The 142,951-nt window shown below is 34.3% G+C and overlaps 12 protein-coding genes, 2 long non-coding RNA genes and 1 pseudogene across 22 annotated transcripts in view; 10 read left to right on the forward strand and 5 right to left on the reverse strand.

The window, feature by feature from the left end:
* Positions 1-268, reverse strand: part of LOC146943193 (Kinesin motor family protein) — an 11,269-nt gene extending 11,001 nt beyond the window's left edge. The window contains exon 1 of the mRNA XM_085757294.1: positions 1-268. This exon is cut by the window's left edge and continues 380 nt beyond it. The gene's annotated coding sequence lies outside the window, so the exon portion shown is untranslated.
* A 26,664-nt stretch (positions 269-26,932) lies between these two features.
* Positions 26,933-32,418, reverse strand: LOC146943194 (SH3 domain-containing protein 2-like). Its single transcript, XM_085757296.1, has 10 exons — positions 32,218-32,418; positions 31,520-31,642; positions 31,348-31,417; positions 30,975-31,126; positions 28,534-28,635; positions 28,194-28,394; positions 28,017-28,079; positions 27,772-27,924; positions 27,602-27,676; positions 26,933-27,388 (listed from the first exon to the last, which is right to left on the reverse strand). Exons 1-10 carry the CDS (start codon positions 32,275-32,277, stop codon positions 27,272-27,274), a joined length of 1,116 nt encoding a protein of 371 aa, XP_085613422.1. The 5' UTR covers positions 32,278-32,418; the 3' UTR covers positions 26,933-27,271.
* Positions 32,419-34,986: 2,568 nt separating this feature from the next.
* On the forward strand, positions 34,987-43,464 carry NAR1 (ferredoxin hydrogenase). 4 transcript variants are annotated; one of them, XM_085757299.1, is made up of 12 exons: positions 34,987-35,265; positions 35,384-35,523; positions 35,614-35,684; positions 37,069-37,222; positions 37,357-37,543; positions 38,971-39,097; positions 39,270-39,447; positions 39,537-39,586; positions 39,670-39,841; positions 41,275-41,401; positions 42,074-42,165; positions 42,956-43,464. In XM_085757299.1, the coding sequence occupies exons 2-12, from the start codon at positions 35,395-35,397 to the stop codon at positions 43,106-43,108; spliced, it is 1,440 nt and encodes a 479-aa protein (XP_085613425.1). In that variant the 5' UTR covers positions 34,987-35,265; positions 35,384-35,394; the 3' UTR covers positions 43,109-43,464. The 4 variants fall into 4 exon arrangements, with proteins under 4 accessions (XP_085613425.1, XP_085613426.1, XP_085613423.1 ...); XM_085757300.1 differs by having other exon boundaries at positions 35,393-35,523; XM_085757297.1 differs by having other exon boundaries at positions 34,987-35,257.
* A 3,853-nt stretch (positions 43,465-47,317) lies between these two features.
* Positions 47,318-56,034, reverse strand: LOC146943196 (uncharacterized). The gene is made up of 9 exons (XM_085750088.1): positions 55,712-56,034; positions 52,860-52,919; positions 50,824-52,275; positions 50,020-50,618; positions 49,732-49,873; positions 49,321-49,462; positions 49,184-49,239; positions 48,927-49,028; positions 47,318-47,812 (listed from the first exon to the last, which is right to left on the reverse strand). Exons 3-9 carry the CDS (start codon positions 52,270-52,272, stop codon positions 47,318-47,320), a joined length of 2,985 nt encoding a protein of 994 aa, XP_085606214.1. The 5' UTR covers positions 52,273-52,275; positions 52,860-52,919; positions 55,712-56,034.
* An 11,953-nt stretch (positions 56,035-67,987) lies between these two features.
* On the forward strand, positions 67,988-69,402 carry LOC146943197 (GATA transcription factor 7-like). The gene is made up of 3 exons (XM_085757301.1): positions 67,988-68,112; positions 68,216-68,522; positions 68,597-69,402. Exons 2-3 carry the CDS (start codon positions 68,220-68,222, stop codon positions 69,185-69,187), a joined length of 894 nt encoding a protein of 297 aa, XP_085613427.1. The 5' UTR covers positions 67,988-68,112; positions 68,216-68,219; the 3' UTR covers positions 69,188-69,402.
* An 11,395-nt stretch (positions 69,403-80,797) lies between these two features.
* Positions 80,798-84,431, reverse strand: LOC146943198 (coiled-coil 90B-like protein (DUF1640)). Its single transcript, XM_085757302.1, has 6 exons — positions 84,212-84,431; positions 83,916-84,107; positions 81,727-81,803; positions 81,554-81,610; positions 81,370-81,436; positions 80,798-81,290 (listed from the first exon to the last, which is right to left on the reverse strand). Exons 1-6 carry the CDS (start codon positions 84,365-84,367, stop codon positions 81,171-81,173), a joined length of 669 nt encoding a protein of 222 aa, XP_085613428.1. The 5' UTR covers positions 84,368-84,431; the 3' UTR covers positions 80,798-81,170.
* Positions 84,432-85,789: 1,358 nt separating this feature from the next.
* LOC146943199 (uncharacterized) lies at positions 85,790-90,320 on the forward strand. Of its 4 annotated transcripts, none has more exons than XM_085757305.1 (4): positions 85,790-86,847; positions 86,941-87,432; positions 87,923-88,015; positions 89,578-90,320. In XM_085757305.1, exons 2-4 carry the CDS (start codon positions 87,281-87,283, stop codon positions 90,134-90,136), a joined length of 804 nt encoding a protein of 267 aa, XP_085613431.1. In that variant the 5' UTR covers positions 85,790-86,847; positions 86,941-87,280; the 3' UTR covers positions 90,137-90,320. The 4 variants fall into 4 exon arrangements, with proteins under 4 accessions (XP_085613431.1, XP_085613432.1, XP_085613430.1 ...); XM_085757306.1 differs by having other exon boundaries at positions 86,945-87,432; XM_085757304.1 differs by having other exon boundaries at positions 85,790-85,901; positions 87,101-87,432.
* A 4,539-nt stretch (positions 90,321-94,859) lies between these two features.
* On the forward strand, positions 94,860-98,900 carry LOC146943200 (uncharacterized). The gene is made up of 4 exons (XM_085757307.1): positions 94,860-94,970; positions 96,448-96,670; positions 96,958-97,050; positions 97,990-98,900. Exons 2-4 carry the CDS (start codon positions 96,534-96,536, stop codon positions 98,555-98,557), a joined length of 798 nt encoding a protein of 265 aa, XP_085613433.1. The 5' UTR covers positions 94,860-94,970; positions 96,448-96,533; the 3' UTR covers positions 98,558-98,900.
* LOC146943201 (uncharacterized) lies at positions 96,094-100,400 on the reverse strand. Its single transcript, XR_015032980.1, has 3 exons — positions 100,218-100,400; positions 100,065-100,116; positions 96,094-96,198 (listed from the first exon to the last, which is right to left on the reverse strand). It is a non-coding gene; the product is annotated as an uncharacterized LOC146943201 (long non-coding RNA).
* Positions 100,401-102,438: 2,038 nt separating this feature from the next.
* LOC146943202 (protein LATERAL BRANCHING OXIDOREDUCTASE 1-like) lies at positions 102,439-107,214 on the forward strand. Its single transcript, XM_085757309.1, has 4 exons — positions 102,439-102,750; positions 105,209-105,456; positions 105,819-106,146; positions 106,769-107,214. Exons 1-4 carry the CDS (start codon positions 102,487-102,489, stop codon positions 107,003-107,005), a joined length of 1,077 nt encoding a protein of 358 aa, XP_085613435.1. The 5' UTR covers positions 102,439-102,486; the 3' UTR covers positions 107,006-107,214.
* Positions 107,215-107,476: 262 nt separating this feature from the next.
* LOC146943203 (protein LATERAL BRANCHING OXIDOREDUCTASE 1-like) lies at positions 107,477-112,368 on the forward strand. The gene is made up of 4 exons (XM_085757310.1): positions 107,477-107,955; positions 110,340-110,587; positions 111,128-111,455; positions 111,839-112,368. Exons 1-4 carry the CDS (start codon positions 107,710-107,712, stop codon positions 112,073-112,075), a joined length of 1,059 nt encoding a protein of 352 aa, XP_085613436.1. The 5' UTR covers positions 107,477-107,709; the 3' UTR covers positions 112,076-112,368.
* Positions 112,369-112,895: 527 nt separating this feature from the next.
* LOC146943204 (protein LATERAL BRANCHING OXIDOREDUCTASE 1-like) lies at positions 112,896-117,034 on the forward strand (annotated as a pseudogene). The gene is made up of 4 exons (XR_015032981.1): positions 112,896-113,198; positions 115,178-115,428; positions 115,718-116,045; positions 116,560-117,034. The product of XR_015032981.1 is annotated as a protein LATERAL BRANCHING OXIDOREDUCTASE 1-like (transcript).
* Positions 117,035-119,234: 2,200 nt separating this feature from the next.
* Positions 119,235-123,422, forward strand: LOC146943205 (protein LATERAL BRANCHING OXIDOREDUCTASE 1-like). Of its 2 annotated transcripts, none has more exons than XM_085757312.1 (4): positions 119,235-119,490; positions 119,599-119,849; positions 122,193-122,520; positions 122,956-123,422. In XM_085757312.1, the coding sequence occupies exons 1-4, from the start codon at positions 119,242-119,244 to the stop codon at positions 123,187-123,189; spliced, it is 1,062 nt and encodes a 353-aa protein (XP_085613438.1). In that variant the 5' UTR covers positions 119,235-119,241; the 3' UTR covers positions 123,190-123,422. The 2 variants fall into 2 exon arrangements, with proteins under 2 accessions (XP_085613438.1, XP_085613439.1); XM_085757313.1 differs by having other exon boundaries at positions 122,193-122,379.
* A 1,130-nt stretch (positions 123,423-124,552) lies between these two features.
* NERD (GW repeat- and PHD finger-containing protein NERD) lies at positions 124,553-134,559 on the forward strand. The gene is made up of 10 exons (XM_085757311.1): positions 124,553-125,432; positions 125,542-125,621; positions 127,211-127,395; positions 128,630-129,530; positions 129,622-129,749; positions 130,455-130,514; positions 130,598-130,648; positions 131,278-131,348; positions 132,169-132,320; positions 132,413-134,559. Exons 1-10 carry the CDS (start codon positions 124,735-124,737, stop codon positions 134,245-134,247), a joined length of 4,161 nt encoding a protein of 1,386 aa, XP_085613437.1. The 5' UTR covers positions 124,553-124,734; the 3' UTR covers positions 134,248-134,559.
* Positions 134,560-136,740: 2,181 nt separating this feature from the next.
* On the forward strand, positions 136,741-137,576 carry LOC146943207 (uncharacterized). Its single transcript, XR_015033581.1, has 3 exons — positions 136,741-137,119; positions 137,282-137,378; positions 137,468-137,576. It is a non-coding gene; the product is annotated as an uncharacterized LOC146943207 (long non-coding RNA).
* Positions 137,577-142,951: the final 5,375 nt, after the last annotated feature.

Consider the following 142,951-nt stretch of genomic DNA (forward strand, 5'->3'; position numbering starts at 1 on the left):
TAAGTAAGAGAGTGAAGTATAAATCTAATCTAAGAATAGAATGTGTCAGAAATTTCACATGGAGTGAAATTTGGTTGTCATGTGCTTTTTGATATAAATAATCTCACGGTGAAATTGTTGCGTCTTGTTGAAGGAAGATGAAAATGAAGTTGTTGTTGCAGTGGTGAAGAATGATGAATGTGAAAGAGAACGGAGAAGAAGAAGATGAAGAAGAAGAAGTAGAAGAAGAAGATGGTTGTTTGATTTCAAATTTTTTAATTTATTTCTTATTTTGAAAAAAGGAATTAATGGGGGATTTTATTTGTTAGATTTGTTTTTACGGAGTGATGAGGTGGCAGATGAAAGGGTAGTTTGAATTAAATTATAGTGTTGTTTGGAAGTAGCGCCTCTATAAGGAAAATTAATTAATGGAGAAGCGGCGATATTGTCTATTCGAAAATGGAGTAGTGTGAATATGAGCGGGAATAACTGCGGACACCCATTACGAAGACAAATTTTACATTTTTGTATGTTATCAAATCAAATTACCATCTTGAAAATAGAGCGATGATATTTGTACATCCAAATGATGACAACTTTGTTGACAACCCTGCTTTTCTCTCTTTTTATTAGTAAAAACAATGGAGAGAGAAAAAGGAAGAGAGAGGATAAGTATGTCATGTGAGTATGAGAGAGAAGGTTGTTATAAAATGGTTGTACAAATATCATTTCTCTTGAAAATAAGAGTTTTTTTGATCTTTTTTAATGACAATATTTGTTAGATTGATTTTTTTATCTTGTTCGAATTTGAATCAAAAACTTTTAGTTTATTGTCTTTTAATTCAAACCACTTTAGCACATAAATTCTGAAAATAAAAAAATTTATTATTTTGCGGAAGAGATTTGTCATCCAATACACTTTTATAAGTTGAAAATTAGTCTCTACAATTACATACTTCCTCCGTGTTTAAATGTAAGCAAAATTGACTTTTTAATTTCATTCAATTAATGATGTATGTAGTTCATATTTTAGACCACATAAAGTTTAATTTTAATTATGATTAAGAATTAAATAATCATTTAATGTTAATGTTTTTCTTTAAAAAAAAATTGGTCATGTTAGACTTCATTACATTTTGTGTTTAAATATTGCAATTTTGGCCCTTCATCTCCTTTGTGGCCAATTTTTATATATTATGTTTTTCATAAATGTTTATTTTTAACAACAAATTTTATTGAACAACCAGATCCTTACTCAAGATGAATAGAGACCGGAGAAAATGAGAAGAAAAACAAAATGCATCGTATATAGGCGGAACACTCATATATTATGTTGAGTAATGCTGACAACACTCTCTTTTGAACACTCTCTCTAATACTCACTCTCTTATTAGTTTAAATCATTGTTGGTTTATACTTTGAAAATTGAACCCCTATAAAGTGGTGGGACATACAATGAATTCATCCAATAAATGAGTGAGTGTTAGAGAAAATGTTGAAAAGTGAGTGTTGCTAGCATTTCTCTATTATGTTTTCCATAAATGTTTTTTTTTAACAGCAAAATTTTATTGAACAATGAGATCCCTACTCAAGATGAATAGAGACCCGTGAAACTGATAATACAAACAAAATGTGTCGCATATAGACGGAACACTCGAAAATAAACACCCTAAAAACACCCGTGAGGACAACACCCACCAAAATACACGTCACCTCCTAAAACAGACTCCTTCACGAAAACGACCACTATAAAAACGATATCCAACACCACCATTCGCCACTACTCACCCCTAAAGAAAAACACCCCTCAAAATTAAACTCACAGTCCTGAACACCAAAGTTGATCCACATCGAAAAGCTCTTATCCGAAAGATCATTCAGCTTCCACCACCTCTCAACCTCCGATCCACCAAAAGAAACCATAAAAAGCTCAAAACCAAACTTGATCCAAAGAACTGACTCCCGATCTCGAATCAAAAGTGATCGGGCCACCAGACTTTAGGACCAAATCAGAAGGGCACCCCTCACCCTCGATACACCAGAGAAACACCAAATCACACCATACTAGATTGCAGCTAGACACCGACTCCCGATCTTGAAGCAAAAGTAACCGACCCACCGGAAACCAGCACACAAAACGTATGACAGACGACATGATATGTGGTGGTTCAAACAACAGACAGATCAAAAGGAAAAGGCTCGACAAAATGAGACTCGTTTCCTCCAAACACGCTAAACACCTTGAGAACCAAAAAAAATGCAAACAAGAGTTAGTGACGACGAACAAGGGCCCGAGTAACAGAGACCACCTCCAAAAGAAATGACCCTCAACAAACACACGCCTCCTCAACTAAACAACACCACCACCACCACGCATCACCACCACACAAACAGAATACATCATTGAAATAGTAAAAATATCGAACACACAGTGACCTAGGGGGGTCTGCCACCAAACAAGCAAAACTTGAAGCACCATGGCCACCGAGCGAACAACCACAACCACCACGATCCTTACGACAACAAACGATATTTGAGTTCGTTGAAAGAGGATTAATCATGATTGAAAGAGATGTCGCCACACCTGAAGCCGCCGGAAATGGATCACACATATCGGTACCACACATCTCCCCCTCCACACCACACGTCTGTCACCGCCACCGACCACCCCTTCAAACCTTCTTCGATCACCCATTAATTCAAACTGCACCCTCAACTCCAAACTTCACCGCTGTGATGTGTCAACAGAGCACAACTGTAACAGCCGGATTTTTCGCTAGATTTATTTTATTATTTATTTAATTGCTTTTATGTGTGCTCGTATGTGATTATTTGCCTCTGTGTATATTTTTGGGTTGGGATTTGTAGAATCCGGGGTTAGAAGGGTATTTTAGTCATTTTGGACTCAGGGGTATTTTGGTCATTTTATGAGTAAAGGGTAATTTAGTAATTTTGCTAAGGATTGTTTTTAGTGTTTAGTGAGTGTTGTTATTTTACTAAGTTACCGGAGAGTGTAGTAATTTATTATAACCGGTAAGTGACCGTTAGTATTACATTTTACCGTTAAGTGAGTAGTAACATTTTTGGTTAGAATAGAAATGAGTTAGGCCCATTAAGGTGTTGTGAGTTGAGCCCAATTAGATAGGACCTATATAAACTCTTGTTTGTAGAGAAAATAGGGTTTTACCAACATTTTCACAATTGAGAAGAGATAGAGATAGAGAGAAGATAAGGGTTTGATGAGGAAGATCTAGAGAGGGCTAGAGGAGGCTAGAGATTCAAGCTTTGGGAGCTAAAGTGAAACCTTAGTGTTGATTGTGAAGAATTAAGGTAAGGGGGTTAGACTTTAATCATAATTAATAGTTGTAGATTCTACCCTAATTCTTTCATTAAGTGGTTAATTTGAATTTAGTTGTAGAAATTCGTGCTTAATTGTGATGATATGATTATGTACATGAATTGAATGATAATTGTGTTGTTGTTGTTGAATTTGTATGTTAAAATGGGTAGTTATGAACATGATGAGTTTTTGTATGAAATTGATGATGAATAATGTTGTGGTTGTTAGATTGATGATGAATTCATGTTCCAATGTTATAGTTGTTGTTGTTAGATGTGTTGTTGTTGAATTGATGCATTGGGTATCATGAATTTGATGAATTGATGATGAAATTTGTTGTTGTTGTTGAAAGCTGAGAAAGTGTTGGTGAAATGGTGAATTTTGTTAAATTGATGTTTAATCTCAAAACTTATGCATGTTTAAGTGTTTTGGAGCATATATGATCTATAAACATCTTTGGGATTGAGCTTTGGGGTTTGGGATGATCAAAATTGGGATTTTGGGATGAAAATGGGTTGAAACCCGAATGTTGAAAATTCTGGGCTGATGAAGTTCGCTTAAGCGAGCTCCAAGCGAGCTTGCCCAGTGCTTACTGAAGCTTGTTCGCTTAAGCGAGCCCGGCTTCGCTTGAGCGAGCTGCACCTGGTTCAACCACATTTGATTGGACCAATCCGAACCTTCCAAAATGTTTCTTTTGGCTTGTTTAACCTCTGTTTATACACTTAATTCTACTGGAACATCATTTGAATCAAATTGGACTTGATTTTGTGAATCAAACTTGACTTTTGGAAAATAGTCCAAAACGTTGATTTTTCCGAAAACTTGTTTTTCTCCGGAAATTGAAGTAGGGTTACAGTTGAATAATGTTTATATGATTTCTAAAAATGGTTGTGATTGGTTTCATCAAGTTTTAACTTGTTTTGCTTTGAGAATTGCATTCTTTTGTAAAAGTGATAAAGGGAGACGAACTTTGTGATTTTCGTGATTTCGTCGCTTTTAGCCGGTGAAACGTGAATGTATGCTTTATTGCACTTATATGTAGTCTAGAGACATACTTAGTTGAGGCATTGAATCTTATTTACTTGGTTTTGGTTCAATAACTCCAATTATTTTGAATTTGTGAAACGATAGACGAACTTGATCGAAAATGGTGCTTTTGTACCAATTACCTTGTAACTCTTTCATGAATGGTTTTATATGTTTAATTGAGGATATGTGAGTGGTTATGTGAAGTTGATTAATGTATATCCATGATAATTATATGTGGATTGAATTGTGAATATTGTTGGCGATTGTATATATGTTAAGTGGTGGTGAATTGTTGTCGAATGCATATATACTAGTTGTTGGTGATGTAGAGGTGAATTTGTTGTGTGAACATATGCATTTGTAGTCGAGTCATATGTTCATGCATTCATGACTGATGGTGACAGATTTTATATCCAATTGAGGTGATTATGATGTTTTTGTTGCATCATGGGTGACGACCTGGAGGTGACTTGGTACCACATGCATATACGAGTCGAGCATAGGCGCATATCATATTTGCATGAGTCTTGAATTGTTGCATTGAATGATGAGCGTGGTGATAGGTGTGTTTGTTGAATACATACTTGTGATGATCGGTTTTGCTGGATGAATGTATGTATATATATGTATATGGATTGATTTGCAACTATTTGAGAATTGGATTGTTGTCAATTATATATATATTTATTTATTTATTATGATTAATGTAAAGTTAACCTTCAGTGGTTTTTGCCGCCTACCTGTCTGTATGGATGGGTAGACGCCGTGCAGGATTAGTTGCTTCGGTGAGTTGATGCTTGGATGCCGGGAGTTGTCTCGTTGTCGGTTGTCGAGTCTAGATTTTAGGCTCTGATTAGGTGTCTGTTATTTTGGATTTTATGTACCGACTATTGTTGAGGAGTTATCCATTGTCAGATTTTTCTGAGATTCATTTATGACTTATGTTGTTTTATGACATGTAAATTGTGGCGTTGTATGATTTGTATTCCGTTGTGGCTGTTGAGAATTTTATATGCATGTCTGTTGGATTTTGTTTAGACGTAACGTCTAATTCTTGAATATTTGCTATATTCGCATGTTTTATTGCTTTAATAGAATTAGGGCGTTACAACAACCACCTTGTACTGAGATCCACCAAAGGCACCGGGAACAAAACACCCAACAAGCCTAGCCACTAACGATCACTGCGAGCCAACATCGGAAGCAAGCAAAGCTTAATGCATCCAAAAACCCATATACCAACGCCTCAAATACTCTTCTCACACCGTCAAATCCCTGTCGGATACTTTTCCATAAATGTTGTTGGAACATAAGTTTGAACACTGACATCATACAATTTTATTTTTGCGCAAAAATGAATTCAATAAGCAATGTTCGACATAAAATTAAATGGTCGTGCTAACTTGTGCCCTAAGGGTGTTGGAACAAAATGTGTTTAACAATGAACCTTAAAAAGTTTTGATGATAACAAGGTATTAAAAATTGTAAATTGGACTAGCTAATATTTGTTCAAGTGTACAGGACCATAATTATAAAGTTACATCATCATTGGTTCTGAATGAGCAAATAAAGAGCAAAGGAAACAACAAAAATTTGAAGCTTGGACGCTCCTGAAGGCAACTTGTTACTGAAGAGAAAAAGCGCTCCTGAAGTTAAGTCGCTTCTGAAGTAAGGATAGTGCTCCTGAAGTTAAGACGCTTCTGAAGTAAGAATAGTGCTCCTGAAGACAAGAAGTCCAGAAGTCATATCATCAGAAGCTGCAGAAGTCATATCCTCAGAAGCTGCATCATCAGAAGCTGTCTCATCAGAAGCTATTTCACCAGAAGCTGAATCTCAACTGGATTTGCAAAAGATTCAAGAATTGAAGAATTATCAATGCAAAAGCTGTCTATTGGATTCGAAAACACAAACAAAGGATTAGTGGAATTTTGCAACGGTCATTTCAAAGGTGTTTGAAGGCTTGTGCTTGCAATTTGGACGAAAGCGTTGACATTGTACTTTGTACGAATTGTACAACCACGTTCTCCACTACTCTGTTTTGTGTCCACGCTACAAGACAAGAAAACAGCTCCAGAATACGGTTTCGCCTGCATATATGTTCCTTTGGATAAGGAATGGATTTCAAATTGGTTCTTCATAGGACAACAACCAAATCAGGCAAAAGATCATTGGTGAAAGATCAAGCTTCAACAACGACTCTTTGGTGTGCTGGCAATTTTACAACGTCTCTTTCACACCTCTATATAAAGGAGTGAAGACTTAGAGTTTTGGGGATGCAAGAACGCTAAACGAAAGACTCATAACATTTTTACAAGTGCCAAATCTCTGCTGAAATTGTTCTGCATTCACTTAGAATTTCTGTGTCTAAAAGCCATATCTTAGAAATTCTTAAGTCCATTGAGTCTGTATCTGATTTGTATTGAGAGCACCTCTGATTGTATATCAAGTGTTCAACCTTAAACAATTTTCTGTGTAATTTTGTTTAGTTAGGAAGTCTCTTGCAGTTGTGCTTGAGCAGGAAGTCTCTTGATTGTGTTCTTGAGCAAAGGAAGTCTCTAGCTTGTGTGCTTGAGCAAAGGAAGTCTCTTGCTTGTGTGCTTGAGCATTTGTAATCAGATATTACTCATAGTGAAATCTCCTTGGAAGTGCAAGGGGGACTGGACTACTTCCGGATTGTGGAAGGAACCAGTATAATTGCTTTGTGTCGTTCTTCTTCTCTCTCTCTGTTTTATTCCGCTGCATTTAGATTCTGATTATCACTTCAGAAGCTGTCTCACTTAGCTTCTGATCAGTGTGTTCAGTTTTAAGGAGAAACGAAGAATTTTTCAAAACACAATTCAACCCCCCTTCTTGTGTTTTTCTCACCTTCAATTGGTATCAGAGCCTTGGTCTGTTGTGTAACACTTAACCGTGCAACAGTCAAAGATCTGAGAAAAACATGTCTACTCCTCCTCCTACTGGTCCTGGTGATACTAGCTATAAAAATGTCTCACATGATTATAGTGATAGTAAGAAAACCAGTGTTGGAAAAGTTCCAAAGTTCAATGGAGATGCTGAAGAGTTCTCTTGGTGGAAGACCAACTTTTACAGTTACATCATGAGCCTAGATGAAGAATTATGGGATATTCTGGAAGATGGTGTTGGTGATTTAGTCCTTGATGAAGAAGGAGCTGCTGTGGATAGAAAGAAACATACTCCAGAACTGAGGAAACTTTACAAGAAGCATCATATTATCAGAGGAGCCCTTGTCACTGCCATACCCAAAGCAGAATACATGAAGATGAGTGACAAATCCACTGCTAAAGCTATTATCAGAGGAGCCCTTCTCTCTGTTCAAATTATGAAGGGAGCAAGAAGGTCAAAGAAGCAAAGGCTCTCCTGCTCGTACATCAGTATGAGTTATTCAAGATGGAGGATGATGAAACTATTGAGGAGATGTACTCAAGGTTTCAAACCTTAGTTTCTGGGCTACAGATTCTAAAGAAGAGCTATGTTGCTTCAGATCATGTAAGCAAGATTCTCAGAAGCTTACCTGCCAGATGGAGACCGAAGGTGACTGCCATTGAGGAAGCTAAAGATTTAAACACTTTAAGTGTCGAAGATCTTGTTAGTTCTCTCAAAGTTCATGAGTTAAGTCTTAATGAACATGAGTCTACTAAGAAGAGTAAATCAATAGCTCTTCCATCCAAAGGCAAGTCATCAAAAGCTCTCAGAGTGGTTGAATCTGAAGAGGAAGAACAGTCAAGTTCAGATTCTGAACCAGATGCTGCTGAAATGGCCATGCTCTCAAACAGACTTCAATATCTGGCCAAGAAGAACAGAAAGTTTCTCTCCAGAAGGGGTAACTCCAGAAGCTCAAAGAAAGAAGATCAAAAGGGATGCTTCAACTGTAAGAAGCCTGGACACTTCATTGCTGAATGCCTTGATCTTCAAAGAGAAAAGTCAAAGGACAAGTCAAAGAGGTCTACATTCAAACCAAGCAAACTCAAGAAGCAGATTAAGCAGAGTTTAATGGCAACCTGGGATGATTTGGGTAGTGAATCTGGATCTGATAAAGAGGAAGCTGATGAAGATGCAAAGGTAGCTGTTGGGTTGGTAGCAACAGCAACTTCAGAAGCTGGGTCAGATTCAGACTCAGAAGATGAAAACGAGGTATGTCTAAGAGCAGTGCCAAAGCAAAGATCATGGTACCTAGACAGCGGTTGCTCAAGACACATGACAGGAGACAAGTCCATGTTCCTCAGCCTAACAATGAAAGAGGGAGGAAATGTGAAATTTGGAGGCAACCAGTCTGGCAAGATCATAGGTACAGGAACTATTGGTAATTCCTCTACCTCAATTAATAATGTATGGTTGGTAGATGGTCTTGAACATAACCTTTTGAGCATTAGTCAATTTTGTGATAATGGTTATGATGTGCTTTTTGAAAAACCCAACTGTACAGTAATCAACAAGGAAGACAAATCCATTGTGTTCAAGGGAAAGAGTTGACAATGTCTATAAAATCAATTTTTCTGAACTGGCTGATCAGAAGGTGATTTGCCTACTATCAGTGAATGATAAGAAATGGATGTGGCACAGAAGGTTGGGACATGCTAACTGGAGGTTAATCTCTAAGCTTAGTAAGTTACAACTTGTGAAAGGGCTACCAGACATTGACTATCATTCAGATGCACTCTGTGGTGCATGTCAGAGAGGGAAAATTGTGAAATCATCTTTTAAAACCAAAGACATTGTTTCAACCTCAAGACCTTTAGAATTACTCCATATTGATTTATTTGGACCAGTGAGTACTGCATCCTTATATGGAAGTAAATATGGATTAGTCATTGTTGATGATTACAACAGATGGACTTGGGTGAAATTCATAAAGAGTAAAGATGTTGCGTGTGATGTATTCAGTAGCTTTTGCACTCAAATTCAATCTGAAAAAAAATCAAAAATTTTGAAAGTCAGAAGTGATCATGGTGGAGAATTTGAAAATGAGCCATTTGAAGCCTTTTGTGAAAAACATGGAATTTTCCATGAATTATCTTCTCCTAGAACACCACAACAAAATGGGGTTGTAGAGAGAAAGAATAGAACTTTACAAGAAATGGCCAGAACCATGATTCATGAAAACAATTTACCAAAACATTTTTGGGCAGAAGCAGTGAATACAGCATGCTATGTTCAAAACAGGATCTATATTAGACCCATTTTGGAGAAAACAGCATATGAACTCTTTAAAGGAAGAAAACCCAATATCTCTTACTTTCATCAATTTGGATGTACATGTTACATTCTGAACAACAAGCTCTACCTAAAGAAATTTGATGCCAAGGCCCAAAGAGGAATCTTTTTAGGTTACTCTGAAAGGTCAAAGGCATACAGAGTGTATAATTCAGAAACACTCTGTGTTGAAGAATCTATGCACGTTAAATTTGATGACAAGGAGCTTGAAGATAAAACTTCAAAGCAAGGTGAAAGTTTTGCAGAGATACAGGTTCCTGAAGCTACTCCAGAACCTGGTCAGATAGCTGAGTCTGAAGATAATCCAGAAGCTGAACCCACATCAGAAGCGCAAGATGAAGCTGCTTCTGATGAAGCACAAGATGGCTCACATCAAGCAGATCCTCCCAGAAACACATTCAAACACAAGTCTTCACATCCTGAGGAGCTAATCATTGGAAACAAAGATAGTCCAAGAAGAACAAGATCACATTTCAGACAAGAGGAGTCAATGATTGGACTAATTTCAATGATTGAACCTACAACAGTTGATGAAGCACTTTCAGATGATGGATGGATCCTAGCTATGCAAGAAGAGTTGAATCAATTTCAAAGAAATGATGTGTGGGATCTGGTACCCAAACCTCAGCACAAGAACATTATTGGAACAAAATGGGTATTCAGAAACAAGCTGAATGAGCAAGGTGAAGTAACAAGAAACAAAGCCAGGCTTGTTGCACAAGGGTATAGTCAACAAGAAGGCATTGATTACACTGAAACGTTTGCTCCAGTTGCAAGATTGGAAGCAATCAGGTTACTTCTTTCCTATGCAGTTAATCATGGCATAATATTATATCAAATGGATGTCAAGAGTGCATTTCTAAATGGTGTCATAGAAGAAGAAGTGTATGTCAAGCAACCTCCTGGATTTGAGGATATTAAATATCCTGACCATGTTTTTAAACTGAAGAAATCACTATATGGCTTGAAACAAGCTCCCAGAGCTTGGTATGATAGACTAAGTAATTTCTTAATCAAGAATGATTTTAAAAGAGGACAGGTTGATACTACACTCTTCAGAAGGACCCTTGGGAAGGATATTCTTGTTGTGCAAATATATGTTGATGATATAATATTTGGTTCTACTAATGCATCTCTTTGCAAGGAATTTTCTGAGTTAATGCAGGATGAATTTGAAATGAGCATGATGGGAGAGCTGAAGTTCTTCCTTGGCATTCAAATCAATCAATGCAAAGATGGAGTCTATGTTCATCAATCAAAGTACACAAAGGAGCTTCTGAAGAAGTTCAAACTTGAAGATTGTAAAGTGATGAACACTCCAATGCACCCTACGTGCACCCTAAGCAAAGAAGATGAAGGAGCTAAAGTAGATCAGAAGCTGTATAGAGGTATGATTGGTTTTTTGTTATACCTCACTGCATCTAGGCCAGATATTTTATTCAGTGTATGCTTGTGTGCAAGATTCCAATCAGATCATAGAGAATCTCATATGACTGCTGTCAAGAGAATCTTCAGGTATTTGAAAGGAACAACTAATCTTGGACTCCTTTATAGGAAATCCTTAGATTATAAGCTAATTGGATTCTGTGATGCTGATTATGCTGGTGATAGGATTGAAAGAAAGTCAACCAGTGGCAATTGTCAATTTCTGGGTGATAATCTTATATCCTGGGCTAGCAAAAGACAAACAACTATTGCTATGTCTACAGCAGAAGCAGAATACATTTCAGCTGCAAGTTGTTGTACACAACTACTTTGGATGAAACATCAGTTGGAAGATTATCAGATAACTGCTAACAGTATTCCCATTTATTGTGATAATACTGCTGCTATTTGTTTGTCTAAAAATCCAATTTTGCATTCAAGAGCTAAGCACATTGAAATCAAACACCATTTTATCAGAGATTATGTTCAAAAAGGAATTTTAGATATACAATTCATTGATACTGAAAATCAATGGGCTGATATATTTACTAAGCCTTTAACTGTTGAAAGATTTGATTTTATAAAGAAAAATTTGAACATGCACTTTGTATCTGATTAAATGCTTGCTTGCTCCTGAATAGGATTTTAGGTTCTGAAGTTAGTTCAGAAGCGGTAGTCCATCAGAAGCTCTTTATTGAGGTTCTGAGGAAAACTCGCTTCTGATGATGACGTCAGCATCTGAAGTCCAGAAGCTGGATTTGTTGCTTCTGAATAGTTGAATTAGTGGAAACGTTGGGAGTTACTTTTTAAAAGTAACTTCTGGCCCACTAACTTGGTAGTTACTCTGTGAACTTCTTACGTGGCCTGTATGTGTTGGTGTATAACTAAAAAGGGCAATGATGATTTAATAGCTTTGAAAGTACTTTTCACGCGCCCCCAATTTTGTCATTAATGTTATGTTTGTTTGTTTCTTTTGAATTGCAATCGTTTTACTTTTAACACTTTGACAATTCACACACTACTCACTCACAACAAACACATTTGCTCTCAAACCTCTTGCGAAGTAAGCGCATTCTCTCAACCTTAGAACCCTAAAATCTTCATCTTCTTCAAATCTTCGTCTATTATCAAATGGCATCATCAAGCTCAAAAGTTTCAGAATCTACATCAAACATGCAAAGCGTACCAGGATCTGGGTCCGTCTACAAAGAGAAGACTATGGATATTCCATGGGAATCCTTAATAGTTCAAGTAGAGTCACCGGTGGATTTTGCTTCACTCAAGAAGTACGAAGTAAACATGGAAGGATTGATAGAGATTCAGAAGATGTCTGAGTATTTCATGATGCTAAATGGGCCAACATATGTGAACTTGGTCAAGGACTTTTGGTTAAAAGCTGAAGTGTTCAATGAAAAGCCTGCAAAAGTTGTAAGCAAACAAGCTGGGTCAAAGAAAGGGAAAATGGCCATGGTTATGAATCATACATCATTTGATAGCTTAGAAATAAGGTCTGAAGTGATGGGCATTCCTATAACCATCACTGAGGACGTTATAGCTAAAGCTTGTAGAATGCATGCAGAGGGAAGATTCCAAGAAATAGTCAGGAAGGAAGATGTCCTGCTACAAGGTTACTACAACACTCTTCTGGGTGGGAAGAAAGATGCCAAGCCTTCTGAAATGGAGATTCACAACAGGATGTTGGTGAAATTCAGTAATGATTGCTTCTTTCAAAGAGCAGGAGGGTCTGACCAACCCAACAACCAACAGAAGCTAGCAATTTACTTCATGGCTATTCTGGAAAAGATAAACTTCCCCAGATATGTAATGGATCATCTCTGCTGGGCCATAAACGAAAGCACTATAAGAGGAAGAAAACAAGTACCCTATGGAAGATTGCTGTCTGAAATCTTTCATCAAGGAAGGGTGCTGGAGTTCTTAAAGAGGACAAAGAATGCTTCTGATAGATGTTTCGATGTCTCTACTGCTGAAAGGACTATCAGTAGCAGGAGCTTATGCTCTATGAAGTTCATCAAGGAAGCCCCTAAAGATGAGAAGTGGTTAGAGATGACAACTGCTGAAACTGAGATAATCAGGGACTTTCCTCCCATCTTTAAGGAAAGTGACTCTGATTTCCTAGTTCAATCAGTTGCTGAGTATGTCTTGGAAGAAGTTGCAAATTCTCAGGAGGAAGCTGCTCTTACTAAAGGAAAGAGAGCCAGAACTAGTTCAGAATCTGATGCTGCTCCTACTAAAGGAAAAAGGGCCAGAATTAGTACTGTGTCAGAAGCTGCTGTTGCTATAACTGAGAAGCAAAAAGTTGCTAAGTCTGATGCTAAATCTGTTTCTGCCAAGGATAAAGGAAAGATGCAGAAGGTTGGTGCTGCTTCTATTCCTCAGAAAAGAAGAAAAGGTAAGGCAGATTTGGTAATCACCAAAGAGCAGCTGGATGAAGCTCTTGCAGATATAGAGAAAGAAGAGGCTGAGCCCAAGCTGAAGAAGAAGAAGGCTCCCCTTCAACTTGTGAGTCCTATGGTTGAGATGACTCCAAGAAGGAAAAGGATGGCAGATGAACGTGCTTCTGACCTTATATCAGACAAAAAGGAACTAAAAGCACAATACATTCATCAAAGAGATGAAAAGCTCAAGGCTTTGGGTATGGAAGACTGTGATAGGTTCTTCAAAGAGAAATTGGCTGAAGTAAGAGCCATTGCTGGTAAGACTACTGAAGACAGCGAGGAAGAAGGAATGATGATTATTATGGAGGATGCTCCAGGAGAAGGAACTTCAGAAGTAGTTCCTCAAGCTGCTGGTCCACAGAAGATCACTTCTGAAGCTGACCCTGCAGTTCAGGTAATCCAGATTCCAGTCACCCCTATCCCCATTTCACCCCTTTCACCACAAGCAACTGAGCAAGAAGAAGACACTTCTGTCTTAGACAGTCTTGCACTCCACTACTCAGGTGAGTTACCTACAGACAAATCTACCTCAGAAAAAGCCTCTGAAACAACTCCAGAAGCAGCTGCTTCTGAAAATGTTGTTTCAGAAAGCCCCCATCAACAAACACCTGAACCACATAAACCCACAACACCCCCACAATCACCAACAGCTACTATTGACCCCCAACTCAACACTCATACATCAACTTCACCACAACAACCACCAATTGAAATTGAACACTCACCAGAACCAACTCCCATGGATGTTGACAACTCTCAAGTCAATATTCAAGCCTCAACCTCTACCACACTCATTGCTTCTGACCAGCCCTCATCTTCAAACACACAAACACACTTAACCATTCCAGTTCCTAACCCTGTTCAAGATCTGGAAATCAGTGATTCTGATCTTGAAACCCTTGAACAACCACCCACAAACATCCTGGAATCTGGATATATCAATGTTGAGCTTCTCACAATCCTGAGTCAAATGCATAATCTGGTGGATCAAAGAAGGACAATTGATCTCACAAGTGCATATGAAGATTCATGGGCATCACTTCAGAACCGGGCAGCTGGGCTTATTGAAGATATCAAGGCTAAATGCATCAGAGTCAAGCAAGCTTCAGTCAGAAGGCTAATGAAAAATCTGAATCAGAGTCTCAGAGTAAGAAGTTCTACACTGCTCCTGGCAAACCAGCCTTTCTTCTCAGAAAAGGATTACTTGACCAGAGAAGCAAGGTTGTGTAAGCTTCTAAAGAAACAGATGGCACAGCAGCAGCAAGAAGCTAGAGAAAGGGAACAGGTTCTTCTCCAGAGGCAACAACAGCTTGAAGAACTGTTGCAGAAGAAAATTGAAGAAATGGAGAAGATGAAGAAACAACAACAAACCAACCCTTAGTTGCACACCTTTGTGTTATTTTTGTTTGTTGTTTGTTTTAAATTCTTAGTCCTTGCTTCTGAAACCATCTTGTTTTATTTCTCTATGCTTCTGAATGCTTACTGCTTCTGACTGCTTAGCTGCTTCTGATAATTGGATATTCATGTTCATATACTTTGGTCTGATTTATTTAATTAATTTCTTGTATACTCTCTCTTGTTTGAGTTTTTCTCAAATCTTTTTGTCTTTTATGCTTATTTTTACCTTTTTTTTTGATAATGACAAAAGGGGGAGTATATGTGACAAGTATTTAAAGGCTCTGAGCCCCATTAATGGCATTTGAAATTTTTGAAAAACTTCTATCATTTTTTTTACCTTATTGGTATAAGCTATGAACGAACGAAGAAGTATCAAAATTCAAGTAAAATTAATTGAACCATTCTTCTTATCTATAAGTTAATTCTTTCAATGATTCAATTTTTTTTAAAAAAAAAGCTCTGATAATGTTATTGTGCGAAAAATGAATTTAATTAACCTGGATAGAACTTAGGGGGAGCTTACAAACCTCACCTTAAAGACTATCAGACTCAGGGGGAGTTTGAGCTTACAAACCTCAGACTCTGAGCTTACAAACCTCAGAACCCCAAAGTCAACTTGTTAATTAGATTAACAACAATTGATCAATTTTAAATACTTTTGTTTGTCATCATCAAAAAGGGGGAGATTGTTGGAACAAAATGTGTTTAACAATGAACCTTAAAGAGTTTTGATGATAACAAGGTATTAAAAATTGTAAATTGGACTAGCTAATATTTGTTCAAGTGTACAGGACCATAATTATAAAGTTACATCATCATTGGTTCTGAATGAGCAAATAAAGAGCAAAGGAAACAACAAAAATTTGAAGCTTGGACGCTCCTGAAGGCAACTTGTTACTGAAGAGAAAAAGCGCTCCTGAAGTTAAGTCGCTTCTGAAGTAAGGATAGTGCTCCTGAAGTTAAGACGCTTCTGAAGTAAGAATAGTGCTCCTGAAGACAAGAAGTCCAGAAGTCATATCATCAGAAGCTGCAGAAATCATATCATCAGAAGCTGCATCATCAGAAGCTGTCTCATCAGAAGCTATTTCACCAGAAGCTGAATCTCAACTGGATTTGCAAAAGATTCAAGAATTGAAGAATTATCAATGCAAAAGCTATCTATTGGATTCGAAAACACAAACAAAGGATTAGTGGAATTTTGCAACGGTCATTTCAAAGGTGTTTGAAGGCTTGTGCTTGCAATTTGGACGAAAGCGTTGACATTGTACTTTGTACGAATTGTACAACCACGTTCTCCACTACTCTGTTTTGTGTCCACGCTACAAGACAAGAAAACAGCTCCAGAATACGGTTTCGCCTGCATATATGTTCCTTTGGATAAGGAATGGATTTCAAATTGGTTCTTCATAGGACAACAACCAAATCAGGCAAAAGATCATTGGTGAAAGATCAAGCTTCAACAACGACTCTTTGGTGTGCTGGCAATTTTACAACGTCTCTTTCACACCTCTATATAAAGGAGTGAAGACTTAGAGTTTTGGGGATGCAAGAACGCTAAACGAAAGACTCATAACATTTTTACAAGTGCCAAATCTCTGCTGAAATTGTTCTGCATTCACTTAGAATTTCTGTGTCTAAAAGTCATATCTTAGAAATTCTTAAGTCCATTGAGTCTGTATCTGATTTGTATTGAGAGCACCTCTGATTGTATATCAAGTGTTCAACCTTGAACAATTTTCTGTGTAATTTTGTTTAGTTAGGAAGTCTCTTGTAGTTGTGCTTGAGCAGGAAGTCTCTTGATTGTGTTCTTGAGCAAAGGAAGTCTCTAGCTTGTGTGCTTGAGCAAAGGAAGTCTCTTGCTTGTGTGCTTGAGCATTTGTAATCAGATATTACTCATAGTGAAATCTCCTTGGAAGTGCAAGGGGGACTGGACTACTTCCGGATTGTGGAAGGAACCAGTATAATTGCTTTGTGTCGTTCTTCTTCTCTCTCTCTGTTTTATTCCGCTGCATTTAGATTCTGATTATCACTTCAGAAGCTGTCTCACTTAGCTTCTGATCAGTGTGTTCAGTTTTAAGGAGAAACGAAGAATTTTTCAAAACACAATTCAACCCCCTTCTTGTGTTTTTCTCACCTTCAAAGGGCACCTTTAAGCAACCCAAAAAATGGAAATATTCCCTTCAGATTTCTACATCTGACTCATTAACTTGTGCCTTAAGGGCGCAAGTAAACACTTTCCAAAATTAGAATGCAAAAAAAATTTCTTTCAAGTCTTTAAACAATATTACTGAGGCATTTACTAGCATTTGCCTTAAAAATATACACAAAAATCAAAATACATTTACATTTTACATCAAAACTTGAAGGGTCTTGTTAACTTACTTAATACTTGTAAATTAAGTTAATTAACATGTATCCTTCGAGAATATGTAAGCAATTGCCAAACTTTAATATTTTTTTTGTGGTGACCGAGGTTCGAACCCCGGACCTTACATATTTTATGCATTGTCTATACCAACTGAGTTAAGCTCACTTGTTGAATTTGAAAGATAAATGAGCGATCCGCTAATACTTCTCAATTGTGATTTTTTTGCGCTTCAATTTTTGTTAGCTACTAGACTAAAAAAAACATGCGCAAGTAAATGAAAAGCAAAACGATGAAAACATTCTTAAAAAAAAAATACCATAGATGAAAACATGTCTAGGTATTGTTAAATGGCTTTTTAATATAGCTACTCAATCTGATGTAATCTTTGTCAAAAATAAAATGGAGAAATGTTCAAAAATGGTGAAAAAGATGGGTCTCTATCACATTGTCAAAACATAGAAAGAACTAACAAAATAAAATGATCCTGACGTGACGATTGTCACCAACAAAAGGAGCCTCCTTAGAAAAGCTTCGTTGTCTCTATGTGGGAATTTGATAGCAAGAGAACGAAAGGGAAAAATACTAATAAAACAAAATTGATGTGAGAAGCAAACTTTTACTTTTCTGTCCATACAAAATTAAAATGCATATTATATAAAATATTTTTGTTGTTCATTTTTCCCTTTTTTAAATGCTACATTTCTCCCTTTTTTCTCAAGCGCAAATAATACGCTCTTTAATTGAATTGATTAAAATGTATAAGAATTTCACTAAAATTAAGGCTTAAATATTCAAATGGCCTATGCTAATATCAATCATTTTTTGTTTTAGCCTTTGTAAATATCTATTTGTTTGCTTTTCGTCCTATGCTAATTTATATTGAAATTGGTCCTTGTAATATGTAGAATATTTCATTCTAGTCTTTCAATATATGGACAAAATGAAATTTATAGGGGCAAATTTCTATATGAATCAATTTTACAAATATTAAAACAAAACATCAATGACCAGAATAAAATATTTTATATTTGCAGGGCCTAAAATCAAACAAAAATATTTTGACATGAACTAAAACCAAAACATATGATATTCACATATTTAAACCTAAAATTAAGTTAGACTCACATGATTGATGAAACTCTTAAATTTCAGCTGATAGAAGATAATGTGTAGAGATATGTATTTAGAAAATGTTTCCATAGCATTATTCTTTTAACATAGAAACATTGATCGTAAATACAAAACCAAAATTTTGTAAAAAAACAAAAAACGCAACCAACACATACATATGAAAAGAACAGAACTTTGTATGATTCAACACTATAAAATAAGTTCAATCAAAAAATTGAAATTTTGTTGAAAAAAAGATGAAGGAAAGATCTAAGGTTACGTAGAAAGCAAGCACAATTTTTTTCCTTCTATTTTTTCACAAATTAACGATCTTTTGTGAAGAAAAGCCTAATATGTCATCAGCTTAAATCACTTGTCAAGGACAATGCCTAATATATGTAAGGTCCGGGGTTCGATCCCTGGACACCACAAAAACTAAAATCACTAAAAATAAAATTATAGTAAATTTATAATTTTCAATTTAAATATATTTTTATTCCCTATAAAACATATCAAATTTTGCTTTTAACTTTTGTAAAAAAATATAAATAAAAAATTGAGATTTGTATTTTGGTCTTTTTTTAGCTAAATTTGTATTCTATTTTTTGTTTAGCAGTCTATTTAAAATATTATAGTATGACCTAAATATGACTTTAGATTTAAATCATTGGTTCCTGTAGGTATATCTCGCCTATTTTCTCACCCTTTAATCGTGAGCGCCGCAAATAATTTTCAAGACTATCCATGATATTGTTCCGGCCAACATAGAGATCGTGAGTGAACGAACTTAATTAAAGTGAGAGCAAAAGTTCAAGATCCAATTGTGGGGATGTCTTAATGGAAAATTAATACAAACCTAAAAGATGTGTTTGTTTCAACTAACCAACAACTATGCACAGGGGCGGACCTGGCCTCACAAAACCAGTGTGGCACAATTTTTTTTTGTAGGTTGTCTTATATATATTTTTTTTGAGTTGTGCAGGTTGTGTTATATATTATTTCTCACAACAATATTCATAAAACAATTGTATAGATTAATGGTATATATGAATGGATTTTACTTTAGGTGATGCGGTTCAACACTTGCTATTTGCATTTTTTACAGTATTATTATCTTATTTATAAAAGGTCTTAACTCTTTTGGACAACTTTTAGGTGATGCGGTTCAACACTTGCTATTTGCATTTTTTACAGTATTATTATCTTATTTATAAAAGGTCTTAACTCTTTTGGACAACTTTTTGGAGCCAAAAATGTTGTTGCACTTTTCCTTCCTAATTTTTTGTTGTCTATTTATATTTTTAGAAAATGATCGAGTATCTTATCTTATTTATGAAAGGTCTTAAGTCTCTTAGACAACTTTTTGGAACTGAAAAAGTTGATCCGCATTTCTTTTCTAATTTTTTGCTGTTTATTTATAATTCACATATCTTATCTTATTTATAAAAGTTCTGAAGTCTTTTAGACATCTTTTTGGACCCAAAAATGTTCTTGAAGTCTAAATTACTTCGGGGGTTTTAGGATTTGTCTATTGGAACTATTATCAGTGATTTTTTTTTTCATAACAAGGATTGGACCAAGGGTCGACCCTAATCCTTATCAATGTATTTTTCATTACAAGGATTGGACCAAGGGTCAACCTTAATCCCTTATCTTTTTACATTAGTTTTGGATGTTCTTATAAAACACATCTAATAGCTAGCACTAAGATGTATGGGTTTTGTAGATGATGTAGTCTTAATTGGAGAGTCGAGACAGGAATTGAAAGGGATGTTGGAGACCTGGAGTCAAGTCTTAGAAGCGTAAGACTTTTGTTTGAGTAGAAGCAAGACATGGTATATGTAATGTAACTTCAACAAAAGACGAAGTAGTTCAAACTTAGAGGTGAAAGTTGGAGATCATATCATAGAAGTTACACAGTTTAGATATCTTGGGTTCATTCTTTCAACAAAAAAAATCTTGGGTTCATAGTACAAAATAATGGAGAAATAAAATCAGATGTAATTCATTGTATTCAAGTTGGATGGTTGAAATGTAGAAGAGCCTCATGTGTTTTTTGTTATACAAACGTGCTGTTTAAGTTGAAATGAAAAAATACTAGACAGTTGTCAGAACAAAGATGTTTTATGGAACAAAATATTGGCGGTTAAGAACCAACACGAGAATAAAGTAAGTGTGTGGATATGGGGATGTTGTGTTGGATGTGTGGTGATATTAGATGGGATAAGATTAGAAATGGCAACATTGTAGGGATAGTTGGGGTAGCACCTATAGTATAAATATTGTGGAAAATAGGTTTAGGTGGTTTGGACATGTGTAGAGAAAACCTGTAGATTCTATAGTAAGAAGAGTAGATCAAATAGAGGATAATCATAATACAAGAGGTATAGGAAGACCTAGAAGAACTATAAGAGAAACTATGAGGAAAAGTTTATAGATCAAGGAGTTGAATTTAAATATGGTTTATGATAGAACAATATGACTTACTTCAATCCGTGTAGTCAAGCCCACTTAATGGGATAATGTTTGGTTATTGTTGTTGTCATCATCTTTTCGAAGCATTAACTCATGCTCAACAACAACTATTATCCATTTCATGATCAACTACAACATTTATTTGTCAATGAGATAATCAACTTCCCGTGCATCGCACGGGTCCAAAATCTAGTTAAAATAAAAGTTTTATAGTATTATTAGTTAAAATAAAATTAGTTAAAATAAAGTTAAAAAACTAAAATGTGAAACTAAAATGTGCATTGCAGGAATCGAACCACGGTTCCCTTGATGAAAGGGGCGCACGTTTGCCACTAGATACCACCATACAGATGTGATTAAGTGACAAAATTTAATTTATATAAGATAATATTTAGCTAAAAAATTTTAAAAAATATATAGTTCGGCCTAGACTGGTGTGGCACTTGCCACAGTGTGCCCAGTCCAGGTCCGCCCCTGACTATGCATGCATTAGTAACCAAAATCCACCACGATAAATGAAAACAAAGATAGGATACCAAATTGAAGCATTAAGCTTGTTGCCAATTTCGTTTTGGATGAGTCTTTTGGACGCTGCCAATTTCGTATTATACGGTAATTAGTAGTTATATCGTATCATTTTTTTTTTTTGGGTACAAGTTATATCGTATCATTAGTCAGTTTCAAAGGGGATTGATTATGATTATGATTTCGAATCAAAACCGAATCAAAACAAACTTGTTAATCTTTTGGATGAGTTCCTAGGAAGGGGATATGTTTTATCTCAAAAACCGAATCAAACAACTTTTTACACCATGCTTGAAATGTATAGTGTTATACAAAAAAGTATAAAGAGTTCAACCGCTAAAAAAATCGAAATTGTTAGGTTAGACTATAAAATATAAATAACATATCATGTCATGAACATTTAGTGCGGAATCTAGTTGCATGAATTTAAAACACAGTATATATAGACAGGAAGAAATGAGACCATAAGATAGGATCTTCATCTCCTTTCTCAAACCTTAATGGATAGGCGACATCAAGTGTCTCATTAGATATATTGTCATAAAAGTTACTTAATTTAAGTCACTGTCCACGTATCTCAAAACATATATTTAATTTATAGAGAAATTGGAGAGGGGTTCTATCATTTCCTGTAGGTTACAATGATTTTATCCATTCTTTTATGAATAGTCATAAGATATCAAATCATACTCTTTTATAAAAAGTTGAATAATAGTTCCACTAATCATGAATCCATTCAACTATATGCTATATTATTCAAGCACACTTGCACCATATCATATCTAATATCCATTGATTACAAGATGAATATTGTAGATCCGTCAAGAGATATATCGTATTCGATTCAACCTATTAAAAAATACTAATTAAATTAATAATTGAGGATAACATCCAGTTTAAGACAAGTTTTTGTTTTGTTATAATCAACATGAGAGCTAGGGAGTAATTGATTTTGAGATTGACAAAGGTGTTGTGGGATTACTAGCTTTACGGCACATGCACGGGACATCGATTTTTAATTTGTAGTGGTCCTTTATTCATTCATCATATATCATATGGTGATTGATGCTTGCTATGGTAGTGTTGTGTCTGTCGAGATGGAATAGAAGCCAGCTACTACTACTTTTGGATCAACGATCACGTGCTACTGGGGACATTTGGGACATTTTTTTGTGCTCTAAGACTCCAAGTCCCATATGTGGATGTGGATATGGATACTCAATGCACTAGCCCTACCTGGCGCTGTCTACGGTGGGAGACCTTGATAGGTCTCCTACCGGTGAGAGACCTCATTTTTTTTGTTTTTTTTTTTTGCAAAATGAATGGAGCCATTGGATTAAATCCAATGGTTGAGTAAAAAAGGACAAAAATGATGCTTTTGTTATTTCATTCTTAAATTAGGGGTATTTTGGTAAAAGCGATAATAAATTTAAAATATTAAAATAATTTATCGAATAATATAATAAATTAGGGGTATTTTTTAAAATTGAAATTTTCGTAAAAAAATGAAATAATATATCCAGATTTTTCGAAAAAAAATGAAATAATTTTTTAAAATTGAAATTTTCGTTAAAAAATGTAATAATATATCCAAATTTTTCGAAAAAAATGAAATAATATATTTTCAAAAAAAATCAGATTTTTTAATGATTTTCAAAATTATATATTCCATTTTTTTTCATTTTTCAAAAAATTATATAATTTTCCATTTTTTTCATATTTTGCAAGGAAAAAAAAAAGGTCTCTCACCGGTAGGAGACCTATCAAGGTCTCCCACCGTAGCCTTTGCCGCCCTTACTTCCCTCATTTCTTTCCTCTTCTTAATTTATCATTACAAATTTAGATTATGACATACCCAACACATGCATACAAATCAATAAGAATTTCAACTTTAAAGCCAAGTCACCTTTTGTTAATACTAAGACTTTGTTTGGGAGTTTGGAGGGGAAGAGAGGGGAGGGCTTTGGGGGGTTGGAAATATATAGAAAAATGGACAAAAAATTCACATTTTTTGAAAGAACAGTATTTTAGAGAATGATAAACTAATACTTATGATTAATATACTTTTAATTTTAAGAATATAATAACAACATAGATTGGATTTGAAAAATTCATATAAACCCTCCATAACCCCCCAAAACCCTCCCTCAATACAATTTTTGAGTCCCCCCCAAATGAGGGAGATTTTTTATTATGAGTAAAAAATTAACCTCCAAAGCCCTCTCCTCCCAATGTCTTCTATTTCTTCCACTTGCTCATTCCTTTTTTCCAAAACCCTCCCCTCCAAACTCCCAAACAAAGCCTAAAAAACTACAAAAGGTCGCAAGCATGTGTCAGTTCTTCTCCTCTTGATCTCTTCACTACCTCTCGTACCATAAGCGATGGCTGGCTCTCACTTTAGACTAGTTTGGAATTCAGTCACAATTAGAGATAAAAAGTTGAATTAGCGGGAAAAAAAATAAAATATCTTTACTATTGCTAAATGTTATAGAAAAAGATTGAAGATCATTTTTTTAGGAAATATCTAATTTTTGTTCGAAATTCAACTTTTTCTTTTAAAATGTGTAACCTTCAATTGTAGAAGGTTTTAAAGAAAACAAAGGAACAATTCCTACACACAACTGTGGAGTATGTTTCAAAATAATAAATAGATTCTACATAAACTCATTTTTTTTGGTTACCTACATAAACTCATTTGTTGCAATAAAAATGTACTGAAAAAAAAGGTTTAAAGAATTTAATGTTGGTATTTTAGTGCATTAGAGTTTATTGTGCTGTGTGGCTGGAGACTTAGTTATAGAAAAATGCGGGAAAGAGGCTATATTATGGGATAGGTTGATGGGATAGGTTGCGGGAAAGAGGCTATATTATTGTGCTGTTTGACATGCTGTATGATACATCCTTTTAGGTAGGACTTGATGGGATAGGTTGATCTAAAAAAAATTCACAGTTAGGATACTGAAAGTTTGGCTCCAGATAATCCTTCCTTTCAATGGAAGTTACTCTTCTCACTTTTGAAATTGCTCAAAAACTATCCCAATTCAACTTTGACTGCGGCAGCTAAGTGTCATTGGATACCTTTTAGAGCATCTCAATCACTTTTTAAGTTGGTTTAACTGATCTTAAAAGTGTCTGTTGGGGTAGTTTTTAAACAATTTCAAAAGTAAGAAGAGTAACTACCCTTTCAATTCAATATGGGTCTGTTTCTTCAGGCAGCATGATAGTAGGATGGACTTGTGGCAAGCATTACTTGAACTTTTCAGCTTTAACGGTTTGAAATTACAGAAAACAAACATTCTTCGAAATTATCTTGAAGACATCAAAACAAAATTAAAGCATCTTGAAGACATCAATGAAAGTAAACTAGACCTTGCACCCGTGCTGCCGCACGGGTCATATTGATGGCAAATAAAATATTCAATTATACATTTAATTCATAATTTATTTGTGCAAATACAATGTTAAAAATAATAATACAACTTAAAAAAAGGGAACAAATCATGTTGGTACATTACGAAAAATTTCTTTGTAAACAACATTGTATTTAGGATGATTTGAATGATTCAAAAATTCGCCGCAATCTAAAATATGAGAACCATCTCCACCATATACTAACAGATAAAGGTGTTTCATTTGTTGAAACTGACATTAAATATATTGTCGGTTGGTTAGTGATGACAGATGGATACGGCGTGATAACTTATTGTTTGGTTACTGCACTGATGATGTGGATAATGAATGTTGATAGTGAACAGAGAAGTGAGAGAGAGGGAGATGGAACAATGAAAAAAAATGGTGTATTGAAGTTGAAAAAAAAGAGATGACATAGATAAAGTAACGTTTTTGGAAAATGAAAAAAAAAAATTAAAGTGGGGGACACAAAGGTAATTGTGAGATTTGAATTAGGTTTAGGGTTTTCATATTAGTGAGTACAAATAAATAAATTGTGATTCACTACATATCAGTTATTATGCTTGGAGTGGTGACAATTTTCAAGGATTCATCAAATGAGTGAATCATAAAGGGGGAGTCAGTTATGTAAAACCACCCACTACACATTAGTTATGCTTGGAGTGTTACCTATTTTCAATGATTTATGAGATTATGGAAAACAGAACATGAAGGACAACAACAAAGACACCTATTTATAAGAAAAGGGTGAGAATTTGAAAGTTATCATGAAAAACCACCCACAATGCTTGGAGTCGTGGCTATTTTCAAGGATTTATCTAAACCCACTACACAACAGTCATGGTTGGAGTGGCTATTTTCAAGGGTTTTCAAGCAGCAACATTGTACGTGTTCAGGGTCAAGACTATATTTTCAAGGATTTATGAAAGGCCACTACACATCAGTCATGCTTGGCGTGGCTATTTTCTAGGAACAATATTTGCACGTGTGTTCAGGCTGAAAAAAACTACCTAAGCAGTGTTTAAGGATACAATAACAAAAATACTTTGAGGTGGCAATTTTCCCTATTTTTTAGGACTAAATCACTATTAGAAATTCTAACCATTGCCAATCCTAACCTATATCAGAAAACATGAAGACTGTATATTTGAAAATTCAAGGATTGAGAAACAATCTTAATTGAATTGAAAAATCATAAAATCCCCAAATTTTGAAACCCTAATCACTATCCAGAAAATCAAAATGAATAAAATAATAAAATAGCATTGATATCAAAATTAGTTTAGTGATCATACCATTAATAAGTTATCATGGACGAAATATGCATCAGAATCATATTTTTGCGGAGAAATCGAAGGAAAAGGGGGGAGAAAGGGATGGAAATGGTTGATTTATGGGTTGAGATCGCATGAATAAGGGGAGAACATGACTTCCGAACCGTATAATGTTAAAGTCGGGAAGGAGAGGAAAAGAGATTAATTGCCTTTTAAAATGTCTGTTTGGTATATGATATGCATTAGTGGAAGCGATATTATAACACTAAAACAACTACTGGTCAAGTGGTCAAAGTGCTTGGATGGAGGCAATGGGTTGCGAGTTCAACTCCATGTAGAGACATTTTTCAGAAAGATTTTTTGCGAGTTCAACTCCCTGTAGAGACATTTTTCAGAAAGATTTTTTAAACCTTTAGAGACATTTTTCAGAAAGATTTTTTGCGAGTTCAACTCCCTGTAGAGACATTTTTCAGAAAGATTTTTTAAACCTCTCAAAAAGGTAGGATTAGGGTTAATTAAAGTGGGGGATACAAAGGTAATTGTGAGATTTGAATTAGGTTTAGGGTTTTCATATTAGGCATGCATTGTGAACCTTCGTATTATATATTAAGATATTTTAACAAACTTGAGGGTTGGCTACTCTGCTCTATATCTGTTTATTAGTTAATACACGGACTCTTTTGGATGCAAATTGCCACATACGCAAATTCCCCTTCCCTTGAGAAAATAATTGTAGCAATTGAAGTGTAGCTAGTCCTCTATACAACAATGGTCCCAATGCAACAAACTTTGAGCAGGTTGGAGGGTATACAGAAAACTTGAAGGGGATTACACGAAAACAGTGTAAAATACGGTAAGTATTGTTTGAACGGATATTTCAAATATTACTTTCAGGAGATGAAAATAACAATTTACCGAAGCTAATTTTGTCAATTATCTCAAAATAAGTCAATACACTGCAATAGCACCATATAATTACTGGAGGAATATATTCTTGGCATAGTATTAAAAAATGCTTAATAACCTAAGAACACATGGTGCGAAAGATAAAGTTATGAACACCTCCAATGCAATGGAAGAGTTATGAACAAAAATGCAATTTTCTATCGATCGATAATCGCATGGAAAAAGTTGTCTCCTAAATCACAAATCAATTTTCTGTATGCTAAGAACACATTATCTATTGCTAATCACAAACCAAAACACGAACACATTCACAATCCCTATGGCAAGAAACCAACTGGAAACTTCAAAACACTTCCGCCACCTTGCTTGCAAGGACCTGGTCCCTTCTTTCAACATAACCAAATGGAAACCAACCTGCTTTCCCTTTGCATTCACCCTCAGCCCATCCATTGTTTGACACCTGTCAAAATCACAATCATATTTGTTAGGAACAATCTTTTACCCGAAAAAATAAATTACGAACAATTTGAAATATCATAATGCTGTTATACATGCAATAGCAAGTAAAAAATAGAAAAGAGGGAGAGGGATAATTCTTCAAATAAAATGAAGCAAAATACATAATTTGCGTCAAAAAAATAGATAATGATAAAGTCCGTAAATCATCACAAACCTTTCGAATGACAATATAATCCCCAACTGATAAATTCAGTTCAACTTCAGACTCAGCATGATAGGGAAACAAAACCTGCATGAGTAAAATGCACACCAGAAAGTAAAGTAAGCTAAACGGTCAATTATTTTTCAACATATTATTTGTAACCTTAAAAGAAATGGTCTAACCTCTCCTAAGAAGTAACCCATACTGTCAGTTATGCCATTATGTTCCTGAGAAGCATAGACACCATTCACTTCTTCATATGGTGGAGGTGGTGGCATGCTGTTATCTACACTAGGTGTAGGTGGGGCCTCAATACGCTGCCGTTCTGATATCATCTATCATTACATAAAAAACATAACACAATCATATCTTGATATCAAAAGATAATTCGGAAACAGTCAGATGACATCACATATACATCACTTGCCTCTCCCTCAAGATGATCAAGTATTTGGAGCACTCTTTGATGATAGGCACGCTCTGCTTCAACCTTCATAATCAGAAATAGATTGCTATTTTTAAGTGGGAGGAATAATATATTATACTTAATACATGATTTCACAAGAACTAAATACTGCAGCACCATATGGTGAAACTGTAATACCATAGCTATAAGACGCTGGAGTGTTAACCTCTGCTGCTGTGCTTCCACAGCCGTCATTGCTGCAGCTGCTTCCTTCCCCAATATGGCCATGTTTGACTTCAGGTCTTGGAGCTTTGTTTCAGCTGCTTCCAGTTTCATAATATTTTCAGCATTGCCTGGTGTTTCCCTTACTTTTGCCTGGCGTTTAGAAACTTCAATAGCCTGTATAGGTTTCAAAGACAGAGTAATTACAAAGTTCATAGAAACAAAAAATTATTTATGAACTATTTACTTGTTCAGACAATTACCAAAAAGAAAAAATAAAAAAACTGGTGAATACTGAAAATGAAAATCAAGATACCTGGGCTTCAGCATCCTGTCGCATTCTGTCATAACGTTGAGCAAGATGCCTAGCATCCTCCAAAGGAGCACCCATCACCATTGCTCTTAAGGGCTCTGCAACCTAAATATCAGCCAATACTTCAATGTTCAAATAAAGACAACAAGCAACCATGCACAGGATATGTTGGCATATAAATAAATACTGTGAGAAAGACCAACTCATGAATGTATATGGATATGAAATAATTACTCAGTTAGATTTAATATTGGACTTGGACCTAGCGTCAATATTTACTCACAGTCAGGTTCATTAAAATTGAAACAATTCAACAAGGGGGAGAAACCAAACATAACTCACGTAAATCTGGATTGAAATATCTATAGTTATGTACATCCAACTCAGGAAGAAATCCAAGAATTACATTTACATGTACGAAGCAATATTTGAACCCTGAAATCACACAATTACAAGTGGTGACTGTCCGATGGCTCATGTATAGAACTAAGGAAAAATCTTGACCAATGCAGTATAGTCAAATCCCAGATCATTTTAAAATAGAAACCAACCTTACCTGTATCAAAAAGAAAACAATATTGGGTACCCACATTTGAAATTGGTAAAAAATATTGGCTACCCAAACCTAAAAATGGTTTTTGTAATTCTTGTCTGAACCTCTCAGGCAATCACAAAAATCCCACGGCCGCTGCATGGTGTGGTTAACTAATCTGCATTAGTTTTTTTAAAACAGATTATCAAACCAAACCAGATTGCTTTTTTGAAACCGGTTTGTTTTTCATAAATCAATTCAGAACCGGTTTTTGTTTTTAAAATCAGCCTGAGGTTTTTAAACAAATATAAAAAAAAACCCAAAAGATATACACCAATAAACAACAAAAGACCATAAGACAAGTTTAAAAATAAACATGAACCCCCATTTGGAGTTGGCCTAGTGGTTGGCTTGGGATCTTGGAGTTTGCTCCTCTCAAGGTCTCTGGTTCGATTCCCTCTGGTGCCAATTTAGGTGGGCTAGTCCATACAGAGCAAGCTCTGTCTTTAAATGGAGCCCCCGCCGCAAGTGGGCGGTGGGATTGGTCCCCTTGGATTAGTCGGTCCTTGGACTGGATACCAAGTTTTCAAAAAATAAATAAATAAACATGAGCCAGAGAACAGGCTTTGAATTTTCTTTTGATGCCTTGAAACCAATCTTCTCAGCACCACTAGAATGTTTTGGATGTGCATGCTTGACTTTTATTTTTCATAAAACTATGAATTAAATCCATAATGCGGTTATTGGCTAAACAATAGAATCAGAAGCATTTCCTCTGTGTAATTAACTATTATACTGCACCTGTATAGGCTGAAGATTATGAGGTTTCCCAAGGCTATCTGCAGATTGTTTTTGCCGGCCATGTGTAATTTTAGTGTTAACTTTAACTAGCTAAATCTCTTCTGTCACTAACCGTTCCAGGCTTTGATAACCTCAATGCTTTGAATTCCATCAAATTATGATCGCTTTGAATTGGTGTAACAATGCAAGTTGGGACTCCTTTAGGGATAGAGTGACAGGCTATGCTGAACAAGAGTTTACCCCTTCTGAGAGTTATAAAAGCATTGAACACGTTGTAATTTAAGAATATTGATACTTATATCCTTTGTAGGACAGCTAAATATAGGCATTTCAAATGTCCATAGTGCTGGCCTTTTTGTCAAAGTGTGGGGACTTTTGCTTTATTTTCCTACATTTTTGGGAAATAGTGGCTGTTTTCTTGTGATATTGATAAAATATTGGATTCTAATAATTGTATTGAAACAATTATACTAGTTTTAAACAAGTTCTAGAAAATTGGTTTTAAAATCTTTTTTGAAAATTCTACCAGTTTTTAATCAGATTTGGAAAAAACAGTTTTAAAATCTGGTTTGCAAAAAAAAAAAAAAAACAGTTTATGATAAAAATAAATCGGTTTCAAAAACCACACCATGCACAGGCCTATGCAACGCCATATTTATAGGGTGGAAATTAGGCAAGCTGACATAATCCACCTTCCACCATACACCATCAAAATTTTCTATCACTTCTCCCTTTCAGATAATAAATAGTCTATTTATTAAGTGTATAATATGTAATAGAAGCCAAATCGAATAGATACCAATACTTAAATTTCGACTTTCAAGTGAACAGACTATTGTAGAAGATTTCGGAACTGCCAAAAACAAAAATAGAAAACAAAAGAAAGCATACTTGTGATTATAATCTAGCATGGTGAAGCTTGGATTAAAAATAAGCCACAAGCTAAAGAGGAACATAAACAGCATCCATCCAAGCAATGATAATTTAACATTACAGTGGTCAGTGGAAATCTACATTATTTCGGTGCAAAATCGTAAGTATTGATGTCAAACTTGGCCAAATAACCCTATGATGTGTGTGTGTGCGCGCGCATATATTTGGGTGTAGATACCTGTGTGCCAAGAGCTTTTAGTAAGTTCCCACGTTCTTTCTCCATTTGTGCACGGGCATGTGCATAATTTAGCGCAGCTCTTGATAACGTGCTACCACTGGTACAAGTATTTTCTGAACCATATTTCCTGCTATCTTCTGACACCTTTGTTCCTTTTAAATAACATGTATAGAATTAGAAATTCAATGACAATATGATAGGAACTGGTATTGATACTGCGGAAATATCCAATGCATGAATATAAGATATTAGAAATAGAGAGGATACGTCAACTCTACACTCCCTAGCTTGCCAGAGGTTCATCGTGTACTAAGATCTATAAACTAACTGCAAAGAAAACTTCATGAGAGCTTCGCCAACCAATATTACTAACCTATTTCAACTTGCTTTGATCCAGTAACAATGTAACCTTCTACTCCACGGACAATATCCCTTTGATAATGCTGAAAGAAATCAATACATGTCATTATCAGTAATGAAGGAAGGGTATAGGTTAAAGAGAAACACAGCAAAATTAGAGGATTGGTACAGAAGAATCAAGTAACCTTTCCTGCACGTGTGGATATGTAAAGCTTCTCAAGTTTCTGATGCTGTTGAAGCTCTGCCTCGTCAGTAACCATATTATCCGAACCTCCATATCCCCCAGCCCCAAACTGTTTCAGCACAGCCTAAATCACAACAATTGTGATTAATTATTAACACCACGGTAGAGGAAGCTAGTAAAAGTAAGAAAAAATTGAGAAGTGGAGCAAGAAATGAATTGAATACGTACTGTCATCAAAATTAACATAAGTAACTTCATTTTAGAAATGAGGGAATAACTCAACCCCACATAACCGGCATGTGAGGTGAGGACTGCCCCCACATATAAACACTTGTTAAGGACGACTATCATCCAATATGGGACGGCCTAGGACAACAAAAAATTGCATCTTTGTATTAAGCCTTTGTTGGATGAATCTATGTTTTGGATACTAAAGCAGGTCATATACAAGGTATCTAGTACTTTTTGTTCTGAAATCGAGTTTGAACCAATCTACTAGTCGAGTTTGAACAAGCTCAAAATCCAACTTATTATTGGTATTATCTACGATTTAGGCAGTACAAACATTTGAAGAAAAAAAACTACTAGTTGTTATTGTTTCATAACAGCAACAAGGAAATAAAATCACGAGTACAAAAAGGCAAAATGAAATCGAATTGAAAGCGAAATAGGTTTTGTTGAGAGAGAGGGGAAGGGAACCTGTTGTTGGCGAGCGACTTGTTCTCTGAGCTTGGAGGCTTGTTTTCTGATGGCTTCCATTCAATTCAAAAGAGAGGAATGAACAGAAAACAAAACTAATCGAATCGATTTTTTGAATCTCACGCACACTTTTGATTTCAGACCAAGACTCCACCACCAACACGGTTTCTAGTTGTACCAAAACAAAGAAACAAGACAAACAGAGGGTTTTCAAATTCAATTAATTAAATATTACCCCAACAAAAATTAAATTTTGAGAAATGATATTTATATGACCATTTTATAACAACTTTACAATTCTCACATGGAGTTAGTCTATCATTTAAGTGTTATACAATTAATCTTCGCAGTTGCATGCATTACACTGCAAAATAAATAAATTTAATATTGAAAATTCTATGCTCCGTCGCTTTTTATATTGCCACACTTTGCAAAAATCATCGGTCATAAGGAAAAGTATTTTTTTGAGGGGGATAGTTGAAAAATTGTTTTAATAATAAATTTGTCGGAAACGTAAATGACTATTATTAAATTGCTCTTAATATAGATATATTAATATTAACATTTTATATCCTAAGATACATCTTGTAAAAAAAATATTTTGTAAGATACGTTGATAGTATTAATAAGAAGTATATTTTGAAGGAAAAAATAATAATAAATATGTATTGACATTTTGTAGATAGTTTTTTTAAAGGAAAGGAGTGGTAGATAATCTTGTATTTATAAGGGTTTTTTTTTTTAAATGGACTTATAGTGAGGGACATAAGAAGTAATAGTTTTAAAAAAAATGTTTAAAAATTGAATATATCATTTTTCATCACTTTCTAATGAATTTGAATCCTCGACAATTGGTTTTTTATGAAGCTGATTTACACCGCAAAGTAGAAAGAAAACAAACACACAAGAAACTTTATATTTTTTCATTTAAAACCTAGGTCGTTGAATTAATTAAAGGGATGTGATTGATGCGGTATGAACTCCAATAGACGACTTGGTGGTCGAGAATCCCAACACTGTAACAATTCAGTAAAAAAAAAATCAGATTATTTTTGTATAACTATTCATTATTGTTAAATTGTTAATAATACATTTAATAATAAAACATTCGAGCACCATTTAACCACTAACATTTGTCATTAAAAAAATTGTTTTATAAAGTATAAACACTCAAATGAAATAAAAAACTACTTGTGTGTGTCGTCACTACGATTCGACCTAACTTTGACTCAGTGGCTCTTAACGTATATGGCAGTGTGCTCTTCAAATCTATCTGGGTGGGTTTAGCGATATTATATGTGATTATACAAGGTTTTTTCTGCATGGTTTTTCGATAGCATTGGTATACCTCGCATTCTGCATGTTGAGATTTTGGGCTTTTATCATGATTTGAAGCTGTGTTGGGATCCTGACTACAAACGAGTATTGTGTCTCTCTGAGTCAAGTATTGTGTCTCTCTTGAATGTGTTTCACAAATATAAAAATTTGATATATGTCGCAACTTGAGTCTGAGAGACACCCAATATTAAATTTTGCTTAGAGATTGGGTGGTTAATTTGCAACACACTTTATTACGAGTAATGTTGCAGCAGACTTTCTAGTTAAGAAGAGTGCTCTAAGTGATGATGAATTTTTGTCTTCCATGAAGCCCCCCCGTGACATATCATTGATTCTCTTAGCATATGCCATTGTCGTTGAGTTCATTCAACTCTAATTACGGTATCTTCTTCGTTTTGTTTACTTCTGTTACCAGAAAAAAAATCAGTGAATAAAAATTAATTTAAAAATACAATATAAATGCTATATTAAATGAATAAATGTAAATGACCGACTTCAATTTATCATATAGTTTTTTTTTACTAAAAATAAACGATGTTCATTCATTCAAATTAAAAGAGTACATCAATACAATACAATTTCAAAGTCGTTAAAAACAAATAGGTAAATTTGCGAACAAACTCACATCATCCATTTCAGCAACACAAGACGACAAAGTACATATGCTTACAAACATGACTACGTTAAAGCCTTCTGAATACTAGAATTTGCAATGTTGACTATGCTAATATGATTGAATATGCACTTGATCAAAAATACGCCGCACAAAGATGAAAAATCCAAACAAACAAAGTCGTGATAAAACGTCGAAATCACAAAAATAAATAAAACAAGATTGAAAATATACATTAAACTAAAAACGAACAAAAAACAAGTGATTTCAAATCGAAGTTGACCATAAACCAGCTTTATTGGATAGATCAAGAAGAAGAAAAACGACGACAACTAAAATTTTAAAAAAGAGAAGAGAAATTTATCAAAATGTTAAATATTTAATTTTATCAAACATTTTAATCACAGACGGCCACTCAACTAGGTGAGTGTCATTTTTATCATAAGACCAAATTCGTAATATTAAGAAAGATATGAGTACACTTAACCAAATAAAAACGGGGAATTAGTCACTTTAGTCCCTGAATAGAAAAGGAATAGTCACTTTAGTCCCTGAATGCAGAGAAATTGCAAAACAGTCCCTGAATGTAGACTCTGTTGGTCAATTTCAGGGACTAAAGTGACGAACGGAGTTTACATTCAGGGACTAAATTGACTAATGAACTATGCATTTAGGGACTAATTTGACTAACAGAATCTACATTCAGGGACTACTTTGCAATTTATCTGCATTCAGGGATTAAAGCGACAACTCATTTTCTATTCAAGGATTAAAGGACTAATTCCCCAAATAAAAACCTTACAAGCACAATACCCGTCATCTTTTACGAAGACCTCAAATTTTAACCAAGAAATAGAAAAAATTTAAATTGCGCCGCCGTTCAATCAACTTTGCCTCACAACCATTTTCGCCGTGCGTTTTCGCAGCTGTCCGTTACAGTTCCTAGCCTCAAACCGCGTTTTTGCAGCCGCCCAATCATCTCCTCCGTTTTCAATCTCTGAGTTCATTTCACCTTTAATCCGTTCCTCAACGTTGTTATCTGCAGTTCTGCACCGCCGCTCAGGTCCATAGAAACTTCGCTAAGTAGTGGTATGTATGTATGTGGCCGTGTTCAATTTCCCCTTCCCTTCAAATCCAAACCCTAATTTTTATTTTTTTATTCTTTTATGCACATGTTCTGCTTGTTAACTTAATGGTTACTGTTACTGTGCAAAGAAATAACAGAGATGTCTGAGAAATTCTCACCGGCACTTCGAATTGGAGATCTCAACGATTTCATTGCACCTTCACAAGCATGTATAGTCTCTCTCAAGGGATTCAATAAGACCGATAAGAAAAAGCCCGATAAAGTTGAGGTATTTATCACACCCATTTCTTCCTCTCGAAATTTCTAAATGAAAATTTTCAATTTTTATTTTTATTTTACTTCTTTTTTTTAACTATAGGTGTCAATCGCTGACAGACAAGTGAAGTCAGAACCTGTTAAAATTTCGCTTAAGGATTGTTTGGCATGCAGGTTATCTCTCTTTCCAATTTTCGTCTCTCTTTAGAATTGGCTGGCGTTATTGTTTGTCTATTATGTGTGTATTTAGTAAATATACAGAGAGTGAGAAATACTTAGTCTCTTAATCTTAGAGTCATTTAGAGATGAGGACATTACTCGGGATTTTATACGAATCTGAGAGTAGTTAGCCATCAAAAGCAAAGTTAATAGAGAAAACACCAGCGTATCATACTGATCAACTTCCCTGTTGTGAAGGGTGTAAGTGTACAAAGGAGGTTTTATTGTTTGTGTTGACCGATGACTTTGAGCGGGGTTTTTACAGACCTGAGTTAGTTTCGGAGCCACAGTGGTTCTAAATTGCTGATTTCGGGCAAGAGCAACGAGATTCATGGTGAAGGATGTGTTGGTTGCGGGTGGTTCTGTTCACATGCGATTGGCTTGCTGATAGCCTTATACGTACCTTATATGTACTTGTAGGCCTAATAATCCAAAAGGCCAATTAGAGAAGGAATGAGAGTCAGTGAGCCCGTGTTCCTATTTTCCGGGGATTCGATTATACGAGGGAGAGAGGCTATGTCGTGAGGTTCATTCATGCAATTTATAGCAAGGTCTGTTATTTTTTTGAAACAGCCAATGTTAGTAGTTAGTTGTTAGATTAATATTTTCCTCCTTCACCCGGGACCTCCAACTCTTTTAACCCTTAGCTCAAACTAGTCGAGCTACCCAAACCCCCTCAGTAGTAAGGTCTGTTGGGAGATAACATCTCTCTGGTAGGAGTCTCTGACTCTGGAACTTTCCATTTTCTGTTTGTAAGCCTTTGAGCCCATATTATCATTGAATAATATACATTTTTCTTTATTACAGTTTTCAGAGTTCTAACACTTGCTGTGAAAGTATTGGCTATGATTTTTTTTGTCAAGAGTCGATTTTACTGGTCAAGAGAGGTTGTGGATTCATGTGAATGGATTGTTTTGGGGGACCACATCTTTCTTCTACTTTCACCCCTGGACAATTCAGAAAACTTTCACGTGAGAACCGATGAAATCACAGTTTTTTGTGATGCATTCAACCCTATGATGTTCTGGTTCAGTGGAAGTATTTTTTCAGTTTACAAATAAGTATGTCTGAGTGAGGTCAATAGGTATCTGAGACAATCAAGTGCTCGAGTTGATTCTTTACAATTTGCAAACATTTGAAAAGAGCGCATAAAGAAATGAAGCTTGCTTTAAGCTTTAGATGTAGTTATAACTTATAAGTTTCATCCCGTATTTTCTCCCTGTAAGGTTCATTAAAAGTTTGACGTTGTCTGTGCTTTAAGTCTATGACATAGTTGATAATGTCAAAGCATAAGTTACTGTTTTATATGGGATTGTAATTTGTTTGTTTGGTAATACAGTGGATGTGTCACCTCAGCAGAGACGGTTATGCTGGAGAAGCAAGGTTTAGATGAGTTTCTGTCCAATATTAATAAAGGAAAGGCAGTGATTGTGTCTGTTTCTCCACAATCAAGGACTTCTATTGCAGCGCATTTTGGCATTTCTCCTGTCCAGGTGGCACTTTGCTCTTGCTCGTAATTTCGTTCAGTTTTTTTTCGTAAAAAGGTCCATCTTTGAAATAAATATGGGATGCAAAATAGTGAACTCTTGATTTCCCTGGGTTAAGTGTAAAACTTCTGATATTTCAGGCTTTCAAAAAACTGACAAGATTTTTCAAATCCTTGGGAGTGAGGGCTATTTTTGATACAAGTTGCAGTAGAGACTTGACCCTGGTCGAATCTTGTGTGGAATTCATCACAAGGTATAGACAGAATCAATTGGTAGATGACGAGAGGAGTAAGTCTAGCCTACCCATGATTGCATCAGCATGTCCAGGTATGGAAATTCAACTTATCTCAGTTTTGGCAATTGTGTATGTGAAGTGAAGCATATATATTGGATGCCAGATATGACTTGGTGTTAAGATTGTTTAAACTAGACATGGATTCTCATAGATTCTCTTTTATGCTACGTTTGGATGAGAAAAGAAAGTTAAAGGAAAGTAAGTGAAAATAAGAAAGTTAAAGGAAAGTAAGTGAATGGAAAGAATGCTAAAGGAAAGAAAGTGGATAGAAAATGAGTAGGAAGTGAGATGATTTTTTGGTTGTTTGGTTTGAGTGAAGGTGAAAAGAAAGCGATAGGAAAGAAAGAGGTGTATTTAGTAAATGACATAGATACCCTTATATTAGAATGAGATATATTATTTATTTCTTTGTAGGTATAATGCATTTATATAACATACTGTAAACATACCGAACAAAAAAAAAAATTGAACGATTTTTTTATATTAAAATATGTAAACTTTTCATATAATATATAATTAATAATTGTTGATTTTATAAAGATAAAACACAAAAGGAACATCTGAAGAATATTATATGTGAATCATCAAAAGCAAGGGCATAATTGTCCTTTCATGGATTTATATCAGCCTTGAATACCTTATTCCCAGTTTTGGGCGGAATGCTTTATGTGCATGGGGCCTACTAAAACTAGCTGTTCCTTTCTGACAGTGAATCCAAACGGTGGAAGGATGTTGGTCTCCATGCTTTCTCTCCTTCCACAATCAATCCTTCCTACTATCTCTTGAACCAAACACACAGAGTTAGTTAGGAATCTCTTATTTAATGATTGGTGAATTGATTACAATCCCTAGATAGAATGCATTTATAAACATTCAATTAGACCCAGGTTGCTACTCTAAGGTGACCAACACTAGTCAGTCAGATGGTTACAGTTCTCTAATTGTTAGCAGTTAGTTACAAGTAGAAGATAGGATAGGGAAGACCTATGGCAAACTCTAACGAGCTTGCTTAGCTATGCTATCCTTTAATACTTTGCAGTTTGCACATGGATAATGACACAGTATTAACCCAAATCTAAGAAAAAAACACAGTGCAGTGTATTAAAAATTATGTAAGGCATTAACTTATCAGTAAATATATTTCGAGGGGTTATAGATGAATTGTCTTTGAACTTGGGCAGGTGTGAAGATATGCTGGGATAATATGCTTTTTTTATTCTGGATTTAGAATTAGGAAATTGAACTGGAATTTCAGGACGTTGTATTTACTGTGATCTATGCGTTTTACAGACATGGCTCCCCATTTATGTTATGATTTATTGGTACAATTTCCATTTTGAGTTGGAAATATTGCACGGAGTATAATTACTTTTTAATGTGCAGAATAGGCTTTAGTGATGTGTCCTGGGTTGAGGAGGAAATATACTTACCTATTGGTTATTGGTGTGAACATATGCAGGTTGGATATGCTATGCTGAAAAGCAACTTGGATCCTTTGTTCTACCTTACATTTCATCAGTGAAGAGTCCCCAACAAACAATTGGAACTATCATAAAGCGTTATGTATGCCAAGATATGGAACTCAGGTTGTGATTTAACTCCAAATAATAATTTGAGAAAGGGAAAACACATTCATTTACCCTGAAATTGTGGGGTTATCTAATCTTTTGATGATATCTTACAACCTACGATATGTTTGGCATGCCGCAATTCCTAGATTGATATGCTTAGTGAAATGTTTGATTAATTTTTCAACAGGCCAGAAGAAGTATACCATGTCACCGTGATGCCTTGTTATGATAAGAAGCTAGAGGCTTCTAGGGACGACTTTGTTTTCCAATTAGACCCCCATGCTGAAGAGCATGAAGGTGAAGTTAATATGATTTTGGAGGTAGATTCGGTATTAACAACTGGAGAGATTTTGGAATTGATTCAGGTTAAATTTTTATGCATACAATCTTTTTTTTGTGAATTCTTTCACTTATTAACTGTATATTAAGTCATGTTTGGGGTTCAATCTTTCAGTCAAAAGAAGTTGATTTTAAAAGCTTAGAAGAGGCTCCTCTGGATAAATTGTAAGAACCTTACAATTATTTTCTTTTCTTAAGTACTCATGATTGTCAAACAACGATGTTCTGACACAGTGTGGTGCTTGCAGGCTAACAAATGTTAATGAAGAAGGAGACCTTTATGGGGTCCGTGGAAGCTCTGGAGGTTACGCAGAAACAATATTCCGATATGCTGCCAAAACACTTTTTGGAAGACATATTGATGGCCCTTTGAACTTTAGAAACATTAGAAATTCAGATTTTCAGGAAGTTACTTTGGAGGCAAGTTCTTACAAACTTCTTTATATATAACAGTTCTTTTGAGGAATATTGTTATCATATCCTAGGATTTTTTAACATTTATGCATGCATAAATAACAAACTGAAGTGGCATCTGAGGAACCTTATATGTTATGATGGTTGTTATCCACCTTAGGAAAGGTTTTATTTATTGTATTTGACTATAAACAAGGTTGTTTATCTACCTATGAAGAACCATTTCATGATGACATAAATTTTTCGCACGTTTTACACGACAATATGCTTTAAAACTCACCTCACTATTTCTTGTGAGTTATTATTATTCTGACATGAATACAAGTCCATGATTATGCTTGTTGTTATGAAGACAAAATTTAGGGGCTCGCTGTCCGGTATAGCTAGAATTTGTTTCTCTAGACCCTCAATCTCTGCTTGTTGTTTTGAAGATAAAATTTAGGGGCTTAATTTTGTTACACACACACACACACATATAGAGGGGAGGGCTTTGAAAAAAAGGAAAGATGAAGTGGAAGGAATAGAGGGCTTTGGGGCTCTGGGAGGGGAGAACTTTGGGGGGTTTATTTTTCTTTGTAATACAAAATCTCCTAATTTGGGGAACTCAAATTGTATTGGAAGAGGATTTTGGAGGGTTTTGGGGGCTTGGATATTTTTCCAAATGCAATATATGTTCTTGTAATGATACTCCCAGTATTGAAAATATATTAATCATAAGCATTCATTAATCATTTTCTACAAAAACACTAAAAAAATGTGAAAGATTTCTCTATTGTTTTCTCTACTCCCCTTGCCCCAAAGCACTCCCTCCCCTCCAAAGTCCCAAACAGAGTCTAGGGTTTTGATTCCAAAATCAGATTTTGTAAACTGGAGTTAGTTCTTATTACTCCCTCCGTTTCAAAATGAGTGTCATTTTTGCCAAAAAAAATTGTTTCAAAATGAAAGTCACTTGCACTATTCAATGTAGGATTATTATTTTACTTCCAATTGTACCCTCTAATTAATTGAGTGCACACTACTTTCCAAAACATTACACCAATTGTAAATAAGGCTAGTTTAGTAAAATTGTCATGTCTTTGGACATCATTTTTACTTTTCTTAATTTATGTGTAAAAACCTTAAACGATACTCATTTTGATACAGAGGGAGTATTTGTTATTTAGAGATTTCATTCAATTTTGGATTATCCTATTCCAGCTTAGAATATGATACTTTATTTGGTTGTTTGGAAATGTCAGGTCCATAATAAACAATTGAGACACCTCTTTTATAAATAATATGAATAATAGATAGATTAATAGATAATAATATATATATATATATATATATATATATATATATATATATATATATATATATATATTCAGAGTGTTTGCATCCTATCTTGGGATGTTGAATAATCCTCCTGGTTACTATTCTAAATCACGTTGTCCATGCAGGTTGAGGGAGAAACAGTTTTGAAATTTGCTCTCTGTTATGGTTTCCGGAACTTGCAAAACACTGTACGAAAACTTAAAACAGGGAAATACGATTATCATTTCCTAGAAATCATGGCGTGCCCTTCAGGTACTATATTTCTCAATTATCTGGAATTGCATTAATTTGTTGGTTTTATAGTGTTTTCCATATTAACTTTTTGGCTTAATTACACTTTTGGTCCTCGTGTTTTGGCCTACTCACGAAACTGGTCCTGCCCTTTTAAAACAGAACAAAACCGTCCTTCAATTATCATTTTTGTTGCATTTTTCGTCCTACCTCCTATTTTCAAACTCCAGAAACGCAGAGAAATGACAGTTTTAGGCCTACCCGTATGCTCAACCATGAAATCAACAAGGAATAAAGCATGTGGGTACAAGGAATCTACTCTATTCCGCACATTAACCAAAAAAAACCCTAATTTGAAACATATCTTAGAAATTAGGGTTTTTTTGGTTAGTGTGTTGAATAAAGTGGATTCTTTGTCCCACATGCTTTATTCCTTGTTTATTTCATGGTTGAGCATGGGGGGTAGGTCTAAAACTGTTATTTCTCTGCGTTTTTGGAGAATAAAATGGGGGGTAGGACGAAAAATGCAACAAAAATGATAATTGAAGGACAATTTTGTTCTGTTTTAAAAGGGCAGGACCAATTTCGTGAGTAGGCCAAAACACGAGGACCAAAAGTGTAATTAAGCCTAACTTTTTTCACAAGGCTCAGAAATTGATTAAGTATTAACTGAAATAATGCTCATTCACGCAGGTTGCTTAAATGGGGGAGGTCAAATCAAACCAGTTTCGGGACAATCTGCTAAAGAACTGAGTCATTTATTAGAATCAGTTTACATGGAAAATGTGAGTATTATCTTAGATCAGCTAGTTTTTCAAGTTGTTCTTCCTTTTTTTAAAAGTCTGACTTGCATAAAGGCGCGTCAGTGTTTGGCTGTATTTGTATTGACGAGAACATCACAAATCTAGACATAGATCTGTATTGATGAGAACATCACAAATCTAAACATAGCTTAGTGCATGGTTGATTTGAGAAAATATGCCTTATTTGGTTTGAGAAAATATTTTCGTTCATTTTTTTTTTCATATAACTATCCCTTAGTTTCTTCTGTTTTCAAGCATTTGTATTAAGTTTTCATTATTTCTTGTACAAATCATTAAAAAACACGATAGGGACTGAAAGCAAGGGAGATTTTTGCAATTAAAAGTGACAGAAAATAAAAAGAAACATGTTTTCTTTAACTAAACATGCCTATCTTTCCATTTTCAGATTTGACACTCTAATTTTATATCACAAAGTTGCCATGTCGCATTCACTTTGTTTCCTGTTGTAAAACAGTAAAAATGACTTTTTTATTAGTGTTACACAAATATTTGAGAACAGAAAATATTTTCTTTAAGACAAACGATACTTGTGCTCTACAAAATTTGTTCTTGTTTGTGTACTAGCATTTCTCTGTGATTTTACCCTATTCTTTTGAAAACTTCTTTTCCCGGTTATTACCTGTAAAAGTAATTTTTATTGATTCTTGCTTCAAACTGGTCGGTTAGTAAATAACTTCGCTGGCGATTATTTTTCTCTTGTTGGAGATTTATAATTTTAAACCAGGAATGATTTTGCTTCTCCATGTGATAGGTTTTGCCCGCAGAACCATTCGACAATCCCATCATTAAAGGTTTATATGACAACTGGCTTGAGCAGCCTGGTTCTGAGAAAGCAAGGAGATTCATGCATACACAATATCATGCTGTGGAGAAAAGCATCACTTCTCAGTTGCATAATTGGTGAGGTGTTGAAACTCAACATTTTGTAGGCGGAAGATTACGTCAATATTTGTTTCTCGGACTCCCTGTGAATATGTTGGCTTATTGGAGTGGAGTCATCCAATTTTGGTAGTCAAGGTGGATATTTTGTCTGTAATAATTATAATGTATATACACCCCCTGATCTACACAATTATTTAGATAGGAAAAAGAACCACAGGTATTTCTAATGGACCCTCGTGGACCTTCCCTCAGATATTCATGTGGGTCTGCTATTAAGTTTAGGATACAGGTTCTCAATAAAAGATTCCCCAACTACAAATTTTACGCTTTGTTTTTATCAAATCTTAAAATCTAATGAAGCATCACATTTTTCGCTCATATTATTTTGATTATTCTATCGATATTGTTTTCAGTTTATAGATGTAATTATCTTGAATTTTTTTGTTATCTCAATAGAAGAATAACTCGCCACACTTCAGAACCAAACAACACATTCCAGTTAACTGGAATGATGTGATGATAAATCTCAATAGGGAACCAAACACATTCCATAGGCTGATTTAACTAGTGCTTGGTGTCTATTTAAAAGAAAGCTGAGCCTGATATACTAAAAAAATATAGTATATTGTATAGTTTTTTTAATGTGGAACTAAAAAGAGCACTGTGCTGTTCTTGTTCCAAACTTCTGTCTTGGATAATTGCGATGTTCAGTTTCCAACAAGATGTTGAACAAAAATTCAGTTTTGGATTCCATCACCAGATATCGAAATTTAGCTGTTGGATCTGCTACTGCAAATGTTAAATACATCGATAACTTATAAATCTCTAAATCTTTTCGAATAGTTTCTCTTATAATTTTTTTTTTAAATCTTCCTCTATTGCTTTTGATCTGATTATCCTCCCTCTGATCTATTCTTTGTACTACAACATCTACACGTCTTCTCTATATGTCAAAATCATCTAAGTCTATTTTCTACCATCTTTTCTACTATATGTGTTATCCGAACTCTCTATAATGATATCATTTCTAATCTTATCTCGCCTAGTCTCATTGGACATCTAATCCAATATCCTCATATCCGCGACGCTTATTCTATGCCCGACATTTTGTACCATACAACATGGATGGTTTGACAGTTGTACATTATAATTTTTCTTTCTTATCACATAAAACATATGAGGCTCTTCTCTATTTAAACCACACAACTTAAATACGATTTGCATATGCTTTTATTTATTCGTCATTTTGTATCATGAACCCAAGATATTTAAACCATGTAACTGTGTTAAGCCCCGACAACCATTGTAAAACTTTGTCGAATAATTTAGTGGATTTCTTTTTTTGAAAGAAAAATGCTTATAACATTTTATTAATAATAATAATATCAGTAATACAATTACGGATATGAAAATAAATAGTGGGGCTATCGTATTTGTTTTTCGCCAGAACTCCACCCGAGAGTTTGTGAACTGTGAATGAAAGAGTCTCTGACACCCTAATATGACATGATCAAATTCTGAAACATCAAGTCTGTTTGAGTGAAAAACGCCATTGGTTGTTTTAGAATCCACTACAAAATCAACATTGTCCATTTGCATGTCACTTAACTATTATATAACATTAAACAAACTTAAAGCTTCACCAACAGGAACAAAACATATAAGGGTGAGAAACTCATGGTTTTGGCTAAGAACAAAAGCTCTATCATTACAAATATACCAATACCTATACGATTCATAAACTACGAAAAGAAAACGTCAATATTGTACTTGAGACGACCAGGGACCGGCCTTTGCCAATGCACATCACGGCCTACAATTGACAAGCAACTCGACAACATGAGAAGCCTCGTGTACGAAGCTGGAGTAGTTTGCTTGAAATTGTATATTAACATCTAACGGAGATATCTTGAAAAATATCTTATGTATTTTAAATAAATTATTTTTATAGCAACATAAGAAAGTTCTGATATAGTGGTGGAATACTGGACCATACACGTATCAGTGTTGTTACAGCTCCATATAGTAGTTTGCTTTTGTAGCTAATCCATATTACGGAAGTGTCGTCATGCGTCACTTCAGCTTACTCTTCTCTGTAAACAGCTCCATGCAATTTTTGCTGTATGCACTATAAGAAAATTAATTTTTATTTCATAACAATAAAATATGAATAATATTACAACATTCTCTTTGATATTGATTATCTTATTAGATTAAATTCATGTAGGTTTAAACATATTATGTACATTCATTTTCGAAGTATGAGATTGATATGAATTTTATTCAATAAAAAAGTGAGTGTTAGAAAAAGAATATTCATTTTTTTTAATTAATTATCTCACATGCAAAACAATAATTCTAAACAACCTTTTTGGAGGAGTAAAACAACTCAAAATTGAGGGACATGGTTCATTCTTAGGCGTAATTGTTAAAAGAAAAAAGGTAAATTATTGTTAAGAGTTATTAGCTGAATTCTCAGTTAACTTTTTTAAGTTTGAAAACGGTATCTGATGGAAGGTTAATATTTAACTAGAGGGAGAGCTGATAGCCATTTAAGAATAATTAATCCCCTTGTACGAAAAAGAAAAGAATAATTAATCCCAAAATAAATGATGCACTAACGTAGGAATTGTGTTTAGATATATCACTTCTATTCAAAAAGAAGAAAATTTCATGAAGTCATTCTAATTATTTGACACGTCATTAGAAAGATCATCCTTGCGCCGTCTTCCTCTACTAGGGTTTGGTCTCCTAGTTAGGTTTTCAAGCGTATAGTTAGGGGTGTAACGGTTCGGTTTGGATTGGTTTTCAGTCCAAAAAAATGTCCGAACCGATGAAATCTTCATCGGTTCGGATTGGTTCGGTTTTCACTGTTTTTCAAAAAAGAAACCGAACCAAACTAATCGGTTTGGTTCGGTTTGGATTGGTTCGGTTGATCGGTTTGTTTAATAATATAATTAAAAAAAATTCATATTCTCACAAAAATATTTCATAGAACTTTGTATAATTGTATTTCATATTTTGTTTTTTCATGTTCTCTATTTTTCAAACAACTTTTCATAACTAACCTTACACAATATTTCATACATATGATCCAAAATTCATTCATCTATCATTCTTCAAAAACAACTTCATAAAACTTAAATATTTCAATCATCCATGATACATACATGCATCATACCGAACCAAACTAATCGGTTTGGTTCGGTTTGGATTAGTTCGGTTGATCGGTTTGTTTAATAATATAATTAAAAAAAATTCATATTCTCACAAAAATATTTCATAGAACTTTGTATAATTGTATTTCATATTTTGTTTTTTCATGTTCTCTATTTTTCAAACAACTTTTCATAACTCACTACAAGAAAACAGCATTTTAGAGTCGGCCAAAAACCCACTCTAACTGGGCAAAAACTGACGCTATCAACGATTTAGCGTCGGATTAGCGTCGGTGTCGGGTGCAGGCTAAAAAATTAGAAGCTACTGAATAGAGTCGGCTGTTTTGCATCCGAGGCTAACCTAGCGTCGGTCAAGCCGAGTTTAAAACCGACTCTTTGCTCAGCCGAGGCTATTTAATTCAAAATAAAAAAGTCAACAAAATGATTTAGAGTTTGCCTATCCGACGCTAACTTAAGAGTTTAGAGTCGGCTTACCTAACGCTAAAGTCAACTTTACGCCGGTCAACTAAATCGTATAGAGTTGGCCATCCGACTCTATAGTCAACCAAAAGTCAACTAAATCTTAGAGTCAGTTGAACCGACTCTAAAGTCAAATTCTAAAAGTCAAGGTTATTTAGTAGAGTCGGTCTACCGGATGCTAAAGTCCAATCATAAAAAGTCGAATAAATTGTTAGAGTCGGTATGACCGAGGCTAGTATTTATTATTATTTTTTTTTTTTTGCTATTTACCCTGTGAGCAAATCATTTGGTTTCATAATCTCTTTTGCATAATAATACCACAAATCTTCTAAATATTTCAATTTATATCATGTTTGGCCATAATGCCACTAATCTAGTTAGCACATCAAGTAAGCTACAAAAAGTAATATTGTGCTAACATAAGAAACACATTCAGTTTAACTACTGCTGTGATACTGCAAAAGAGCCTAAAACTACAAAACATCAAAGTTACGACCACAGTAGCATGCTCATGTCATAATATATTACCAACAAAATAAGCACGTCCAAAAAAAGTCGTTCTAGTACTAAAAACTAGTCTAAAACAACCAAAGTCAAGAGTCACTATGCAATGATTGGTCGTCCAAGTTATCATCATAATGAGGATGTGAAGGAGGCTGGGTGGCACTACATGAACCGTTACCAGAACGACGGTCGCGCTCCATCATAAATTTTTTTAATTCAACCATTTGAATCATCAATTGCTTGTTTAGGTCTATAGCCACTTGTGATTGAGCTAATGCCTCATCAGCCTTCTTCTCGGCTATAGCAGCCTTCTCCTCGGCTCTAACTCTAGCTGCCCTCTCAGCCTCCAAAGACATATCATACATGGAACCATGATGATCTTGAGATTTTTGAGTAAATGACGTGCACCCACGCCGAAGGTTGACAGATAAGTCTGCTGTACCATAAACTCGACCACGGGTACGACCCCCTGCAGACTCGGTCCACAACCTAAGTTTTGTTCCTCCATCAACTTCTTGCACACCATCTCCAGTTGTTTCATCAATCTGGGCTTGTACCGTACTCAATTTCTTTTTAAATGATTCCTGCTCAATAAAGAAAAAATATATAAATATTTCATGGTATTCGTTAACCGAAAAAACATGTCAGGCATTATTTATAGGTAATTCACATGGTTACAACATTGTTACAAAACTAATCCAACCATCACAATCCATATGAACAAATTTCAAAAAACAGAAATGTACACCAGTGATAATCATTCATAACTAAATCTCAAATATTATTATGTAAACAAGGCCTTGATCATTATGTTAGTAACAACAGCAAGTAGGCAAATAAAATAAAATATAAAAACTAAGTCAAATTTTACGTAAGCAAATGACAGGAAAATTTTGCTGATCAAAATTTACGGGAAGTCGGTACGTATATCTGGTCATGATCTAATGAACAATTAAAGACTCATAACTTTGACTCAAGTATGAATTTGCATTGGCAAAAACCGATTACTCATGATCTGTTTTGATATTATTATAATTGAGTATACATCATAAAGCTAGACTCATAGTGAAACTAAACCAATACCTTCTAAAAATGGATTTGATTAATTTAATCTGCAAAAATTAATCAATTGATCTATGAAAAATTCATTTAAGAAGCTGACACCTTTCAAAGAACAGAGATTCAAGTAAAACTTATATCACACCATGGTGGTAAAATTGTCTCATTTTAAAGTCTAAAGTTATCATTATCATTGATTAACAAATAAAGAGTTGATATTTTCATACATACCAAATGGTTACGGGACCTAAATATTTATAACTCCTAAATATTTATAACTTGTGTCGCACCATATTGGCAAAGCGAGTTCATTTTAAAGTCTAAAGTTATCGTTATCAATTATTGATTAACAAATAAAAAGTTACTAGTATTATATGCACATACATATCAAATCATAAATACATAGAAATATTAATATTATTATGTAAACAAGGCCTTGATCATTATGTTAGTTATAACAATGCAATTGAGTAAAATTCTAAGCATAGCATTAAGCAACCAAGTAGGCAAATGCAATCAAATATAAAAACTAAAATGAGACAACATACAAAAGAATTAAAAGAAAACTCATCAACATTACTAAAAGAAACTAGCAGTAGCCAAATGAATGTCAAAAAATATATACAGTCAATAACTTACATAGGTCAACTTTGATCTACTATCAACCCATTCACCAGTCTTCCTCTTGTGAGTATATAGAAATAATTCATCAGGGTCCAAATCCCTTTGAAGATTATTGGACTACAAATCATAAAAGATTGAAATAATCAGTACATAAACAATCAGTATAAACAATTCACAAGTCAGTTTTCATTAATGAGTGCCAATAGGTTTTACCAACATCAATAGACAACTTAGATACAAGTCTTCAAATTCAAATTGTCATTTTCACTTACGAGCTCAAGCGCCACATCAATATGAGCCTTGCGGCCTGAGGTGTGGACTGCACCACCTTTTGTTGAAGCTCAATTTGTCTTATTTTGATCGGAGGATTTCAAAAAAGCAGGGTTTGTTTTCCAGTAGGTTTCAAGACCAGTCCAAGCTTCCACACTTATCCATTTAGGCCGCCCTTTCTTCCTTGCCTTTGTAAGCATGTCTGTTAGTCGTTTAGCTCCTTTTTGTTCAAACACGCGATAGACAAAACCTTGATCACGAGGATCCCAAGATACCTTCTCCTGCAAATTCAACAAGTAAACATTCATTAAGTATTGGCTCAAAATTTCTACAAGCAAACAGGTTGTGTAACATAAACTAGTTGTACATGTCCTGCAAACTTCTACGGAATACACCACCAAGTATTGGCTCACAATTTCTACACAGGACAGAAATTAAAACAAATTAATATAATAATTCCTTTTTATATTTCCAAACCAAATTTATCTTTCATTAGCAAAGATTGACACATTCAAATCGACAAAATAATTTCTAGCTGGTAAATACTTACTCCAAATCGTTCAAACCAAAGTGCTTTAACTGCTTCATATTCTGACTTGGGGGCAAGTTGACTCCAAGAATGGATAGGTTTATAAAACTGTTTTCGAATGGCATAGCCAATGGCTTTTGAAACATGATATGCAGGTACGAGTCTGCATAGTATCAAAAGACTCATCTGGAGTTACTAATCAATCATAAATAATTAGAAAAATGCAAATAACAGTGTCACATGCAGAAACACTAAATATCTAAACTAACAAATGAGGTGATTTAAAATTGTTTCATACATGTAACTTACCCTTTACCAAAAGGTTGTATAATGATCCTCCCCTTATCATCTTTCCTTTCCAATTGTTGAGGAACATTCCCTTGGCCCACCACCTCCTCCTCCTCCTCCTCCTCAGCCTCCTCATCCTCATCCTCATCCTCATTGTCATTGTCATCGTCATCCACATCATGGTACGTTTGTTGCACATCCTCATTTGCTAAAGCTTCGCGTGAGGCATGTTGTGAATTGTTAACCATTGATTCAAAGCCTAAACCTGGAGTCGGCATAAACCTGAATACCTCGGGGGTAGAGGAATGAATAGGTGATGGTGTTGGTCCTACAATCTGAGCCGGTGCTAAAGTTTTATCCAATGCCACAGACTTAGTTGGTGCTGAAGCCTTAGCCGGTACTGTAGTCTTAGTCGGTGCCTCAATCTGAGTTGGTGTTGCAATCTGAGGTGGTACACGAGGCTGATACGGGGCTGTAGAGCCCTGAGCAAATTTTTGTGTGGTACATTTCTTTTGACGAATCAGATTCCGCTGCTCATTAAGTGTTCCCGGAGGCAATATCCTTCGTTTTCCCTTAGTAGGATTTGTCTTTAGTTTCTTGCTGCCACCTTTGTTAGTCATCTGTTGTCATAAAATATAAGTCATTATAATGAACACAATTTCAATTGAAAAATAAACAGAAAAAAATAACAAGAAAATAATTAATTGAAGAATGAAGACAACATACTTGCAATAATGCAAACTTAATTGGAATAAGTTATTTAATATAAAGATTTGACAAAAAAAGTCAGCAAGTTACTTAATTACAACATGGGTAGTGCAATACAAAATACATGCAATGAGGACGTTGACAACCAAACCAAGTATTCTTGCCTCCATTTGTCAAGTAGAAAGCTTTTGTGTCTCCCATGCAATGAGGGCATGCCAACCTAACTTGTGTTCCCCATCCAGATAACATACCATAGGCCGGAAAATCATTAATTGTCCACATTAAGCACGCTTTCATTATGAAGTTTTGTTTAGTGGATATGTCATAGGTCAAAACACCGTTGGACCACAATTGCTGTAAATCATCAATCAATGGTTGCAAGAAGACGTCCAACTTTTCTTTGGGGTTGTTAGGTCCAGGTACGAGACAAGCCAAAAACAAGTATGGTTTTGTCATGCACATTTCGGGGGGAAGATTGTAAGGAGTAACTACTATCGGCAAACATGAATACGGACCAGCAGACGCTTGAATGTAAGGAGTAAATCCATCTGAACACAAACCTAACCTTACATTTCTTGGTTCCCTAGCAAATTCAGGATATACTTCATCAAAGTGTTTCCATGCTTTTCCATCAGACGGATGGCGAAGCTGGTTTGAATTGTTTTTATTTTCCTTATGCCATCTCATTTCAGATGCAGACCCGGTTGATGCATACAATCTTTGTAATCTAGGAATGATAGGGAAATAAAACATTCTCTTCGCTGGGACATCTTTGTACTTTCCCATACCAATCCTACGAGGAAAGAACCTAGGAGCAGAACAAAATTTGCACTCAGATAAATTACTATCATCCTTGTAATATAACATACAACCTTTCTTACAGCAATCAATCTTCTCAACCTTCAGCCCTAACTTAGACACCAGCTGTGTTGCTTGGTAACAATTCTCAGGAAAGCATTTTTTAACTGGGCATACATTTTTAAGCATTTGTGCGAAAAAATCTATACCTTTTTGTGGAACATGCCAGTTAGCCATAATTGACAAAAGTTTGACAGATATGGATAACTTAGACTCGGTAGCCCCCTCGTAGATGGGCTTGTTGAAGGATATCAACTTGTCATAAAACTGTTTAGCATTTGTATTAGGCAACTCATCCTCGGCCAATATCTCATTTCCTATGTTAGCATTTGCATGGGGGACATCTTCATAAAGCCTAAAAGCATCATACAACATCTGATCCATCGCATCAAATTGGTCGTCATGATGCACATGGTCGTTACTACCCAAACCACCACTCTCATCAACACTGGGTTTCACTTCTCCGTGTTCAGTCCAAATCCAATATTCTGGTTGAAATCCATTCTGGTACAAGTGAAGTCTAACATTCACAGGTGTAGATATCTTGGTACACTTGCATTTTGTACACGGACACCTTATCCCTCCCTCACATATACAAATCGGTTGTTTCAAAGCCCTCTTCACAAATTTTTGAACACCACAGACATACTTTTTTTTCAATCCGTGCCTATTAGCATTTACCCTATTGTACATCCAAGAACGATCCATTTTCTATAAGGCAAACAATTAACTTGTCAGCCACAAAATAAGTTAGAAAAAAAGTACAAATCACTAAAAAAGTGATTGTCTTTATGGGTTTTTTTTAGTCACTAAGTTATCAGAAGCTCACTTCTAAACTATTATGTCATGTTTAGTCAAAAGATGAGAATATCTGCTATTCCAGGGTCCAAAATGATAACTATTTTATCATTTTTAGGCAAAATATGTGAAGAGGACTAATTATAAAGTTTGATCATATTGAGCAGATTGCATTTTCTAAAAAATTGGGGATTTAGCAAACCAGCCAATATTAAATATAGAACAAACATGAGCAAATTGCATTTTCTAATCTGTTTTCTTTTTTAAAAAATTCTGAATTTTTAAATCCTACTAAATCCTGAATCATACGCAAACAAACTAATATTAAGTTTAGAACAAATAGAAATCAAACTAAAATTGGGGATTTAGCAAACCTGCCAATATTAAATTTAGAACAAACATGAGCAGAGTGCATTTTCTAATCTGTTTTCTTTTTTAAATGCAGAATATATGTTTCATTGGATTATAAGGATATTATGAGAATGAATGAAGTTTACCTGAGTTGAAGAGATTGACGGAGGACAAGACGAGAGTTGAAGAGTGATGCAAAGCAAGATCTGAAACAACAAGCAAAAAGACATGAAGCAAAAATTGGGTGCGTTTATTATAAAATTATACAAAATTGTCTAAAAGTGCTATAACAATTGTAAAATTGCTATAGAGAAAAAACATACTATGAAAAGAAAATCAATCCTAATAAAATACCACCTTCCTAGAGTGACATGCATCAACTGACTAGACTCTAAACATTTGCCTCTTTTATTTTTAGTGGAAAATTTATTAAAACTACACCAACACAAGAAGTGATCAATGAGTGAAGCAAAGCAACAATACAACGCTGGGAAAGGAAAAGGCTTGTACACAAACCCACAACCCCAAATCTCTACCCATTCATAAGGCAAGGAAACAACTACACCAGGCAGCACACAAGTACACCCCACCTACCACTATAGCCGCAACACAAAACCAAAGAGGGACACACCAAAATACCAAAATGCAGCCGCACCAGGGAGGGAAAAATCACAGCAGCAGCTGCTGTGATCTGCTAAAACAGCAGTAGACAGCAAGAAAAGAAACACCGGAATGGCCTATCGTTAAAGCAAAGCACGCACAGACAGCACCAACACAAAACCAAACCGATCCACTGACCACAAGACCCCTACTGCAACTGCAACCAAATAGTGCTACTAAATAGTGGTTTGTCAAAAATGTCAAACAAAATATGTATAAAGCTCAATTGATACTACCACAGTAACAACTACATGTATTGCATACATAGATTAATCCGATAAAATATATGCAAAATATTTGCTTCAACGGATTATGAGGAACTTGCTCAGGAAATTGAATGAAGATTACCTGTGATGAAGAGATAGACGAAGGACAGGACAACAGTTGAAGACCAAGGGCTGTAAAGCGAGAGTTGAGAGCGAGAGCTGAAACAAGAGGTAAAAAGAGATTATTCAAATTTGAGTTATTTTCCCCATTCAAAATCAGTAAATAACTAAACCAAACACAACTTCACATTCCAAAAATTTCATAATTCAGATTTATAATTTACATGAACATCTAGACAAGATATGACTATCAGAGCAAGCAGGAAAGTATTAATAATCACAAAATGCCTTGTCTTAATCTGAAGTTGTTGGAAACCATAGCAAACTCAATTCGCAGTCAATGATTTCTAATACCCAGCATAATGATTTCTAATACCCAACCATAATGAAGTGAATGAGTGTTGAAAGGAACAAATTCGAAAAGATTAATCTGTCAAATTTATGAATGGTTGATACTGTTTTTACTAAAAATGCACCAAAAAATTTAAACTATCACCGACTTCCTTACACCTTTTCTGAACTGATGAAGTGCGTAAACACAGAAAAGAACCTACAGCAGCTAAGGAAAGGGACCTAAGTTCAACAATGTCAGAGTATTGAAGCTAAATTGGGGATAACACAGGAACCAATATTATTAAATGTCCATTGCTTATAGTTTTTCATGATAAAACTAACATTTAATCAGGCAGTCATACACAAACTAATGCATAATATAATCTTATGAAAAAAAATCACACATTGGATGCTAGAATGAAAATATAATTTTAAATGTTTAACAATTCAATCAAACCTACCCAAATATGAAAATACAATAAAACTTTTCCAAATATGAACATACTAAAGAAAGTCTCTTAAACTGCTACAAAAAAAGTAAATTATATAAAAATATAATTTGCATATTGAGCAGAAAATAATAGAAGAAAAAAGATTGAAAACTTTGAGTTATCTATAATATTTTTCTTTTAATCCAACAATCCCTACAATGTTTTGCATCTTACACAACACATTAATCCACTATGCATGACTACCAAAATTCACCAAAAAAAAAAACAAACAAATTATAAACTCACTCATCATCACACACTTCTCAAACTTCACACTCTCTCTACACGTTGAAGAGCCAAGAAGATTCTATTCTAATTTCTAAAACAAAAAATACAGTGAAAGTGAAACAACCCCACCTCCTATCACAAGACCACCGCCGGTACCTTTCAATAAAATCATATTTGTTATTATTGGAGAAAACATGCTACGGGAATTTCAAGGAGAGACAACTTCAAAACACACACCGAATACGGATGAACGATTTTTATAGTAATATTTTCGAAATGTTGGATTAGCTACACAACATCTCTTTTTTTTTTTTGAAACGCCAAATATTATTCACGTTGAGGAAAATGCAAGGAGCATTAACACTCGCGGAAAAAACAGAAATACAATCAACTGGTGCCGCAAATATACGGAACAACTAACACACCAAAAGACATGTAGCAAAAAATGAGGCTAAAATATACATACATATCACCAACCAAGCCGAAGCCAGTAGACAAATGCATACCCTTGCCTCACCCCACTACCCCACAACCGAAAACAGCAAATGCAATAGCTAAAAACTGCCCTGCTGCTACCTGTTAGCTGACACGCTGAACAGCAACCCAGTCGGACAGTCACACCAGAAACAACTATCCCATACGTCCCAGAACATAACCAAAAAGGCACCTAGACACAGACACAAAAGCCTCGCTAGACATAGCTACACAACATCTTATTATGTTAATCATAAACATTAATCCTTCTAAGAGCCAAATAATAAAAAAAATAAGTATTTGGAACGAATAATAAAAACACCAGGAAAAAAATTAAGATAAATTAAACACATGGAAAAAAATTGATAAACAAACAAGTTCAAAACCTGCTATTAATCAAATAATAAAAACATTGAAATTAGAGAGTTGTGAGAGGTTGAATCAGTGACCCATTTGGATCTTTCTAAAGTTGAATTAGTGACTCACCAAAGAAGGGTTAAGGGTTAAAGTAGAATCAGTGACCCAGTTGCATTTTCTGAAGTTGAATGAGTGAACGTGAAGGATTGAAGGGTTAATGAAGAAGAAGGGTTAAAGAAGAAGAAGTGTGATTGACGAAGAAGAAGGGTTAACGAAGAAGAAGGTCTAATGAGTGACCCATCTCAGTTTTTTCATCCCATATTCATACATGAGTGTGATTAATGAAGGATTTGGGTTGAGTAAGTTATTTTGAGTGGTGAAAAGTGATTCCAGCAAGAACTGTGAATCGGTGGGTGAAGGGCACGGTGAGAAGCAGCTGAGTGGTGAAAAATGATTCTAGGAAGAGAGATGAGTATTGAGTATGATGAAAAGTGATAGGGTTTGTAGATGAGTGGTGGAGATTATTTTGGTAAATGATTTAATTTAATTTTTTAGTGAGTAAGTGTGAAAAAAAAAAGAGGGAAAATATTTTGGTGTTTTTTTACTGAGTAAAGAGAGGGAAAAAAGTGTGGGAAAAAATTTAGGGTAAAATTTTCATTGACTTGAATAAAAATAGTTTTATAGTAATTTTTATATAAATTTAAATTTTATTAGCAAAAAGAATGGAGTCGGATAGGCCAACTCTAATTTTGTTATAAAAATTAATATGTGGGACCCAATCGTGTTGCCTCGGCTAGGCCGACTCTAAAATTATTTAAAAAGAAAGAAAAATCATAAATTCATATAGAGTGAGCTTGGCCGACTCTACATGAACAATATTAGCCTCGGTGTCGGGGGCCGACTCTAAAATCTGAAGCTAAAATCAAGTTTTCTTGTAGTGACTAACCTTACTCAATATTTCATACATATGATCCAAAATTCATTCATCTATCATTCTTCAAAAACAACTTCATAAAACTTAAATATTTCAATCATCCATGATACATACATGCATCATTCATCAACAAACACAAAAATTCTAAAATGCACATCCTAAAATTAAAACATAGTCAAAATGACAAATCAATGGCAGAAACATGATAAAACTAACCAAGAGATAAACGATCGCAACGATGGGCGGTGGTGATGAACAATTGGTTTGGTGTGGTTGATGGCTAGGGCTTATTTTTTAGTAGAAATGAAAGAGTCTGACTGATGAGATGAGATGAAGATAATGATGAAAGAAAGTGAATGAATTAAAAAGTATTTTATGTTGGACTTTAATTTTGGGATTAACCATAAGTTTGTGTGAGGTAGGATAATATTAGTAAAATAAGGAGTGGGGTTATCATCGGATTGGTTCATCGGTTTCACGGATCTCAAAATGAAAAACCATGAACCAAACTAAACTAGATCGGTTTTGATTGGTTCGGATCGGTTTCAAACCGAACCAAACAAGGTCGGATATTTTTTCGGTTTGGTTCGGTTTGGACTTTCGGTTTCGTTGGTTTAGTCCGAACCGCTTACACCCCTACGTATAGTGACATCCATCCCTTTCATTGGTGTATTTTCCATCCCACTTTTTGTTGGAATATTATTATTCCCATCCTTTTTTTTTCACCTCCCCTGTTATCTACTGGATCATGTTCCAATCCTTTTCTACGATTTTGGAACACGACATGTTATCTCTTTCCTCCGTTCATCGTTTTCAGCTTTCTCCCTACTATGTCACCACATCAATAACTCTACCTCAACCACCACCAACCCTCACCTTTACAACTCTCTCTCCGATTAATCGACTGTTGTTTTTGGATTCCCAAACTGTTATATTTTGGTTTTCCAAATTCTCTTTTCTACCGAAGTTGTTACTAGGTTGAGTCACGACCAGGTCGCTCTCTTTAAGACGTTTCGTGGCACTGCCCAAAATTGTGCAAAGCAGACTATCAACCACGCCGCCTCCAGGATAAAACAAGCCCAGCTACAACTGTTCGATTAACTACTGCACTGTAGAAAACCGTTCGAGAATTACACCTCCAATATGGTACCAAGACCATTCTTTTAATACTGAAACCACTTTAATATGGTATTGTTACCACTCTGTTATGGTGCTGAGACCACTCAAATATGGTGTTATCACCATTCTAGCTTTAATTTCTCCAAAACATCAATATGACACTACGACCACTCAAATATGGTGATACCACCATTTCTCCTCAAATAGAAAAAAATATTGTTATAATATTTATATACAGTTAAGATCATTCTTGATTCCGACGGGACATTGTTATTCCAAATAGGGACTATGATCTTAAAAGTACTCTTTATTCCGAAGGGACATATATTACCGAAGGGACTATGTTTTTAAGACCATTCTTAATTCCGAAGGGACATTAAACCGAAAATGGACTATGGTCTTAAGAACACTCTTAATTTCGAAGGGACAGAAAAATGAGATGAGGAGAAGAATAGCTCGTTAACACAAGCTGGAAGGAGAAGAGAGAAAGAGTTCCCGACAACTCAATGAAACTCTTTGGTGTGTGGAATGCACTATGTGAGTTCTCTATTTATAGGGAAAATTCACAACTAATAAGTGAGAAACTTTGGGAACAAGTAATATGAGAAACTTTGGGAACAAGTAATATATTACTTTGTGATTAAGTAATTCACATATTAGATCTAGTACAAAAATATCTTAATTGAGTACCAAAATATATTATATTATGTACCAAAATATATTTCAGATCAAGTACTAAAATATATTAGATTGCGTACCCAAATATTTTAGCAAAACTTGGGGACTAAGAAAACACTTTCTAATAATGATTAAATTAATTATTTAATTTATCATTTCCAAATAATAAAATATATATCAATATATATTTTTTTCTCTAGTGCTTACATTGTTCACATAATTATGTACCCCCATTAATTAGAGGTACACCCCCAGTATATAAACACTACTAATGTGTGTGTTCCATCCGATGTGGGACTTCCACTTTTTTCAATTCACACAACACTAGTTCTACCCAACATGGGAATTTGTGTTTAGTCTTTTTACTCAATTTCCACACATGTTCCAACAATCCCCCACTTGAATTTAAAAAATGGTTTCAGAAATAACGTCAAAGACGTCTCCATAAGATTTGCTAGTAAACAAAGGTGTCGCTTACAACTTGAACCTCTGCATAGCGAGTAAAATTCTGATTAACAAGAGTTGCTTACAGCATTGAACTCTATCTCAGACATAGAACCCACACACAAACCTTTTCATAAGGTGTATTCTAAAAGCCTGTGCGTTAATGGCCCTGCACGTCTATTCCGGTTTTAACGAACGCTCTAGATATTCTGCCCCGAATACCATAGGAATCGGCCTAAGTTCCACATTCGTATAGGTGAGTCTATCAAGAGTACTCCTGTAGCTATGTACCCCACTCAACATAGAGTATAGATCTCATTAAGAGTTTCTATTATCTCATCCTCATGTCGCTGCAGGACTCATGCTTTCTTGATTTTTCTCATAGCATGTTCTATCACTCATGACTTGTTATTACCCATTGAACCTATTTCTTGGGATCTCCAGTCATGTAGGTCGGGTTACCATCACTTGTGACCTTTGGGCATTAGTCTCATCCTATTGGATGTGTTTAGACTTTCTTTCTAGTAATTCCTTTCGTCAAAGGATTGACTAATTCTTTATCAGTACGTGCACCATATACTTTAACTGTTCCTTTTAGAGCTCTCTAATTATTTTGTGTTCGTGCCTTAAGTATCGTCTCTTACCATTGTGGTAACGATACTCAATTTTGTAATAGCTGCAGACTATCACAATAATTTAACACTTCGGACAACGGTTTCACCCACTAAGGGTTCTCAACTAGCAAGTATCTTATCAACTTGCTTCTTCACTAGTTTTCTCTAGTGTTCTCATCCCAGATACATTTCATAGTGGACTGAGTCAATATCATTTGTTTCAACAAACAACTCCTCCAGTGATGCTCAATGTGCAGTCACTAGTCGCTAAATACTCATCTGAAGGATGTTCTATTTTGTATCTTGTACCATTCATGTACAATATGATACTTATCATTTGTATCTTGTACTATTCAAGTACAATAGGATACTTCTCATAATATAATCCTAGAGTCATAATCTTCTTAAGGCACCTCATGACTCTTTCAACAGCATACTATAAACTTGAACAAAAGTCTCACGACGTGGCCAATGTCGAGTCTAATACATTCAATGACATACCTAAGTACTGCCAATGATGCTCACATATTCTATTTTTCTAACTCCATCTCAAGTGTTCTTACACCTGGATCATAATACATGATTGCAAGTTTACGGTCAAATAATTACATTTTCTCAAGATCTTCTCAACTTTGTGAGATTCATCAAAAAAGTTCTCTTTTCTGATCTAGTAATCTTGAAACCAAGAATTACTTCAAACTTTGTAAACAATGATTTCACATGATTCATAATATGAATCTTTAAATCAAATATGAGCAAGTCGTCTTCATAGAGACATATGATCGTGCAAATATTATTTGTCACTTTCATTCACTTTATACTCATTCGATAGCATTAGAATGTCAAATTTTTCATGTCATTCCTTAAGAGTTTATTTTAGACCTCACAAAGAATTATCTAACTTACAGACCTTGTTTTCTTGTCCATGAGTCACAAAACCTTCAGGTTGTTAAATATAGATTTCTTCTTCTAGTTCACCATAAAAAGGCTCACATCCATTTGGAGTACTATCGAGTTATGAACAACGGCTAAAGGGACTAGTACTCTTATGGATATGATTCTAGTGACTGGTGAATGAGTGTCAAAGAAGTCTATATTTTTCTCTTTGTCTAAAACCTTTGACTACAAGGAGAGTCTTGTATTCATCAACCGTACCATCAGGTTTTAGTTCTTTTCCCAAAATCCAAATACAACCGATTAGTTTGCAACTATGAGGCAAGTCAACCAAGTGTCATGTTTCGTTAGACTCTAGAAAATCCATTTCATTGTTTATTGCTTCTTGCCATAATTCAGCATCCAATGAGGATATAGCTTCTTTAAGGCTTAACGGATCTTCTTCCAATGTATAAACCATAAGTTCATACTCTTTAGCAATTCTTGCTTTCTTACCTCTTCGAGGTTCTATAACATCCCGTACGATGTTCTCATAACTATTTCTGATTACTGAAATATGATCAGATATAGTGCCCCCACTAGTTCTTAATATACAAGGGTACTTACTTCATAGAAATCAACATCTTTTAATTCTATGGTCAATTTAACATTTAGGTCATAAAACCTATATACTTCGTTATTTATAACATACCTAATGAATACACATTCATAGGCTCTACTAGTGAGTTTATCTCTCTTGGGCTCAAGATCCGAACTTATGTCAGACAATCCCAAGTTCAAAAAATAAGACAAGTTGGATTGTCTTTTCTTCAAAAATTTCTTAATTAGAATTTTTGTTCACAGACTTTGGTACTCTAGCCAACATAAATTTCAATTTTCGTTAAAGAAATTGAACATATCAAGCATATCAATTTTATTTTTCAAAATTTGCAGTCATCAATAAATACGTTAAAATATCATTTTATCATTTCTAGGTTATGTGCCATCAAGTTCACACATATCATAATTTATTAAGTTTAGAGATTTATATTCTCTAAATTCTGATTTATATGAACTGTTGGTTCATATATCTTAACTGCAATAAATAAAATTGTCTAATCATATAACATTGGAATTAAGTCCAAGTTACTCAAGTTAACAATTAAAAGTTTGTCCACATGATAAATTTTGACAAGTCAAATATTAAAATCACACAACTAATAAAATAGAAGGAGAATATAATTTTGAACATGTCATCAAAGCGCAGTCATTTTCCACAAGAATGCATGAACACAAGTCTCTCTTTAAGTCTGAGTGAACTCAGTCTTATTCCGTAGAAATCTGAAATTCAGATTCTTTCTAATTTTAGAGTAGCTAACTTCTCAGTTTTAGCACTCTCTATCAAACTAAAATCATGCTAGTTCCTTTAACCAATTAACCAAGGGCACAAAAACAAATTTAAGAATATTAACTTTTCACATTTTTTTTTCCAGATGGTTATTCCAGGATAGTATAGAACAATTCACTAATGTAATTAACAACCGAATCCATCAATTGAATTCCAAAAAATTAATTATTAGCACATAACCATCCATCCTTTAATAGTCACCAATGATGTCATATCAACGTAGGGTTCAGACTTTTGCCTAAAAATTCTTTAGCAACCACAAATGTCCAATTCGTACTTGAATTTAAGGGAAACAAGCCAAGCGGCACGAAATGGTTCGAATGTGGCTTCTAAGATCAGTATTTTCTTCTGATTGATTTTAGTGTTGTCGTTTAAAAACAACTACTTCGTCGTTTCAATGTAATTCTATAGCTTGATTTATCCTTCTTGTATCTAGGGACAACTTAACATCAGTAAGTAACTTCTTCGGTAGACAAAATGAAACGTCTTAAAATTGTTGTTTTTGGATTCCCAAACTGTTGTATTTTGGTTTTCCAAATTCTCTTTTCTACCGAAGTTGTTACTAGGTTGAGTCACCAAGTCGCTCTCTTTAAGACGTTTCGTGGCACTGCCCAAAATTGTGCAAAGCAGACTATCAACCATGCCGCCTCCAGGATAAAACAAGCCCAGCTACAACTGTTCGATTAACTACTGCACTGTAGAAAACCGTTCGAGAATTACACCTCCAATATGGTACCAAGACCATTCTTTTAATACTGAAACCACTTTAATATGGTATTGTTACCACTCTGTTATGGTGCTGAGACCACTCAAATATGGTGTTATCACCATTCTAGCTTTAATTTATCCAAAACATCAATATGGCACTACGACCACTCAAATATGGTGATACCACCATTTCTCCTCAAATAGAAAAAATATTGTTATAATATTTATATACAGTTAAGATCATTCTTGATTCCGACGGGACATTGTTATTCCAAATAGGGACTATGATCTTAAAAGTACTCTTTATTCCAAAGGGACGTATATTACCGAAGGGACTATGTTTTTAAGACCATTCTTAATTCCGAAGGGACATTAAACCGAAAAGGGACTATGGTCTTAAGAACACTCTTAATTTTGAAGGGACAGAAAAATGAGATGAGGAGAAGAATAGCTCGTTAACACAAGCTGGAGGGAGAAGAGAGAAAGAGTTCCCGACAACTCAATGAAACTCTTTGGTGTGTGGAATGCACTATGTGAGTTCTCTATTTATAGGGAAAATTTACAACTAATAAGTGAGAAACTTTGGGAACAAATAATATGAGAAACTTTGGGAACAAGTAATATATTACTTTGTGATTAAGTAATTCACATATTAGATCTAGTACAAAAATATCTTAATTGTGTACCAAAATATATTATATTATGTACCAAATATTTCAGATCAAGTACTAAAATATATTAGATTGCGTACCCAAATATTTTAGCAAAACTTGGGGACTAAGAAAACACTTTCTAATAATGATTAAATTAATTATTTAATTTCTCATTTCCAAATAATAAAATATATATCAATATATATTTTTTTCTCTAGTGCTTACTTCGTTCACATAATTATGTACCCCCATTAATTAGAGGTACACCCCCAGTATATAAACACTACTAATGTGTGTGTTCCATCCGATGTGGGACTTCCACTTTTTTCAATTCACACAACACTAGTTCTACCCAACATGGGAATTTGTGTTTAGTCTTTTTACTCAATTTCCACACATGTTCCAATATCGACCCCCACCTCATCCACCACCTATAAATCTGGCCTCCATGGTATCAACCTCAATTGCAAAAAGGATCTCCAAGCGTCCTCCTAGAAAGTCACCATGGAAAAGTTGTGTTTTGGTTACTTTATCACTGTCGGTTTTGAGATCTAATAATTGTATTGGGGTTTTTATGATTTTCATGTTTTGTTTATTTGTTTGCGTTCTTTTGTTAGTTTTCAGTTGCTTCAAGTTTGTGCTTCGTGTGTTTGCTGAAAAGCTCGAGAGCAACTCGTTTTGTTGGTACCGTGTTTTGAGTAAGAGGCTTATTGTGGTTATCACCAAATTCAATATGCTTGCATCCTTACAAATGAATTGTCAACATATGGTTGAATTGATCATTCCAAAGACCACCAATAGTCGAAATGTGCGAACACCAGCAACAATTTTTCTCCGAGGATGGATACAACTAAAGACTGTGGGTCTTTCATTAATCTTGATCGTTGGCCAGCTGTTCAAGAATTTAGTTTGGCTGTTAGGATTAGGAGTTTGGTTTATGACTGTAATTTTACCTTTTGAAATTTCTATGTGTATCAATGACATTTATTTGGCTTTCAAAATGTGGATGGAAAATGTTCCAACTCATAGCCAATTTGGTTGTACTCTCGTTATTTTAATATTTGAATGAAGCTCTTATTTTCCTGTCAAAAAAAAAAAAAGAAAATTTCGTGAGTAAGAATCTCTCCATTTTCAAAAGAAATAGGAAGAACAAATGGGACAAGAAAATGAAACATTAATTCTTAATTTTTTTATCCACAAAAATTCTCAATACCATTTTTTGATCACACGGAGAGCCCGAATCGTTTCTTTTTTTCTTTTTCATTTTCAAAATCTTAAGTAATTAGATATATAGATCATTTCAATTATAGATTGCTCAATGCTCATTTTTTCAACACTTGTTAGACTTCCAACTCACACTTACCACAACATAATTATGTGAAATCCAAAATCACATTTTTTTTGACAAAATAAAAATATTCATTCATTCAAATTGAAAGAGTTCATCGATATAATGCAAATTCGCTAAAAACAAAAAGGATGAATCTGCGAACAGGCTCACAGCATCCATGTTAATAGCATAAAACGGCAAAGTACAAATGCCTACACATATGACTATATTTAAATCTCCGGAATAACCATGTTTCCGGATCTGCAACGTGGATGGCGCCAAAGTCATTGATTGGATCTGCACTGGATCGAAGTTGATCTGACAATCTGAAGCGATCAAATACCTGGGAGAAACAAGACAAACAAACAACGTCGCACAAAGACGACGAACAACCAACGTCGCACGAAGACGACGAAATCACAAAATAAAACGAAATAGATGTGAAAATCACTTATTTCAATAAAAGGGAAATAGAAAAACGAGTTAGAGGGGTGATTTTGGGTCAAAAATTGACCCTAAATCACCCCTCTTTGGTGGATGAAGGAGAAGAAACTAGGGTTTTTGTGACGGCTCACAAGAGAGAAGAGAGAGAGAGAGAGAGAGAGAGAGAGAGAGAGAGAGAGAGTGTAAAAACAATAAATCCAAAATCACATGTAACATGCAAAACTAATATTTAATTATTACGAAACATCTACAACTCTTATGGGAAATGATTTAACGATAAGGTATATAGGGAAACTATTTTTTGAGTAATGATAAATTGATACAAAAGATTTGACACAAATACAACATCATTGGGAATTTTGTAACTACAATTAGAGTGTAAGGGTAAAATTGTCTTTTTATATCCAAACACCTCTTGAATCCGTCCTCTTCATTATTCTCTCGCGTTGAGGCCCCATCTACCTCAGCGTCGTCAAGCTCACAACACCTTCAAACTCCCTGAAAACGAGATCGAACATGTTGTTGAATAAAAAATGATGACGATTGTCGGAAAAGAAGTCATGCTGCAAAAAGATATCAACACAGGCGATGACAACGAAGATTGGACGGACGAGCATTGGTGGCGCGGCACATACAAGTGGAGGGAGCCGAAAGAGGATTCGATCGAGAACTTAAGGATGTGAGAGAGGAAAAGAACTCGGATGTTTGAGATAGAAGGATGAAAAGATAAGAGGGGAAAGGAGAAAATGAAAGCAGATTTGTGAGGAAGGTGATGGCGATGTGTTATTTGGTATGTGGTGGTCGTGGGTAATTTCGTCGGAGAAGAAATATGAGGTGGTGGTACGACGACGGTGATCGAAAGCGGAGTTGCAGTGGAGGGATGCAAAAAATAAAATAAAAATGCAGTACTTATTAACAGTTGTATACGGTGTGTGTATGTATTGTGTCAACAATTATGTGTTGAGTTATCATTGCTCATTTTTTTTAGGAAATAGAAAAACTTTTTCGTAGACATAATTTGAAACAACAATAATAACCAAGCTTTTTCTCAGTAAGTTTGGTCGCTACATGAATTAAACAATCCATAGTGTTATATCAAAAATCATGTCTTTCTCCAACTCATTCATTGCTAGATCTTTTCTAATAGTTTCTTTTATAGTTTTTTCTATTTCTACCGCTACCTCTAATGATCTGACTCCTCTCCAAACTACAGAATCCACAAGTTTTCTCTCTACATGTTCGAACCACTTAGAGCATCCACAATGGTGCCATCCATTTTATGGTACTTAAATGAGTCCCACGTGTACATATCACTTATTTGTAATTTTTTAATAGTAGTACAAATAAACACCTAATCCTTCCAACCCAGCATCCTACACAAATTTCTTAAACGAGACTCGTTAATCAACTATCAATAACTTTATATCTTTACATTTCAATTTTTTAATATTAAAAAAGTATGTGTCCCACTTATTATTAAAAGGGAAATGCTAACAAGTGCCCTAAGAGATTTAAAATGGAAACTTTGTCTTGAAACTTGTGTATTGAACACATTAAAACATCAAAAAGTAACTTTTTCTGCATAAAAGTTATCAACCGTTTCCATTTTTTTGAATAATTACTAGTGCCCTTAGGGTACTTGTTAGCAAGACTCTTATTAAAAAGTGTTTGCAAGAATGATTAATTTAATGGAAATATTGTGGGTCCCACTTAAGAATGAAATGTTTGCTTGAAATCCTGAGTCTTATAAGACCCCTAAAAATTTTGAGAAATGATATTTTAACAACCACTTTTAAACAACTTTTTTGACAACTTTCTCTCTCATACTCACGTTATACTTTTATTCTCTCTCTTCCTTTTTCTCTCTCTAATGTTATTGTCCAATAAGAAGAGAGAAAAAAAGGTTGTCATTAAAGTTGTTTGATTTTGGTTGTCAAAATATCACTCCTCAAAAATTTTAACCATGCGGAGGTATCTAATATGTATGAGATGTTAAATGTTTGAATCTCTCCCGTTGTAGATGACCTTAGGTATAGATTCTATTGTCCTTTTAAACTTAACTCAGTAGAGGTAATGCATAATATATTCAAGGTCCGGGGTTCTACCATCTTTTCTATCATAGATGATACCTTAACTCTATCTTTAAAGTCGTAATTTTTAATTCTATTTCACATATTCTTACTAGACATTTAATGCAACATCCTCATTTAAAATTTTGTCTTCAATTAACGATATTTTCACATATTATACAACATTTAAGAAAATATAAGAAAATTATAGCACAACTACGAAAAGTAGTAAAACAATACTAATAAACAATGAAATATTTGGCTTAAAGGAAAAGAAATGATAATTTTGTATGTTTGGGAAGACAGCTAAGAATCCACAAAGCTGGCATAAAAGGAACGCGCCAAAGATAAGTTGAAAACAAACGTGATAAGTTGAGTTGAGTTGAGTTGAGTTGAAGCCACGAATCTCACTCACATGATGCGTTTTGAAAAGTCAATTACTTCACGCGCCAAACTGTCATCAGTATCTGTTGTTCACCCCCACCATCTCTTCACACACAAAAGTCATAAATAAACAAAACTTAAAAAATACGAAAAAATGAAAATGAATTTATCAAAACAATTAACGACGTCATAATGAAAGATCAACGCAACGAAGAAGCAATCCTTTTCCTTTCTTCGCAAATACCCAAAATACTGGTTGGGGCCCATTTTTATCATCTTAGGCGGTTTCCTAGTTAGTAACAAATTCGTTGCGTTGTGGAATCTGTTTTTTCAAAACTGATACCGCCAAATTATACTATGCACACAAACCTTCATCTGAGCCGTTGATCAATGAAAAGTTCCAATCACAGTGGCTGTAGGTGATTATAACAGTCAAAACCGGCGTGTGATTTTAACGTTTTTTTTGTTTTGTTTTTAGCCGGCTCGTACACACTTGCATTGGACCGGGCCAGCTTTTTTTAGTTTTCATTTCTTGGTTAGGTCAAAAAATAAGAATCATCGATTCCAGAAAATTTGAACTTTATAGAGCCATCAACGATTCATTCAATTATAATTACTATATTCAAAAAAATAAATATAAAAAATCATTCATAACGATGCCAATAATAGTGAAGGCCTACCACGTGACCAAATGTCACACGCATGCTGGATCACCCTTTTTACAAAGCAAGATATGCTAGCTTAGCTACTGTATTTATTTTATTTTAAATTTGTATTCTAAAAAAATCAATAAGAGCATAGAGAAGAAAGAAAACTTCCAACTTCACTGCCGTTTCTCCTTCGATTCTTATTCTTCTTCTTCTTTTTCACAGGTAATTAAATTTAAATAAACCATAAAACTTCTACGTCGATTGATTAATTTCCCTTTACTATAAAACGTCAAGTGAATTTATACTTTGTTGAAATTGTTTGCAGAAAAATGGAGTTTGCAGTAGCAAAAGCTTTGAAACCGAGTTTAAGAAGGGAGTTTGTTTTTCAGCAAACTCTCGGCGAGGAACTTTTTAGCTTCACCGCCAACACGGTGGTTGCCGGTGAAGATTTCTCCGTTGACGACCTCCTTGACTTCTCTAACGGCGGTGATATTCTTCACCACGACGGAGATGAAGAAGAGAAAGATAGCAGTTTATCTCTTTCCTCTCAATCACTCTCAGAAGATAACAACTCAAATTCCACGGACGCTTCCTTTGATTCTTCCATTTTCTCAACCGAATTACTCGTTCCCGTGAGTTTTTCTCTCTTCGTTTCTTTTTCTCTCCGTTTTGTATTAGTAATTGAAATTGGGGGTTCAATTTACAGGATGATGACGTGGCAGGTCTGGAATGGGTTTCACACTTTGTAGATGATTCTCTCCCAGAACTATCTCTTCTCTACCCGGTTCAAATTCAAACCAACACGTGTCCTCAAAAACATGGAACTCAGCATGGAAAAACTTTACGTTTTTCAACTGAAAAAATGAAAATTACCACGAAGACCAGAACCGTGAAGAATAGAAAACCCAACCCTCGCGTTTGGGCTCAGCGCCCGTTTTTTCCGTCACCGTCTGTTGTTTTTGGGGGACCACCAGCGAAGAAACAGAAGAAAAAGCCCGAGGCTCTTGAGGCCCAAGAAGAGGGTCAGTTACAACGACGGTGTAGTCATTGCCAGGTGCAGAAGACGCCGCAGTGGAGAACCGGTCCATTGGGTGCTAAAACCCTTTGTAACGCGTGCGGGGTTCGTTATAAATCAGGTCGGCTTTTTTCGGAGTATAGACCGGCCTGTAGCCCAACTTTCAGCAGTGAAATTCATTCCAATAGCCACCGTAAAGTGTTGGAGATGAGAAAGAGGAAAGGAATGGTTGGACCGGAACCCGGTTTACCGGCTCAGACCCAAATGGTTACCACTTGCTGAGTCATTCATTAGATTAGGAGATACTCCACCAACCCGGTTTGAACCGGGTTACTTTTTTGTAAAATATTTTAGTGGTTGTAGTTGTAGTGCTAGTCAGCTAGCTAGGCAGCAGCAGCAGCAGGTAACGGATATTATTAGGAAGGATTTTTATTGTTTGTATCCAATTTTCTTACCTTTCTTCTTTTTAATTATTTAATCTAATACTGTTAGATATACCTCTTAGTCTTAGTAGATTAATAGAATTGTGATTTTTGACTTAATTCTTTCTAATTATTTTCCAACAATACAGTTTGAAGTTAATTGGAGGATTTCAACCTAAAAAAAATGTGATTGGAGGAGGAATAGTGGTTTAGGTGTGATATTTCCTAAAAAAAGCAATTTAGGTGTGGAGTTGGCCATTTATTCAAGTTGTAGAGTTAGATTTTTCTGTTGCTTCTTTGTCAAACAACTGTAGCACTGGATTGAATTAGTCAACTAAAGTCAATGTTGTGTTTTTCGGTTTAATTTTTGGAAGACAACAAAAAAATTAAATCAATTCAAGTTTTTTTTTTTTTTGAAAGAAAATCAATTCAAGTTAATTAGTTCAGTTTATTTGGAATTGCTTTTTCAAACAAAACAAAAAAAAATTAGTTTGTATTAGAAACTTGTTTTCCATCAGACAAATTAAATAAATAAAATGGTGACTTTTATTTCAATAACTTTTGAACACAAGGAAAATACGACCTTCTTAAACTCCAACTCCCTCATTCACGTGATAGCTGCTAGCAAGCCCATAGCCTCACCAATTTCTTGATATAGGTAGTCTGATTCAGATATTTATTGGAATAAACCATCAATAGGAGTAATTTATAAACTATCATCCTATATTTATTTTATTCTCTAAACTGTTAAAATACAAAGTAGTCCTTAAACTAAATCAAATCCCTAATTTTAGTTTTTAAAGTATATTAATGTTTATCAATTTAGTCTGCAACATCTTAATTTTATGGAGTATATTTAATATTTATATAGGTCAGAAACGATTAAAGAGAGTGATAATATAGTAGCTAAATTGGTGATTTATTTTATCTTTTATCTTTTTTAGGCAAGGAGTAATCAACTTTACAGAAATCGTGAATTCCAAAATCCAACTAATTGAGTGAATTTGATCTGGACTTACATATGTGAAAAAAAATCTGAATTAAGTAGGCCAATTTAAATCGTGGAATCTTTAAAACCAAGGCACAAGCTTGGAGTGTGACTGAAGCAATTAAAACTATTCAAACAATTAGGTAGCACCCATTTGAGTGACCCCCCGAAAATTTAGCAGCACATGATGGGGTCGAGTGGGTCAAGGTGGATTGATTGATATTTAACCTTTTTTTTTTTTCCTCTAGAGAGTTTACCATTTTTTAGTGAATAATGTATCATACTCAAACCGATCGAAAAAAATAAATTTTAAATTTATTGAATGACTAATGTTTATACTCTATAAATATGATCAAATACATTAGTTATTTAATAAGTTTAAAAAGTTGTATTTTATTTATAAATATGACCGAAGAGAGGACAATATATACGTTGCTTTATAAAAAAGTCGAGTTATCTTTTATCGAAAAAAGAGAAGTTGAGTTTCTTTTATTACTAAAAAATAGAAGTCTATGCATACCATGGATAAACAAGTCTATGTAGAGAAATTCTAACATGGGCACTACCTCAAATCAATTTTATTTGGGAACACACTCACAAATGAAAAAAATAATAAAAAAGAAAAGATTTAAATGATGTGACTAAATAATTTATCTTTTATTTTTTATATTTTGTGTGTTTGTGGTGCCCAAATAAATTTGATTTGAATTTGTGCTCATGTAAGAATTGCTCGTGTATAACACAAGTAGTCAAGAGATGGTATTTGAAATTATCTATAAAAATTTAGTAGTTATATTGGGATTATATATGCATTTGTTTAGAGTTTAGTAGAATTTGCCCAAAAGAACAAGCCTCAATAAAAGGTTATTTATCTTTTATAAAAGGGTGATAATGTATAGTTTACCCCAAACAAGGGTGATGATGTACAGACCCTCAAAAAGGGGTTGTACTTTATTAAATTATTGTGTATAATAATAATAATAATAATTGGTTGTACTTTATTAAATTATTGGGCTTAATACATGCTTTGGTCCCTTAATTTATTTTTGGTTTTCATTTTGGTCCCCTAACTATAAAGTGTCTCAATTTGGTCCCATAAGTCTTCCTTCGTTTACTAATGTGGTCCTCTCCGTTGGTTTTTTAATGTCTAAATTTTTTGATGTGATTTTAACCATTTGATTGCATGTCCATTGTATCTAATAGTGAACCGTCAGCACCTAATTTTTTTTTTCACTTTTCATCATCTTCTCTCTTCTTCTTCCTCATGTCTTCATTAACTTTTTCCAGATTTTTTTTTTCTTTTCAAAAACCTAAATCCACAAAAAATCCAAACCTCATATTTACAACATCACAAAAATCAGCAATCAAAATATCTCAAAAATGAAATCTGAGTTCCATCAAAAGTCACCACAACAATCACCACGCTAGAAGGGTGAACTCGCCAATCCCGGAATCGAAGTCTTCCTAATTGATTCGTGAAGGATGTCTAATGAAGTAGAACATGAGATGTTTAAGAAGTTGTAATACAGAACAGAACTTTTAAAATTAGACATTGTATTTTAATATATGTTCATCAAAATTAACATACATCATTCAAATCATTCAAACATGGAATATCAAACCAAGTTTTGCCAACCTATTTTAGAATCGAACCACAACCATGGTTTTTGTCTTTGACTACAACAACAACAAACTCATCGGAAAATCCATAGATCTTTGATGAAATTAGAAGGGGGGGTTATGTGGAAGAGAATGAATTTGTGAGTGTAGAAAATGAATCTGTAATTTCTGGAAGAGAGAGGGTTTGTTGTTGTTGTTGTTGTTGTCACAATCAATGGATTTGGGTTGTGTGTTTGTAGTTGAGAAGAGAAGAGAAGAGAACATATGAGAGAGAGCAAAGAGAAGGATGAAGAGAAGATAAGGAAGATAGAGAGATGATGAATTTGATTTGTGTTTTTTTTTTGGGATTTGATGTTGTTGCTATTGTTGTGTCATTGCTGTGTTTGGGTTGTTTTTTAATGAATTGGTACAATTTTTAATAAAAAAATTTCTGGGTTTGTAATGAACATTATGAACAAGTTGATGAATTTTGTGTTTTCTGAACAAGTTAATGTTGTTGCTGGTTTGAGCGTTTGAGCAACACGTTTAGTGGAGAAGAAGAAAAAATTCTGGGCTGGTATGAAAAATGGAGGAAAAATTAAGAGGAGTATGAAGAATGGAGGAAAAATTAGTTAGTAAATGGTACACTATAAGATAGAATAGACATGCACAATCAGACGATCCTCTTTTTAACTAAAATATCAAATGGTTAAAATTAAAAAAACTTAGTAAGGTATATGGTGGACCACCTATAATGTTGGCCCACCTTAGACATTTAGTGTTAAAAACAGACGGAAATGATCAAAATGGAAAACGGCAGAAGAATTATGGGACCAAATTGAGACACTTTATAGTTAAGGGATCAAAATGAAATCCAAAAATAAGTTAAGGGACCAAAGCATGTATTAAGCCAAATTATTGTGTATAATAATAATAATAATAATAATATACAAGATATAACTACATGGAATAGATAAAATTATTCTATTCTTAGAAATCGTGGTTGAGCCTAACACAACCCCACAAAACCGGCTTGTGAGGTGAGGATTGTCCCCACTTATAAACATATTGTCAGGCCATGTCCTATCCGATATGGGACTCTTAACATTTATCAAACACATATTCTTATTTTCCACTTCTCTTCTACTTCTAAGGAGAATTGGGGCCAAACACAATTTTGATAAAGCTCTTAATTAAAAAAGTAACTTTTTTGTAAGGAAGGAAATCAAATAGAAGTGACATTCAAAATAAGTTGTTAAAATGAACTTTTGGACAACTTTTGAGAACTAATTCTCGGCAGTCCAGCCTTCGAATCTCATATGTGCCATTTTTTATTTTATTATTTATTTGCACAAATCTCACATGCTTGCGTTTCGTTTTATTGGATTTTTTTTTTTTTTTTTTATATTTGAGTTGCTGGATACATATATTTTGGTCTGAAGGATGAAGCTACATTTTTTTTTTTGAAAGGAAAGGATGAAGCTACATATTCATTGCGTTTTATTTTTTTTGAAAGGACATTGCGTTTTTTTTTTTTTTTTTTGAAACAAACAAAACTTAGCTCATATCATTTCTTAAATAATGTTGAATACAAAGAGGAGCATAATCATAAACATGACGACTAGCATTTGAAATGGCTGCCTTTGCTAAGGTATGAGCAACCATATTCGCTTGACGTCGAACAAACTTGACCTCAAAGTTGTAATGTAATGCTAACAAACCTCTAATCTTAGAAACAATGACATAAAATTCAGAAATACCCGCATTATCCGAATGAACAGCATCCACAAGCACCTTGGAGTCTGTTTCAAATATCACATTTTGGAAGCCTCTACTCAAAGCCCAAGACATAGCATGCCACAACCCCAGTGCCTCACCCTCATGTGGAGACAGTTCCGGTCGCGTCCAAGAGGTTAATGCTGAAACAAATAGACCTGCATCGTTACGAACACAACAGCCTATCCCGGTGCTGTCCGAAGTTCGGTGGAAACTAGCATCGACATTACACTTAAGTCTGCCATATTCTGGAGTTTGCCACCTCATATTAGAGTCAATATTAGCTTGTTGTCTGCCACTGTTACGCAAATCCTGGACCGCATACCACTCCTGCCAAAACCGGTTAACATTCAAGCATATATCATGTGCACTTAAATGCTTTTGGTTCCAAATCATATCGTTTCTATTGTTCCAAAGTCCCCACACCAGCATCATGAAGCGTTGAACTATTTCTAGATTCTCAGATGAGCAAATATCCAGAATCACTTCTGCCACAGTCACAAAACGCTGCAACCGATTTCTAATTAAATCATCCAGCCCTGCTATAGTCCAACATTGCATACTAATAGAACAATGGAAGAAAACATGCAGCTCATTTTCTACCGGATTTAAGCACAATTCACAATTTAATGGACACGTCACATGTCGTTCTTGGAGGCGTTGTCGAGTAGGTAGACATCCTCTACAAACTCTCCAAATGAAGTTTCTAATTTTTGGAGGAACTCTTGCTTTCCATAAACTATTCCAGTCACCAACAGCTTCACACCTATGCCCTCCCAACAGGTTTCTCATCATAAAATTATAACCCGAACGTACTGTGTAAATACCGTTGCGCTCTTCTCCCCAAATCAATTTATCCTCACCATCTGTGATGTCCAACGGAATGGCTGTAATTTCAGAAGCCATTTGTGGAGTGAATAGAACTTTCAATTTATCTTCATCCCACCTTCTCTCTCCTGGACGCATTAAGTCAACAACTCGGAGATTGTGAACTTCCTGAACTTGTGGAGATTGAAACCATCTTGATCCTTCCCCTCGCACCCAAGGGTCATTCATGACTCGGATGTTTGAGCCATCTCCCACTCTCCATCTACATCCATGTAAAAGAATATTGCGAGAAGACCAGATACTACGCCAAGAATAGCTTGGATTATGACCGAGTTTAGAGTCTAGAAAAGATGAATTTGGAAAATACCTTGCTTTGAGAACTCTAGCCATTAAACTCTCCGGATTTCTCAATAATTTCCAGCCTTGTTTTGCAAGCATGGCTGCATTGAAAGCTTTCAAATCTCGGAACCCCATCCCTCCTCTTGATTTGCTGCATTGAAAGGACATTGCGTTTTATTAAAAGCAATATTATCTTTTTTTTTGAAAGATTAAAAGCAATATTATCATTTTGTTTATTAATACATATGTTGCATTTTACTTACATATATATTTATCATGATCAAACAACATTGATAGACCTTTCAAAAAAAAAAACAACATTGATAGAATGACAGGGGTTGTCTAATTTTAAGGTGATTGAAAAGAAAAAAAAATCAGTAGGAATAGAAAAATAAATCACTCACTACTAGGGCTGGAAATGAGTCGAGTCGAACCGAACTCGTCTGAGCTCGACTCGACTCGATAAGAATCAGCTCAGCTCGAAACTCGACTCGAGTTCGATACGAACTTTTTTTTTAACTCGAGTTCGGCTCGTTTAAAGTTCACGAACAACTCGGTTTGGCTCGTTAGGTTCAACTCGTTTGCTCGAGTAAGATAATTCAAAACATTTTTTTGTTTTGTTTGTCAAAAATGTATATCTTGACCATTTAATTTATTTTAAAAAAAATTAAAATAAAATAAAATCATTCACCTAGTTGGTCTTTAAGACCACTAAGGAAAATAGCAGTAGCACTTAATGTTAGTACTACTGTAGCATAGTTTGTAGCATTGTTAGGATACGCTTCTCTTTTATAACTACTGCCCCTCTCTAATGTTGTTAAACTCCCCGATGTGGGACTAAATTTAATGCAAATATCTTTGGTTCAAAGCCCGTACAAATATGTTGTTAGCGTCTGTTCTTTTCATTCTCTTTTATTATAATTATTGTTAATTGTTAAACAAATTAGTATTATTTCCTCTGCAAACAAGTACATAAATATCATAAGAAGTTTGTACTCTATTAATACTTACTACCTAATATATATCGAGCTAGCTCATGAACCAACTGAGTCGAACTATGTACAACTCAAGTTCAGCTCATTTATTTAACGAATTTATTTTCCAGCTCAAGTTCAGCTCATTTGGTTCATGAACCAAGTTCAACGAGTTAATTGTCGAATCGAGTTCTGAACTATTGTCGAGTTGGTTCGATTCATTGCCAGCCCTACTCCCTACTGATAAAATGAGTTGGTTAAAATAATTTTAACATTATAATTTTATGCATTTAGATTTATTTCTGAATGTTAGTTTTTAGTACCAATTAAAATATTAGTTGCTCTTAATAATTTATTACTTTTTAAAATATATTGCAATTAAGGCTACTAAAGAAATTCCTTTACGTAAAACTCAAAATTTAGCAAAGTTGAATATTCCACGGAATCGCAATTAAGTTAAAAAAAACAACAAATACCCCAAACAACTTCAACTTCAACTTTAAAGTTCAAATTTTCAACTTTATTCTCAAAGTAACTTTTAAACCTCAAAAAAGTAGGGCCAAACACACTCTAAGTTTATTGAATAGTCAAATAAACTATAACCATAACTATAAGATGTTGAAATGTATTGCTAATTAAAGGCCCTAAAGCAACTAATTTAAATTTTTATCTCGTATTTCATTTTGATTTTAATCACTGTGAATATTGTCTCCATTCTTACCTATTTAATTTAATAACTAATCAAATATATCAAACATAGCTACTCACCGAAATTATAAAAATAGATGTAGACTTCAGTGGGCGTTGACAACTTCAAGTAGTGTAGTGAGTCAATATAATGCTTGAAAACGTGGGCTCCTCGTCTTAATCCTTAATTCTAAATTTTGTATTTTGTTAGTGTAATGTGATTAGTGTTTTTTAGTGTCCGTCCATTACAATCTTAAGTCGTGACTGCATGTGGGTGAATAGTTGTTGTTGGTGGGGCATGACATTATTTCTAATTGTAGGACAAGATAATCAATCAACAATGACGATATAAGGTAGAAGCAGCCATTGAATGAACAACGTGCATTGGGTGGATGAGGATGGAGGATTGATTATTCATGTATTGAATCTTTGGACTAGTGAAAGTTGAAACAATCCTAATTAAAAAGGCGTAAGGTCCATGCTATTGGACATGACTTGCCCACCACTTTGAGGGATCACTCCATGTGAAGATGATATAATGATAATGCTTTAATAACTAACTCAAGTAAAGACGTTAAGAGCTAAGAAACTAATATAAGGAAGTAGGAAAATATATGTTTTTTTAATTATAAATTATAAAATTACTACTATTTGCTACTAAAAAAGGAATATTTACCATAAAATAAGATGTCTTTTTATCGTTATTAATAAAAATATATAATCTGAATGGAAATGAAATTTAGTCCTTACAATACACTCAATTTATCATTTGTTATTTTAATATTTCTTTTTTTTTTTGTTTGTATTCTATCTCTTTATAATATTTTACATTATATTTTGATATGTTGAATCCAAAGGATAAATAAGTTCGATCCCTCAATTTTAATTTATTTTATTTTTTGATAAAAAAACACCGCTCAAATTATGCAAGACTCGTAAGAACATCTGTTGTATGGTCGCCTCTACTTCGCTACACTCCAAGTGTTTAGTCGTAGATGTTAGTGTGTGTTAAAAATCTCAAATTGAATGAGATGTAGAATAGAAATGTTTTTACAAGTGATGAATAATCATCATATTACAAATTTGTAAGAATTGAATTAAGCATAATAACCCAAATTTTAAGAATGGTTGCACAATATACTTTCCAACGTGAAACCTCCGTATAAACATCTTTAGATATAACATCCTAAACTTGATAACTACTTATACCCTGAGTAACTAATTGAAAAGATCGCAACAAGAAAAATTTGAGGTAGAGGTAGGGTTACATTGACACCAAGAGTGTGAGTGTGAGTACTTCCTAATTTGGTTGAAATCAATGGTTTGTAGCGTGTACGTACGTATATTGGCTCACAGTCACACAGTTGAAAGAGAAAGCATGTACAAATGAGCAAAATAAAGACCATCTAATTATAACTACTTCTAACATCTTTAGATATAACATCCTAAACTTGATAACTACTTATACCCTGAGTAACTAATTGAAAAGATCGCAACAAGAAAAATTTGAGGTAGAGGTAGGGTTACATTGACACCAAGAGTGTGAGTGTGAGTACTTCCTAATTTGGTTGAAATCAATGGTTTGTAGCGTGTACGTACGTATATTGGCTCACAGTCACACAGTTGAAAGAGAAAGCATGTACAAATGAGCAAAATAAAGACCATCTAATTAGCTCCAACAAACAGCAAGACTTTTACTTTCCCAACTCGAGACTTTGATCTTGAATTTGAAACACACAACATTTATCTTAAAATGGTAGCCGTTGGATCTATTTGGGAGTTGGAATGAACTATATAGGGCTTTCCAGTTCCACTCCAACCATTTTGATTTTCGACATTATTACGTACACGTCATGGCAACTAAACTTTCACATATGCCCAACGCAACAACTAGAGGATCTATGACTATATATAGTACTTACTAATATTATATTGCTTCCAAATACTCTTTCCTATGTTACATCTGTTTACAAATAGGCTTAATAGCATTTTTAGCCCCCTAACTTTTTCAAAGTTGCGATTTTGGCCCCTTAAGGAAAAAAAAACTACAAAACAGCCCCTTAAGTTTTACAACTGGAGCAGTTTTGACCCCCAAGGTCAATTTTGACTCGGTATACGCTGACGTGGCACCCTAAGTGAGGTGCCACGTGTTATTTTTAATTTTTTTTTTTGCCTTGGGGGCCAAAACTGCTACAGTTGCAAAACTTAGGGGGCGTTTTGTAGTTTTTTTCTTAGGGGGCTAAAATCGCAACTTCGTGAAAGTTAGGGGGCGAAAACTGCTATTTAGCCTTACAAATACCAATAGGGCAAGAGAGTCCTATCCAATAAATTTTTTATTTTTTTGGTGCTGGTCAGAAGAATTCCACCTGCAGAAGGTGGAACAGATATTCGAAATTATGTTTGGTATTGAATGAAATATGATCACCGCATAATTAATTATGTGTATTCTTGAGTCAAACAAAACTCATAAAAACTAGTTCTAACTTAGTTTTTTTTTGAACAATAAATAATATAAGCTTGTTTAGCAAGAAGTTAATTTGGACATGAAAAAAGCTTGAATTTTCTTAGAGCCAGATACGAGCATACATGATGACGCATAATTAACAGATGCAGAAAACGTTTACTTTCATGGAGGAAAATGAATGATAAGAAGACAAATGTTTAAAGCAGGGGGAAAAGAAAAGAAGCCACTTATTTTCCGGTAAAAAAAAAAGTTCACTTTCATGGAGGATGGCCAAAGACAAAGGCATTTAAAGCAGCAGAAAGAAGCCACTTCTTATCTGAACCTTTTCATCTAGAGGGGAACAGAGGTCCTTTTCATGGAGAACCCACTTGACTTGACAATTGCAAATAATTGTTTTTCATTTTTCGGCTCATTATTAGAAATTTAAAAGGATATAACTTAGTCAAAATTCAAGTCCATATTGTAATTTGCATATATACGAGGGTGCATGCATAGTCCTCCAAAATAAAATGAGGGCGTATAGTGGGGGATTTTACAAAAGAGGTGTGTTGGACTGTTGGCCAACGCAATGTAGAATAAGAATCTGGAAAGTAAACAATGAAAGATGCCAAAGTGACTGTTTAATTTATTGTCTTGGCAGAGACCACTAGCTCACTTGAATCCCCATGTCCAAAATCTACTCGAATAAGCTCACTTGTGGCTTGATTGTATTAGCTCACTTGCAGTAACTTAATAAAGGAATATATCCTTCAATGAATTTAATAACTATGCAATGTAAATTTTAAACCAACTTCAATTCATATTGCATATGATTAGATGTACATGTAAAATATATGCATGCGGTTAACACATTTCAATTAGAAGTCAAAGTTCAAATATTCAATAGGCCTTCAATAGGAATATAACTTAAAAAACAACACCACCAAAACATAAGCAACAAAAGCTAATGCACAACTTACATTAGTTTGATTAAAATCAGTATAAACACGACCTTTAGTTTTTAGTTTAGTAACACAACACAACCAATGTTTCCTTGTGATTTTGTAAATATTTTATCTCTTTAACACATATACTAAGACTTATTTTTAATATAAAATATAAAATTCAATCATACGAAAGAGAACATGAGATGTAAAAAGTAATTATGCCTTCTCCAACAATCAGATTAGAGAACATGTATCATTCGCTATTGTTTCCCATCTTCTGACTGGGTTTTAGTTGATGAAACTTGTTGTTCCCACTTCAGCCTTTGCTATGAAACACCAGGAAATTACACCTTTACCCCCATCAGCAATTAACTGCTGCGGAACAAGGAATATCGGCAGTTAACTACCGCCGGGTAAGTTTTTTTAGCAATCTCAAAAGTGGGAACAACAATTATCTTAGTTGATTTGGTTGTTCGCTTTGAAGACTATGTTAGCCCCACAGAGACAACAAATAACTTGGATGACACACAGCTCCCTGCCAAATCCCAAGCCATTTTGTTAAGAAGACTTGCAAATAGTCAGAAGGCCAACCCAAAAATTCAAGGAGGCTACTTTCCCCCTACCCCCAACATCAGGTCGGAAGTATGCATCCAAACAACTGCCAAATTTTGCACGGCTGAATACATACTTCTGAACACTTTATGCTGCCTGGATACACACTTTCAGAAACATGGATAGCTTTTTAATAGCAAGTGAAGTAGGTAAAGTAGTGCCCAAAACTCAGAGGGTACACAGCCCTTTAAGTCCCAAGCTGCCAGGCATCTAGAGACTGCAAATAGCTCAAAGGTCGACCTAGATAATTTAGTAAGTAAACTATGTAAAAAAATGCTTTCAACAGGTAATTCATCCTAACATTCCATTAATAACAATGATGTTTCAATTTATTCCATTAATCTTCTAATCCGTAAATAATAATTCTCTCTATTTTTTTCTTTCTTTCTGAAAACTAATTCTATCTACTTTCTGATTGGTACAATTCAATCCCAACAACCAAATACAATCAATTTTAACATGTTAATGAGGGCCGGGGATACTACACATGAAGTTGAGGGTGATTCTGTGAAATTTACCCAAAAATGTTACAAATGAAACTGCAGGTCTTGTACCAATGGAAAACAATGGCGCTCCTTTGATCTCCGAAATGCCAAAAAAAAATTGTAAATTGAGACCATAACACAATTCACCTTTGATTACATGGGAGACTATAATATGATGCGGATCACGGCGAGACCCACTGCAGATATGGAGATAAGGGTACCTATGCAGTATTTGATCACATCATACTTTGCAGCTTCTAACTGGGCTCTCAATGCATGAATTTCCTAAAAGCAATATAGACTTCAATCCAAACTGAACGTTCTCCACTTCAATAACAAAATACATAAACAATCACAAACTTACCCGATCAAGTTTGTTTGTCAGATTGGTGGTTTCAGTATTTTGAGTAGCAAGCTCATCCTGAATGCGTCTGTGATTAAATTTGAAAATAAATAAATGTGATGATAACTTAGGGTTAAACCATAAAGAGGTTACTGCATCAAGAGCACCACAAAAAATAGAACCATGTTTGCAGTTTTTCAATTACCTTCTTTCAAGATTCAAGTCCAATCGTTGCCCAGCAGTGACTTTGTCAATCTCATACCTGTCACAGACAATCAATAAATAATTAAATATACAATATAGTACAATCTTAGGGAGTGAAAATCAAATTTGCTTCAGGTGGAAAAATATTTGAGTATAAACTTCCAAGGTACAGACCTCAATTCAGTCCTCATCTTATCTATGTCATTACGAAGCTTTTCAGTCTCGCGTTGCAACAAAGAAAAATGATGCTCCTGCATCACCAATCATCAAAAGGACGATTTAAACATCTGATGGAACTATGAAATTTAACAATTACAATGTCCTGTCCTGTGTTCTCAAAAGTATAACATAGAAAAAACCCACAGGAAAGTGCATAGTATGCCTATAGAATATGCCTAGCTATCTGTTGAGATGTTGTGGTAACACATTGACTAATGAGAATCCGAATACACAAAAGACTTCAAATATGTCAATACCAAATCCAAACTCCAAATATTGCATCTTTATTTATAAATCCGGGGGTGATATTTGAAACAAGAGACAGAGCATTTGATTTCCATCCGCAGAAGCAGTTGAAGATTTGGAAGTTGAAACTACTGAAAGATATGCTTCTGCAGCTGTTAACCTCAGCCAAAAACCAATCACTTTCCCCTAATTTCTTATTGCATCTAAGTTTTTCCTCTTTTAGTAAAATACATCTAAATTTAATGCCTTGTTTAGGAATAAAGTTACAGTGAGGTCTACCGTCTACAGATAAAGCATGTAATAGGGCCAGTGCACCGATAGAAACTGGTATCTATATCGTTTACTTAGAAGAGAAACAAGAAGTTTATTATATATGAGTAAACACTGGATTCTGTTTCAACAGAGGGATGGCAATATTACATTAATTTAAACCTGAAACTGAGACACAAATTGAAATAGGAATAGGATAGTCTACAGTTACAAATGGTTCCCTTCCAAGAAATTCGAGAGTCTCTCCCTTCTAAGAATTAGATATCTTGGCCTCTCATTCCCATAAACTTTCAATAAACTATCCAATAAACACTTCCCCCTTTCTTTTCTCTATTCATTCCTATAAATAAATAACATAACTGACAAATCAGAAAAAGATAACTGCCGTAATAAGAAGCCTAACATGCACCTTCCTACGTAATTAGAATCATGCAATGTTGTCGTCTAGTCAGAGTGATATTGATTCACTCCAATCACCTACATGTATACATAGATTCCCCAAACCCCCTGCCAAGAACAAAATGAAAGCCAGAGTTTGTATCAACATCATATTAGACAGCTAAGTCTAAAGTATAAATAAAAAATTACTTGCTCTTTATGACAGTAATAAACTGATAACTTCTTTTAGACACTTGTTTTGTTGACACAATTAAAAATCGCAAGAGTCGACGTGATTTTCCTGGGAACTGACTACAGGGACGAACAAAAAGCTGAAAGGAGTTCATGAGACCATGAACTTCCAATAATTGTCATTTAGGAATTTATTAAAACAAGTTTTTTTTTTTAAGAAGCTAAACTAACTTTATTAAAACAAGTTATTTGCAGAACTTCAGGAGAGATTTCAAAGGCTCACAAAATGCAAATTAAACTGAAAGGTAGAAAAAATAAATGTGTCTTATTTCCATATACGTGATATTGTGATGAAAAAGGTGCTGGCCATTACTATATAGTTTAGTCAGTTAGCATATTTAAATTTTACCCCGAAAAAAGAAGTGAAAGAGAGGTCCATGCATATATAATGCAGCAATAGCAGTTAGCCTTTGCAGTTTACTAAGTTCTTTTTAACAAACCATGCATTATGGCAATATGGCCTACAAGTCTAGGACTCTACCCATTTCTTTTTCAACGTCTTGTAAACAGAGTATAAAAATAACCTCACGAGAATGCTTGATTAATCTTCTGACACTTTGAGATTTTTAGTAGTCTACACTATATGACATCTCAAAACTCGGTGTCCTGTCCCCGATGCTAAACCTTCTGTTTGATAGATACAGTAAAAACAAGCTCCAAAAATATATCATCATCACTCCCATATTCTTATTATAAAATCTCTGAATGTTCAGGAAAAGTAAATTAAAATTTATTGGTCTTTTAAAAGGGTCTTTCACAAAGACCAGAAAGAGTGTGAACCACGGGAATTACTGGCAAACTATACAATCAATTTTTTCACCATGTTTTAGGACTTATCTTTATTGCAAATAACAACCTAACCTAAAAAGATATTTTGCACATTTGTTATTTGATGTTTGTTTGAAAAAATGCAACAAATGCTTATGGTATTGTTAAATATTAGTAAAAAAAATGAAAGGAAAAGCTTGTTGACCCAATTGTATGGAAATTTGGTTTACCTGAGAAGTTTTGACTTCAGATTTGAACTTAGAGAGATTAGATTCTTGCATCATCTCAGATTTTTGCATATCGGATTTAGTAACGAAAGATTGAGCAACATTTTCCAAGCTGTCATTAAGAACTTCAGTGATTGCCCAAGTTATCGCCTCCGCTTGTTTTGGAGGAAGCCCGTTCGTCTCTAAATTCCGTACCTAGGTAGGTAGGTACCCAAATTCAATTCAATTCAATTCAATTCAATTATTATCACAGCATCGAAGTAATAATAATAATAATAATAAGATGAAATTAAACTTACGAGTGCAAGTGTATCGACGAGGAATGCGCGTTTAACGTTGGAATCGACGGCCTGTGAAACATGCCTGGTGCTAGTAGAAGTAGAAGAAAGGAATAAAGAAGCGACGGTGAAGCGAGATTTTGAACCCAAATCAAAAGCACGTTTGTACAACGCCATCTAATCCAGAGAGATAGAGAGCTGATGCTTTCTTAACTACTACTACTCATGCTGATGCTTGCTTGCCCCAAAACCCGCTTTCTTCCTTCTTTCTTATCCCACCAAATATTAAAATTTTAGTTTTTCATTTTAATTATTATAAATATGTAATTTTTTACTATTTTAGTAATGACTTTAAATGATATAAAAAAGTAAATTGCACTGCATCTTTCTATTAGAAGTTTGAATTGCATTCCTCTTATGTTATATATTAAGGGATGCAAGTTTAGATTTTAACTTATGAGGGAAGAAGAATGTAATTCAAACTTCTCTCAAGGGTGAAAGGTATAATTTTTTCTAATATGTTTTGTGTAAAAAAATAATGGAATGTATAACACCGCGCCTAGAAAATTTTCAAAGGGAGTTTTTGATTTAAATGAATATTGAGCAGAAGAACAAAACCCCCCAAAATCTTCAATCTTTGTTGTTTATCTTTGCTATGTATACAGGCGAAGAACAAATCCCCAAAGTCTTTAATATGTTAAATGAACATTCATCATATTAAACGAACCTTAAGTTTTTAAGATTTGTGTGTGTTTTGGGCGTTAATTTGAGTCGCTATGATTTGAGATTCCGGATTTTGTTTTGATTTTCAAAAGTTTGAGAATAAGATACAATGAAGATTGAAGATTAAAACAAAGATGAAGATTTAAAGGGTTAATTTGTTTGGGTTTCTTTTTAATGATTTTTTTTATAAATAAGTTTATTGCTAATGATCTCGTGTAGCAATCCAGCTCAAATTTTTTAATAAAAAAAGGACTAATGTGTGTACGCATTAAGAGATAAAGGATTTGAATTGAAAATAAAGAAGGTAAACGACCTAAATAAGATATAAGATCCTTGAAATATAACGACGTTAACGATTGAACACCTTTGTAAATGCCCTTTAAGCCTTAATGTGTTCTTCCCTCAAAAAAAAAAAAGCCTTAATGTGTTCTATGACTTCGATGACCTCTTGGGATCAAGCTCATCTAATTTTTTTTTTAAGTAAGATATAAAAATGTTTGGTTTAGTGGTAAAAGATTGAATCGAGAAGATTAGAGTTTGAGGCTAGCTAATGCACCTTTAAAATGTGGTGAATTTAAACAGGGTTAATTAAGTAAATTGTTCTATAAATATTTAGAATTGCATTTTTAGTGTTGTAAAATTTTTGCAAATTTTTGCATCTAACATTTTTTATCCTTAAAATGTTAAAAGAAAACGTCACAAGGATTAAAAAGTGTAATTTTATTTTGTAGGGATTAAAAACAAAATTAAGAATATCAGGTAGAAACTGCTTATTTAATTAACCTATTTAATATTATTTAAAATGATTTTTATTTAAACGACGGTGTAAAACTAGCATTGAAATTTTATTTTTAAAAAAAAAAACCGATAGCATCCATAAAAAAACGGAGATAAATCGCGTACAACTGCCTTCTGGTCCGAACCAAATCGCACGTTAATTATATCAATTGAATTGAACTTCGTTGGTAGCTGCTGCTGCTGAAATAAGGTTCTCTCTTCCTTCTTATTTTTTCATTGATGTTTGTTTCTTTAATTCCGATGCGAATTTCTTATTAGTTAGGGTTTGGTTTTGATGATGATTTCTACACTGTCGCCGTTCTTGGTTGTTTTGATTCAAATTCTGGTTTTTAATTTGTGTATGTTTGATGCCAGATTCATTGGTTACTGCTATATAGAAAATGAATGTTTTTGCTTACAATTCTGTTCTGTGAATAAGTTATAGTTATAATTAGGAGCTATACCATAATTATTCAAGGACAGTTAATTTGGATGTGTCCTGTTAATTGCATTAGAACTGGGTTTTTATCATGCATCTAATTTACGCGTCTCTTTTAAAATCTGAGTGTATTTGTGTTGTACTCTTCTAAACTGCAGGATTTGTGCATTATTCACTTTAAACACATCAATTTTAATTTGTATTGCCATTTGAATGCTCTTATGAAACATCAATTTTGTGCTATTAAATTTTCTCATCTATTTTTTTATTTTTATTTGTGAAAACAATTCCAAATTGTGGTCAAGGACCATACTACTATAATGTATGCTCTTAATTTTTCTTTCCAGCTAGCCTTATTTTTACTTAAAACATAGCTATTCAGCATACAGCAGCATATTTCAGTTAAAATTAAGAGAAAGAAGAATGGCTTTTGTGTGCAATAGATGTAGGTAAATTATTTTCTCCAATTAAGAAAGTTCAGTCCGTGCAAATGGCTATGTTAGCATTTTGTTGAATGTAAGTTCAATAAAGTCCTCAATTACGATCAGAAGTCTGTTCAAGAGGCATCTCTCATTTCCAATGGCAAGATGTAGCTGCAATCGCCCATTCACCCCATGTCTATCTCCTATCTTTTCCGGTGGTCATTTTCTTTATTTAAACTTTCAATCCCCTTGAAATATATAATTCCCCAAAGCCATGCCTCCAGATTACTCTCAATGTGAGCCATTATTTCACCTTATGCATCCAGTCTACCTGGTTGGCTTAATTGTTTAATGGGTGGAGTGATATTTTTTCTTTTGTTTTCTCAAAGCTAGAGTGGATCATATGTTGGAAATATTATTATTTTTGAGAAGTACATGATTATTGTGAAGAATGTGACTGAGATGGGTGCTAAGTACAGTCAGTACTCAGTACTCAGTGATATAATTGATGTGAGATGGGTTATTGTTGAATTTTCATGTTCTATGCAGTTGGAATTTTGGTTTTTATATTTTGAAGGGGAGGTTGTTCGTTTGGATTGGCTTGGCTTATAGGATGATATTGGATGTGGTTGTGTAATGTGGACAGGAGGAGGCAGTGGCTAGTGGTGTTTGTTTTGGTGGAGGTGGTTTTGCTGATCAGTTGTGGTAGAAGTTGGGAAAATTTTGAAAATGAGTTCAGTCAGCCGCAGCCGAAGTAGGAGCCGGAGCAGGAGCCCAATGGACAGAAGTAGGAGCAGGAGCCCAGTGGATCGTAGGATTCGCTCTGAGCGATTTTCCCATCGCGATGCACCTTACAGGAGAGATTCACGTCGGGGTTTCAGGTTTTTATTTTTATTTTCTGTTTTCTTTTCTGCAGCTGGAGAAGATTGTAACTGTTGTCTGTCTGTTAATGGAGGCTGCAAATCTTTATTATGCTGTTTGTAAAGCCTTCAGCGCATTCATATAGTTCTTATGATATGATATCCTTTTACCCTTCAAGCTGTTGTGAATTGTGATTAATTTTGGTTTATTAGCTACATAATTACCAAAATGGGGTTACACTGCACTCAGCCATTTTGCATTATGAATTTGTGCGCGTTTCTCACGGCAGTAACAATAATTTGTTTTTGGGTCATGTTAACTTGTGCCCTTAGGGCACAAGTTAAGAAACTAAAAATGGAATTAAATTATAACTTTTGCATTGAAAATATAAAATTTTAAACTTTTAATACAATGAATGTACAGTTCCCAAGAAAAAGTTTCTATGTTTAGTTTTTAAATTTGTGCCCCAAGGGCACAAGTTAACATTTCCCTTTGTTTTTATTTTGTCAGCCAAGACAATTTGTGTAAGAATTGCAAGAGGCCTGGTCATTATGCTAGAGAATGCCCAAATGTTGCAGTTTGCCACAATTGTAGCCTCCCTGGGTATGGTATTCATTTTCCGTTTCTTTTGAGTTGTGCATTTAATTATTCGATGGTTTGCTTGCTCTGAACTATAATAGTTTGGTTTCACGTGGTGAAACATGATGTAGGAAATGATTGGAGGAGGGTGGAATTTTGCCTTTTTGCGAAGTTTGGTCCTTTCATAATTACAGCTTGAAGTTATTTATAGATTTATTTTATCTGTTCCAATTTTAATTTCAGTTACATTTTCTTTCTTAGATTTGGATACCAGTTATCTTGTACATACATTAATTACATTTCTTCTGAAGTATTTTCCTCTCTGGGAATCATGCTTTCATGTCTGGACTGTCACCAATTGAGATCTTCTACCAATTCTATGTTTTTTTTTTCTTTCTTTTCGTGCTCAAATAATATTGTTTTTGTTCTTAGATTATAGTTTGTCCTTCTTCTTGTACTCTTCTTTTTCTTTTATTGGATGGCAAGAGGCTAGTGTTGAAGAATTGCTATAAAGTATATTGTCAGACTTTCAAGTTTCAAATGTTATTTTTCCTGAAAAAATTGAGAAAACAATTAGTATGAGGTGCTCACATATAGTGCCCAACAATTCCTTAAACAAGAATCCTTCCTCTTTCAAAAGAAAAGAAAAATCCTTAAACAAGAATCCTTCCAATAGTAGGAGACCTATTGGTTTACACCCAAAAGAAATATTTAATTGCACCTCTACAATCATGTTGAATAACTGTGGACTATTTGGTGTTACTTCTATGCGAACTGATGCTGCAATTACTATATTAGTGGCATGTACTTAGGTTGCTTTCTTTATTGATTCTGATGGCAGACTGTTAGTTTCCACCTTTTACAGGAATGTAACGACAACTGCTTTATGTAGCCAATGTGGATTTGTCTAAACTAAATTTTTTCATTATCTTTTGGATTAAATATATTTTTAGTCCCTATAAATACCTCAAGTTTTATTTTTAGTCCCTGCACATATTTTTCAGTCCTTACAAATTATAAAATTGCATTTTTAGTCCCTCAAGACTCAAGAGGGACTAAAAGTTTGCAGTTTTGTAATTTGTAGAGACTACAAAGTGCATACAGGGAACGAAAAGAATATATGTAAATTTTACAGGAATTAAAAACATATTTAACATGTCTAGACGTCCTAGCTCAACTGGCAAAATGCCGAAATTGTTAGGCCGGACGTCATGACCGGGGTTCGAACCCCGGCACCTCCACTTGTGTGTGTGAGTTTATAATGGCTTTGCCATTTCGTCTACCAACCAAAAAAAAAAAAAAACATATTTAACATTTTCTTTTTGGTGGCATTTTTTCTTTCATGATCATTCTATTGTCGACACTTTTTTCTTCATTTTGTTAGCTTTTTGATGAATTAAAGTTTGAAATATAGGTTGTTTGAATTATACAATTTCCAAATTTGAAGTAAAAAATTGAATTATGGCTTACTTTTTGTTTGCAATCAGAAGTCAGCTCTCTCAAATTGTTAGCTATCTGAAATTTGCTTACAAGTGTTATGGCTTGATTGGCTAGTTTTTATGATGGTTTTTTTTATGATTAATCAGGCACATTGCTTCAGAATGCTCCACAAAATCGCTGTGCTGGAATTGTAAAGAACCTGGTCACATGGCAAGCAGTTGTCCAAATGAGGGCATTTGCCACACCTGTGGTAAAGCTGGACACCGTGCTAGGGAGTGCACAGTTCCTCAAAAGCCTCCAGGGGACTTAAGATTGTGCAACAACTGTTATAAGCAGGGCCATATTGCTGTTGAATGTACCAATGAGAAGGCTTGCAATAACTGTAGGAAAACAGGGCACTTGGCTCGTGATTGTCCAAATGATCCCATTTGCAACTTGTGCAATGTTTCTGGACATGTGGCTAGGCAGTGTCCAAAATCCAACGTTATTGGAGACCGTGGTGGTGGAGGCAGCCTTCGTGGTGGTTACCGAGATGGTGGTTTTCGTGATGTTGTGTGCAGGAGCTGTCAGCAATTTGGTCATATGAGCCGTGATTGCATGGGTGGCCCATTAATGATTTGTCACAACTGTGGAGGTCGTGGTCACCAGGCATATGAGTGCCCTTCAGGTCGTTTTGTGGATCGCTACCCTAGTAGGAGATACTGATGGAATACGAATTCTGGTTCAATTATATGGTTGTTTTCTATAAGTTTCTCCAAGGACAGATTGTTGAGTCTTGATAATGTGTGTGTTTTGGCTTTATTCTTTTTTATACTTGTTAGAGAGACGTGTCTATTGGCCGCATTGATGATTGTTCTTGTTCTAGGAATAAAGCGTTCGCTACCTGCAAGAGGCGTGTTATGTTATTGTATTGTATGCATTTTGCTACCTAATTACTCCCTCCGTCCCTATATGTAAACACCATTTTTCTCTAATAAAAGGGTGCTTAGATATAGGGCCGGAGGGAGTATTAAGGCTATAGTTGACATAATATCGTGTAATATTTGTACTTCTCTCATTTTATCTAATACTATACTATTCATTTTGCCGTAAAAAAAGGAAACACTAATGAATTAGGCCTATGCTTGATGTGGTGATGAGATATCCAAACCATGATTGAGCATGTCTTGTATCATGTTGACAGAAATTTTATGAAATAATAAAGTTTCTTTTAGACACGATTAATTAAAGTAAAGAAAATATCATGTGTGCGTGTATATTCTTTTTGACAGGTGTTATTTTATTTTATAATGACGTTTATTACAATTTTTTAAATTTAAAATGTCATAAAACTTAACGTTTTTTTCCTAAAATTACCTTTGATAAAATTAAAATAATCCAAACTTAAAATGTCATAAAACTTAATGTTTTTTTAAATTACCTTTGATAAAATAAATCAAAGGTTGTAAATTTAAGTGTGCAGATAAATAAATTAAGGGTTGTAAATTTAAAATGTCATAAAACTTAATGTTTTTTTTAATTACCTTTGATAAAATTAAAATAATCCAAACTTAAGTGTGTAGATAAATAAATTAAGGGCAAATTACATTCACCTCCCCTAAGATATTCGTAAATGACACTTACACCCCCTCTAGTTTTTAACTTAACACTAACCTCCCTTATTTGTTGTTTAAATAGACAAATACCTCCCTTTCTATCTAACACTGTTGGTCTCCGTTAAATAACTCCTCAAGTTTCACTCATCCTCCCACTCACATTCTCTCTTGTTCATTCTGATGGGAAATCTTCTTCCACTGTTGCATTTGTATTCATGGAAATTTTATTTTAATTAAGCATTAATTTGCTAGCCGATAATTATCTCCTTTATTTGGTTTACACCTGATCAATGTTTTGTGTCGAATGTGAAGAGATACAATTCATATTTCTCAGCCCAATATTCTACAAAACCTTCAACAGCAAAACCAAAAAAAAAAATTATGCCACTTTCCGAAATCCACACCTAGGGAGCTACAAACTCCAGGAAGAGCAAGAAGAAATAGAAACTCAATTTCAAAATTATATTAGCCTTAAGGGAGACATATAGGAAAATTGGACACAACTTTCTAAATTCTATAAAATTGAGTGGTAGTTTTGGGATTGAACTTGTTAGTTTATAGAAACTCATCAGCTCTGGATTGTTTGTGAGAGAATTCATGGTGTTTGGGTGAGACCCAGATAGGGAATTGTGTGAAAAGATTCCAAGGATTTGAGTTAGTTATACAAACGGAATCAGACCGATAATGAATTGGTTTGGGGTGTTATGATTTTGAGGTTTGAAAGGGAAGAGATTGAAGAGGAAATTGGGTAAAAGGAGATGCCAAAGAAATCATAATGCAGAGAACGTGATGAAGATTGAAATGGAGAAGTTATCTAACAGAGAGTAATGGTGTTAAATGGAAAGGGTGGTTAATGTCAAGTTAAAAACTAGAGGGGATATTAGTGTCATTTAAGAATTAAGAATACCTCAGGGGAGGTGAGTGTAATTTTCCCATAAATTAAAGGTTGAAATTAGGCATGACAATCAATTGCGTTAACTCAAACATTTTTTGAAATTCGACTCAATAATTGATTTGTTGAACTTGCTTCATAAATCAAATGAATTGAATTTGATTTGAAAATATAGACAAATACTCCTCCACCTTCAAACTTCAATATATAAACAATCGAGTCAACCCAAACATTTTTTGAAACTCAACTTGATAATTAAAAGTTTTTGATTTATGAATTATGTAATCCGAAGAAATGAACCGAGTTGTTCATAACTAGTGAGTCAAACTCAAACACAAAAAGTTTAAACTCGAATAGAGTTAAACCAATTTATATTCCAACTCAGTTCAATTCCACTTGACCCATATTTACCCTTAAAATTATGTGAAGCATCCACCACATAGCAAGCAATAGCCCCATAAAAAATAACTAATTTCTCTTTGCACGTCACTTTATTATTTCTCTCTTAATTCTCCTCAAATATTTCAAAGATCATGCTAATTAATGCCTCGTTAATCAAGAAAAATAAAAGTATAAATTTTTCAATAAAAAGTTTGACTATACAAGTTTCAAGAATTTTGCATTATATTAGTCTCTGTGTTTGCATTTTCCACATTTCAAAAAACAAACAAATCTACTCAAACAAACACATTACTTTGATTTTTTTTTTTTGAAAAAAATAATTACTACGATCTTTATTATAAGATAAATAAAGTTTATATTTTAAATGCATTTAATAAAGGGAAATGTCAACAAGTGTCTTCGAGACACTCTTTACGACCTTTAAATGGTAATTTTTCATGGAAATATGTGTAATTTATGCATCGAAAATCAAAATATTTGATTTTTTTATAAAATAATTTATTATTTTTTGAATCTTTAAAAAGTGCTCGGAAACATCCGTTAACAAAACCATTTTTTTTTTGTGGTGACCGAGGTTTGAACCCGGACCTTGCATATTTTATGCATTGTCCATACCAAGTGAGATAAACTCACGAGACCATTTAATAAAGGGTTAATTATGTTTTTGGTCCCTACAAAATTGCGACCTTGTAAGTTTAGTCCTTATTTAATTTTAATAGCATTTTTAATCCCTGCAAAAAAAAATTTACTTATAATTTTAGCCCCTGCTAAAATAAATTTTGTTTAATTATCCTTAAACTCTTAAATTTTTTAACGATTCTTTTTATACAAGTTTAGAACACTATGAAAGGTTCATTTACTAAAATCTATAATTTTTTAACATGAAATAAATTAAATATGAATTTTTTAAAACGACAAAAGTTTAAGATATAAGTAACCAAAATATGGACGTAGAAATCAAATTTTTGCGATATTTTTTTCGGAGGACCTTTTAATAACGTTCTTAACACGCCTGTAAAAAATTGTTGAAAAACTTAAGAGTTTAAGCATAAATTAAACAAATTTGGATTGAGTAAGGACTAATATTGAGTGCAGAATTTTTTTGTAGGCATTAAAAATGCTATTAAAATTAAGTAAGGACTAAACTTACAAGGTCGCAATTTTGTAGGGACCAAAAACATAATTAACCCTTTAATAAATAATGTATTTGATCTATAAATACATCATTTATTGATTGGGTCTTGTTAACCGGTGCCCCCGGAGCACTGGTTAAGGAACCCAAAAAAAGAAAGTTTAAAATTAAAAGTAATATTTTTTTAAACTTTTAATGAGTTGATTGCACAAGTTCCAACGCGATGTTACTATATTTGTTTCCTTAACCAATGCCCGGGGCACCGGTTAACATTTCCCTTATTTATTAAATAAAAACTTTCTCTTGTCGAGACGTAGCGATGGAAATTTTTTTTTTCTGCCCCTATAACAAAAAAAAATGATATATCTGCCCCTAGTTGAAAATTATTGTTGTAAATGCCCTTGTTCTTCAATTCAAATGGCGAGCATCCCATTTTTTCAACCCTTCTCTGCAAGCTTGCAGGCTTTCTCAGACTTTCTCAGACTTTATCTGTGTGTTTGTAATTTCATTTGGCGAATTTGGCGAGCATGTATATTTAAGGCATTTAATTTTTTTTTTCCATGCTTGATTTTTGAATTGGCGAGCATGCCATGCTTGGGTTTTTTTATTTAATTTTTTTTTTCCATGCTTGATTTTTGAAATGGCGAGCATGCCATTCTTGTTTTTTTTTTAGTATTTTTTTTTGCTTGTTTCATTTGGCGTGTCTATTTGCCTTTCAAAACATGAAGTTGCAAACTAGCATTGCAAACTTGATTTTATCTCTTTATCGAAGGAGGATGGGGCCAGACATTGAGGTAAAAAAGAACTTTGGAGTGCAACATTAATGATAATAAAAAATAACAGTGAATATTGAGAGTGAGAGACACTTCCAAAATAACATCTACAGTAAAATAGAGAACAAAAGAAAAACCAAATAGTAGTAAAATCAACCAACCTGTTTGTTGCCATCAAAACTTTGATATTTCCTCGAGCATCAAACCCATCAAGCTGATTCACAATTTCAAGCATAGTACGCTGAACCTCATTATCACCACCAACACCAAATGAAACAAGCAAAAAAAAATACTAAAAAAAAAACAAGAATGGCATGCTCGCCATTTCAAAAATCAAGCATGGAAAAAAAAAATTAAATAAAAAAACCCAAGCATGGCATGCTCGCCAATTCAAAAATCAAGCATGGAAAAAAAAAATTAAATGCCTTAAATATACATGCTCGCCAAATGAAATTACAAACACACAGATAAAGTCTGAGAAAGCCTGCAAGCTTGCAGAGAAGGGTTGAAAAAATGGGATGCTCGCCATTTGAATTGAAGAACAAGGGCATTTACAACAATAATTTTCAACTAGGGGCAGATATATCATTTTTTTTTGTTATAGGGGCAGAAAAAAAAAAATTTCATGAGTAGTGTAGTGTGAAAGAAATTGCTTGATAGTCCTCTAGATAACACGTTAGATTAGATCTATTTGCCTTGTTTCCGTTCATTTCAACTCCGACGAAGCTGTGGAAGGCGAAATAAGGTTCTTTCTTCTAACCAATTTCTTTAATTAATCGGTTTTTTTTTCATTCTCATGCGACTCTCTATTTGGATCAATGTTAATTACAGTTAGGGTTATGTTTATTTAGGTTCGAATTTGTATAAGTTCGCCTTCATATTTCTAATTCTAGGGTTTCGTTTTACCTACACGTTTGAATTGTCTCTGTGCTTGGGTCTTCACAGTGATCCGATTCAAAATCTGACATCAATTCTAGGTATATTAAGGTTGCTACGTGACGGATTTTTAGCTATGTAGTTATGGTTTTCGACAATAGAAGCCACTAATATGATCCATTAGCGATAAATTAATTGCACGATAGGCACCAAAGAGGAAAAAAAAATTAAATAAAGCTGAATAGTATCATATTTGAGCTTAGAACAACGCAAAACTTAACCCAATAGATCCTAACGACCTCGTTACGGTGGTCAAGGAAAATGATAAACGGCAAAGGTCAGGACACACTTGTACGTGGTGTTTGACTAATAGATGAGAAGTGACTAGAATGAACATTGACAGTGCTTGGGAGCATGTAGAAGCAAATTTGATGTCAAGGTTTCATCATTCAACGCCATGAGACGGAGACAATACTGCTTAACCTGATGATGGTTCTTGCTATGACCGGCAATACAAACTTCTTTGTTTTCCATGTGATCCAAAATTAGAAAAAGAATGTTTGAAGGGCATAGCGTTCGAACAACAACTCAAAATTCAAAGAAGAAAGAACCATCAAGCCACACATTTGAGAGCTTGGTAACCGAATGGTCTAACATAGTTCAAGGAGGAGGATATTTCTTAAATGCAATATAGAGAAAATACAGATTACAGACAATAGACAATAGATGCTTAAACAGTATGTCTTGACTACACAACTGAGTTTAATTTATATAGGGTTAATGCAATAAATCTGACTTTTTTTTCTTCCTATTTACATGTTATGATATGCCTAATGATTACAAAGATCCTAATTAATCAAGGAAACAAATCAGATCATCTAGGATAGTTTTGAACAGTTTAAGATGCAAAATAGATATTGCCATATATTTCTCAGTTTTTCTTGCACTAAAGAAAAATGAATTTCTGAAAGTTATGTCTTCAAATCAATTTCTACGGGAGTGAATCTGTATTTTACCTTATGCTTAGCATACAGTCCTTCTGGTTAGCTTGATTGATCAAAAGGTGGAGTGATATTCTTTCCAATGTTTTTCCATACCTAGAGTTCATGTTATATTGGGAATATTATTAGTTTTTGAAAAATACATGAATGTTATGAAGAATGTGACATGGAGACTTGCTGTCAAGTTTTGGGTCCTGAGAACGGTGACATGATTGATGCGAGATGGGTTGCATGTTGAAATTTCATGTTCTATACTGTTGGAATTTTGGTTTTTATATTTTGAAGGGGAGGTGGGGGTTTGGATTGGTTTAAGGATGATCTTGGATGTGGTTGTGATGTGGACAGGAGGAGGCAGTGGCTGATTGTGTATGTTGTGGTGGAGGTGGTTGCTGATCAGTGGTGAAAGAAGTTAAGAAAGAAAAAATTTGAAAATGAGTTCAGACAGCCGCAGCCGGAGCCGAAGCAGGAGCAGGAGCAGAAGTCGTAGCCCAGGAATCCGTAAGATTCGCTCTGATCGACATTCCTATCGCGATGCTCCTTACAGGAGAGATTCAAGTCGGGGTTTCAGGTTTTTTTTTTCGAACTATTTATTTGCCATTCTCTTTACCTACTCAAATGTACTGGTTAGGAATTAGGATGGCTGGAGAAGAATGAAACAGTGCTGTGCTAGAAGAGGCTTTAAATGTTCATAGTGCTGTTTGTAAATCCTTTAGCCCATTCATTTACTCTTTTTATGATATGATATCTTCATACTCTGCCTGCTGCTCTGATAAGTTCTTTTTATCGAGCCATTTGACATTTTGAATATGTGTGCATTTCTCACAGCGGTAACCATAATTTGTTTTTTTTTGTCAGCCGAGACAATTTGTGCAAGAACTGCAAGAGGCCTGGTCATTATGCTAGAGAATGCCCTAATGTTGCGGTTTGCCACAATTGTGGTCTTCCAGGGTATGGAATTCCGTCTCTGTTTTTTTAACTGAGAATGTTATTCTCTGATGTTTTGCTTGCTTAAGTAAATTATTTATCGGGGCGAGGGATGCAAGTTGGTCTTTGTGCCAACTCTTTAATTTGGTCCTTGCATAATTAAAGTTGATATTGGAAGTTTTTAACAGATTCATCGTGGCCATTCCCTTGTGAACTTTACTTACATTTTCTTTCATAGATTTTCCTAGATAGATTTTCTTAGATTTTGGTACCAGTCAGCATGGACATACCTTACATTTCTTCTGAAGATTTTTTCTCTTGACGAACCTTGCTTGCATGTCCATGATGTCACCTTAGGATGTACTTCCAATTCAATTGTGTTATCTTGTACCGTTGGTGCTTAGGTTTCTTGCTTCTTAATTGGACGGTGGTTGATTTTAGGAATTCACATATTATATTCACCTTTTGCTCATTTTTATTTTTTTTCCGTTCTCAAATAATATGGTTTTGCTTTTGTTCCTAGATTATGGTTTTATTTTCATTTTATGTCGTTGTTGAATAATTGCTTTATAAACATGTCATTGAAGGTTGCAGACCTTCAAGAGACATCAGATGAGTTGTCCGAAAAGATTGGAAAAAAACAAATCACATGATTTGCCTTGATTCACTTCAATAAATAATTGCACCTTTACAATCTTCATTTGATTTTATGGACGAAGGCCGTTTTCCTATTGATTCTGATGGCAAATATTGATTCCTCGTTTGACTAAAATGTAACAGAAACTGCTTTAAGTGACAGATTTAGTCATGTCTAAGCCTCTTTATGTTGTCATTTTCTCTTATATGATCATTTTCAGCTATGTCAAATTGTTAACTATCTAATATTTGCTGACAAGTGTCGTGGCTCGATTTGCTAGTTTTTGTGATTTTTTTTTTTTTCTTTTTCCTTTTATGTTTAATTAGGCACATTGCTTCTGAATGCTCCACGAAATCCGTGTGCTGGAATTGCAAAGAATCTGGCCACATGGCCAGCAATTGTCCAAATGAGGGCATTTGCCACACCTGTGGTAAAACTGGCCACCGTGCTAGGGAGTGCTCAGCTCCATCACTGCCTCCAGGGGACCTAAGGTTGTGCCATAATTGCTATAAGCAGGGCCACATTGCTGTTGAATGTACCAACGAGAAGGCTTGCAATAATTGTAGGAAAACAGGGCACTTGGCACGTGATTGTCCAAATGACCCAATTTGCAATGTGTGCAATGTTTCTGGACACTTGGCTAGACAATGTCCAAAATCCGACGTTATTGGAGACCACAGAGGCAGAGGCAGCTTCCGTGGTGCTGGTGGTGGTGTTGCTGCTGGTGGTGGTTACCGTGATGTCGTGTGCAGGAACTGCCAGCAATTTGGTCACATGAGTCGGGACTGCATGGGGCCCTTGATGATTTGTCATAATTGTGGAGGTCGTGGTCACTTGGCATATGAGTGCCCTTCAGGTCGTTTTGTGGATCGCTACCCTAGTAGGAGGTACTAATGGGTGACAAGTTGTGGGTTACAGTTATATGGTGGTTTTTCATGGTTATCTTGTTGAGGACTGATTTTGAATCTTGGTAATGTATGTGTTTGCTTTATTGCTCTTTGAACCTGGTGAAGTCACGACAAGGAGTCAAGGATGATGATGCCAATGTATTGGCCATAAGCTTTTTTATCGCTTTACACTTTTTGAACTTGTAAGTGGTGTAGTATTACTATGCATTCTGCTACCTTATAAGCTTTTTAATTTCTAGATACAGGGCACCTTTTTTTAATGATTGGGGATGGATTTGACATAATGTTAGTAAGCTTATATGGAAAATGAATTCTCTCAATTTTTGCCACATTTCTCAATGTTATATACGATGTTTTAAAAAACGGATCAGACCGGCCAATCGAAACCGTTCATTTGGGAACTGAACCCTTGTCGGTATGGTCATATATCTAGATTGCTTGTGCAATTGAACATGACATTACATCATCTACCTGTGGTTTTACCCCATGATTTAGTGACCGGTTCAACAAATTTGTTGACTTTCTTGCATGTGCTCGGAAACTTTTTAAGAAAATTAAGATGCTAGAATCGGATATGTGGCCAAGTCACCTGCCACCAGTCACCACTTACACTGGCGAATTCCTTTGGATTTTTATGGTGGCCAATATATATGGCTTGTGTTACAGTAGAAACTCTTTAATTTAATACTCGGTAAATTAATAAACTCTCTAAAATAATAATTTGTCCGGTCCCGACTTGGGCCAATGTAAAAAATTGAAAAACTCGATAAAATAATAAGATAATAATTTTTCGGGAGATCCCTTTATAATTTTCGGTCCCAAGAAAATCATAAATTAATAATTCATAGAAACTGAAAAAAATATTAAGAATACATTGAACACATTTGTTCCTCTTGTTTACATTTACTGCACTTCAAAAGTCATTATTGATTTCCAATGCATATGAACACAGTAGTTACTAATTTACGTTGAGTTCCAAGGTTCGCTGCAACGTAATTCTAAGAGGCATAGACTAATTTGCCTTTTTGTTTGGTATGTACAGTATAATTACTTAAAAACTCTTTAAATTAATAATTATTAATTTATCGATAAATTAATAACTCTCTAAATTAATAAATTTCTCCGGTCCTGACATTATTAATTTATAGAGTTTTAACTGTATATAAATTTTATATGTAAAATTAGGTGCATTTGTGGTTCGGTTTAGAAAATCATTGTTTGGTTTACATTGCTTCTTCCTTAAAAAATTATGATACTATCTGATTAATTACATTTTGAATCAACAGTACTACCTTGTTCACTAAATCGGATACAAACTCATTTCAAGGTACTAAACCATCGAAGTAGTTGAGCAAGTTAAAGGTTCTAACTAAGATCACTGTGATATGAACCTTTCTACAAAAATATTGTAAGGATCTTAGGCTCACAAAATAGAGATAAAAGAAAACAACACAAATTAATGCAGTGGATGAGAATTTGGTTCTGAGAATTACCATAGAAGAGGAGAGTTTTTCCAACGAGGTGCTGGAGGAGTGAGCAAAGATCCTGAGAATAATAAATAAAAGAAACAAAAAATGATTGTGGATTGTATGCATTGGAAGCAGTTCAATGAAACAAAGTGAAAAAGAATGAAATGGGGAACGAACCTTGAAAAATAAAGAACATGTGAATGAAAAAACCATAGTTGGATGCTACATAGAAGTAGGAGAAGAAGAGTTAGTTGCTTTTGTGGTGACATTTTTGCAATGATATAAAACAAATGAGCGCGATAGTGTCGACATTCTTTCATCACATCTCTTTCTCTATGTTACTACTCTAGTTAAGTGAAAAACTCCCATCTAAAATTTTGAGGTTCAAATCATACGAAAAAAATAAAGATGCTTAGACACTTCATAATCACACACATTTATTTTATATTTCATTTATCTCTATCTCTGTTTTTCAATCACACCTCTCTCTTATTTTTTTCTCTCTCAAGATGTAAATACTAGTAATATGTATGTTCATCAAACATTTTTCAATCATATGCTATACGAGTTTTCCTAGGCTGTCCCTAATAGGCTAGCTTATTTTGTCATCTCTCTACGGATGAATATGAAATTAGTTCATATCATCATTACACAAATGATATTCTAAAGTTAACTAAGTTAAATTCTCATTTTGACCGGGTCTTTTTTAGACAAATTTACCTTTAACAATTTTTTTCCTTTTCTTTTTAACGTAAAAAAGAAATTATTTCTTTTTCATATTTAAATTTAAATCTACATTATAATTAATGTGAATACAAAAAATAACTGTTAATTTTATTTTAAAATTCAAAGTCCCCACATCTAAGTCGTAATGACATTTGAAGGATAAAAAAAAAAACAGTGAAAGCGAGAAATATAACGGTCTAAGTGATCATAGAGCACATTTCTCACATCCGAAAGAGTTAGTTGAGCCACAACCCAAAATGAGAGCCATTCACATTAAATTTAAAAGTATCCAAGGAGTGTCCAAACAATATGCAACTCATGCCTCAACTTAGAGTTTAGGGTTTCTCCTCAAACATTGCTACTGACTTTTAGCAAAAGACAAGTCTCAACTTAACTTTCTCCTTGTAAAAAGAGTGAAGGGACAGGAAAGGAGAAACATTTTAAATTTCAAATGTTCCATTTAATTTAGATTCACTCGAATAATTTTTTTTTTGAAAGGGAGAGTATTATACAAAATTTAGACTTAAATACCATTTAATTTTTTTTTTTTGTCAAGTAGCCTAGTGGCTAGAACTCACACAATTTAATTGTGGAGAAGTGGGTGTCCGGGGTTCGAACCCCGGCCCCTGCATATAATATGTGATATCCCTACTAACTTAGCTATGCTCACGGGGATAAATACCATTTAATTTAATACGGTGAAAAATTAATTTCATACTTTTTTTCAACGAAGATCTCTTCCCTCATCTCATCCAACCAAGTACCATATATTTTTAAATATATCTCTTATTCCTTCTCATCCCTCCACTAAAATCTCTTCTCTCTTGATTTCTGAACTAAACAAATATTTAATGGATATATCTTCTCTCAATTATATTTTTCTCTTCCACAAAGGTCAAATCCAAAATTTTATTTAAGGAGTCATTGTCCCTTTACATTAAATAAAATTAATATATTTTTTTGTCAGGTAGCCTAGTGGCTAGAATTCATATTTTTCAAAATGAATAAGTGGAGTGTCTGAGGTTCGAACCCCGACACCTACATATAACAATGAATGTCTCTGCCAACTGAACTATGTTCATAGGGACAAATAAAGTTAATATTTATGAATGCATAGTATGAAAATAAGTCATCTAACAAGATAAATAAAATAAAGAAAATGCTAACAAATACTCTTATAATATTATTTAAGGAATCAAAAGAAGTTCTAACAAACCCAAATCAAAATACATAATTTTTGTATGAAACAAATTCCATAGTATTTATTATTTAAAAAAATGTTTAACTTTCAACAGAAAAAAAAGTTTGAATTTTGTTAGAATGATCAATAAGAAAGATAATACTTCATCAAGTCAATTCACTTTTATGTATAATTTGTAATTATAAACACTCTTCATATTATGCGTGTTCGGTGTCAAACAAGTGTTGTGTTGACATTAACATATACAATTATACTGAATTATTTGATTTTCTTAAATTATTAGCGATATCAACGTCATGCTTCATAGTGTATAAAAAATGCATTGGATCTTGTAGACGAAATAAGCTAGGTAGTCAATAAACCAAAAAAAAAAAAAAAATACTGTTTCTTGTAAAAATGACACATAATTAAGAGCCGCCTATTTGGAAAAGAAAAAATATATATATACACGGTACGTGGTAAAGACACTTTGACCTCTCTGTATGTAAATTGTTCATCATCATCATCAGTTTTAGAAAGATGGCAGAATCGGTGGGTTCGGCAGAGGTTGATATAATCGGTTGTAAATCAGTTCAAGAACTGTCGTTGGATTCTGAAAATCTACCACCAAATAATTATATCTACAATGAATTAGGTGGTGTTGGATTTCGTGATGCTCTTCTTCCTTCACAATCAGATCTTCATATTCCAGTTGTTGACATTGCCAAACTCATTTCTCCATCTACAGCACAGCAGGAACTTCATAAACTCCACTCTGCTCTCTCTTCTTGGGGATTGTTTCAGGTCAACTTTTCTGTATTTTAATACCAACTGCTAATATTTTCTATTTAATTATATATACTTTTATTTCAGTTAAGTATTCCTCTTAACTTAGAAGATAGTATCAGGATTGTAATTATGATCGGATCTAACTTCGTGAGAAGAGACACTAAGATAGTTTGTTTGTTGTTTACGAGGTATCAGCTCAGTGGTAAGAGTTTGAGCTTAAGATACCGAGTTCAAATCCCCTTGAATACGGTTTGGACTGCAAGCAGTTCTTGGTGGGTGCATTTTTAGCCGATCGGACAGTCTAGATTTAAAGTAGATTTTATTACTTTTATTAAGTTTTGATGCAATCAGGATCCCATCAAATAAAGTTTTAGAATAATCATTATTGTCATTTTAACAAGAAAATATAATAAGAGAAATGATATTTTGACAACCATTTTTTGACAACTTTTGGACAACTTTCTCTCTCATACTCACATGATGTTGTTATCCCCTCTCTTCCTTTTTCTCTCTCCATTGTTTTTTACCAATAAGAAGTGAGAAAAACGAGGTTGTCAACAAAGTTGTCATCAAATGGATGTCAAAATATCATTACTCTATAATAAACATTGATCCTCTAAGTGTGTGTTTGGTTCAGCTTTAAATATAATTGATTCTGACAGAATTGATTCTGATAGAATTGATTCTGACAGGATTGATTATGAGAGAATTGATTTATGTTTGGATGCAATTATGTAGAATTGATTAAACAAACTTATTTATGTTTGGATACAATTATGTAGAATTGCTTTTGAATGTATAATTACTAAAATAGACATAACTAAAGGAGAATTGATAAAGAAGGAGAATTGATAAAGGGCAATAAAGGAAAATAATAGGTTGTAATAATAAAATATAAAATTTACTGTTTATAATTGATTCTATAAAAGTTAGAAGCTAGTATTTGTAGCTTCATAGAGAATTGCTTTTGGAGGATAAAAGCAATTCTGAAAAGCCAAACCAAACACGTTTTTGGCTAGAATTGTTTTTGGCACTGTAGAGAATTGCTTTTGGCTGGGCAGAAGCTGAACCAAACAGGCCCTAAGTATAGTTGTATTAGAGAAGCACAATAATGCAGCTGCAGCCCTCATGCGTCTTAACCTTATAACTAATGTCCACTTTGTATATTTTATCTGTCCTGTTATGATATTTTTTTTTTAATCGGCAAATATTATTAAACGTCATCCCCGCAAGACGCAATGTATGGACGAAACAAGATACAAATGGTGCCGCATATAGACGGTACACCATAACCACCTAAAAACACCCCTGAAGATAAACCCTCCAAAACACATCACCACCTAAAACAAACTCCAAAAAAAAAAAAAAAGCACTGTAAACACGATATACACCACCGCCCATTGTCACTACTCACCCACAAAGAACACCCTCAAAATAAAACTCCCAGACCCCAACACCCAAGCTGGGCCACATTTCGAAGAGCACCTAACCGAAGAAGGATCATGCAGCTATCACAAACCTCGCGACCTCTGAACCACCGAAAGAGCACAACACAAAGCCCAAAAACCAACTTGAGTCAAAGAACTGACTCCCGATCTCGAATCAAAAATGATCGGTCCACCAGACTATAATACCAAATTAGCAGGGCACCCCTCGCCCCCGGTACACCAGAGAAAAAACCAAATCAAGTCAAACAAAGATTGCAGCTAGACCCCGACTCCCGATCTCGAAGCCAAATGAATCGGCCCACCGAAAACCAGCACACAATATGTAAGACGAAAGACATGGCATGCGAAGTTTAAACAACAAACAAATCAAAAGGAAAATGCTCAACACAGCGTGACATGCACCCTCCAAACTCTGTAAACACCTAAACCACCCAAAAAGCACAAACAAGAGCTAGTGACAACGAACATGGACCCGTGTAACAGAGGTTGCATCTAAAGGAAATCACCCCAACAAGCACCCACCTCCTCACTTAAAACACCAACCACCAGCACACATCATCACCCCCACCACACTTCACCACCACCACGCATCACCACCCCCACCACAATTGAATAGCCTCCACCACCACTGCATCACCACCGCGCAACACCACCACCATCACTGCATCACTACGCCGCCAAAACATCCTCACCAAGAAACAAGCAACAACACAAACATAAATCTAGAGGAAGACGAAATCCAACAACAAAACACGGGCAGCGACGCCGGTTTGAAGCGGAACCACAACCCAGATCATAAAAAGGCGGCCGCCTGTTATGATTTAGTGATTTAAATTAGAGAATACGGTATAATCTGTTATTTGGATACTCAAGTAGTTCTATAATGATTCAAACCACGAAGTTGAATGTAAATATTAGATATGGCCTTTTCACAAACCCAAGAATGCTACTCTCAAATAATTTTTTTCTGGTACATATTGGTGGCTGAGTTCCAATGAGGTTCCTAATTATTTTGTGTGATTCAGGCAATAAACCATGGTATGACAAGCTTGTCTCTTGACAAAGTGAGGGAAATTTCAAAGCAATTCTTTGAACTTCCAAAGGAAGAAAAGCAAAAATATGCAAGGGAGCCAAACGGTATTGAAGGATATGGAAATGATGTAATATTATCAGAAAATCAAAAGCTTGATTGGACTGATAGAGTATATCTTAAGGTACATCCGGAAGATCGGAGGAATTTCAAACTTTGGCCCCAAAAACCCAATGATTTCAGGTATAAATTCTTACCTCCACTAAGTTCCCATTAACAATGAATATTCTTTTAATTGACATGAAGTAACTAATACTTTATTTAATAACTCCACCGAAAGGTTTTGCTGTCTTCGATATTCATACACTGTAAGCATTTAAATATCTTTTTAGTCCCTACAAATCTACTAATTTTGTTTTTAGTCTCTGTAAAACATTTTTTTTTTGTTTTTAATCCTTGCAAACGTACAATTTTTTGTCATTGGTCTTCACTATTTTTTGATTCCGAGTTCAAACTCTTAGATATTTGAAAGAAGATTGTAAACCATGACCGTTACACAATTATTTTCTCTATTACACGAACTATATATTTCATGTTCAATGCAGGAATACTATAGAACAATATACTGAAAGTTTAAGGCAGTTATATGAGGTAATTTTAAGAGCCATAGCAAAATCACTGAACTTGGAAGAGGATTGCTTCCTAAAGGAATGTGGAGAGAGAGCTACAATGTTTATGAGAATCAATTACTACCCTCCATGTCCTATGCCTGATCATGTTCTAGGCGTAAAGCCACATGCTGATGGATCATCTATAACTTTTTTGCTGCAAGATAAAGAGGTAGAAGGCCTTCAAGTCCTAAAAGATAATCAGTGGTTTAAAGTTCCAATAATCCCTGATGCTCTCGTGATTAATGTTGGTGATCAAATAGAGGTTGGTAATTAACTACTAACTAAGTTCTTTATCTTTGTTTGTTTAAACTTTTTGTTTTTACTTCCGTGTTTTCTGTTTTTATCTTCACTTCAACTGATATTTCCTTCATCTCTGATACTATCGTGATTAATGTTTCTACATCAGAACTTGTTTTAGAAATCTATGATGTGATTAAGTTTTCACGAGATTGTTATTTTCACTTTTTTGTGGTATTTGCATATGTTCACGGCTGATATTTCCTTCATCTCTGATACTATCGTGATTAATGTTTCTACATCAGAACTTGTTTTAGAAATCTATGATGTGATTAAGTTTTCACGAGATTGTTATTTTCACTTTTTTGTGGTATTTGCATATGTTCACGGCAAAAGTAGAAGAATCGGTGTGCATGTTTTAATTCAAATTTACATCAACTAAATATTGAACACCTGCAAATATGAAAAACCTACATCAACTAAATGTTGGGCATCTTAGATATGACGATCTTACTATTTCATTCATCCACACACAATATGACAAATAGCAAGCTTGTCTATAGATTTAGTACCACACCAAAGCTTATATCTATGATATATAACTGATAGGATTGACACAACCTGTTGAACTTGAATGTGTTACACAGATAATGAGCAATGGAATTTTCCAGAGTCCAGTACACAGAGTAGTGATAAATGAAGAAAAGGAAAGGCTCACAGTAGCAATGTTCTGCATCCCAGATTCAGAACAAGAGATTAAACCAGTCGACAGACTAGTGGACGGGACAAAGCCAATATTATACAGACCAGTGAAAAACTATGTTGATTTATATTTTCAATATTACCAACAGGGAAAAAGGCCAATTGAAGCTTCCAAAATTTAATCATAGTTATGTACAAGACTTCTCGGAACTTTGTGAAATGGAAGAGAATGAGAATGAAAATGAAATAAAATGTGTATTGTGAAAATTCTGAGCTATGGCTGCTACTTTAGATGAAATAAATGTTTATTTGTATAATAGTTTAATTAAAAGCCAAAAACATAAATCCTTTAAAGGAACATGATAATAATTAAGATCCCAACTTAACAAAATACCTTATAGTTTGATTTGTTTCAATATTACTACTTCATTCGTCACTAATTATAAGTTGTTTATCCAAACAAAGCTATTCCTCACGGGAAAAGAACTTAAAGAATAAATAAGCTTTCAATTTAGTATTTTATCGAACCCTTTTCAAAGCTATTCTTCAAGTACGTGCATACTCTAAGGATATTAGTACATACTACATACTAAGAAGGTGCTATAAGCCTGTCCTAATAAATATCCTTATGACATTGTTTTAGGAATCAAAAGAAGGCTCATAGGAAAAAAAAGATCAAAATGAATAACTTTTACTAATATCTATTATTTTGATAAATGTTTGACTTTCAAGACAAAATTACGTATGAAATGAAACCACTGAAAGCTTATTGTAATGTTATCTTTTTCATTTACTATACACTTTTGCGTGAAAGGTCAAATAACGCAACTTACTTTGACATATATAAATTATTATTGGTTCATCCATCATCAGCATACAGAGAAAGATGGCAGAATCAGTTGATATAGTCGGTTGTAAATCAGTGCAAGAGTTGGCTTTGAATTCTGAAAATCTACCACCATATAATTATATCTATGATGAAGGTGGTCTTGGATTTCGTGATGCTCTTCTTCCATCAGAATCAGATATCCATATTCCAGTCGTTGACATTGGTAACCTCGCATCTCCATTTACAGCACAACAAGAGCTTCATAAACTCTACACTGCTCTCTCTTCTTGTGGCTTCTTTCAGGTCAACTTCTCTGTATTTTTTTTATTTCAGAATTCAGTTATCAAGTACTCAACGATCCAACATTCAAGCATCAATTTAGAATTTCATAATTCAAACAAAACTAGAATCATTAATAATTAGTAGATATCATCAAAAATATTACTATGATACAGCTAACTCTGGTTGAAAGAGAAATATAAAACTGAAATCATTGTCTTCACCAAACACTTTAGTTGTTTGTCGTGCATGAAGTGTCAATTCAATGTTTTGAGGTCCGTGACCGTCGGATTGAGATCTAACACTCTAGAGTTTCAAGTTGGAATTTTATAGTTTTTGAAAAGAAAAAGAAAACTGGGTTTTATAGGATTGTTGGTCATTGATGGTGTGATTGCACCGAATTCGAATTCGTTTGGATGAAAAAAATATTCTAAGGTAAATGTTATTTTAGAAGGTTATTCAAAAACTTTTACGTAAATTTCATTGTTTTATTGATAAGTTTATAAGATTTTTAAAACGAAGCGATTCTATGAAGTATTTCTCCAAAATTAAATTTGGAGAACTTCAAATATACCTAAAAAGTAAGAATTTGAAATTTATTATCTACTTTATTCAATTTTTTTAAGGAATACTTTATTCAATTTGAATCTCAAGTTGATATAAATAGTCACGAGTTGACCCTATATTTTTTAACTTTAGCAAATTGGCCCCTAAATTTTTAAAATTTTGAAAATTAAACCCTTAGTAATTAAAAAGAAAAACAAATTGGGCTCTATAAATTTTCAAATTTTGGAAATTCGCCCCTATAAATTATTAAATTTTTTTGTTGGTCCTTATAAATTTCAAATTTTTTAAGAATATATAATTTAATTACATTATCCAAACAAAACAAAAATAGAGATGAAAGAAATTCAATCGAAACATTTGAATATGTGTTCGATTGTTTCATATATCTTTAAGGAAGACAATCGAGCAGAATAATGGTTTTATTTGGTGGGATTCTATCCATTATTATGTTTCAGATTTATTTAAATTATTTAGGTTAGGGCTTTTCGATTATCGTTTTTGTTGATATTTATTTTTCAAGGGTTTTGATCTTTTGTTTGCTTTGCACTCTTTTTTTCTTCGTCAAGGTTTTATCCAATTAAATTTTCAGGTAAGGTTTTTAACAAGTAAATTATTTAGGTTAGGGCTTTTCGATTATCGTTTTTGTTGATATTTATTTTTCAAGGGTTTTGATCTTTTGTTTGCTTTGCACTCTTTTTTTCTTCGTCAAGGTTTTATCCAATTAAATTTTCAGGTAAGGTTTTTAACAAGACATGTAATTGTTTAAGCTCTTGATTGTTTACTTTGGATTTTTTTTTGCATAATCCACCCAATTTTTGTAATATCTCTTCTTTTTTTATTTTTGCATAATCCACCCAATTTTTGTAATATCTCTTCTTTTTTTAAATATAAAAAGGCATCATTATTGCCTTTTTTTTTTGGTTCAATAGCCTATTTTTTTTGGTTCAATAGCCTAGTGGCTAGATCACACACTTTTAAAAAATAAAAAAAGTGCATAATCCACCCAATTTTTGTAATATCTCTTCTTTTTTTAAATATAAAAAGGCATCATTATTGCCTCTTTTTTTTTGGTTCAATAGCCTATTTTTTTTGGTTCAATAGCCTAGTGGCTAGATCACACACTTTTAAAGTGTGGAGAAGTGGGGAATCCGGGGTTCGAACCCCGGCCCCTGCAAACATTGTCCCTGGTAGCTACCAACTGAGCTACACTTACGAGACATTGCCTTTTGTTTTAACAAAGATAAATTAACCTATCCAAACATGATCTTAGAGTATGTTGGATCTTTGGAATAGGATGTAATGAAATAGGCTAGTTAATTTTTTAAAAAAAATAATGTTATATCATTCTACTTCATTCCGTCCTATAATACCACATGTTCAAACATACCTAAAGAGACATAGTTCAAATTCTCTATCAAAGAGAGTCGTAAAATAGTCATCAATATCACTTTAATAAAGAAAAGATATTGTTATTCATATGTCTGCACCTAACAGTTTAAACTTTTGAGACAGTAGTTTGATGATAAATAGTTCAATAACAATGCAATGTTTACTTATTAATTATTAGAATCTAATCGAGAAAGAAACTCAATTTTAGTTGTATATTTCATCTGTCTTATTATTATGATCCATTGATTCAAACTAGAGACAACAGTATAATCTGTACTTTGGATACTCTAGGTTGTACTTCTGTAATGATCAAATCACCAAGTAGAAATGTAAATGTTAAATGAGGCATTTTCACATGCCCAAAATGATATTTTCAATTCAATTTTCTGGTACATATTGGGGGATGAGCGTCAATAATATTCCAATATTCTCAACTGTTTTTTGTGATTCAGGCAATAAACCATGGTATGACAAGCTTGTTTCTAGACAATGTGAGGGAAGTTTCAAAGCAATTCTTTGAACTTCCAAAGGAAGAAAAGCAAAAATATGCAAGGGAACCAAACGGTCATGAAGGATATGGAAATGATGTAATATTTACAGAAAATCAACGGCTTGATTGGACTGACAGAGTTTATCTCAAGGTACAGCCTGAAGATCAGAGAAATTTCAAAGTTTGGCCACAAAAACCCGATCATTTTAGGTATACATTTTTATCACCATTAAGATCAGAGAAATTCGTAGTACTCTTTTACATGACATGAAGTAATTAACTAATACTCTAAATAGCTCAACCAAAAGATTTTGCTTTCTTGGATATTCACATACTGTAAGGCTGTAATCACATGGCTATTTATAATTTTGAAACACACTACTATTTTGATAAACACCTTAATTAAGTGCTTGTATCACAAACACTTATCATACAAGCTCTTATACGCTATTTCAATAATACAAGATAAAATAAAGTCAAACAATTTTCATATAAGTTGTTTCGATAAATTCTCCCAAAAAGTTTCGGGTTGTTTCGATAAATTCTCCCAAAAAGTTTCGCAAATGTTTACATTAGTAGATAAGTTCAAATAAGTCCATCCAAACAAACCTAGTGTTATTACTCTTAGACAGGGAACAACTCCATAGATATCTGAAAGAAGTTGTAAACCATAACGGTGATACAAGTATCTCTGCTCTATTAATTTGTACATGAACAATATCTTTCATATCATTGGACTACTCAATGCAGGAGTATTGTACTACAATATACCGAAAGTTTAAGTCAATTATACGAAGTAATTTTAAGGGCCATGGCAAAGTCACTGACCTTGGAAGAAGACTGCTTCTTAAATGAATGTGGAGAGAGAGCTTCTATGTTTTTGAGATTCAATTATTACCCTCCATGTCCTATGCCTGATCATGTTCTAGGCCTGAAACCACATACTGATGGATCATCTATAACTTTTGTGCTGCAAGATAAAGAGGTAGAAGGCCTCCAAGTCCTCAAAGATAATAAGTGGTTTAAAGTTCCAATAGTCCCTGATGCTCTAGTGATTAATGTTGGTGATCAAATAGAGGTTGGTAATAATAACAACTACCTCAGTTCTTTATATTTGGTTGTTTAAATTTCTTGTTTTTACTTCATGACTTGTTTTAGAATCTAAGATCCGTTTATTTTATGAAAATATTTTATATTTGAGAAATGTTATATATTACGAAGGCAATGCAACAACATACGAATATCAAGGACATAACGTGTAACAAAAATTTGTGATTTCCACCTTTGATAGGTATCGTGTGTGTTAGTGTGAAAATCTACAGCTCAAATTGTTTCTTGTATCTCGTTACTCAATCCTTCAAAATATTGAGCATTTTTCTTTCTTGTTACACCAAATCTTATATCTATGATATATAACCGATAGGATTGACACAACCTGATGAACTTGAATGTGATACACAGATAATGAGCAATGGAATTTTCAAGAGTCCAATACACAGAGCAGTTATAAATGCAGAAAAGGAAAGGTTCACAGTAGCTATGTTCTGTGTCCCAGATTCAGAGAAAGAGATTAAACCGGTTGACAAATTAGTGAACGAGTCGAGGCCTAAGTTATACAGACCAATAAAAAATTATGTTGAGATATATTTCCAGTATTACCAGCAAGGAAAAAGGGCAATTGAAGCTTCGAAAATTTAATCATTTATTAAGTACAATGCTTCTTGGAACTTTCGTGAGTTGAAAGAGAATGGAAATGAAATAAAATGTGTAGTGAAAATCCAAAGCTGTAGCTACATAAAATAAATGTTAATTTGTAAAATATTAATTTAAAGGTGACTTATAATTGCAGTAGTATGTAAACTTGAGTTTTATGATATTGAAAAGTACATGCAGGTGACATGAAGATGTGGAGGATCATAAGAGCCAAATTTAGCATAATACCTTATATATAATTTCCATTGTTTTATTTTTTATCTATTGTGACAAATAAATTAGTAACAATTCTTTCTCAAATTTAAATTTTGAACATGGCAAGGCCAGCTTTGCCTGTGTTGCTGCATATACTACAAAGAGGTCATAATAATTCTTATCACTTTTGTTAAATTAATTAGGCACATTGCTTCTGAAGCACCACAAAATCGCTGTGCTGGAACTTTCTTTGATTTTCTCGCAGAGGATAGATATTGTTGAATCTTGGTAGTGCATTATGTATATGCGTTACTCTTTACTTTTTTTAAACAATTAACTTGGTATATCTGAAGGAAGAAAAGCAAAAATATGCAAGGGAACCAAACGGTACTGAAAATGATGTAAAATTATCAGAAAATCAAAAGCCTATTCTTACAGGAAAAGAACTTAGAGAATAAGCTTTCAATATAGTCGTTAATCGAAAAACATCATAAGCATCATTGCTTAGGTATACGCATGCACTTGAAAAGAACAAAACTGTTAGACGACCGAAGTAACATGCAGATTCACATACAGCAACAACTTTCTTGTTGTCCTAAAAAAATAGGAAGATAAAAGATAAAGATAACTTCATCAGTATCAGAAAAATGGAAGAGTTGGTGGGTTCAGCAGAGGTAGAAATAATGGGTGGTAAATCAGTGCAAGAGCTGGCATTAGATTAGATTTTGAAAATCTGCTACCAAATAATTATATCTATGATGAAGGTGGTGCTGGATTTCGTGATGCTCTTCCTTTTTCAGAATCAGATCTTCATGTTCCAGTTATTGACATTGGCAAACTCACTTCTCCATCTACAGCACAGCAGGAGCTTCATAAACTCCACTCTGCTCTCTCTTCTTGGGGTTTCTTTATGGTCTCATTTTCATTATTTATTCATACCTGCTGCTTACATTTTTCAAATAAATACTTTTATTTCAGTTACGTATGTATTCCTCAACAATCCAACATTCAGACATCACTTTAAAATTTCATAAATTAAACAGAATTAGGCAACAACAAAAAAATAGTATCAAGTGTTCCTGCAGTTATTTATCATCTAAGCTAACATCATTAGTGTTACTTTAGTTGATAATATCAAGTGTTCCCCGCAGTTATTTCAGTTATGCTCTGAATGACGAGGTGTCTTCGAGGTGGAGGACATTCGATCATTAACCACCTTCTTCTTCAAAGGGGGTAGTGTACCGCAAATACTTCGATGGTCAAGTCAGTAAGCACTGTGGGTGAGAGGTATCTAGGGTAGAAAGTGAGTGTACATAACTGAAAGTTTAGGGCTTTTGGCCCTTGAACCGTTACCTAAACAGTTGTCACTTGGGGACATCTGTAAGCAAATTAGGACGAGTTGTCATTGGATATGTACCGAACACTTTAAATCCCTCTATGCTAGCCCACACTGTAAAGAGGATCCGAATATGTTGAAATTTGTCTCAATTAATGTTGAAATTTTGTAGGGAAATCGTGGCACCTTGGTTTAGGATCGTGGCACGGTTTGTGTTGCGAAGTTTGGAGTGAGCCATTGGAAATATCGTGGCACGACAGGAAGGAATCGTTGCACGATTGCTGGATGGGAGTACATCGTAACATGATATCTCGGAAACTGTGTTATATATATATAAGGCTTCATTCTTCATTCTTTGGCGAGAACTTCAAGAGAGAGAAATTTGGGAAATCAAATGAGGTAACTTTAGGGTTGAGGATCTTTGGTGAGAGGTTCTCTTGGGCTGAGGAAACATTTGTAAACACATTAGTAGTGAGCTGTCATTAGAGGAAGGATAAAAAAGCTTCCGTTAGTGTTTTCTCTTAGGATTAATTGTGGGTTTGAGTGACTTGAACAAAGGGGTAAAAATTATGGTTGGTTCTTTGGGAGCTTGTAAGCTAGTTTCTTATAACCTACCTCTTTGTAACACTCTTATCATAGTCAGCGGCAATGATGGCAATAAATTTATGAGGGGGCTAAATATATAGAAAAAAATATTATTTTTTAGAAATTGATATATTAAATTAACTTTGAAGAAAAATATTAATTTACGAGTGACTTGAAAAAGGGGTAGAAATTATGGTTGGTTCTTTGGGAACTTGTAAGTAATTTCTTGTAATCTTTTTGTAACACTCTTATCATAGTAAAGTGGAGAGATCTCTTTCCCCTAGAGGAAGTCATTGTTAGACCGAACTGAATAAACAATTCTTAGTGTGTTTGTTTCTCTTCTCTTCTTTTCTTTTGTTGGTGGTTTTGTGTTTATACACTTGGTTCTTAGATTAGTTTTAGGATTGTTGTAACTTGAGGCTACTTTCATATATTCGTTACTACTTCCTTTTACTCCATATACATCTAAAGTGTCTTCACCTAGCCATTTAACTTTTTGAGAGAGTTGTTTGATGACAAACAGTAGGAGGTGAGCTAGAGCTTATTAGTATCTATTCATTCCATTTAACTTCTGCATACATCAAGCATCACTGAAGTGGACTGAGGCCTCCGTCAATGGAGAGAAACTCAATTTTACAGAACAATATAATATTACTTTGGATATTCTATAGTTCTATATGACGATCAAATCACCAAGTAGAAATGTAAATCCTAAAGAAAAACCATCCATCAATTTAGTTTCTAAAATATCTATAATTCGTCCCTTTAGTCATTGCTATTAAGATGTTATCGATTAATATGGTGGATTTTTATATACTTTAGGGATGAAACTGACGAATTTTACATACTTTTAAATACTAATTATTTGTATATATTTGAAGGACAAAATTGAAGAGATACGAATTAATTTTTCTGGTACATAGTGGTGGCTAAGCTCCAAAAACATTCCCAACTGTTTTGCTGTGATTCAGGTAATAAACCATGGTATGACAAGCTTGTTTCTTGACAAAGTGAGGGAAGTTTCAAAGCATTTCTTTGAACTTCCAAAGGAAGAAAAGCAAAAATGTGCTAGGGGGCTAGGCCATGCTGATGTTGAAGGATATGGAAATGATAATTATTCAGATATTAAAAGGAGTGATTGGTCTGATAGAGTATATCTGAAGGTACATCCTGAAGATGAAAGGAATTTAAAACGTTGGCCACAAAAACTCAATGATTTTAGGTATAAATTCTTTTAGCTACTAAGTTCTGAATAACAGTGGATATTTCTTATATGGTAAGCATAAATTGTTTAGGTTTAAATACATGTTCAGTCTCTATGTATGTGCCATATCATCATCATTATTATTACAAATTTATTCTTGTTTTTGATTTTTACCATTTTCTTACTCTGATTTCAAACTCAAGATATTTGAAAAAGAATATTGTAAACCATAACTGTGACACAATTATTTTCTCTATTAATATGTAAATGAACAATATATGTCATGTGAGTGGATTTGTGAATGCAGGAATACTACACAACAATATACCGAATGTGTATGGCCGCTATATGAAGTAATTTTAAGGGCCATGTCGAAATTAGCGAACTTGGAAGAGAACTGTTTCCTAAAGGAATGTGGAGAGAGAGCTGCAGTGTTTATGAGAATCAATTACTACCCTCCATGTCCTATACCTGATCATGTTCTAGGCTTGAATGTACATTCTGATGGATCATCTATAACTGTTCTGCTGCAAGATAAAGAGGTAGAAGGCCTGCAAGTCCTCAAAGATAATCGGTGGCTCAAAGTTCCAATAGTCCCTGATGCTCTCCTGGTTAATGTTGGTGATCAAATGAAGGTAGGTAATATAACTTCGGTTGTTAAAATTCTCTTAAGTGTGGTAATATAACTACTCAAAATATTGTCAACCAACGCATCTTAACTAAAATAAGAGTGTAATACTAACTAACTCGTAACAATCTTTAACAAACTTTGACTATATCTAATGAACTTTTTTTCGTTTGCTTCGAGTTTCATTTTAGAAATCTAAGAAACGATGATTGAGTTTTCATGAGATTGTGATTTGCACTTTGTAGTGGTATTCACATAGGCCAATAATTCTCCTCTAATTATCTTATTATGCATTAATAACTACTTTGGAAGATTGCTTCAACAATAACTCGAATTGTATTTTTAAGATAAAATTTCTTATTATGTATTTCTTAAACAATATATGTATAACACTTATTAGCATGATTGGGATTCATTCTTACTATTCTCACATAAAAATATGGCATTCTTACTTGAGGTGTCCCCTATATATAACTGATAGGATTGACACAGCCTGTTGAAATTGAATGTGATACACACAGATGATGAGCAATGGGATTTTCAAGAGTCCATTACACAGCGGTGGTAGATTCAGAAAAGGAAAGGCTCACAGTAGTTATGTTCTGTCGCCCAGAGAAAGAGATCAAACCAATTGACAAACTAGTGAACGAGTCGAGGTCAATGCTATACAAACCGGCGAAAGACTATGGTGGGTTGTATTTCCAGTACTCCATCCAAGGGATAAGGCCAATTGATGCTTTCAAAATTTAATCAAATGCTTCTCTGAATTTCATGAAATGGAAGACAAAGAAAACCAAATAAAACGTGTGTTGTGAAAATTCTGAGTTGTGGCTGCTACTTTAGATAAAATAAATGTTGATTTGATTTGTTATTTTCTTTTATGTAATTTTTTTTCCTAAAATAAAAAAACGAGTAAATAGGCAATCACCCCTTTGAAATTGTAAGTTTCGTCAATTACCCCCTGATATTAACAAAACTTCAATTACCCCCTTGAAATTGCACAACGTTAATCAATTTACCCCCTCCGTCAAATTCTTCTGTTAGTCAACCTGACGTTTTGCAAATACTCCCCCTGAAGTTTTGCACTTATGTGCAAAATGCCCCCGAACTTGAAATTTTTTTTTTTTTCTTATCCTTGACTCAAAAGATATTAAAGGCAAACAATTAACAGTTAACTTGAATACTTTAAACTCTACAATATTACAATCCAAAATTCACACCAAAAATTCGCAAAAAGGTCTTAATAATTCTAGAAAAATCATCTGCTGAGAACCAAAATGAAAATCAGCTGAGAACCACAATGAAAATCATCCGCATTGGTTTTGACACAGGTAGAGGAAACCAAGTAGCATAGTTCTTGTCATTTCTTAAATTAATAAAAATACATACTTGTATAGATGCAAATATATATAGGTTGAATATCCAATAAAATAAAAGGAAAATAATCAAATGATAACCTGTGAACTTCCAAAGCTAAATAATATAAAAAGACTTGCTACATATAATCACTAAATAATATAAAATGACTGGAGTAAACTATATAGAATCACTAAATAATAAGGAACAAAGGCCATTACTCATATATATGTTACAAAGGCTATTACTAAGTTCTTTTTTATACATTGTTTCAAAAAAAAAAAAGTTTTTTTTTATACATATATGGTACAAAGGCCATTACTCACAGTTACTTTTATAGCATATATATATATATATATATATATATATATATATATATATATATATATATATATATATATATCCTATTATCCCTATATTTATGCCTTATTTGCCTTATAACATATCACGGTTAATGTTAAATATATCATGCAGTTATTGCACCAAATGCATTTCCTATTGAAACACCTACCTCTAATGTGTATATTAAGAAGCTATATTTACTTTTTTTTTTTACACCAAATGCATTTCCTATTGAAACACCTACCTCTAATGTTTATATTAAGAAGCTATATTTACTTTTTTTTTTTTAGAAGCATCTTACTGCCTCACGAGCTGCTCCATGGCAGCTTCTTGAAACATTTCATACAACAAACAATTATTGAAACAGAGATAAGAAGCTATAGTAATGACATACATAAAAAATATATATAAATTTTCAAGTTCGGGGGTATTTTGCATATAAGTGCAAAACTTCAGGGGGTATTTGCAAAACATCATGTTGATTAACAGAAGAATTTGACGGAGGAGGTAAATTGATTAACGTTGTGCAATTTCAGTTCAGGGGATAATTGAAGTTTTGTTAATTTCAAGGGGTAATTGACGAAACTTACAATTTCAGGGAGGTAATTGTCTATTTACTCATAAAAAAAAACTTTTTATTGATCAGGCACGTTGCTTCTCAAGTACTACGAAATCAATGTGCACTTTCTTGGCAGTGTATACTATGTACTATGACTTTATCGCCCATTTAGTGTTCACTGTGATTGCAATGAGCTAATCTAATTAGGTTCCATGTAATGTAACTACGTGAGAGATAAAACCCAAACTCATGTTTTATTTGACTAAATTCCAAACTCGTGCCATGGTTCTAAACAGTGGCGGAACAAGGAATTTTATAGAGTTTGGTAAAATTTTAACCGTAATATATAAATAATCATAAATCAAAATAAAATCGACTCGTCATTTTGTCAACAAGAGTACAATTTAAAATAAGAAAGATTAAATATAATCTGTCAATAGTGTGCTAAATAAAAGCTTATTTGTGGTCCCTAAAAAAAATGCTTGTGTGCTAAATAAAAGCTTATTTGTGGTCCCTAAAAAAAATGCTTATTTGTGGTCCCTAAAAAAAAAAACTTATTTGTGGTGAGTGTCACTCGTTAATTTTGGTTAGATTATTTTCATGATAGACTGCACAAGTTTAAGAGCCTTTTAATTTTGGTTAATTTTGTTTTGTTCATGGCACTATGGAACGTCCCTGTAAAAATTTGGCTTTCCAAAGTAGAAGCCACAAACTCTTTCCAGTATACATAAAAGATAAAGAAAAAGATAAGGTAAAAATGAATCATACATATATATACATAAAAGATAAAGAAAAAGATAAGGTAAAAATGGATCATGCATGTATATACACATAAAAGATAAATAAAAAGATAATGTAAGTATATCAAGATTTTCTGAAAAATGGAAGAGTGGGTTCATATGTCTATATATATAAGATAAAGATAACTTGATCAGTCTCAAGAAAAATGGAAGTGTCGGTAGAGAAAAAAGGTTTTAGATCAGTGCAAGAGCTGGCATTGAATTCTGAAAATGTGACTCCAAATGAGTATATCTACGAGGGAGGTGTTGAACTTTATGATGCTCTTCCTTTTTCAGAATCAAATCTTCATATTACAGTCATTGACATTGGCAACCTCACGTCTCCATCTACAGCAATAGCACAGCAGGAGCTTCAGAAACTCCAATCTGCACTCGACTCTTGTGGCTTCTTCATGGTCTCATTTTCATTATTTATTTATGCATTCATGCTGCTTACATTTTTTAAAAGAATTTATCATACATACCCAAGAATGATATTCTCAATTAATTGTTGTGTGATTCAGGCAATCAACCATGGTATGACAAGCTTGTTTCTTGACAAAGTGAGGGAAGTTTCAAGGCAATTCTTTGAACTTCCAAAGGAAGAAAAGCAAAAATGTGCTCGGGGGCCAGGCACGGTTGATACTGAAGGATATGGAAATGATAATTATTCAGATCTTAAAAGGAGTGATTGGGCTGATAGAGTATATCTGAAGGTACATCCTGAAGATGAAAGGAATTTAAAACTTTGGCCAGAAAAACTCAATGATTTCAGGTATAAACCACTAACTTCTCAATAAAGTTGAATATTCCTTTACATGACTTGAAGTAGCTAATACTTCAATAGCTCCACATATTGCTGTCAGGGATATTTCTTAATATGGTAAGCATACATACAGTACTTTTTTAATTTTTTTTTATATAGAAAAAGCGTAAAGTATTTAAGTTTAAATATATTTTTCTGTCTTTACATATGGAACTTTTTTTATTATTATCTATCTATACTATATATAAAGAAAATAGCAAATTTCAACTCTTTTGGATTGACTTTTTCTATTTCCTAAATTACCATCAATTTTAAATACATATAACAAATATAAAAGAGTAAATTCAAATATATTAATAAAAAGTGTAACAAATTCGATCTTTATTAGACACGTTATATAACTTTTTTTCCTTATCTTTTATTATGATGGAGTGAATTCAAAATTAAAACAAAATGTAAAAAACACAATATGAATATATGTCCTTTTTTTTTTCTTTATGCTTAGAATGTGTAACAAACTAGATCGAGTATATATATAAGAGTTTGGGCTGACTTTTTCATTATCCCAAGTATACTCTAAAATAATTTTTTCTATAATAATGATTGTTATTGGTGTCATTAAAAAGATAGGAATTTAAATTATATTTTTTTGTTATATTGTTGGTGCCATCGAAATAGATAAAAAAAGGTTAGTTTGATTTGTTATAATTTGAAAGTAACAATCATTTATATTTGTACTTTTGATCAAAACCAAAATTTTATAGAAAAACACCGTTCATAGTTTTCAAACTTTAGCGCAATAAAAAGAGCGGAAAGACATGTAATTTTATTTGTATTGAAAGTTTAGCGTAATTTTAAAAAGATAAAAAGTCAGCACAAAAGAGTTGAAGCATGATATTTTGTTTATATCTACTTAGCTAAACATAAATAGAGGAACTAAATTAGCAGCTTGAGTAACTTAAACTTGCTTTATTTGCTGTCGAATATAAATGATGCTTACCTAGCATATCTTAATTATTTTTGTTACACTATTAATAAGGCTACCGATGATGTTGATATAATACAACAAATTTTTTTTTGAGAGCATAATACAACAATTTGTAACCATGCACAAATTAAAGTAGTTATAATTTTGATGTTTTTATTTTTCCGAAAGTTTATAGTTAACTGGATTATCTATTAATTTATTAATATTAACATTTGTGTAATGAAGAGGAAGTGCCTGAATATAGCAATGCTTTGACTGAATTGGCGCATGACAATCAATTAGTACCAACAACATCTTCACCTATATATCACTTGATACTCCAAATGTTTAATTTATCTCAAGTAATAATGATCCCCTTGCATATATTGTTGAAAACACTTACCCAAATCTATTAGAAAACATGCCTCATATAGCTTATTTCCAAAATAGATCTATATTAGCTCTAAAAAAGTCAATTGTTGACCAAATCAATGATTATTTGAGAAAAAATTTATTTGAGTTATGATTCGCCGTATTCACATAACATGGATGTTAATGCGGTTGATGATGTTCGCACTCCTGAATTTATCAACATATAATTACAACTTTAGGATTATGCAATGGAATAAGACTAATAATAACTAAGATGGGGAAATATGTGCTAGAATGAAAGATGATCTTCGGAAGTAATAATCCCTTACAATTTATACCGAGTTTATCTCTTACAATTTCTGTTACCAGTTTCATTCGCAATGACTATTAATAAGAGTCGAGGACAATCTCTTAAAAATATTGGAATAGAATTTCCGACGTCTGTGTTTTCACATGATCAGATATATGTTGCAATTTGAAGAGTTACTTCAAGAGATGAGTTGAAGATATTTATCACAGATGAAAATGGCGAATTTATGGTGACTTCAAATATCGTGCATAGAGAAGTCTCTCATAATGTATGATAATTAATGTCGGTTTTCAAACTATATTTTTGTATTACAATATAACTTATTCGTGACTATTTTAGCTGGTAGGACCCGTGCGGAGCACGGGTCGATGGTCTAGTAGATATAGATTACTATTAATCATCGTGAATATACAACTTTTTATCTTTGATTTTTACTGTTATCTTACTCTGATTTCGAACTTTTTTTTAAAGATAAATTAGTTAGTTGTTAGATTAATTTTTTTTCCTTTGTCCGGATTTAAACCCAAACCTCTAACTCGTATTTTTTTATAGAAAAAAAAAACTAACCCCTTATCCTTTAGCTAAAATCAATTGACATATTCAATCCCACTCCGAATTGGAACTCATATTTCAAAGAAGATGGTAAAGTGACACAACTATTTGCTTTATTGTTATTAATATGTAAATGAATTTGTGAATGCAGGAATACTACACAACAATATACCGAATGTGTATTGCAGTTATATGAAGTAATTTTAAGGGCCATGTCAAAATTAGCGAATTTGGAAGAGGACTGTTTCCTGAAGGAATGTGGAGAGAGAGCTGCAACGTATATGAGAATCAATTACTACCCTCCATGTCCGAAGGCTGATCATGTTCTAGGCTTGAAGGTACATTCTGATCCATCAACTATAACTATTCTGCTGCAAGATAAAGAGGTAGAAGGCCTCCAAGTCCTCAAAGATAATAAGTGGTTTAAAGTTCCAATAGTCCCTGATACTCTCCTTATTAATGTTGGTGATCAAATGGAGGTACGTAGTAACTTTGGTTGTTAAAATACTCTAGAGTGTAGTAAAATCTAAATACCAAAAAATCCAAGGTCTGGACTCCTTAACTGAGATTGTTAAATAAAGTTTACATGATGAACCAGTTTACAAGTGTTCTAAAGGCATTGTTAAAACAACTATAGAATACTTGAACAAAAAAAAAACAACAACTATAGAATATAACTTTAAAAAAAAAATTAATGATGTGATCCTAATGGTTTGGAGTGTGCTCTTCTTCAATGTCTCAAATTTTATTCTCTTGATCGTACTTTGGATGGGCTAATTTAATTTCATCAAGAAAAAAATAACTCAAATTGTATTTTAAAGATAAAATTTCTTATTATGTATTTCTTAAACAATTTCCTATATAAACCTAAAAAATGATAGGATTGATGTTGAAATTGAATGTGATACACACAGATAATGAGCAATGGAATTTTCCAGAGTCCAGTACACAGAGCAGTGGTAGATTCAGAAAAGGAAAGGCTCACAGTAGTTATGACCTGTCGCCCAAATTCAGAGAAAGAGGTCAAACCAATTGACAAATTAGTGAATGAGTCAAGGCCAGTATTATACAAATCTGTGAAAGATTATGCTATTTTGTATCCCAAGATTTCTCCCTACGGAAGACCAATTGATCAATGCAAAATTTAATCAAATGCTTATCAGAATTTCGTGAAATGGTTTGTGGAAGTTAAGCTTGCTTTTGGTGTTGGCTTTGGGTTTGGAGATTTTGTTTTTATTCGTGTTGGTGGTAGCCTTTGGTTGAGTCGTGTTTTTATTAGTGTTTATGTTGTATGGTGTTTGAATTTTCTTTTGAATGCTCCGCCTTGGGCGCATGTTGTAATAAATCCAAGTATTTTTAATGATTTAACGGTTATTATTAATTAACAGTATAAGACATACTTACACTTATCTATAAGAATTAAATTCTAAAACATAAAAAAAAATCCAAATATGATTCATTTTGAGTGGTTCTTTAAATATATGATCCAAAAAAATTAATAAAAATTGATTTTACATGGTTTTTACTTTTTTAGATTGGTAATAAGGGGATATATTAACTAATTAGACGACATGTAGGATATCCTTATAATCCACCATCAAAAGACCATATAGAAAATTACAGTCAATATTAACTAAAATCGAAGACAAAGGAGCATCAAATCCTCTTTAGCTAATAAATATGCAGATGAGTTGACCTCTCTAAAATAATGCTGAGTAGTGACAGACCAATACAAAAGATTTAGACGATTAAAAACCTCTTATAGGAGAGGCTTGAAATAAGAGATGGTGGTAGTTTTGTTGAGGACAACAACTGCAGCAATGGTAGAATTGATTTTGAAAATGACACAATCGAGATGAAGATGGCGAGCAATACACATATCATGGACTAAGCTCCACATCTCGACACACTGAGAATTATTGCGACCAAGATTGCAATACAATCAAACTTAAAAGTACGTACAAGAGGGCTCCCGTTTGATAGAAATAATGGACCTAGAGCCCTCCATACATGTCGCGGGTTTATCAATACTATCAACTACCATTTGCATATGGCTAGCTACATGAAGGAGCCAATTTAATCGAAGATCAGAGTATTGATTAAATACCAATTTGTTACGATCCTTTCATAAAACATTGATAAAAATGCCAGAAAACGTCCACCTAACTCCATGGCGTATTTTCAATATCTTCATCATCAAGGTCCCATTCGCCCAATAATCTAGCTTGTTGACGGCAGACCAAAATTCTATTGTTTCTTCATTGTCTCTTAATAATATGCATCACCAATTGATTTTTTTTTGAAAATAAAATTAATTGAAAAAAAACATTTTAAAATAATATTAGCCATGTTGAGAGGTGGTTTCATTATTCATTCATATTCATGAGTGTAAAAGTGGGGTGTGTGTTAAAAAGAAAAAGAAAAGAAAAATAGGAGTCCGTGTGTAAATGGGCTGAAAATGGTTATGGGCCATAAAGGAGGATGAGTGAGTGGCTAGGGCACAGCGTAAGCAAGCTTCATCATTCTTCCATTCGATTCCGTTCTGTTCTAGTTTTAGTTTCTGGGAAACACAAACAGCAGAATATATACAAAGTGACGAAGGAATCAATAATAATCCCCAAATATCATTTTTTTTATTATTTCATTTAATTGAATTTCCCTTTCCTTTCCTAGCTAGGGATTTCAATTTCACTATGAATGCCGCCGAAGAAGAGGAAGCTCCACCTCACCAACAACCCTCCGATTCCCCACCTCCTCCTCCGCCGCCGAACTTCTCAGTTAATGCCGACGCCGTCGTTATTGGAGGCGCCGTAAACAGCACCGAGGAGGTTGCTGTTGACGACGTGGCGTCGGATGAGGGCGGTGAAGGCCAAGTGCATGTGATGGAAACTGCTTCGTACGGTGTTGGGGATGGTGTGCAAGATGAAGAAGAAATTGCTTTGGAGGAGAAGGGGACTGATGTTGGTTTGGACCCTGAGAATGTCGAAGAGGAAGAGGTTCAAGTTAGGGTTGATAACTCAGATGATGCTCCTTTGATCGGAGAAGAAGAAGGAGACAAAGACAACGAGGAGGAGATGAAGGAAGTAGAAGACGAGAATGAAAAACAAGGAGAAGAAATTCAAGATGAAGGCGAACAACCGCAGCAACATGAAGACGATGAAGAAGAAGCCGATCCTGATGGTGATGTTGGTTTGCCAGATGAAGATGATAAAGAGGCTGATGAGGAGATGGAGGTGGCGGAGGACGAGCCAAGTCCGAGTGCTGGAAAAAAGAAGCGTGGGAATGGGAAGAATTCTAAATCAAGTGGGAGAGTTCCTTCAAAGAAAAAGATGGAAGAGGATGTTTGTTTCATTTGCTTTGATGGGGGTGACCTTGTGCTTTGTGACCGAAGGTGATCCTTTGAGACTCACTCCTCACATTAGTAGCTTTGTAATTCTGTTCATTATGTTTTTGTTTTGTTTATTTGGAAATTTCATTGTGTTTTATTTGGTCTTCATTAGGGGTTGCCCCAAGGCTTACCACCCTTCTTGCGTTAATCGCGACGAGGCCTTCTTTCAAACTAAGGGAAAGTGGAATTGCGGTAAGATTCCTTATTCCGAGTCTGTTATTATTCTATTCATCATGGTTTCCTTGCTTTTTATTTTAGGGTTTAGTTCGGTGTTTGTTTTTGCTTTTCAGTATATTAGGGTTTAGTTTGGTGTTGGCTTTTACTTTTTAGTATATTAGGTTTTTTAGAATGTTAGGGAGGCCATCTATAAAAATATCATGTGCATGAAGTATGGCACTTTGACTTCAGTAAAATAACAACAGCTTCATCCTCTTCATAATGAATTATGCATTGTGGACAGTGAGAAATAATTATTAAGCACATGAATGGATTAGATTATTTTGAGTTAATTTTATTTTTAACTTTCTAATAGAATTTGTTATAGACACTAAAACAAATTTCCAAACTCACAAAGAGTGAAGCAACTTTACGTTTAACCAAAAACTGGTTTAAATTGATTTGTATCAATCAACTAATAGATAAACAAATTAACATAAACATACAATAAACCAGCTTTTAGATAAGCATTGATCATTCCTGATCTTTAGTTTTGTACTGTAACACTCATAACTAATACTAGATTTTATAAAAGGGTGGTCCAAACCCACTTGGGTTGGTTAGTGTTGTTGGCTTGGGACCTTGGAGTGTCCTCCTCAAGGTCTCAGGTTCGATTCTCCTCGATGGCAATTTAGGTGGGCTAGTTTAGCTTCTTCAAAAAATAAAATAAAAGGGCAGTGCGGTGTGTGAGACCCTTACCAGGTGGAGTGTAATTGTTGTACAAATACAGGCTTTCTTGCTAGTGATAGGATAAGCATGAGTCATATGAATGAAGATTTGACAAGCCTTTTGTTGATTTGAAGTGCTTGCATCTGCTTCTGCATTATATTATGGAAGTTTGTGCTTCCAAATGCTCAAAAGTCAAGGTGTTCCTTTGGGCTACTAAAGCATAACAACTGTTAATTAAGAGTCATTTGGCTTCTTAAAATTACTGCCAACAGTTCTTGTTTGTATCCTAATCATTCTTTGACAATATTAGTATAGAGAATTCAAAATGTCAGGTGATGCATAGGTAGATCTGTCCCTATTAGCTGTATGATTACTCTAGAACTGTGCCTCATGGTCTGAATATTTTAATTGGTTGTATGATTATATTACCTTGAGATTTGCCCACGTATATTTGTTGAAATATTACTGGATACAATGTGATTGACATCTTGATGCAAGGGATCTTACTACTACCTTGAGGAGGGAGTGATGCTTTGCTAATGCGCGCTTTTCTATGTCTTCTATATAATTTAGAACGATTCTAAATATCTTATATGAAATGTATGATAAATCTCACTAATTAGTTTAGTTAATTGACTATTTGACTATTTGTTAAGTGTAACATCTGCGTTGAATGTCAGTGCTCTTTAACTAAGGTTCACACAAATTTTAATTTTTTTCAATGTTTAGTACATTGTTTAGACAGTCTTGTTTAGAGAAACAGGTGTTGGCACTGAATTTATAATTTTGTGTTTCCAAAACATAATTGATTTTACTCTGAATGCCCCATGTTAACATAATATTTACATTTCTTTGCTATGTCTGACTTTCTACATCTTTGATCTTAATGATCTTAGGTTGGCATCTTTGCAGCAACTGTGAGAAGAATGCACACTACTTGTGCTATACATGTACATTCTCTTTGTGCAAGGGTTGTATCAAAGATGCTGTTATGTTATGTGTTAGGGGAAACAAGGGGTTTTGCGAGACATGCATGAGAACTGTAATGTTGATTGAACAGAATGAGGAGGGAAACAACATGGTATATCTTCTATTCCTACTCCCCACCCCTTTTCTTGTCAAATGCTTTTGTTATTAAAAAATGGTGCAGTATATGTGTGTTTTGAGCTGACAAAGTGTTGATCCTTCTACACTGCTTCTGTTTGTTGAGATGGTGGTGGTAATTGGTTTTTTATATATACTTGTTGCTAACTTTTTTGTTTTGTTTTTTCTTGGGGTGCATTTTTTAGTTATTAAGCATACATGCGCTTGCATACATGGACAAGCGAATCTGTCCTCATTTGATAGCGATCTCGAAGTATCATATTTAAGAGATCCAGTCAAGATTAAGGTTCTATACATGTTTACTGTACTAAATTTGTGTCTAAAGGGTTCACTTAAATCCCGTACGGGACACAATCGGGAACATTCATTTATGTCCCAAAACATTGTTGTGAGTGTTCCAAGCCTAACATTAGTTGCAATGAAAAAGCATGGGCTGACGGCTCAATAAATGAAACACATCCCGTGACTGCCAGTTGTGGAGGTGACTGAAGGAAGAGACAAGATGCAATCGGTTGCAAAAATGACAAATAATAAATGCTGCTACTGGATTGCTTGTAGAATATCTACACCTAACAAAATACCCAAATTCTATAAAATACAAAGTTTCATTTAGCTTTTTTATTCTTAAAATATAGCCTAATGCGCTTATAATTTCGGATGATGAATCAGGCTTCAATCTGTATTTCTCACAGAAGTAAACAAAAAAGAAATAGAATGCTAGTGTTTAATGATATATTAATATTATGAAATGCCAATCTTGATTGCCAACAGTAGAAAATGCCATGTTAAACAATGTATATTTTATGCCGATTAAATAGCAAAATGAATTTGGAAGAAATTGTTTGGTTGCCTTGTCCCAACTTAGCAGTCATTTTTTAAGCATAAACTAATTTTTTCTTTTACTTTTTAACCAACGCCATAGCCGAATTACTTTTCAGCGTGCAAAATTAAGTATGGGGGAAATTAACTTTGCTCCTAGGAATCCTGATGCAGTGATTCTTGTTTTGTTATTGATTATTGCAAAGATTTCCTCTTCAATTTTGGTTTCTACATCCATAAACCGCATATAGTATTTTATACATATCAAACTATCCCATGCCTGCAATAACTACAGACCCAGCAACAATAATTCCATAGACCACTTTATAATGCCATTAATCAGATGCGCCTACTTTTTACTATATGTAGTTATTTTTCTGTGATTGATGCAGGCACAGGTTGACTTTAATGACAAAAATAGTTGGGAGTACCTTTTCAAGGATTACTATGTAGATCTAAAAGGAAAGCTATCTCTAACATTTGATGAACTCGCTCAAGCTAAAAACCCTTGGAAGGGTTCTGGTAAGCTTCCTTCTAAAGAGGAATCGCCAGATGAACTTTTTGATGCCACAAATGATAGAGGATCAGATTCAGATAGCCCTTATGAGAATGTAGATTTGAGTCGATCTAAAAAAAGAAAGCCCAAGAAACGGGCAAAGTCTCGTTCCAAAGAAGGTAAATCATATAGTGCGTCATCTACAGAAGAAAGCTCTGAGTGGGCTTCAAAGGAGCTTTTGGAGTTTGTTATGCACATGAGAAATGGAGATAAATCTATGTTGCCGCAGTTTGATGTGCATGCTCTTTTGCTAGAATATATTAAAATAAATAAACTTCGAGATCCTCGCCGAAAAAGTCAAATTGTTTGTGATGCGAGGCTTCAAAATTTGTTTGGAAAGCCAAGAGTTGGACATTTTGAAATGTTAAAACTTCTTGAATCCCATTTCCTTCTAAAAGAGGATTCACAAGCTGAAGATCACCAGGGGAGTGTTGTCGATACTGAAGTTAGTCATCTGGAGGGTGATGGCGATGATGATACATATATTAAAGTTGGAAAGGAGAAGAAACGTAAAAGTCGTAAAAAGGGTGATGAGAGAGGACTTCAATCAAATATTGATGAATATGCAGCCATTGATAATCATAATATTAATTTAATTTATCTAAGACGCAACTTAGTGGAAGATCTACTTGAAGATACAGATCGGTTTCATGACAGTGTTGTTGGTTCTTTTGTGAGAATAAGAATTTCTGGTAGTGGTCAAAAGCAAGACTTGTATAGGCTGGTGCAGGTTGCAGGTAAATATTTGTACACTAGTAACTTTCATGCCATCATCATTTGCAATATAGAATAAACTTTGTACTTATTTTTTGTTATGTTCTGGGTCAGGTACATGCAAAACAGCAGAGCCATATAAAGTTGGTAAAAAGATGACAGATATCTTGCTAGAAATCTTAAATTTAAACAAGACAGAGATTGTATCAATGGATATCATCTCAAATCAGGAGTTCACAGAGGTGATTAAAGCTTGCCATGATATTTAGTGACAATTGATTTTAATCCCTTTAAAGCTTTCCATGGTAGATGTTATCGGTGGTTGATGGAGGAAGGCCAAGAATCTGCCATGCTTCAGTTGCTCAAAATTGAATCTGAAGAAGCCAGGCAACCACTTATATAACCATGAGTAAACCCTTGAATTAGTCCACCAAAGATTAGCATGTGTAGCCCTATAAAAACTTTATGATCAAAATAGTCCCGTAAAGGTGCCTAATTCATCACTTTATTTCACTTAAGTCATCTGTAAGGACAAAGGTGATGTTTTAGACTTTGGAGGGACTAATTCAGTGCGATGAATCCTTGGAGGACTGATGTGGACTAATCTTTGAATGACTAATTTTGTTGTTTACTCTCACTCATTTAATTTGTTGTTTACTCTCACCCATTTAGTTTTGAGGATGAGCTATTTTTAGATTTAGATTTCTTTTAACATACTCCCTTCAGAGTCAAATTTAAGAAAAATAACTACATACCCAAAACTACAAATTTTCTTCATATAATTTTCTACAAATTATGAATATTGAGTTTTGGAAATAAACGTTTAATATGTTAAAATTAGTTAGGATTTGCTTATTTTTTACTCTGGAGAAAATGCATTTAAATTTATGCTATGCTTTAAATTAATGTTATTTCTTTCATCAAGATATTGATTTGTTTTCTGTTAGGATGAGTGCAAGCGCCTCCGCCAAAGCATAAAATGCGGCCTCATTAATCGGATGACCGTGGTAATTATTTTATATGTTACATAAAACTGTTTTAGTTATCAGATGTTATAGTTTGTATTGAGGATCCATATTTGTGCTTGTAGGGTGACATTCAGGACAAAGCATTGACACTTCAGGCAGTTAGAGTAAAGGATGTGAGTAATACATTATTCCTGAGATGTTTGCTTAAGCATTTTTCTACTATTCAAAATTTCTTAATTGTTCTTTTGACTGATTTATTGAGAAAATAATATGACATACATGAAGAGCTTACCTTCAATTGACAAATGTAGTTTTATTCGTTTAAAGGCTTCAGTAGAAATGTGAAAGGAAATTAGGTTGATGAATTCAATTACTGTTTAACGAGTCTCGAGAGTTATCTTATCTTTTGTCTGATTTAAGTTAGTGTGTGATCACAGGTGGTAGAGGGGACACAATATTCTTTCTGTAGTTAAATTTTCTCATTGATCTTACCTGGTCTAAATCGGTGAAGACTAGTAATTGTAAATTCATGGAACTCTTGTTCATGTTATTAACTTTTTAAATAAGACTGACATTTCTGCTTGCCAATAAAAATGAAGTATTGCTTCAATTTGGAAGTTAACTGATAGTCCCAATTAGTTTAAATTGAATTCTTTTATTGGCATGTTTTCATTAAATCCTCATTTCATTTCCTTGTAATTTGTTGTCTTAATTTGGACTTCTTTTATCGATGAAATTTAAAATATATTTTCCAGTATTTGTCGATGGTCATCTAATTCAATTGCTCATTTTTCTATTGCAGTGGCTAGAAACAGAGATAGTGCGGCTAAGCCACCTTCGTGATAGAGCTAGTGAGAATGGACGCAGAAAAGAATATCCTTTTTTCATTAGAAAAAGTTAAATAAATTAGATCTATGAAGCACCGACAGACCCTAGACATTGGTAAAAATTTTCAAAAATGAATTAACTGAATGTAATCACATGTGCTGGTGTCTGACACCGGACATGCCTTCTGTCAAAAGCGTTGGTGCTACAGAGCATTAGATCGATACTGGATCCAATGAACCAAGCTTGATGGCACTAGGTTAGGTTGCCTCCATTCCAATACATGTGGCAGTACTTTCGTGCTTCTTGATTTTTGTTGTTATAAGCTTTTCCAAACATTTATGAAAGCTCTAAATAAGTTATTCGATGCTCTCTATAAATATATTTTGGGATCTTAGAATCATATTTTGTTAAAAATTTACTTGGGTAATATTTGAGTCCTGCATTGTGATATTTAACGATTTCTGTACATGTTAATAGAAGGATTTTCATTGCGCCTTCAATGTATTCGAATACCAATCGTTTGGTTGAGATTGATAATTATCGTTGTATTTTATTTTCTATGATAATGTTTGGCTTATTTCAACTTGTATATATTATTATGGTTCTCTTATTTCAACCTACTGATTTTGGGAGGAGGTTTTTGGAAGGCTAAGTCTATATTTTGAAATATATTTGATATTTTAAAAAAAATTGAAAGAACATGATAAATGATCATATAATACTTCAATCACACTTCATTCATTTTAATAAACATTTTATAATCTGTAATTTAAAAAAGAAAAGTAACCCCTCCAAAACCCTCCATCCAAACATATCGTAAGAGCTCTCGGTTACTGTGTTATGTTGATCCTTAACTTCCTGTCACGCTCAGAGAATGTGTAGAGAAATTGCAGCTTCTGAAAACCCCTGAAGAACGGCAACGTAGATTGGAGGAAATTCCAGAAATACATGTGGATCCAAAGATGGATCCAAGCTATGAGTCTGACGAAGGAGATGAAATGGAGGATAAAAGACAAGGTAATTTTAATACAGTTTGTAATTTTAAATTCATCTATATTTCGACATCTTTTTTCTGGTAATTGGTAATAATTTCATTTCTATGCTTGCAGAAAACTTCATGAGACCTAGAGGGTCGAGTGCGTTTGGAAGGAAGGGGAGAGAAATTGCTTCGCCTAGAAGTGGTTCCATTTCGAGTGATTCTTGGAGTGGAACAAGGAACTATTCTCACATGAATCAGGAACTCAGCAGAAACTTGTCTAATAAGGGATTTTCAGTCAAAGGTGATGATGTTTCTAATGCCACTGAGCTTTTAAATGATGCTCAATTTCACCAGGGAAGAGATAGGGAATCACAACTATCTAATAGTTGGGATAGGCAAAAGCTACTGTCTTCAAGCTTGGAGAATGGTGCTAAAAGTACCCGGCCATTGGTAGCATCCGAGTCTTTTTCAAATACTGTACCAGAAGCTGCCACAGCACCATCTTCTGGCGGATTAGCAGCTCCGGCTGTGAAAATTAATGAAACTGAAAAGATGTGGCATTATCAGGATCCATCTGGAAAAGTTCAGGGACCATTTTCCATGGTGCAACTTCGCAAATGGAATAATACGGGATACTTCCCTGCTGATTTGAGGATTTGGAAAACCAGCGAGAGACAAGATGAATCTATACTCTTAACAGATATCTTAGCAGGGAAATTTTCTATAGAACCATCCGCGGTGGATAAAACTCCTCCTAAAGCTCAAAATCACTCATCCTCATTCTCCAGGATGTCTCCTTTGGCGGCTCAAGGTTTAGCAAGTAAAACATCTCCTTTGGCAGTTGAGGTCCCTAAAAATCCTGGAAATGGTTGGGGTTCTGGTGCCAGTGTCAAAAATGAATCAACAAGTCTCCCTTCGCCTACTCCCCAAACTGCTTCAGTTGGGTCCATGGGGCATGCTTTTGAAAACAAATGGTCACCAACACCTGTCCAGATGGCTGGGTCTGTTTTGGGAAATTCGTTCCCAAACAGTCTTGGAGGTTTTCAGACCTCTGTGGCAGTTAACTCACACCCTGGTATAACTGCAGATACTACTCAAGTGCATCTTCAAGCAACAGCTGCAAATATGCAAAACCAGGCTGCGAGTATCCATAATTCTCGTGCTGAAGCTCAAGGGTGGGGTCAGTCTGTGGTTCCAAAGCCAGAACCACAGGCCTGGGGAGGTACACCATCTCAAAGAGTAGAGGTGAATAATTCTGGAACCTTGCCTGCCCAGCAAGCTTCCCATGGTCTATGGGGTGATGCTTCTTCTGTTCAGAACTCTGCCTCATTTAGCACTGGAAATCCAACTGGGAGTTTAGCCGCACATGGATTTCCAGGCATGACTGCACCAGGTAATCAAGCAAACACCATGGTCCCACCACCACCCAATATGTCATGGGGCATGAACATGCCTGGAAATCAGAATACTAGCTTGGGTGGGACTATACCTACCAATATGAATGTTAACTGGACGCCTGCACAAGCGCCAGCACCTGGAAATGCAACTCCAGGATGGGCAGCTCCTACCCAGGGGCTACCTCAGGTAAATGCAAATGCAGGTAGCTGGGTAGCACCTGGTCAAGGTCATCCACATGTAAATAATGCTAGTGCAGGTTGGGCTGTGCCTGGTCAAGGGCCAGCACCTGGAAATGCCAATCCTTCTTGGGCTGCATCTGCTGGGAACCCAGGCATGTGGGGAAACGGGCAAAGTCATAACGGAGAGAGGTTTCACAACCAAGGAGATCGTGGTACCCGTGGTGGAGATTCTGGTCGTGTAGGTAAATCTTGGAACCGGCAGTCATCATTTAGAAGCGGAAGCAGAGGGGGTTCTAGGCCTCCTAGTGGAGGGCAAAGAGGAATATGCAGGTATTATGAGAGTGGAAATTGCAGGAAAGGAGCTTCCTGTGATTATCAACACAACTAAGAGTTGTTGGGCTACTTATTTGCGGAGAAACATCTCTTACTGTACAGTATTTTCCCATTACATGGCTTAACATTGTGTAATGATGCGTCGTGTATGTAGAACTTGTGTATTGTAGCATCTCATTTATTTTCTAGTTTATTTTGCCTTGTATTCATGAGTCACTTCTCACCTTGGAGTTGACCTATGGGATGGTTGACTAGCTACAGTAGTTGAGGTGTCTTTAGTTAGATTAATAATGACAAAAGTGACGAGGTTATAGGTTTTTGTATTACAATTGTTTCATCTAGTGCTGTGAAGGGAACATTCGTTAAAGATACCAAGGCTGATTCACATGTGCTTGCCAAATCTCAGAACCGAGTTCCGAGAGGTTGATGAGTTTATCTTTCAACGAGGATATCTCTCGGGGAAAAACTGGCGTGACTCGTGAGAGAGAGCAAGGAAGAATATTCATTTAATTTGAAACTTCAGAAAAGAAAAACAAGTCGAAGTGATTTTTATAAAAAAAAAAAAAAATTGGGTTGAATTTAAATTTAAGAAAAGTTGATGTATTAATGTGTAAATTTTGAAAAAAAGTAAGCTTAAATGCTTTTAGTCTCCCGGTATTTTGAAATATCTAATATTTATCGCAGTAGAAAAAGCGGATAGATGACGTTAGTCTTAATAATTCAAGATTCACTATTTCTGTCCACAATTTTTAAAATATCTAGTTTTTTGTTTCCTACCTACTCCCTCCGGTCACATTTATAAGCAAAAAATGACTTTTTAGGTATATTGAATAATTAATGTATCTGGTCACATTTATGGATTAGATACATTAATTATTTGATGTACCTAAAAAGTTGTTTTTTGCTTATAAATATGACCGGAGGGAGTATGTATTTTGACTGGTTTTTGATGATGTAATAAATGAGATGCTTTTTTAAAAAAATTCATACGTATGTGGCAATTCAATTGATAAATTCAAGATTCACTATTTCTGTCCACGATTTTTAAAATATCTAGTTTTTTGTTTCCTACCTATGTATTTTGACTGGTTTTTGATGATGTAATAAATGAGATGCTTTTTTAAAAAAATTCATACGTATGTGGCAATTCAATTGATAACATGACAATGTCCAAAAAAAAAATCTATTTCATTAAAATATACACAAGTGTATATCACCGTGGGATTTAGGGTGGAAAAATAAAAGATTTTTCACCATTAAAAAGTCGTTGTTGACCGTTGGATCAAGTAAAGAACATAATCCTTTATTATAAAAGCTAGACTTGCTTGGCTAGCATGTTTGCCCTAATCCTTCCTATTTTGCCCTAATTCCCTAGCTTTTTTCCCTCCTAAACATGTAATTGCTCGAGTAATCTCATCCTTTCAAGCATTTGATCACATCCGTTTATTCGACCTTGAAAAAAGTTCTCACTTCGTTAATGCAATTGAATACCTATTAAAGCCTAATCAAGTCGAAACATGTACTAATCACTCTACCAATTACTGCCAATTGAATACCTATTAATGCTCACTTATAATGGCAATTAAGAACGTAGTTAATGGCTTGAAAACGTCGTTAATGGCCATTAAAAATGTTTCACGCATACACATAAACATCCCTAAGTTTATGGCAATTGAAGATGTTTCGCGCATACATTTTTTTGGCCTTGCTGTTTCACGCATACACGCCTTGCTGTTTCACGCATACACTAATTCCTGTCGCATTAGGCTACTGACATTTCAATGTTTCACACATGGATTATTTACACCATACTGTGCTATCTGATACAGAGTGGTAGGATGATATGCGTTTCAAGGTGAAATTTCCCTCGAATTTTACCACTAAAATATGCACTAATCACTCTACCAATTACTACCTATTAAAATTAATTATGACGTACTTATTTCAAAAAATAACACATATCATGGTTGATCCGATTTTGAATAGTAATTATTGCGTACTGTTAATGGCAATTATGAACGTAATTAATGGCTTGAAAACGCCGTTAATGGCCATTAAAAACGTCGTTAACGTCCTTTTAATCCATGGTACTCCACGCTTTTAGTTGATTTTACGCATTATGCACTAACCACTCTACCAATTACTACCTATTAAATACAATTATGACATACTTATTTCAAAAAATTATTGTTGTTTAAAGGTTGATTCGATTTTTTTTTTTTTAGGGAAGGTTGATTCGATTTTGAATAGTAATTATGACGTAGTATTAATGGCAATTAGAAACGTAGTTAATGGCTTTAAAACGTCGTTAATGGCAATTAAAAACTTTTGAATAGTAATTATTACCTTTAGAACACTACGATTATTCACATTTGAAACTGACGAAGAGAATTGCCAATTACCTATTTAAATACCACTTAGTTGTGCTATTACAACCATTCTCTACTTTAAGCAACTATATATCAAATATAACTCTTTCTTGCACTTGCTATTATGGCAAACACTTTCACCCCCATCTCAGCTGTGACAGGTGGAAGGAGATATTTGAAGTTGATTGTCCGTGTGGCCCATATATGGCTGATCCGTGATAAGGAAAATCCAGACGATGTTATCTTCATGAACATGATATTGGTTGATGAGAAGGTATATTATATGTTTCAATTGTATAAATAAATGATCCTTTTTTCAAGTTGCCACTATGATAACATATAATATGGTTTATTTTTGATGACATGTTATTTTTTGTTTAGCGAGGAAGGATCCATGCCACTGTTCGTAAGTTCCTGGTGCCAACGATTCAAGGAATGGTTGAAGAAGAAGGAACATATAAGTTAGAGAATGTCATGGTAGGATTTAATGAGGGACCTTACAAACTCTTGCCACACAAGCACAAACTTAACATGGCGGCAAATGCGAGATTTACTAAGGTGAATGCAGGCAATTTACCTCGGAACGTGTTTGAATTCATGTCTTTCAAAGACATTTTGATCTCTCCATCAGAGGACGTGGTTGCTGGTATGAAATCCTACCTTTTTTTTTTTGCGAATTTGTTACTAGCTGTAATGTTAATGCATATTTTTTTGTTGTAGATGTCATTGGTCATGTAGTTGAGAAAGATGGTGTACGCGAAACCGAAAAGAATGGAAGAAAAAGCAAAGTCATTGATCTTACACTCGAGGATTTAGAGTAAGATGTGCAATATATAACTTATCGGTTTATTTCAATTGATGACTTTATTCTCATGATCGAGTTGATTGTGTTATTTGGTGTTTCAGGAATACCAGGATCCGTTGCTCTCTTTGGGGTGAATTTACAACTGATATTGAAAACTACTTTGCAACCCATGACAACACTAAGTCTGTTGTGCTGATTGTACAATTTGGCAATGTATGGTTACATTATTTTTCATTGATTCGATTAACTTCTATGTAGTAGGACCCGTGCGGTAGCACGGGTCAATGGTCTAGTAGTATCATATCATAGTCATTCAACCCTAAAAAAAATTCCACACTATCTTCTACCACCCTTCTCCCTCCTCCATGCCATATTCACACCACCACCTTCATAATTCTTGCAAGATCTTGGAGGATCGGAAGAAATAGAAGTTCATCCAGCATCAATGCTCTTGAGTCTTCTTATCATATTCATGGTTGCTGATTCCATTCAAAACCCAAACCCTGATTTCCTCAATCCCCACAAAAAGAAAATCAAATCTCCCAAAGAAATTATCATACCGTTATAAAAAGAGAAACCCAATTAAACAAAATAAAAAGACAAATTAATTTTGAAAAAAGAAACTGAAGACAAAGTAACAAAATACGAGCAGGGATGAAGCCTTGTGTTGTTTATGGGGTAGATTTAGCTACCAAAAAAATATTTTTTATTTGAATGTATTGCTACCTCCGTCACTAATTATATAACCCTTTTGAGTTTTTTTCTTTGTATACTCTTTCAAATTTCAACGTACATTAAATTTTTTTTACCATTATATCCCTATTTATGTTGCATATTTTTCAACAATATATAATAAATACTCTATGAAAACATCCATTAATTCTCTTTCATAAAGGATAAACATGTAAAAACAATAACAATTGTCAACAAATTTAATTCAACAATCAACTTTCTTAATTCCCGTGTTTTTCTCAAAAGGACCCTATAATTAAGGACGGAGGTAGTAGTATACTCCCTCCGTTTCAAAATGAGTATCGCTTTAGGCAAAAAAAATTGTTTCAAAATGAATGTCACTTTCAGTTTCCAATGCAATAATAACTTTTTCTTTTCAATTGTACCCTCCAATTAATACTCTGCACACTACTTCCAAAGTATTACTTTTAAAACTAACCAATAGTTAATAAGGATAATTTGGTAAAATAATCATTCTCTTTCTTTTAATCATTGCATTTCTTAATATTTGTGTAAACACCTAAAACGACACTCATTTTGAAACGGAGGGAGTATTTAGCAATTAGCTATTTAACTAGATTGTTTATCGAAAACTAGTAAAAATAAAAGTATTAATAGATATTCACTTGTTCCATATATGTATTTCACCTTTCGATTTCTTAAGGAGCTATAAAGAAATGCTTATAAGTTTATTAATAAAAAGTATCAAAACAACACTCAATATATAATTTTATCTTCTTTCTTTATATTTAGCCAACCTCAAATTAATGGTTTTATATTCTTCCAGAGCATAAACATTATACTCCTGAACCAACCTCAAATTAATGGTTCTAAAGATCCATGTGTGTATTTTTGAGAATACTAACTCCCTTTTGATTCAAAATGTGCAGATTTAAAAGAAATGTGGGCGTAGTGGCAAGGGACGAAATTGATGACAATGGCTAAAACAAATATGATGTTCATTCTACATTTCTTTTTATTTTATTAATGAATAATAATGCAAGTAGTTTGGTTGAACAATCATGTTTCCCTAATTACATGTTTCACAAAATAGACTTGAGTTTACAAGGAATTTTACGCGAGATATATTTTTCATGTAAATCACATATATTTTAAAACTGTAGATTGGAGTTTAATTATATAAAACTAATCATGAATCTGAGTGTACTGATATGTCTTGAATGAGAAATACTTGCATGCAAACGAACCTAAAACTTCATTCTTGCAAACAACCAATCAACAATTTACAGCACATTATACAATACAAAAATAATAAATAAAAAAAATAAAAAAAAAACAAATTAGCCTGTCTTTTGTAATGAACCTAGATAAATAACTGCCACGTCACACATTGTGTAAAGGGTTATAAGAATGAGAATGGAAATAGAAATGGGGTGTGAAATATGTGTGATCAATTCTCTTCTTTCTGAGATTCTTCTTCTATGTCCTTCCTTATCTTCTATCCAATTCAATTGTAATGCTTCTTCTGTGTTGCATCAGAAGTTGATTTATCCAAAAGAATATCAAAATCATTATAATTGTCCTTTACAATTCTAGTATCATTACATTGGTGCTTTCATTCTCACCATGGCAGAGTATAGATGGGTTCCAGCAAGAAGCAAGAGAAGATCGATGGGCGCAAATGGAAGCCGAGCATAATGCTCGATGGGCACAGATGGCGTATTTGGACGGACCAGGTTACACTGTCATGGATCGAATTGAAGCGAAAATGGATTTGCGACGCCATTACTTCTCTAAAAGCTCTTCCCATGGTGTTCCGAACTCAATTGAAGAAACTTCGACACCGCCGTGTTTGTCGCACCTCGCGTCGTCTTCGATGGCTGAATCGAACCGACACCACAATTCGCGTATGACTGAATATGCACGAGAAATTCGAGAGTCGTGTGCAAGAATTCTCGAGTTGTTGCAAGAGGAGATGCAAGCTAACGAATCGACGAACGATGCGCTTCCGACTTCGGAAGAAACTCTGCCGTCCATTGAACCAATTGATGAACAATCACCGGATGAATCAGTTGGTGTGAAAACATCGATGGTGGAATCAGTGACGCCAATTGTTCATATGCCTCTTCTTAACCATGACGCAAGCCATTCTCTCTCAGGTGAATTTCATGTGCTCAATTTGACAAAATTTGCTCATGCCCAATTAATCGTTCCAAATTCGATGTCGCCGCTACTGACACCGTCGGGTTGTAGTATTCAGAATGTGACCGTGGAATTCAAGGTGACATGGGAACACACCATGCTTTTACCACCACCAAAGCCACCCGATCGAGTTGAAAATTTGATGGTACGTAACTCGAATTCTTATGCTGATGATCTTGTTACATTGCGACCATCAGCAAAACCGCCACCCAACACATTTAGCATGAGTTTGTTCACAAACAAACCGTTCCAAAATTGCTTTTGTCATGATGAAATTCCAGAACACACATACTCCTCTCTTCCGATTGCACAGGTATTGCAATACACACAATATTTTCAGAACTTTTGGGAAAATTTTGGTTATGGTGTTATTAGATTCGCCATTATGCATCTAGTTGAGAAGAAGAATCTTCAACAACACCCTTTGATTGTTGGGTTCTATTTCACAGAGTATTCTACTTCAAACTTGAAAGAGTGTGTGATAATTGGGAATATGTCTACAGGTTTGATCCAAATTAGTGGCTATGAGCATAATTGTGGTGTTGGAGGCAATCTCTTTTTTTTACATGCAAACATATGTAGTATTAACAGTGCATTCAAATTGTTTGAGAAAATGCCAACAAGAGTTTTGCCTCAGGTGCATATGGTTTTTGTTTCTAGCGGACCCTTGTTTAAGGATATTATGTATGTGCTTCATGTTATGCAACTTGGATTAGTCGATGTTAACACCACCAGGGAGAGAAGGGCAGAGGCACTTTCAAACTTTAGGAAGTGTTTGGAGTTTAAAGAAATGATAGGTGTGCTCAGTCACTATGAAATTCTTCTTATTGCCAATATGGTTAGTGGTGTGGAACTCACATATTTAGGAGCAGCCAAAGGCAGTGGCATTGTGCAAGACAAGAAGACATGGCCGCTTAAGTTTAGAGTTCTAAACAGTTTAATTCATGCCAATATCGTTGAAGCATTGGATAAGCATTCTACCTTGGACTTCCTTATTGATTTCTGTTATGGGTATGGTTGTTATCTGTTATGGGAATATCTTGAGATTTTGGTTCCATCACAGTCCTTAGCATGGCATATGAGGAATAAGATACCAAGAATTGCTCTTGGATTGGTTTATCATTATTGTGATTGGTATTTCTCTATAGTTCAACAAGAAATTACAACTACAGACATCTTCATTAGCTTTAAATATGACTCTTTTGTTGCTAGTTTTGGCTTGGTGACACTTGTATTTGAACCTGATGGGGAACCATTTGATGTCATCCAATTTGTGCTTAAACACTTGGTCTATGAGCTTGTTGGCTGGTTGGGAAGTAGATTCATACGGTATGCTTATCTACATTTTTCTTTTTCTAATGTTGGAGGGTTTGCACACAAAATTCTCTGTCATTTCATTATGGTAGGACTAAACCAGATTCATGGTTATAACTTCTCTATGGTTTTGGCTACTATGTTACTTGGTTTGCTGGCTTTTTGGAATTTATTCTTCTATATGTTTGATGATGGTTCCATCTTTTTATCCTACAAAGATTGTAGCTCTCAACTATCCATCCACCATGTGCTAGAGAAATCCATCATTGGTTTAAAAGAGAGACAAAAACTTGTGCATGGCAGTAATGATACAATAAGTGTTGGTTTTCTTTGGAATGCATCTCATTTGGCAAGATTTGGATTACTTTATTCCAATGTTAAATATGATTATCAATTGCATGACTCTGGCCAGTGCCTGCACTTCTGCATAGATGATGCATATGACAAATGTGTGGTGCTTCTTGAAACTATCTCTAGCTCAAACCATTTAGGTTATCCTACTGTAGGCTTTTGTGAAAGAACATTTGGAAAGGTAGAAGAAATAGTTGATCCACTTCATCACTGTTATTACATTAGTGAGTGGACTCTCATTTACTTTGAAAATGTTAGAAGCAAGACACTTGGTGCTGTTAAATTCCTCTTGGGCAAAGAAAGAATTGTTTTGTCTTATAAGCTGGCCTCATCGCTCAAGCAAGAGATTGACATGTCTTCACACAACAAGAACTGGGATCCAGGTGGTGACGATTGTTTTATCCATACAAACAGTTCTGCACAATTCAAACAGTGGGATCCGGGGGGGTTATTTTCTTTTCATTGGGAACATCTGCTTAACTTGTAGATCATTTGAAAAGATGGTAATAGCATTTCAATGCATTGTCCGAACTTCAACCTTGAGGACAAGGTTGATTTTTAATGGGGGTGGTATTGTAATGAACCTAGATAAATAACTGCCACGTCACACATTGTGTAAAGGGTTATAAGAATGAGAATGGAAATAGAAATGGGGTGTGAAATATGTGTGATCAATTCTCTTCTTTCTGAGATTCTTCTTCTATGTCCTTCCTTATCTTCTATCCAATTCAATTGTAATGTTTCTTCTGTGTTGCATCAGAAGTTGATTTATCCAAAAGAATATCAAAATCATTCTAATTGTCCTTTACAATTCTAGTATCATTACATCTTTCTCTTTCTTCTTTTTCGTCAACACAGAAAATAGCGGTTTCTTTGTATGACTCCATTCCATATCCAACATTTTTTTTTTTTTTTTTGCATTTCCAGAAAACATGACAAAGTTATTGAATTATTATCGTTACCAGTCTTAAGTATATCACAGTCTTAAATATAAATTATTTATCTTCAGTTCTCACTCTTTATCA

Source organism: Medicago sativa, chromosome 3, assembly GCF_051527215.1.
Source record: "Medicago sativa cultivar Bolivia chromosome 3, Bolivia_mono, whole genome shotgun sequence".
Lineage (NCBI taxonomy): Eukaryota > Viridiplantae > Streptophyta > Magnoliopsida > Fabales > Fabaceae > Medicago > Medicago sativa.

What these genes read in the sequence shown, in the direction of transcription:
- LOC146943194 (XM_085757296.1), bottom strand. Translation starts at nt 32,277, where the DNA reads ATGGAAGCCATCAGAAAACAAGCCTCCAAGCTCAGAGAACAAGTCGCT. An exon ending in TCCAGCGTCTTATAGCTATG is followed by an intron (nt 28,080 to 28,193) that starts GTATTACAGTTT and finishes CTGATTATGAAG; the next exon opens with GTTGAAGCAGAGCGTGCCTA. An exon ending in TGGGTTACTTCTTAGGAGAG is followed by an intron (nt 27,677 to 27,771) that starts GTTAGACCATTT and finishes TTACTCATGCAG; the next exon opens with GTTTTGTTTCCCTATCATGC.
- NAR1 (XM_085757299.1), top strand. Translation starts at nt 35,395, where the DNA reads ATGTCTGAGAAATTCTCACCGGCACTTCGAATTGGAGATCTCAACGAT. An exon ending in AAGGATTGTTTGGCATGCAG is followed by an intron (nt 35,685 to 37,068) that starts GTTATCTCTCTT and finishes TTGGTAATACAG; the next exon opens with TGGATGTGTCACCTCAGCAG. An exon ending in AATCAGTTTACATGGAAAAT is followed by an intron (nt 42,166 to 42,955) that starts GTGAGTATTATC and finishes TCCATGTGATAG; the next exon opens with GTTTTGCCCGCAGAACCATT.
- LOC146943196 (XM_085750088.1), bottom strand. Translation starts at nt 52,272, where the DNA reads ATGGATCGTTCTTGGATGTACAATAGGGTAAATGCTAATAGGCACGGA. An exon ending in GTCCTCATTGCATGTATTTT is followed by an intron (nt 50,619 to 50,823) that starts GTATTGCACTAC and finishes TTATGACAACAG; the next exon opens with ATGACTAACAAAGGTGGCAG. An exon ending in TTTGGTTTGAACGATTTGGA is followed by an intron (nt 49,463 to 49,731) that starts GTAAGTATTTAC and finishes TTGAATTTGCAG; the next exon opens with GAGAAGGTATCTTGGGATCC.
- LOC146943197 (XM_085757301.1), top strand. Translation starts at nt 68,220, where the DNA reads ATGGAGTTTGCAGTAGCAAAAGCTTTGAAACCGAGTTTAAGAAGGGAG. An exon ending in CAACCGAATTACTCGTTCCC is followed by an intron (nt 68,523 to 68,596) that starts GTGAGTTTTTCT and finishes TTCAATTTACAG; the next exon opens with GATGATGACGTGGCAGGTCT.
- LOC146943198 (XM_085757302.1), bottom strand. Translation starts at nt 84,367, where the DNA reads ATGGCGTTGTACAAACGTGCTTTTGATTTGGGTTCAAAATCTCGCTTC. An exon ending in TCGTCGATACACTTGCACTC is followed by an intron (nt 84,108 to 84,211) that starts GTAAGTTTAATT and finishes CTACCTACCTAG; the next exon opens with GTACGGAATTTAGAGACGAA. An exon ending in TGACAAACAAACTTGATCGG is followed by an intron (nt 81,291 to 81,369) that starts GTAAGTTTGTGA and finishes TATTGCTTTTAG; the next exon opens with GAAATTCATGCATTGAGAGC.
- LOC146943199 (XM_085757305.1), top strand. Translation starts at nt 87,281, where the DNA reads ATGAGTTCAGTCAGCCGCAGCCGAAGTAGGAGCCGGAGCAGGAGCCCA. An exon ending in GATTCACGTCGGGGTTTCAG is followed by an intron (nt 87,433 to 87,922) that starts GTTTTTATTTTT and finishes TTATTTTGTCAG; the next exon opens with CCAAGACAATTTGTGTAAGA. An exon ending in CACAATTGTAGCCTCCCTGG is followed by an intron (nt 88,016 to 89,577) that starts GTATGGTATTCA and finishes ATGATTAATCAG; the next exon opens with GCACATTGCTTCAGAATGCT.
- LOC146943200 (XM_085757307.1), top strand. Translation starts at nt 96,534, where the DNA reads ATGAGTTCAGACAGCCGCAGCCGGAGCCGAAGCAGGAGCAGGAGCAGA. An exon ending in GATTCAAGTCGGGGTTTCAG is followed by an intron (nt 96,671 to 96,957) that starts GTTTTTTTTTTC and finishes TTTTTTTGTCAG; the next exon opens with CCGAGACAATTTGTGCAAGA. An exon ending in CACAATTGTGGTCTTCCAGG is followed by an intron (nt 97,051 to 97,989) that starts GTATGGAATTCC and finishes ATGTTTAATTAG; the next exon opens with GCACATTGCTTCTGAATGCT.
- LOC146943202 (XM_085757309.1), top strand. Translation starts at nt 102,487, where the DNA reads ATGGCAGAATCGGTGGGTTCGGCAGAGGTTGATATAATCGGTTGTAAA. An exon ending in CTTCTTGGGGATTGTTTCAG is followed by an intron (nt 102,751 to 105,208) that starts GTCAACTTTTCT and finishes TGTGTGATTCAG; the next exon opens with GCAATAAACCATGGTATGAC. An exon ending in ATGTTGGTGATCAAATAGAG is followed by an intron (nt 106,147 to 106,768) that starts GTTGGTAATTAA and finishes TGTGTTACACAG; the next exon opens with ATAATGAGCAATGGAATTTT.
- LOC146943203 (XM_085757310.1), top strand. Translation starts at nt 107,710, where the DNA reads ATGGCAGAATCAGTTGATATAGTCGGTTGTAAATCAGTGCAAGAGTTG. An exon ending in CAAAAACCCGATCATTTTAG is followed by an intron (nt 110,588 to 111,127) that starts GTATACATTTTT and finishes TACTCAATGCAG; the next exon opens with GAGTATTGTACTACAATATA. An exon ending in ATGTTGGTGATCAAATAGAG is followed by an intron (nt 111,456 to 111,838) that starts GTTGGTAATAAT and finishes TGTGATACACAG; the next exon opens with ATAATGAGCAATGGAATTTT.
- LOC146943205 (XM_085757312.1), top strand. Translation starts at nt 119,242, where the DNA reads ATGGAAGTGTCGGTAGAGAAAAAAGGTTTTAGATCAGTGCAAGAGCTG. An exon ending in ACTCTTGTGGCTTCTTCATG is followed by an intron (nt 119,491 to 119,598) that starts GTCTCATTTTCA and finishes TGTGTGATTCAG; the next exon opens with GCAATCAACCATGGTATGAC. An exon ending in GAAAAACTCAATGATTTCAG is followed by an intron (nt 119,850 to 122,192) that starts GTATAAACCACT and finishes TTGTGAATGCAG; the next exon opens with GAATACTACACAACAATATA.
- NERD (XM_085757311.1), top strand. Translation starts at nt 124,735, where the DNA reads ATGAATGCCGCCGAAGAAGAGGAAGCTCCACCTCACCAACAACCCTCC. An exon ending in TAGGCTGGTGCAGGTTGCAG is followed by an intron (nt 129,531 to 129,621) that starts GTAAATATTTGT and finishes GTTCTGGGTCAG; the next exon opens with GTACATGCAAAACAGCAGAG. An exon ending in CAAATCAGGAGTTCACAGAG is followed by an intron (nt 129,750 to 130,454) that starts GTGATTAAAGCT and finishes GTTTTCTGTTAG; the next exon opens with GATGAGTGCAAGCGCCTCCG.